The sequence below is a fragment of the Oncorhynchus kisutch genome, linkage group LG11 (assembly GCF_002021735.2).
Source record: "Oncorhynchus kisutch isolate 150728-3 linkage group LG11, Okis_V2, whole genome shotgun sequence".
Taxonomy (NCBI): Eukaryota; Metazoa; Chordata; class Actinopteri; order Salmoniformes; family Salmonidae; genus Oncorhynchus; species Oncorhynchus kisutch.
Window position 1 is genome coordinate 73,690,624 of NC_034184.2, and position 129,989 is coordinate 73,820,612.

A 129,989-nucleotide genomic window follows, 5' to 3' on the forward strand; every position below is an offset into this window, starting at 1 on the left:
GGAACAGTTAGTGAGTGCCAGCGTTCCTATTTGGGGTGTATGGATATTATTATGGGCTGGGAAGAGGAGTGTGATAGGGTTGTGATAAAGCAGCGGCCATTATTCCTTGTCGTTAGGTCGGCCTGGGGCAATGTGCTGTATCCATGGTTGGTTGGTTGGTTGGTTTGGTTTGTCTCCTTTTCTGTCTGCCTTTCCGTCCAACTAAGCCACGAGCACCCCAGTGGCAAGTGTGACTATGTTATATTAAAACACTCACAACTCAGAAGACTGGACTTGTGTGTGTAGCCTAGTAAACACACTCACACTCACATAAACCATCGTAAAAATAATCTCAGCTCGAGAGCTTAACAGCTGTAGAACAAGAACAGACTATATGTCCGTAAGCATTCAGAGTGCAATTCTAAATCGCTAATCAAATTGTAGTGTTACTACGGAAAACATCATTCTTATTAGCTTCTGTTGAGGAACATCGACTGAGGGAAGCCCACCTGAGTTGACCTTCCACCTGGAATCTGTGTGGGTGTAGCTGCACAGCCCAGTGAACTGAACTAATCAAAAGAGATTGAAAAACCATCACTTTAATTACAACATACTGCAACAACAAACTTTAGGCCAGAATTGTTTACGTGGATGAATGTCCTCCTAAGCTAATCAAATTAAAGGTTTGTGGTTTTGGTTGATTGTTGATGTAATTTTGGTGATGATTAAAGAATTTGAGCGTTTATTTCACAAACCAACACCATTGTCTGTTTGCTTCCTGTCATAGGATAATCTATATCCCTATGGTTTATGAGTCACACTCTGGAATAATAAAGTTAGAGGAGCTGCAGTGTCCTACTCAAAGTTAACTGTCTCAAGGCTACAGCAAGGGACAGTGAGGATCCCAGATAAGTGACAAATGACAATACAGTGTCACCTCTTAACAATGCAATGTACTCTACATGCGAGTGTACATTTGACTTAAACAGATTCTGGGTTGTAACTGTCTACTGTAACACATTTTTCTCAAAGCCAAATATTCTAGTGAGGTTGGGAGTGGAATCCATTGTAAACTTGATTTGGGCAATTTACTGCACTTATTTTGTCAAGATGTCAAGATCAGGATCGCCTTGACCTTGTTGGCTTTGATGCCTGATTGTAACGGTCATCGGTGGAAGAAGGTGAGGACCAAAGTGCAGCGTGGTACTTGTTCATGTTATTTATTTCAACTGAACAACATCTAACAAAGAAACAAAAAGCACAACTGAAACAGCTCCGTCAGGTGCAACACACACTACACAGAAAGTATAATCACCCACAATTCAAAGGTGAAACCAGGCTGCCTAAATATGGTTCTCAATCAGGGACAACGATTGACAGCTGCCTCTGATTGAGAACCATACCAGGCCAAACACAGAAATCCCAAATTATAGAAAAAAGAACATAGACTGCCCACCCCAACTCACGCCCTGACCATACTAAAACAAAGACAAAACAAAGGAACTAAGGTCAGAACGTGACAGTACCCCCCCCCCCCCCCCCCCCCCCCCAAGGTGCGGACTCCGACCGCAAAACCTGAATTTATAGGGGTGGGTCTGGGTGGGCGTCTGTCTGGCGCGGGACGTGGACCCCACTCCACCATAGTCTTTGTTTGCCTCTTAACCCGCCTCTGTGGCCTCTTTAGAGCGGCGAACTAAGGTCAGAACGTGACACTGATTTCCCCTTATCCTGACAACTTCACTTCATTTTCATATTGAGGAAGTCAAACGTAGATAACTGGAAACAACATGATGAACAATGACAACATACAGTGCATTCAGAAAGTATTCAGACCTCTGGACTTTTTCTACACTTTGTTACGGTACAGCTTTATTTTAACATGGATTAAATTACTTTTTTACTCATCAATCTACCCACAATACCCCATCATGACAAAGTGAAAACAGGTTTTTAGATTTTTTTGCAAATCTATAAAAGTAAAAAATTAAAATTCCTTATTTACATATACTATGTATTCAGACCCTTTGCTATGAGACTTGAAATTGAGCTCAGGTGCATCCTGTTTCCATTGATCATCCCTGAGATGTATCTACAACTTGATTGGAGTCCACCTGTGGAAAATGTGTTTGATTGGACATGATTTGGAAAGGCACATACCTGTCTATATAACATCCCACAGTTGACAGTGCATGTCAGAGCAAAAACCAAGCCATGAGGTCAAAGGAATTGTCCGTAGAGCTCCGAGACAGGATTGTGCTGAAGCACAGATCTGGGGAAGGGCACCAACATTTTTTTGCAGATTTGAAGGTTCAGAAACACAGTGGCCTCCATCATTCTTAAATGGAAGAGGTTTGGAACCATCAAGACTCTTCCTAGAGCTGGCCGCCAGGCTAAACTGAGCAATCGGGGGAGAAGGGCCTCGGTCAGGGAGGTGACCAAAAACCTGATGGTCACTCTGACAGAGCTCCAGAGTTCCTCTGCTGAGATGGGAGAACCTTCCAGAAGGACAACCCTCTCTGCAGCACTCCACCAATCAGGCCTTTATTGTAGAGTGGCCAGACGGAAGCCAATTATCAGTAAAAGGTACATGACAGCTCGCTTGGAGTTTGCCAAAAGGCACCTAAAGGGCTATCAGACCATGAGAAACAAGATTCTCTGGTCTGATGAAACCAAGATTGAACTCTTTGGCCTGAATGCCAAGTGTCACATCTGGAGCAAACCTGGCACCATCCCTACGTTGAAGCATGGTGGTGGTAGTATCATGCTGTGGGGATGTTTTTAAGTGGCAGGGACTGGCAGATTAATCAGGATCAAGGGAAACAATAACGGAGTGAAGTACAGAGCGATCCTTGATAAAAACCTGCTCCAGACCTCAGACTGGGGCGAAGGTTCACCTTCCAACAAGACAATGACCCTAAGCACACAGCCAAGACAACGCAGGAGTGACTTCGGGACAAGTCTCTGAATGTCCTAGAGTGGCCCAGCCAGAGCCCGGACTTGAACCCGATCGAACATCTCTGAAAAGACCTGAAAGTAGCTGTGCAGCGACGCTCCCCATCCAACCTGACAGAGCTTGTGTACAAAATGCAGGTGTAACAAGCTTGTAGCATAATACCCAAGATGACTCGAGGCTGTAATCGCTACAGAAGGTGCATCAGCAAAGTACTGAGTAAAGGGTCTGAATACTTATGTAAATGTGATATAAAGTTTTTCATTTTTAAAAAATGTGCACAAAAAAATATGCTTTATCATTATGTGGTATTGTGTAAAGATTGATGAGGGGGAAAACGATTTCATCAATTTTAGCGTAAGGCTGTAACGTAACAAAATGTGGAAAAAGGGAAGGGGTCTGAATACTTTCCGAAAGCACAGTATTACCATCATGTGAACACTCACATAAAACAGCCATGAATTAAAACAGTATTACTATCATGTGAACACTTACATAAAACAGCCATGAATTAAAACAGTATTACCATCATGTGAACACTTACATAATACAGCCATGAATTAAATGCATTTTCCCCATATAATCTGCAAGAATACGTCTAACATTAACCTTGTCACAAACAACTGTCAACAGAGAACACTTAAATATATTTAAGTGGCACGACTTCTGGAAATTTCTTGAGATCATAATTGCTCTAAATTGCCATTTCTTTCTGGTGTCTTTTTTGAGTCCTTAAAACATCTTGACAATGGAAGGTATTCAGCAGTTTGGATGACAAATATGTATCTCTCCATAGCATAATGCTGTACTGTAAATTAATACTCATTTTAAGTCTATTCATTTTGTACTTTCTGATTCATATAGTCAAAAAATGCAATTCAAATACTGTAATTGCATAAAAGTACTGATTGCTTTTGATAAAGAACATTATCTGTTACCTGTTGTAGTAATTGTAACCATGCCATGGGTAATTACAGGTAACTATGCAGTTGGTACAAAACATGGAAGTGTTTTCTGATGTTTATTAAATATTCAATCAATATTAATTATTTTAATTTAAGTAATGAATTGCTAATATGTAGCATGGAGGTACTCTATATAAATGGATCCATTTGTTTGGCTGTGGTTATTGACTGGAAAAATGTCAACAGTTACACAAGTGAAATTAAAACAGACATGAATCAATTATTAACGATCACGATATTGATGCACAGTGATTAGTTAATGAATATGACAAAATGCCTACATACAAATATACACTGAACAAAAATATAAACGCAATATGCAACCATTTCAAAGATTTTACTGGGTTACAGTTCATATAAGGAAATCAGTCAATTGAAATAAATAAATCAGGCCCTAATCTATGGATTTCACATGACTGGGAATACAGATATGCATCTGTTTGTCACAAATACCTTAAAAAAAAGGTATGGGCATGGATCAGAAAACCAGTCAGTATCTGGTGTGACCACCGTTTGCCTCATGCAGTGCGACACATCTCCTTCACATAGAGTTGATCAGCCTATTAATTGTGGCCTGTGGAATGTTGTCCCACTCCTCTTCAAGTTGCTGGATATTGGCGGAAAATGGAACATGCTGTCATAAACGTTGATCCAGAGCATCTGAAACGTGCTCAATGGGTGACATGTCTGGTGAGTATTCAGGCTTTGGAAGACCTGGGACATTTTCAGCTTCCAGGAATCGTGTACAGATCCTTGCGACAAGGGGCCATGCATTATCATGCTGAAACTGTCACGCCCTGATCTGTTTCACCTGTCCTTGTGATTGTCTCCACCCCCTCCAGGTGTCGCTTATTTTCCCCAGTGTATTTATCCCTGTGCTTCCTGTCTCTCTGTGCCAGTTCATCTTGTATGTTCAAGTCAACCAGTGTGGTTTCCCCATACTCCTGATTTTTCTATTTTATTTTTGCTAGTCCTCCCGGTTTTGACTCCTGCCTGTTTCTGGACCCGCCTGCCTGACCATTCTGCCTGCCTTGACCTTGAGCCTGCCTGCCACTCTGTACCCGCCTGCCTGACCATTCTGCCTGCAATGACCTTGATCCTGCCTGCCACTCTGTACCTCCTGAACTCTGAACTGCTTTTGACCTTTTGCCTGTCCATGATCATTCTCTCGCCTACCCTTTTGGATTATAATAAATATCAAAGACTCAAGCCATCTGCCTCCAGTGTCTGCATCTGGGTCTCGCCTTGTGCCCTAATAGTACGAACTGGCCATGACAGACCCAGCAGACTTGGACCAGCTCCACCATGCTGTCTCCCTGCAGGGAGCCACCATTGGACGGCATAAGGAGCTACTACCGGACCTTCTGGAAGGGCTTCAGTCCCTGACAGAACGCCATGACCAAGGGTTTAAGGCTATTATGGAGCAAATCAGGGAGTTAGCTCATACACAGCCTGCCACCTCTGAGAATCCACAACCACCTAGTAACTTTTTTCCTATTAGTGGTGAGTTTGTACAGCCTACCCCAGCTCCCTAAGAACCCTGCTTACCTCCTCCGGAGCGATATTCTGGGGATCCTGGTACCTACCTCTCAGTGCTCCCTTATTTTTGAGCTACAGCCATCTTCGTTTCCTTCAGACCGATCGAAGATAGCGTATATTATTACGCTAATGTCGGAAAGGGCGCTCTCCTGGGATACGGCAGTTTGGGAGGCGGCCGGAAAACTTCTTGAATTGCGTCGAGACTCCCATAGTGTGGCAGACTACACTGTTGCTTTTCGCACATTGGCAATCGGAAGTCCCTTTTCAGTTAACCCACTGTTCCTAGGGTCATTGAAAATAAGAATTTGTTCTTAACGGACTTGCCTATTAAAATAAAACATTAACGTTCGCATGACTCATGAGGTAGAAGTTACGTTTATTTAATTACATTTATAAGGTTTCCTTTGTTCATATTTCCCTTTTCTTGGTTATGTCGGAGTTATCTCCTTCTTCCAAGATCAGTGCGTTCAAAACAACTGGGAACTCGGAAAAAAGGAGCTCCGACTGGGAAAAATCGATTTGAACCGTCATCCAACTCGGAAATCCAATTTAGGAACCAGGGCCTTTTTCTATAGCTCCAACTTTTTCTGACCTGAAGATCACTGACGTCATGATTTGACCCCGTATTTTTCAGGTTCCAAGTTGTTTTGAACGTGGCACAAGTCCTATGTCTACTGTTTTTGTTGTGCGTAGTAGGACCGCCCGTGCCTTAGTGTGCATAGAAACAGGCTACGTGGCCAGCGCTCCACGCTTTGGAGTCAGAACCTGACCTAGAATATGTGGACAACTACAAATACCTAGGTGTCTGGTTAGACTGTAAACTCTCCTTCCAGACTCACATTAAGCATCTCCAATTCAAAATTAAATCTAGCCTCCTTCACTCATGCTGCCAAACATACTCTCGTAAAACGGACTATTCTACCGATCCTTGACTTCAGCAATGTCATTTACAAAATAGCCCCAACAGCTGTCAGAGCAGCTTACCGATCACTGTACCTGTACACAGCCAATCTGTAAATAGCCCATCCAACCAACTACCTACCTCATCCCCATATTATTACTTACCCTCTTCCTCTTTTGCACCCCAGTATCTCTACTTGCACATCATCTGGACATCTATCACTCCAGTATTAATGCTAAATTGTAATTATTTTGCCTCTATGGCCTATTAATTGCCTTACCTCCCTACTCTTCTACATATGCACACACTGTACATAGATTTGTATATTTTTCTTTTCTATTGTGTTATTGACTGTACGTTCGTTTATGTGTAACTCTGTGTTGTTGTTTTTGTTGCACTGCTTTGCTTTATCTTGGCCAGGTCTCAGTTGTAAATGACAACTTGTTCTCAACTGGCCTACCTGGTTAAATAAAGGTGTTCTCAACTGGCCTACCTGGTTAAATAAAGGTGTTCTCAACTGGCCTACCTGGTTAAATAAAGGTGTTCTCAACTGGCCTACCTGGTTAAATAAAGATGAAAGAAAATAAATACAAAAACGTTGAGTAAGAGAAAATGATTGTTCCATGTATGCATGGTGTTGAAATATCATTAATAATCGTTAAGTCTGATTAAGACGAATGTAGCAATGTAACAATAGATGTGGAAATTGCCTTTTACATTGTAGAATAACCAGTTTATTGGTTGTAATTGCCAATTGGGTGCTTATATTATGTAGGCCTACCTGTTTGAGTTCCTCTGTTTGACAGATGCCATTTGGTTTCTCAAGGGGAGGCTGTACAGTCTTGCCCTCTACCAGTGTCCGTTCATATAGGTCAGGTTAAGCCTGATACAGAGGCTATTTCTTTTGGGCTATTGCCCATGTATATTTGGTGAATCTACTTGTATGTTTTGTATGATATGGTGTTTGTGACTTGACTGGACTTGCTCTTAGAATGCACGACTTGGACTTGACCCGTTCTACTTGGGACTCGACTTGAGACTCAAACCTTGTGACTTGCTTGTGACTCGAATAATAGTGACTTGTTCCCACCTCTGGCCCATAGTAAAGCTCAGCCATTCAATAAAAATAGAATTGAGCTCCACATTTCATCATATACTCTTTACCTGATACACAAATGACAGTCTTTATTACAATTATCCAGAATGCAGCCAACCATGTCCCTTGACTGATCATTAAATCAAATTGTATTTGTCACATGCGCCAAATACAACAGGTGTAGACCTTACCGTGAAATGCTTATTTACAAGCCCTTAACCAACAATGCAGTTCAAGAAATAGAGTTAAGATAATATGTACTAAATAAACTACATTTAAAAAAATCTAATCAATCAAGAAGTAACACAAGAAATGTACATAACAATAACGAGGCTATATACAGGGGTTACCGGTACCTAGTCAAAGGCAGGCTGCTGAAAAAACTAAGGATAAATATGGGCAGAAAACACAATTAATCTCCATCATTCATTGAAGTTTATGGGTAATTTACAGCAAAACCTTTAATAGAGCCAATCATTTCAGTAACCACTGGTAAAGTTGAAAAACTGAGAAATAACATGACATTGAACAGTGAACCATCGTATGTGGGTATCTAATAATTAAAGAGAACTATTGCTGTTTTGAATTTGGTCAAGTTTGTGTGGAAGAGGTGGAAAAACCCTCTCCTTGTTCGGGCGGTGTTCGGCGGTCGACGTCACCGACCTTCTAGCCATCGCTGATCCATTTTTCATTTTCCATTGGTTTTGTCTTGTCTTCCCTCACACCTGGTTCCAATCCCATCAATTACATGTTGTGTATTTAACTCTCTGTTTCCCCTCATGTCCTGGTCGGTGATTGTTTGTTGTATGTATTGGTGATAGTTATGTTCTGGTGTGCGACGGGTTTTGTACCCTCTTATTTTATTTAGTATATTCATTAAACTGCTCCGTTTATACCAAGTTCACTCTCCTGCGCCTGACTTCCCTGCCACCAGCACCCATTACAGAACAAATACAATGCTATTTTTCAAAGAACAAGTCAACTACTGACTTTCAGCATGCATATAGAGAAGGGTACTCAACTTGCACTGCACTGACTCAGATGACTGATGATTGGCTAAAATAACTGGATAATAAGATGATGGAGCGGTAGATTTCAGTGCAGCCTTTGATGTTATTGATCATAATGTCATTGAAAAAAACTCACTTGTTATGGCTTTACATCTCCTGCCATCTCAAGGTTGGAGAGTTACTTATACAATACAACACAGAGAGTGTACTTCAACGGAAGCTTCTCTAACATCAGATATGAACAGTGCCATGTCCTTCCGGGCAGTTGCCTTGGGCTGTTACTCTTCTCTATTTGCCTCTTGTCTTACAAGAAGCTAAAATGACGATGTACGCTGATGATTGCACACTTTACACATCAGCACCTACAGCCAGTGAGCTCCTACTTTCAGCAAGGAGTTCCAGTCAGTGTCAGAATGGATCATTCACAATACATTGGTTTACATTGGTTTTAATCTAAAATTAAAACCATTGTATTTGGTTCAAGGCATTATGTTAGACCTAAACCTCAACTGGAGTTGTTTATAAAGGGTGTGACATTGAACAAGTTGAAGAAGCTGAACTCATAGGAGTGACATTGGTTGGTCAGTTATCATGGTCAAGTCATATTGACAAAGTAGTGGAAAGGTGTGTCTGTTATAAAAATATGTTTTTTTTAGACAAAGAACAACTGTACTGGTTGTTCAATCTCTGATTTAGTCCCATCTTGATTGCCATCCAGTAATATGGTCAGATGGAGCAAAGAAAGACCTTGCAAAGCTGCAACTGGCTCAAAACAAAGCAGCATGCCTTTCCCTTAACGGCACACAGAACTAACATCAACAACATGCAACATATTCTTTCATGGTTGAGGAGAAATGGACTACTTCTCTTCTAGTCTTTTTAAGAAACATTTGAATACACTTTTAAATAGACATACCCCACCAGACACGCCACTATGGGTTTCTTCACTGTACCCAAACCAAAAGCAGATTTAATGCATCGCTCAGTTATGTATAGAGCCATGTCATCATGGAATGCTCTGCCACTAGAGGTTACTCAGGCAAAAGGCAAGTTTAGTTCAGAAAACATCTTGTATCACAGCGCCTCTCCTATTTCTAAAGATCTAATTTAACTGTACTGTATACAAGTGTGTAAATAGCATTTTTGTCTCTTGGTGTCTTTCAAATATATAACTCTTAATTTAATGTAATATCTTATGTTGTTCTTGTCAATAACTGTTCCGTACTTTGTCATTCATTTGTAAATTTACAGTGCATTCGGGAAGTATTCTGACCCCTTCCCTTTTTCCACATTTTGTTACATTACAGCCCTGTTCTAAAATGGATTAAATAAACGTTTTCCCTCATCCGTCTACACACAATACCCCATAATGACAAAGCAAAAACAGAAATGCTTTATTTACATACAGTTGAAGTCGGAAGTTTACGTACACCTTAGCCAAATACATTAAAACTACGTTTTTCAGTAAAAATTCCCTGTCTTAAGTCAGTTAGGATCACCACTTTATTTTAAGAATGTGAAATGTCAGAATAATAGTACAGAGAATGATTTATTTCAGCTTTTATTTATTTCATCACATTCCCAGTGGGTCAGACGTTTACATACACTCAATTAGTATTTGGTAGCATTGCCTTTGAATTGTTTAACTTGGGTCAAACGTTTTGGGAAGCCTTCCACAAGCTTCACACAATAAGTTGGGTGAATTTTGGCCCATTCCTCCTGACAGAGCTGGTGTAACTGAGTCAGGTTTGTAGGCCTCCTTGCTCGCACACACGCTTTTTTAGTTCTGCCCACACCTTTTTTTATTTGATTGAGGTCAGGGCTTTGTGATGGCCACTCCAATACCTTGACTTTGTTGTCCTTAAGCCATTTTACCACAACTTTGGAAGTATGCTTGGGGTCATTGTCCATTTGGAAGACCCATTTGCAACCAAGCTTTAACTTCTTGAGATGTTGCTTCGATATATCCACATAATTTTCCTCCGTAATGATGCTATCTATTTTGTGAAATGCACCAGTCCCTCTTGCAGCAAAGCACCCCCACAACATGATGCTGCCAGCCCGTGCTTCACGGTTGGGATGGTGTTCTTCAGCTTGCAAGCCTCCCCCTTTTTCCTCCAAACATAACGATGGTCATTATGGCCAAACAGTTCTATTTTTGTTTCATCAGACCAGAGGACATTTCTCCAAAAAGTACGATCTTTGTCCCCATGTGCAGTTGCAAACCGTAGTCTGGCTTTTTTATGGTGGTTTTGGAGCAGCGGCTTCTTTCTGGCTGAGCGACCTTTCAGGTTATGTCGAAATAGGACTCGTTTTACTGTAGATACTTTTGTACCTGTTTCCTCCAGCAGCTTCACAAGCTACTTTGCTGTTGTTCTGGGATTGATTTGCACTTTTCCTACCAAAGTACGCTCATCTCTAGGAGACAGAACGCGTCTCCTTCCTGAGCGGTATGACATCTGTGTGGTCCCATGGTGTTTATACTTGCGTACTATTGTTTGTACAGATGAACATGGTTCATTCAGGCGTTTGGAAATTGCTCCCAAGGATGAATCAGACTTGTGAAGGTCTACAATTTTTCTTTTGAGTTCTTGGCTGATTTCTTTTGATTTTCCCATCATGTCAAGCAAAGAGGCACTGAGTTTGAAGGTAGGCCTTGAAATACATCCACATGTGCACTTCCAATTGACCCAAAGTATGTCAATTAGCCTATCAGAAGCTTCTAAAGCCATGACATAATTTTCAGGAATTTTCCAAGCTGTTTAAAGGCACAGTCAACTTAGTGTATGTAAACCTCTGACGCACTGGAATTGTGATACAGTGAATTATAAGTGAAATAATATGTCTGTAAACAATGTCCTAACCGACTTGTCCTAACCGACTTGCCGATGTCCTAACCGACTTGCCAAAACTATAGTTTGTTAACAAGAAATTTGTGGAGTGGTTGAAAAACAAGTTTTAATGACTCCAACCTAAGTGTATGTAAACTTCCAACATCAACTGTAAGTATTCAGACCCTTTGCTATGAGCCTCGAAATTGAGCTCATGTGCATCCTGTTTCCATTGATCATCCTTGAGGTGTTTCTACAATTTGATTGGAGTCCAACTGTGGTAAATTCAATTGATAGGACATGATTTCGAAAGGCACACACCTGTCTATATAAAGTCCCATAGTTGACTTTATATGTCAGAGCAACAACCAAGCCATGAGGTCAAAGAAATTGTAGAGCTCCGACACATGATTGTGTTGAGGCACAGATCTGGGGAAGGATACCAAAACATTTCTGCAGCATCGAAGATTCACAAGAACACAGTGACCTCCATCATTCTTAAATGGAAGAAGCTTGGAAACACCAAGACTCTTCACAGAGCTGGCCGTCCAGCCAAACTGAGCAATCAGGGCAGTAGGGCCTTGGTCAGGGAGGGGACCAAGAATCCGATGTTCACTCTGACAGAGCTCCAATGTTCCTCTGTGGAGATGGGAGAACCTTCCGGAATGACAATCATCTCTGCAGCACTCCACCAATCAGGCCATTACGGTAGTGGCCAGACGGAAGTCACTCATCAATAAAAGACACATGACAGCCCACCTGAAGTTTTCCAAAAGGCACCCATAGACCTTGAGAAACAAGATTCTCTGGTTTGATGAAACCAAGATTGAACTCTTTGGTCTGAATGCCAAGTGCCACGTCTGGAGGAGACCTGGCATCATCCCTACGATGAAGCATGGTGGTGGTAGCATCATGCTGTGGGGTTGTTTTTCAGTGGCAGGAACTGGGAGACTAATCAGGATCGAGGGAAAGACGAACAGAGCAAAGCATCTTTGATGAAAACCTGCTCCAGAGTGCTCAGAACCTCAGACTGGGGCGAAGGTTCACCTTCCAACAGGACAACGACCCTAAGCACATAGCCAAGACAATGCAGGAGTGGCTTCGGGACAATTCTCTGAATGTCCTTGAGTTGCCCAGCCAGAGCTCGGACTTGAACCCAATCAAACATCTTTGGAGACCTTAAAAAAGCTGTGTAGCAACGCTCCCCATCCAACTTGACAAAGCTTGAGGGGATCTGCAGAGAAGAATGGGAGAAACTCCCCAAATACAGGTGTGCCAAGCTTGCAGCGTCATACCCAAGAACACTTAAGGCTGTATTCACTGCCAAAGGTGCTTCAACAAAGTACTGAGTAAAGGGTCTGAATACTTAAGTAAATGTGATATTTCACTTTTTGATTTGTCATTATAGGGTAATGTGTGTAGATTGATTAGGAAGAAAAACGATTTAATCAATTTTAGAATAAGGCTGTAACGTAACAAAATGTGTTCAAAGTCAAGGGGTCTGATTACTTTCTGCATGCACTGTATGTGGAAGAGTAGCTGCTGCATATACAGTAGCTAATGGGGAACCTACTAACTTAAACTAAACTTCAGATGATCACAGAGAGACTATGGTAGAGAGAGAAAACTAACAGATGACCCCAGAGTTAACGAACAGCAATTAGAGAAGAGAAGTAGCTCTGCAGTCTTTTATGCCCTTCCACATGTCACCTTCCTCAAATTTTACCTGGAGTGGAAGAGAGAAAGTTGTACAATGTGTCATCATAAGACTTCTTTAATGAAGTATAATACTATCTCTACACACAAGGAAAGAGCAAGGAGGACCCATCATATCGTTTGATACACTAATAATGTCTCACCCTGGCCGAGAGGGGCTGTAACTAAACTCAGTTCAGTACCATAGATCCAACTACACCACCCTAGGATTATACCAAGAGCATAGGGAGTAACAGTTTTACCATAGATAACACAGGTTCTTTGAGAATGGGCTTGAGTGGAAATTGATGAAAGGAAAATCAGAGGCAACCAAGTAATACTTCTCTTAGCCTCTTGAGACTAGGGGGCAGTATTTTGATGTTTGGATGAAACACGTACCCAAATGAAACTGCCTATTTCTCAGGCCCAGAAGCTAGAATATGCATATAATTGGCAGATCGAAAACACTCTAAAGTTTCCAAAACTGTCAAAATATTGTCTGTGAGTATAACAGAACTGATATTGCAGTTAAAAACCGGAGGAAAATCCAACCAGGAAGTGCTGTTTTTCTGACACCTCCCTGTTCCATTGCATGCCTTCCCTCCATTTAAAGGGATATCAACCAGATTCCTTTCCCTATGGCTTCCACATGGTGTGAACAGTCTTTAGACATAGTTTCAGGCTTTTATTCTGAAAAATTAGCGAGAATGATCACATCGCATCAATGGATAGCTGTGTCCCACCCAGAGTTTTGAAGGCCATAAAGATCAAAGATCAAACAAAGGACAACAACCACCCGAGCCACTGCCTGTTCACCCTGCTATCATCCATAAGGCGAGGTCAGTACAGGTGCGTCAAAGCAGGGGCCGAGAGGCTGAAAAACAGCTTATATCTCAAGGCCATCAGACTGTTAAACAGCCACCACTAACATTGAGTGACTGCTGCCAACATACTGACTCAACTCCAGCTCACTTTAATAATGAACATTGATGGAAATTGATGTAAAAATATATCACTAGCCACTTTAAACAATGCCACTTAATATAATGTTTACATACCCTACATTACTCATCTCATATGTATATGTATATACTGTACTCTATCATCTACTGCATCTTGCCTATCCCGTTCTGTACCATCACTCATCCATATATCTTTATGTACATATTCTTTATCCTTTTAGACTTGTGTGTATAAGGTAGTAGTTGTGGAATTGTTAGGTTAGATTACTTGTTGGTTATTACTGCATTGTCGGAACTAGAAGCACAAGAATTTCGCTACACTCGCATTAACATTTGCTAACCATGTGTATGTGACAAATAAAATTTGATTTGATTTGGTGCGCGAGCAGCTTGGAGCAGACCTTTTCTCTCTCTCTCCTATTGAAAAAGCTACTGTCCGGTTGAAATATTATTGATTATTTATTGTAAAAACAACCTGAGGATTGATTATAAAAAATGTTTGACATATTTCTACAAACTTTACGGATACTATTTGGAATTTTCGTCTGCTCGTTGTGACGCGCCAACCAAATGGAGGTTTTTGGATATAAAAATAATCTTTATGGAACAAAACGAACATTTATTGTGTAACTGGGAGTCTCGTGAGTGCAAACATCCGAAGATCATCAGAGGTAAGTGATTCATTTGATTGCTTTTCTGACTTTCGTGACCAATCTACTTTGCTGCTAGCTGTTTGTAATGTTTTGTCTGCTGAGAGAGCTGTCCTAACATAAACGCTTGGATAGCTTTCGCTGTAAAGCTTTTTTTAAATCTGACTCGCCAGGTGGATTAACAACAAGCTAAGCTGTGTTTTGGTATATTGCACTTGTGATTTCATGAAAATGAAAAAAAAAAGGTCATTTAATTTGAATTTGGTGCTCTGCAATTCAGCGGATGTTGATGAAAATTATCCCGCTAAAGGGATTGGTGCGCCAAGAGGTTCTCTTAGCAAAACCAAGGCTTTATAAAAATCTAAAAAGCTCTGCCACAGCCTCCAAACAAATATAGTTTACCTCTCACCTGTACTTTCCCCTGGACAGCCACACCTCAACCAATGGAAACAAGGGTTATAAAGGGGCAGAGAAAAACAGGGAGCCCATCACATTACTCAATGAATCAAGCAATAAACAAGTGCTCAATTAAGAGCAAAGGGTTAGAAGCATGCACAATAATTAAGAGCATTTGTCAGACCTGTGACTATGAGATCAGCACTAGATTGAGTACAGTTACATGCACACAATAATATGATTATTGTGGACAGTCAGATTAATATAATAGTTCGATTGAAACGTTTACATGCTCTGCAAGAACAACGATTTCCCTAATAATCCTGTTTACATGGACACATCTGAATTCAGGCTACCTGATGGGACTTTGATGAATGCAGAAAATCTCAATCAAAATGAATGTTCTACCACTGCAACATGTTCGTTTTGGGAAGCCTATTTGATTCTGAGTACGGACATAAATAACGTTTGTATGTGAAAACTACTTCTAAGATGCATACTTTCAGTTGTTCCCGAACTCACTTGGTTCTCGGCTGGTGCTAGCACATGTAGATCAAATACACCGCTGAAAAAAAACAGTTAAAAGCATTACTGGCATCACCCACCAGAAGTTACATTGACACCTTCATGGAGATAAAGAGGATTGTGGTCTCAGGATGGATTGTCCCCCTTTGGCAGTGGTTATCTAACCTGGTCCTAAAGCAATAGAATGCAATCCTACTGCATTCTGCTCACCTATGAAGTTACTGGGTCAAAACATATAAACAAAACCCACAAGATTCATGTTTAGCTCATTTGACTCTTTTAATGCAGTTTTGTTTTCAACAACAATGACTTTTGACCCTGTACTAAGAATAGCGCATGTCCTTGTTTTCCTCACTGGGCAGCATCTTGTGTAACATGACGTTGTGCAACCATTATGGGCACTGTGGGACAAATACTCACAGAGCAATCATCTGCAAAGACTGATGGGAATTATGCAAATGTGCTGTGACTGAAGTGGACACTAAGCATCCGTGGTCGCCACATGAGCGTGAGACGGACTTAGGCTCTGATGTCACTTAGATGTTGTCTTGGCCACTCATGGCCAAAAAGTGTTACTTAAGTAAAGCTGACCCAGGAAGCGCCATAGGAGACATATAAACTTGCTACTAAGCCTTAAGGGCTGATACGTGGTCAGTGTTATGATTGGCCCCCTTATGGTCAGGGTTAGGGTTGAGGCAGGATCAACTAATCCTATATGTGTGGAAAGACAAGTGGTGTCCTATTGGACTGCAGCTGGTAAGAAAACAATCCCAGCTCTGATGCAGTTGTCAGCCATCCTCAAGTCCTCTTATTACAGATTCAACTCAGCATTCACTGTTTGTTCTTATGGAAGCAAACAGAGATGGCAAACATGGTTAAGTCACAAGAGCGAGAACCTGGAAAGATAAATCATGGGAAGAGGCGACACGTGCAAATCCTAAACAGAATTAGTGAAATGCGTTAAGATTAAAACTGTGATGTCATCATACAAAGACTCTGACGTAAACACATCGACGTTGACATTTAAAATGGTTAAGTAAGGGTTAGGTAAGGGTTATGGAATAGGTTAGGTTTAGAGTCTGGGTTAAGGTTAAAGGTTTAGGTTAGGGATGTCGCAATGAACTTGGATAACACTAATGGTACTAAGACGTGGTGGCAGGCAGCTTCCATTGTGGGTAGGATAGAAAAAGGCCACACGGCATCGACCGCCCTCACCAAGACAGGATGGAGGAGCACAGGAACAGATGGAGGAGAAAGATCTTTATTTTTCCACAAACACTTCATATATATTCTCATATACACTTCGGAGACTGAGAATTGTGAAAAACATCAAGTGAAATGAAATTGTATTCATAACATGCTTCGTAAAACAACAGGTGTAGACAAACAGTGAAATACTTACTTACAGGCCTATACCAATAATAGAGCAAGAGAGAAAATAGAGAATTCATAAAAAAGTAAAACACGTAATAAAACAAGTAATAGCAAATACACAATGAGTAAAAATAACTTGGCTATATATACGGGGTACCAGTACCGAGTCAATGTGCAGGGGTACGAGGTAATTGAGGTAGATATGTACTTATAACTAGGAATAAAGTGACTAAGCAACAGTTATGGTCAACAGAAAAAATACTTAGAAATCAACTACAATCACTTCCAGTGAATGCTTAAGTCATATTATCAAGCCTTTCATAACAAAATTAACATATTATGAAATAAATCAATAAACAAGTTATGTAATACAGGAATTAAAGCAATCTCATTTGAATGGTGTTGATATGCTTTGACACGGACATCACTAGTCAAACGAGTCTCTGCAAATGCGTATCCAGATCAGACACTCAGTGTCCCAGGACTAAATCAGATTATTAGTAGTCCACTGCCCACCGCTGTGAGGCAGAAAACAGGCCTGACTGAAGCCACTCTGGGCTGGCTGAACAGGAGTCACAGAACAATGACGAAAAGAGGAAGACCAGCAATAGATAAATGTCTATTTTGGGGGAAAATCATTTTTAAACGAGTAATCCATCCATGCTCCACATTTTGAGCCGTAGATTCACATGTGAAGGATATGTGCAGCCACACATACAGTACCAGTTGAAAGTTTGGACACACTTAATTATTCCAGGATAAAAAATAAAAAATAAACTATTTTCTACATTGTAGAAGACATCAAAACTATGAAATAACACGTATGGAATCATGTTATAACCAAAAAGGTGTTAAACAAATAAACATATATTTTATATTTGGGATTCTTCAAAGTAGCCACCCTTTGCTTGATGACAGCTTTGCACACTCTTGGCATTCTCTCAACCAGCTTCATGAGGAATGCTTTTCCAACCGTCTTGAAGGAGTTCCCACATATGCTGAGCACTTGTTGGCTGCTTTTCCTTCCCACTGCAGTCCAACTCATTCCAAACCATCTCAATTGGATTGAGATTGGTGATTGTGGAGGCCAGGTCAACTGATGCAGCACTCCATCACTCTCCTTCTTGGTCAAATAGCCCTTACACAGCCTGGGCGTGTGTTTTGGGTCATTGCTAGTCCCATGATAGTCCCACTCAGCGCAAACCAGATGGGATGGCGTATCACTGTATATAACATGTAATAGCAGACAGTGATGCTCTTCTTTGTAGTAAAAGAGGAACGATCTCAACCTGTCACACATAGCAGGAGTGAGATGGGGATAACTCCATCGTTAGCACACCCACTCCACCTGCATTTTACCCTATTCATATCATCAAGCTACACTTTATTCACATCCTTATTATCATTATTAGAATCACTGGAGATCTCCACCAATCCCCTGGGGAAATCAAAGAAACACATCTCTGTTTCCATTGATCATCCTTGAGATGTTTCTACAACTTGATTGGACTCCATCTGTGGTAAATTCAATTGATTGGACATGATTTGGAAAGGCATACACCTGTCTATACAAAGGTCCCACAGTTGACAGTGCATGTCAGAGCAAAAACCAAGCCATGAAGGAATTGTGCGTAGAGCTCCGAGACAGGATTATGTTGAGGCACAGATCTGGGGAAGGGTACCAAAAAATATCTGCAGCATTGAAGGTCCCCAAGAACACAATGGCTTCCTTCATTCTTAAATGGAAGAGGTTTGGAGCTCTTCCTAGAGCTTGCCGCCTGGCCAAACTGAGAAATCGGGGGGAAAGGGCCTTGGTTAGGGAGGTGACAAAGAAACCGATGGTCACTCTGACAGAGCACCAGAGTTCCTCTGTGGAGAGGGGAGAACCATCCAGATGGACAACCATCTCTGCAGCACTCTACCAATCAGGCCTTTATGGTAGAGGACCAGTTGGAAGCCACTCCTCAGGAAAAGGCACATGACAGCCTGCTTGGAATTTGCCCAAAGGCATCTAAAGCACTCTCAGACCATGAGAAACAAGATTCTCTGGTCTGATGAAACGATGATTGAACTCTTTGGCCTGAATGCCAAGTATCACATCTGGAGGAAAAATGGCACCATCCCTATGGTGAAGCATTGTGGTGGCAGCATCATGCTGTGGGGATGTTTTTCAGCGTTAGGGACTGGGAGACTAGTCAGGATAGAGGGAAAGATGAATGCAGCAAAGTACAGGGAGATCCTTGATGAAAACCTGTTCTCAGGACCTCAGACTGGGGGTGCTCAGGACCTCAGACTGGGGCAAAGGTTCACCTACCTATAGGACAACGATCCTAAGCACACAGCCAAGACAATGCAGGAATGGCTTCGGGATAAGTCTCTGAATGTCCTTGTGCGGCCTAGCTAGAGCCCGGACGGAAACCCGATCGAACATCTCTGGAGAGACTTGAAAATAGCTGAAAATAGCTGGAAGCGTTCCCCATCCAACCCGCTTGAGCTTGAGAGGATCTGCAGAGAAGAATGGGAGAAACTCCCCAAATACAGGTGTGCCAAACAAATACAGGTGTGCCCAAGAATACTCAAGGCTGTAATCGCTGCCAAAGGTGCTTCAAAAAAGTACTGAGTAAAGGGTTTGCATTCTTATGTAAATGTGATATTTAATTTATTGTTTATTTTTTTCATTTACAAAAAATTCTAAAAACCTGTTTTTGCTTTGTCATCATGGGATATTGTGTGTAACCGATTTAATCCACTTTAGAATAAGGCTGTAACGTAACAAAATGTGGAATAAGTCAAGGGGTTTGAATACTTTCTGAATGAGCTGTATAACAGATACTGACAGACAACAGGGAGTTGGTATCTAATTCATTCAGCTGATCAGTTGGCCTACCTGTGCATAATTAATCTACCTGTCCTCAAGGACACATGCGTAGTATTGTATCTGTCACTCATTTATTTTAAGCATTTACCAAGTGTACATGTAATTAACCAAACAAAGCAGGGACTTGCTGTGTAAAAAGTAAAAAATACTGGAGTGGCTAAAATGACAGAGAGAGGGACAACTAACTAACAAACAAACAAAAACACACAGGACAATGAGTTCAGTTTGCTCCTGCATATGCCAGCCTGGCTGTGCCAAAGTTAGGGCTGTTTGTATTAGTCATTAAATAAACCAAGATCCATTCATTGGCAGTAATACCAACTTGGAGGTAAATGTCTCACCACTAACGTTTGGCCTATTTGTCTTCCCACTCCTCTGTAAAATAGATGTCAGAGTCTACCACCAGTGTCACCCACCTCTAGTACCTCGTTAAAGTGGAGGAATACATTCGAATACACTCTGAATTCAATTACTGTCCGTTTTAAACCAGGCCGTATCACTGCTCTCTATATTTTCTGGACACATGAGCTTTGCCCATTAATGTCAGGCATTGCCTCTGGGGACCTTTGGGCCTAGCCACCTCATATAAAGCAGTGGGAGGAGGACCCGTTAACAGTCATAAGGCCACTGTCACCTCCTTTATTGAGATGAGTTCCTCCAAGTCGACCACAACACTGACTGCGTTAAGTAAAAGTGGTACGTGGTGGCTGGTACCAGGGGTGGCAAATCTAGTAATCCAGTTATTAGCATGGCACCACAGATAAGTGCATGTACCTGCAGGCTGTTCCACATTACAATTACGAAAGCAAATGATCATCAATTAAAGGACATCTGTTTCCATGGCGAATTAGTGTCCTCTCTTTGGGTCATTTACCATAGCCGATGCTCTCCACAGACTTACAGCGGGCCAGTGTCTCAGTCTCGCAAAGTCATTTACTGTAGCCGATGCTCTCCACAGACTTACAGCGGCCCAGTGTCTCAGTCTCGCCTAGTCATCTACTGTAGCCGATGCTCTCCACAGACTTACATCGGGCCAGTGTCTCAGTCTCGCAAAGTCATTTACTGTAGCCGATGCTCTCCACAGACTTACAGCGGGCCAGTGTCTCAGTCTCGCAAAGTCATTTACTGTAGCCAATGCTCTCCACAGACTTACAGCGGGCCAGTGTCTCAGTCTCGCAAAGTCATTTACTGTAGCCAATGCTCTCCACAGACTTACAGTGGGCCAGTGTCTCAGTCTCGCATAGTCATTTATTGTAGCCGATGCTCTCCACAGACTTACAGTGGGCCAGTGTCTCAGTCTCGCATAGTCATTTACTGTAGCCGATGCTCTCCACAGACTTACAGCTGGCCGGTGTCTCAGTCTCGCATGGTCATTTACTGTAGCCGATGCTCTCCACAGACTTACAGCTGGCCGGTGTCTCAGTCTCGCATAGTCACAGGACCTCATCACTGTGTTGGGTCAAATTCTACAATACAAAAAAGGATGGCTAGTGATTCCATAATCCGGGCCTTGAGCCCTTCCTGTTTTGCATCACACGACTTAGTGATTGGTTGAGTGGGGCGTTGATTTGACAGTGAGGTGACCGAAAGCGCTCGCTCCCCCTGTCTGACATGGTAGTGTGTTATATTTGTGTCGGACAGCATGTGCTTCTCATGATGGGACCTGACACCGCTCCTGGAGGAGAGGGGGGAAGGAGATGGAGAGAGAGGGGGGCAATCACTATTACACACAGTGTAGTATGATGAAGATGCTACGGGACAGTGACTCCCTTCAATGTTTTCCTTGGCAGGGCACAGAGGTTCTCTAAGCAGGACTACATACACCAACATTTAAAATGTATAGTCAGTCAATAGTGGCTAAGATTTTTTAGACGAGGGATGACAGAGCTATGTTGGGATTGGGATCCTTCTACATTATTCTAAGGCAGGGGTGTACAGATCCAGTCCTGAATAACTACATGTGTACAGGATTTAGTTCCAGCCATGTACCAATATGACACCTGATTCAGCTTGTCATGGCTAAATTTGCAATCACGCTCTGCAACTGGAAATCCTCACATCTCCCATTTTCTCCAGCTCTGCTGTCAGACCGTCACCTTAGTCAGAAGATGGATGCTGTTATCAAATGTAATAACATTAAGATATTCTGGAGAAGAATACCCTTCTTTCATGTTATTTCATTGCATTATTCCCTAGGGTTCCTTGTAAAACCATAGATATATTGTTTTCCCTGCTTTTTCATACTCAAGACGTCTGAATGATGTGAGAGAGATAGACATGGTATATAGAAAATTGTCCTTTTCTCAAAATGTGGGGATGTAAGGTGTAGACGTCTAGACAATTACACACTAACAGCCAGATGGATTTTCTATTAGGGTTCTAATGGATATATAGAAATGTTAGAAAACTATTATGAAGGAAAATGCGCAACACTCGCTCACCATTAAAACATTTACGATTTATTTAAGCAAGGTTAAAAGATAGAACATTTACGATTTATTTAAGCAAGGTTAAAAGATAAAACATTTCGGCCTACAATGGCCTTCGTCAGAGTCAATTAAAAAAAAACTGTGTTTAAATAAAACATAGAATTTTTATGCTGAGCGAATGTTGCACCTTTTCCTTTGCACCGTTGATTACATCTCCAGAAAACTACTATGAACCAGAACTAAAAGAAATCTATGAGTGTGTGGGCGAGAGAGAGAGAGGGACGGACGGAGGGAGGGAGATAGATAGATAGAAAGCGACAAACTGGCAGAGAAAATGAGAAACAAATATAAGAAGGCAAAATAAAGAACCTGAAACAAAGCCTAAGCAGAAAGACAAAGAATGGCAGAGTTCTAGTCCGTGCTCTCTATGAAGCTGATTGGGATTCTAATGGCAGTCAGTGTGAAATGTGGATCAAGTGAGAGAATCACTCCTGTCTGGCAGGCCAAGAAGACAGGAGTGACAGAGCTAGTGATGTACATGTATGCAGCAGTAATGAATCATTGAGAAATGCTACTGATGGTCATGGTGAACACCCTTCTCTGTGACATTTTTTTTGTTTTACCTTTATTTAACTAGGCAAGTCAGTTATTTTCAGTGATGGCCTAGGAACAGAGGGTTAGCTGCCGTGTTCCGGGGTAGAACAACAGATTTTTAAAAATCTGGTCTGCTTGGGGATTCGATCTTGCAACCTAGTCCAACAGTCTAACCACTAGGCTACCTGCCACCCCATTTGCAGGTTCACCACCAGAAGGCAAGACAGGTCAGCTGGAAAGGTTAGGAGAATGTTAACAAACAGCAATGTCTTTGCTTAGTTGAGATGGGTGATAATGGCTCTGAAGTGCAGCATGTATGCTATTTCTACCCACAGTAAATGATGGAGGAGACGTTAAGAAGAACTAGGTCATACAGTCGCTATTGAAAGTCTACACACGCCTTGTAATCTTCCCATTTTGCAGCCTTTAAATCATTTTTTATTTGTTTTAATCTCTAATGATCTACACAACATACTCCACATTTTCAAAGTTAAAGAAAGTTATAGAACATTTTCCAAATTAATAACCTAAATTAAAAATGATGTATTGATTGCTTGTCTTCACACCCCAGAGTTCATTCTTGGTGGAAGCATTTTTGGCAGCCATTACAGCTGTGAATCATTTGGATCCCTTTGTATTTTCTTGTATTGTGGTGGCAGCATCATGTTATGGGTATGCTTGTCGTCGACAGGGACTGGGGAGTTTGTCAGGCTCAAAAGAAACTTGAATGAAGCAAAATGATTCACAGCTGTAATGGCAGCCAAATGCACTTCCATCAAGTATTAACTGTATTGATGTCTTCAAACCTCAGAGTTAATGCTTGATGGAAGCGCATTTGGCAGCCATTACAGCTGTGGATAATTTTGAATAAGATTCTACCAACAAACCTTGCACAAACCAGCTCAACCTCAGTAAATATGGTTGGGAATCATTGACGGACAGCAATATTCACATTTTGGCTAAAAAAATGTACGCAGATTTTAAGCACGACAAAGAATGTATGTTCAGGAACACTCAACACCTCTTGGAAAGCCATTGTGGTGTGTCTTTGACATTCAAATATGTGTAATTGTGTTGTGGAAATAAAACTCTATTCAAGGGTTAGGTTTTCAGAAGACTGAGGCAGGTTTTCCTCTAACTTTGCTCCTTTTGTCACGCCCTGATCTGTTTCACCTGTCTTTGTACATGTCTCCACCCCCCTCCAGGTGTCGTCCATCTTCCCCATTATCCCCTGTGTATTTATACCTGCGTTCTCTGTTTGTCTGTTGCTAGTTCATTTTGTTTGTTGAACCTACCAGCGTTTTCCCCCTTGCTCCTATCTTGTCTAAGTTCCTGTTGTCTAGTTTTTCCCGGCTTTGACTGTGCTGCCTGTCCTGACCCTGAGCCTGCCTGCCCCACTACTCTGGATTACCGACCTCTGCCTGACCTGACACTGAGCCCGCCTGCCATCCTGTACCTTACACCCTCTCTGGATTATTGACCCCTGCCTGCCTTGATCTGTCGTTTGCCTGGCCCTGTTTGAGGAATACGCTTTTGTTTCTTCACCACTGTGATACCTTTCAAGTTTCTTTTGATCCTGACAAAATCCCCAGTCCCTGCCAACAACAAGCATACCCATAACATGATTATGTCACCACGATACAAGAATATACAAAGGGATCAAAATTATTCACAGTTGTAATGGCTGACAAAAATGCTTACACCGAGAATGAACTCTGGGGTGTGAAGACATAAGCAATCAATACATTGTTTTTATTTTTGTCTATTCATTTGGAAAATGTTCTATAACTTTCTTTCACTTTGACAATGTGATCTGTAGGGAAAAATGAAATCCTTTATAGATTTAATTTTAGGACAGCAAAATGTGAAGACTGTACAAGGGGTGTGTAGATTTTCACCAGACTTCACTAGCTTACATTGTGTACATCAGTTTATTAGGTACACCCATCTAGTATCAGGTCGGATCCCCCTTTTGTCTCCAAAACAGCCTGAATTCTTCGAAGGCATGGATTCTACAAGGTGTGGCATTCAAAGGGAACTAACGTGTGCCAGGAAAACATTCCCCACACCATTACACCACCGCCTCCAGCCTGTACTGTTGACACCAGGCAGGAAGGGGCCACAGACTTATGTTAAATCTTGATTCTGCCATCAGCATGACGCAACTGGGACCAGGATTCGTCGGACCAGGCTATATTTTTCCATTCCTCAATTGTCCAGTGTTGGTGATCGCATGCCCACTGGAGCCGATAGGAGTGGAACCCAGTGTGGTCGTCTGCTTCAATAGCCACCACCACCAGTCCACTCTGAGCTATTGAATCATTATTTGCCTGTTTGTGGCCAGCCTGTTAGCTTGCACAATTCATTCCATTCTCCTTCGACCTCTATCATCAACAAGCTGTTTTTGCCCACGGGACTGACGCTGACACTTTTTTTTTGTCACACCATTCTTGGTAAACCCTAGACATTGTCATGTGTGAAAAGTCCAGGAGGTCGGCCGTTTCTGAGATACTGGAACCAGTGCGCCTGCCACCGACGATTATACCACTCTCAAAGCCGCTTAGGTCACTGGTTTGCCCATTCTAATGTTCAATCAAACAGTAACGGAATGCCTTGGTGCCTGTCTGCCTGCTTTATCTAGCAAGCCACAGCCACGTGACTCACTGTCATTTTGTGAATGGGGTGGTTATACCTAATACACTTGCCATTCAGTGTATGTTGATGTGTAATCATGTTTAAGAAAAGTTGAGGAACTCTAATCAACAGACAGTGCTTTAAAAGGGCCATATATTTGTATTTAAAAAAAAGTTGAGCTAGTAAGCTCCTATAGCATTCCGAACATTCTGTTCAAGACATTTTAAGCGATTGCCATGAAATATTGGACAATGCATTTCAGACCAATCTGTTGTTCTTGAAGTTGATTAGTACAATTATATTAATTTAGAATGTACTCTGAGGTAATCTGTTATAAATATTCATCATGTCTCAGCAATATTTTATTTCTAATTTCTAATTCAGGGCACAAAGTCTGGCATTTGATTGTCTGAGTGAGAATCATTTTGAGAAGTCCACCAACAAAATTACAATTCTGCCCATTTTCTGAACAGGACTTGTGCATGACATAATACAGGTCTCCTTTTTGTAGAACAGACCAGCCACTGAGATAAAGAACAACTATAGACAAATAATTATGTCTGCATCCAAGCCTGTGTGCGTGTTAGAAAATATGTTGTATTCTCAACACACACACGCACACAACCAACATTTATGACTCATCTCATTCAAACTACCCCAGACTTTCACAGATGCGTTCATTCAAGTTACACCAATGTAACTCCGCGCATACGCAATCTCTGAGCTCAGAGCGTGACACTTGTCGCGGGTCTTGGCTATATAAATCCAAACTGCCGTGCTTTATTTGAAGAACTCCTTATACACATTTCTTGATCCATCACTCGTGGAAGAGGAAGAGAGTTCTCAACAAATACCTAAAATCCAGGGACACAACGACTCAACTGAAGGTATGAGACCATATATGCTGGCAACAAGTCCATGCATAGATCATACTTCATTTTAAAATGTTATTTTCACTTGTGTGTTGGAAGGTGCCATTACATGTTATTCCTCAACATGGAAAGCTGTTCATAGATTTCCACATTAACTTGATGGATACGCAAAGATGCACGCATAATTCATATATTCCCTCTCTGCTATCTCGTTTTGATTTTGTGGACGTTACACCAACCCCTGGATTTATGGCCCACTAAATGGATTACTTTGCATGTACATATTCTATTTAATTTATTTCTGGCTGTAAATTCCTAGTCTGATAATGGTAGAGATGACAGGAATTTAAAATGATAGACAGTGTATTCTCATCACAATTGAAAAACTTTTACTTAAGTCATGCACATGTAGTTTATATTATCCTGCAACTTCATCGCATGCAACGAATGGCTCTCAATTTTATGAACAAAACGTATTGTACAAAAATTATAATGATTGAGGGAGACGTGAAGTTAATTGTCTCCATTCTTCTTCAGATCTCGTTGAACCCCTGACATGAAGCTCAATTTCCTCGTCACCACCGTGGTTCTGCTCATTGCTTTCTTACCGCGCTATGAGTGTAGGGCTATCGAGAGCCCTGGCGCTGTCCAGCGCGCCACCGCTCCACATCACGACGCGCAGCAACAGTCTCTTCCCCTCCTGACGCGACATGGAGAGGAATACTACATCCGACTGGGAAACGGGAACCGCAACTCTGTTGCGTCCGCACCTAAAGGCATGTACCCAGAGGGCTCCCCAGCGGTCTACAACAGAGCCTTGCAGCTCCAACTGACGCAGCGTCTTCTACAAGGCAACGTTGGGAACATCAGCCGGTTCGTCAGCGGCTTCGCGAACCAGCTCGACGACTCGATTGAGAGGGGGAGGAGGTCCGACGATCCGCCGATATCTCTAGATCTTACGTTCCACATGCTCCGACAGATGATGGAGATGTCCAGAGCTGAACAGTTACAGCAACAAGCCCATAGCAACAGAAAAATGATGGAGATCTTCGGGAAATGAAAACTACATCCATCCATCCGCCAAAGATTTGTTTTTACATTTAGCACAAAACACACAGTATTCTGTACCATAGTGCTGCTTTTCCATCTTTGTTTAGAATTATTTATTTTATAGCTTTAACCTGACGGTGGAGACTAAATGGGCTTGTAGGTTACTTGTAATTATGATTGTAGCCTATATCATGCAAGATAAAGTATGTCCTATGAATTTGTATTAGGCTATTGTTGTTGAAGTTCTACGTCAAAACTGTAGAATAGACACGATTCTGTCTCTCTTTCTTTAAGACAAAAACATATTTTTTTGGGTAGATCTTATAGGCTTAGGAAATTAAGTTTTATTGTATGTTATGTTATTTAAGTTTGTTAATAAACTTATGAGCAACCAGTACATTTTTGTTGTGCAAGAGAATGTCTTATACTTATATTTTTCAATAAAATCTGAAAAGTTGTTTGCACTTCTCTGTGGATATTTGTAAATTCTACAGTTTATCGCCCATATAGTTAGCCATTTGAATCTAAATTTGGTTTTGTATAAATACTGGACACAAACTTCTCACTGATCTGAAGTGTCTGGCAAAAAAACCTACACATGATTATCTGTATAGCCTACAGTAGTCCGTACAATAGAATAACGTTTGAGGATGGAGCAATCCTGCAGATGTCTAATTGCATGTGCTTTGAAAAGCAGCACCTGTCCAACGGCAATAGTCGCTATACCATATATCATGCAGTGAGAAATAAGTCCAAAAAGAAAGAGAGATTAGGTCTACTCTTAATCATAAAGATAAACAGAATGAGTTTTTCCTGTCCTTGAACTGATTTAGGATCAGCTCGCTGCCACAAGTCTGAAACACTCACACAAAAGGATACAGAATTCAAAAAACAAAAAAACATAGTGAAATGACTATTGTTAATGCATTTATATTAGCCTACTGATGATTTCTGCCACCAAATTGATCCAGACAAGGTAAAGAAAAAATTACATTAGAATCGACGTCAGAGAATCACTGGAAATGTGAGCACAATAACAAGCTGAGAGGAGTTAGTGAGATGACCATTGCCTCAAAGGAGCCTCCTTACAATTCAAGCCTCATCTACCTAGCTGTTTCAAAGCACTCCTCTATGAAGGAGCGCCACTCATTACACAGTCCAAGCCCCTGCTTCGCTAGTGACAAGACAACAAAAACTCAGGAACACCAGATGAGCTCTTTCTTGTGTGAGATGAGAGTGGCACGTGTCTGTGTGCCCTGATCCTTGATCCGTAGTGCCAACATAAACAAAATAACTGTGTCTGTGAGTCATTCAGCTTATTGTCTGCCCTACATAGCAACAGGGGGCTCATTGCAGTGTGGAGCCTAAATTGTAAATGTTGCAGTGAACCATGCTGTGAACAGTGAACCATGTTGTGAACAGTGAACTATGCTGTAAACCTGATTGACAAGATAAGTAAACGATGGATCTGGATCCGGGTGTGTGGATTGTTAAAGCACCACCACAAGATTCACCTTACACACACACCCTCCACTGGGCTGGAAGATGCTATTTGGATTACGCAACAAGCTTCCTGACATCGTTAGCTGAACTGAGGCAGTGAGATGTGTGAACTAACGCCTGTTTAATGCTAAGAAGGGGAGGCATAAGGGAAATACCACATAGAGAAATGGTGCTGGAGACCAATGGAAATGACTTTGGCCCACATGCCCTGAATGGTCTATACTCTGCTGGAAGACAAAGTATCTACAGTGAGGCAGTAAAGACAATGGTGCATTGCGATTTTCTGCACAAAGGAAGAAGGACACCTGAACAAACAAGCGGTTTTATTCACACACTTTATGCATGCAATATAATGTACACTGTGACAAAATGCAGGCAAAATATCTTCTTTCTTCTTATATTTTTTATAAGAGAAGTCTGCTTGCCATCTCTTACAGTAATTGAAAAACCTAGCCATGTATATATTAAACCTGGAGTGCCTTCAGAACGCTTTCACACCCGTTGACTTTTTCCACATTGTGTGGTTACAGCATGAATTTATAATAGATTACATCACTGGCCTACACACAATACACCATCATGTCAAAGTGGAATAATGTTTTTAGACATTTTAAAAAATGGATCAAAAATGAAAAGCTGAAATGTCTTGAGTCAATCAGTCTTCAACCCCTTTGTTACGGCAAGCCTAAATAAGTTTAGGAGTAAACATTTGCTTAACAAGTCACATAATAAGTTGCATGGACTCACTCTGTGTGCAATAACAGTGTTTAACATGATTTTTGAATGACTACCTCATCTCTGTACCCCCACATACAATTACAGTGCCTTGCGAAAGTATTCGGCCCCCTTGAACTTTGCGACCTTTTGCCACATTTCAGGCTTCAAACATAAAGATATAAAACTGTATTTTTTTGTGAAGAATCAACAACAAGTGGGACACAATCATGAAGTGGAACGACATTTATTGGATATTTCAAACTTTAACAAATCAAAAACGGAAAAATTGGGCGTGCAAAATTATTCAGCCCCTTTACTTTCAGTGCAGCAAACTCTCTCCATAAGTTCAGTGAGGATCTCTGAATGATCCAATGTTGACCTAAATGACTAATGATGATAAATACAATCCACCTGTGTGTAATCAAGTCTCCGTATAAATGCACCTGCACTGTGAGTCTCAGAGGTCCGTTAAAAGCGCAGAGAGCATCATGAAGAACAAGGAACACACCAGGCAGGTCCGAGATACTGTTGTGAAGAAGTTTAAAGCCGGATTTGGATACAAAAAGATTTCCCAAGCTTTAAACATCCCAAGGAGCACTGTGCAAGCGATAATATTGAAATGGAAGGAGTATCAGACCACTGCAAATCTACCAAGACCTGGCCGTCCCTCTAAACTTTCAGCTCATACAAGGAGAAGACTGATCAGAGATGCAGCCAAGAGGCCCATGATCACTCTGGATGAACTGCAGAGATCTACAGCTGAGGTGGGAGACTCTGTCCATAGGACAACAATCAGTCGTATATTGCACAAATCTGGCCTTTATGGAAGAGTGGCAAGAAGAAAGCCATTTCTTAAAGATATCTATAAAAAGTGTCATTTAAAGTTTGCCACAAGCCACCTGGAAGACACACCAAACATGTGGAAGAAGGTGCTCTGGTCAGATGAAACCAAAATTTAACTTTTTGGCAACAATGCAAAACGTTATGTTTGGCGTAAAAGCAACACAGCTCATCACCCTGAACACACCATCCCCACTGTCAAACATGGTGGTGGCAGCATCATGGTTTGGGCCTGCTTTTCTTCAGCAGGGACAGGGAAGATGGTTAAAATTGATGGGAAGATGGATGGAGCCAAATACAGGACCATTCTGGAAGAAAACCTGATGGAGTCTGCAAAAGACCTGAGACTGGGATGGAGATTTGTCTTCCAACAAGACAATGATCCAAAACATAAAGCAAAATCTACAATGGAATGGTTCAAAAATAAACATATCCAGGTGTTAGAATGGCCAAGTCAAAGTCCAGACCTGAATCCAATCGAGAATCTGTGGAAAGAACTGAAAACTGCTGTTCACAAATGCTCTCCATCCAACCTCACTGAGCTCGAGCTGTTTTGCAAGGAGGAATGGGAAAAAATTTCGGTCTCTCGATGTGCAAAACTGATAGAGACATACCCCAAGCGACTTACAGCTGTAATTGCAGCAAATGGTGGCGCTACAAAGTATTAACTTAAGGGGGCTGAATAATTTTGCACGCCCAATTTTAAAGTTTTTGATTTGTAAAAAAAAAAAAAAAATTGAAATATCCAATAAATGTCGTTCCACTTCATGATTGTGTCCCAATTGTTGTTGATTCTTCACAAAAAAATAGTTTTATATCTTTATGTTTGAAGCCTGAAATGTGGCAAAAGGTCGCAAAGTTCAAGGTGGCTGAATACTTTCGCAAGGCACTGTATATCTAAGGTCCCTCAGTCGAGAAGTGAATTTCAAACACAGGTTCAACCACAAAGACCAGGGTTTTTCCAATGCTTCGCAAAGAAGGGCACCTATTGGTAAATGAGTAAAAAAAAAAGATATTGAATATCCCTTTGAGCATGGTGAAGTTATTATTTACATTTTGGATGGTGTCTCAATACACCCAGTCACTACAAAGATACAGATGTCCTTCCTAACTCAGTTCCCAGAGAGGAAGGAAACCATTTCACCTTGAGGCCAATGGTGACTTTAAAACAGTTACAGAGTTGAATAGCTGTGATAGGATAAAACTGAGGATGGGTCAACAACATTGTGTTACTCCACAATACTAAACTAATTGACAGAGTAAAAAGAAGGAAGCCTGTACAGAATACAAATATTAAAAACATGCATCCTGTTTGCAATAAGGCACTAAAGTAAAACTGCAAAAAAAAATGCTAAGCATTATATTGTTGGCAAATTGAACACAACAAAACCACAGAGTACCACTCTTCATATTTTCAAGCAAGGTGGTGGCTGCATCATGTTATGGGTATGCTTGTCATCAACAAGAACTAGGGAGTTTTAGGAGGTATAAAAATAAACAGGATGGAACTAAGCACAGAGAAAATCCTAGAGAAAAACCTGATCCAGTCTGCTTTCCAACAGACACTGGGAGGAAAATTCTCTTATCAGGACAATAACCTAAAACACAAGGCCAATTATACACTGGAGTTGCTTACCAAGACAACATTGAATGTTACTGAGTGGCCTAGTTACAGTTCTGACTTAAATAGGCTTGAAAATCTATAGCAAGACTTTAAAATGGCTGTCTAGCAATGATCAACAACCAACTTCACAGAGATTGAAGTTTTATTTTATTTTTAAATGAGCAAATATTGTACAGTCCAGGTGTGGAAAGCTCTTAGAGACTTACCCAGAAAGACTGAGCTGTAATTGCTGCCAAGGTGATTCTAACATGACTCATACATTTTCCATAAATATTTTACAAATGTTCTAATAAAATTTTTCACTTTGACATTACAGTGTTTTATGTAGATTGTTGACAAAAATGAAGTCAATTTGAATCCCACCTTGTAACAACAAAATGTGGAAAAAGTAAAGGGGTGTGAATACTTTCTGAAGGTACTGTATATATTATTATACTATGTGAATTCATAATGTAACCAAATATATATATATATATATATATATATATTTGTATACTTTTTCAGTAAAAAAAATAACAATAAAAAGGCAGAAAAATCTTCTGGAAGTTCTTGTTTGAGATGATCAGCTGATGATATTCTCTAATGATGTAGTTCAGACGGTGGCATCTTGCCAACTTCATTAAAGAAACAACACTGCTGCTTAGACAAAACTCTACAACGGCAGTCTGAGGGAAAACTAAAATTAGCCACAAAAAAACTACCTTGTTAGCATATTTCTTTAACAGATCAAATTTAATCAGGCTAAAAAGTCTTCCTATAGTGAACTTCCTGACTCCTGAAATGCACTCCTATTGGGAAAAAAACATGTCCACATTCAGCTGCATCCAACCACAGCTTTGGGAGGAAGTCCCAGGAGAGTTTTGTGTCAGAAGGCTCTATCTATCACCTGTGCAGGTGTGCTTCAGGTAGATGTTGTCCATAGGCACTGATCATGGATCAGCTTAGCTTTCCCCAATCCTAACCTTAACCATGAGGAGGGAAAACTCAAAACTGACATTAGACCAATGTCCAGGAGCAACTTCATCCTACTCCTGCAGGAAGTATCTATGAGTCTGGACCAAAGATGGTGGATAAATTAAGATGTCCCTCTCAGGTCGTTTACCACTGAAAAAAAAAGGATCAGTTCCGGTCTGATTAACGAGGTGGCTCTCACATAGGCTTCAATGCATTAGCAGCTGGGTTTGGTCTGCTTAGTTCATTGACTCTATATGAACCAGAAAAAAATGAGGGAGTCTGATGTCTCACTTCCTCTCCATCTCTGTTTGGGCCATGGCTGATGGTTGGCTGTGCTCTGTGGTTGGCTGAGTTAAGGGGCGGGGGATGGGAGTGGGGCAGCTGTTGAGGCTCCACCTCCTACTTCAGCCTCTGCCTTTCCCCCATCTACCTCCTCATACTCATCTTCGTCATCTACAGACAGAGGGATATGGAAGTGAGAGATAAATGTCTGATAAACAACAACGCAAGAACTACATATACTGCCCATGGAAAGCTTAATATACAGTTAAAGTCGGAAGTTTACATACACTTAGGTTGGACTCATTAAAACTCGTTTTTCAACCACTCCACTAATTTCTTGTTAACAAACTATAGTTTTGGCAAGTCGGTTAGGACATCGGCAAGTCGTTTAGGACAAGTCGGTTAGGACATTGTTTACAGGCATATTATTTAACTTATAATTCACTGTATCACAATGCCAGTGGGTCAGAAGTTTAGATACACTAAGTTGACTGTGCCTTTAAACAGCTTGGAAAATTCCAGAAAATGTCATGGCTTTAGAATCTACTAATATGGTAATTGACATCATTTCAGTCAATTGGAGGTGTATCTTTGGATGCATTTCAAGGCCTACCTTCAAACTCAGTGCCTTTTTGCTTGACATCATGGGAAAATCAAAAGAAATCAGCAAAGACTTCAGAAAACAAATTGTAGACCTCCACAAGTCTGGTTCATCCAATTTCCAAACGCCTGAAGGTACCATGTTCATCTGTACAAACAATTGTACTCAAGTATAAACACCATGGGACCACGCAGCCGTCATGCTGCTCAGGAGGGAGACGCATTCTGTCTCCTAGAGATGAGCGTACTTTGGTGCGAAAAGTGCAAATCAATCCCAGAACAACAGCAAAGGACCTTGTGAAGATGCTGGAGGAAACAGGTACAAAGGTATCTATATCCACAGTAAAGCAAGTTCTATATCGACATAACCTGAAAGGCCGCTCAGCAAGGAAGAAGCCGCTGCTCCAAAACCACCATAAAAGAGACAGACTATGGTTTGCAACTGCACATGGGGACAAAGATCGTACTTTTTGGAGAAATGTCCTCTGGTCTGATGAAATAAAAACAGAACTGTTTGGCCATAATGACCATCGTTATGTTTGGAGGAAAAAGGGGGATGCTTGCAAGCCGAAGAACACCATCCCAACCGTGAAGCATGGGGGTTGCAGCATCATGTTGTGGGGGTGCTTTGCTGCAGGAGGGAGTGGTGCACTTCACAAAATAGATGGCATCATGAGGCAGGAAAATTATGTGGATATTTTGAAGCAACATCTCAAGACATCAGTCAGGAAGTTAAAGCTTGGTCGCAAATGGGTCTTCCAAATGGACAATGACACCAAGCATACTTTCAAAGATTTGGTAAAATGGCTTAAGGACAACAAAGTTAAGGTATTGGAGTGGCCATCACAAAGCCCTGACCTCAATCCTCTAGAAAATTTGTGCGCAGACCTGAAAAAGCATGTGTGCAAGCCAGGAGGTCTACAAAGCTGACTCAGTTACACCAGCTCTGTCAGGAGAAATGGGCCAAAATTCACCCAACTTATTGTGGGAAGCTTGTGAAAGGCTACCTGAAACATTTGACCCAAGTTAAACAATTTAAAGGCAATGCTACCAAATACTAATTGAGTGTATGTAAACTTCTGACCCATGTGGTGAAAGAAATAAAAGCTGAAATAAGTCATTCTCTCTACTATTATTCTGACATTTCACATTCTTAAAATAAAGTGGTGATCCTAACTGACCTAAGACAGGGAATTTTTACTTGGATTAAATGTCAGGAATTGTGAAAAACTGAGTTTAAATGTATTTGGCTAAGGTCTATGTAAACTTCCGACTTGAACTGTAGCTTTCACCTAGCCTGTTTTCAGATCAATAAAGATGACAGCCCGGAAACAAGGAAAGTAAACCACACAAGACAATTGAGATGCACCCCACCCTGCAGGGGCAGACAGAATGAGACACAATACGATGTTTCACTACCAACTCTTCCTACCTGAGATGAAGTCAATGCTACGCAGGGCCCTGCCCTCTCTCCAAAAGTTAACGGTGTAGTGATCCATCGCCTCATATCCTTGCTCCACCTTCTCCAGGTGGGAGGTACTTGACGCCTCCCCAGTCCTGACACACACACAGGGAGAGAGTCAGGCTTTACCTTATTGTGTATGGTTTTTAGAGATATGTACATAATGCTGTACATGATACACACTTTGTTCCATCAGCATGTGTACTCACCTTTTAAGGAGGTCTTTTACAGTCTGTAAGACAGAGAAATGGAAAGGGTTACTCTAAATTCCTGATTAATGTGAAAAGTTGAATCAGGATTGAAGCCTGAATGTTAAGGGAGAGTGTTTGTGTCAGTCACCTGTAGGAAGACAGCCATCTCTGGTTCCTCCAAGGTCTGTATGCCTGTCTCTACGGTCTTACAGCTCCGCTCCAGGTGCTCTTTGTACTTCTTGGTTAGACCACGAATGTAGTTGAGCTTCTCTTCCTGCTCGGCCACCACCTTAGAACTTAAGTCCCTCTTCCTCTCCTCCAAGATGGCGTACAGATGGTCAAACTTCTCACACAGCTGGGACTTCTGCCTCCTGCCATTCTCCTGTGCGCAGGCAACCACACACACATGGACGGACAGACAGAGGGACACAAACACACAAGCGTTTTCTCCCGTTGCCTTGCCTAATGATCATGACCCAGCTCTGAACACGACCCAGCTCTGAACACGACCCAGCTCTGAACACGACCCAGCTCTGAACACGACCCAGCTCTGAACAAGAACCAGCTCTGAACAAGAACCAGCTCTGCATGACAATCCTGGGTAACACCACCACGGGTGACACAGAGGGGACTGGAGCCACTCCAGCTTCCTCCCCAGTACAGTTGTTACTAGCTCATCAACTCCAGTGTGTGTGTGTGTGTGTCCGCTCTCTACCCATCAACTCTCCTCTTGGTTTCTCAGTGTGAGAGAGAAACGGCAGAATACTTAGTGTGTTTCTTGGTATGTGTGAGGGAGGACAAAGTGTCCGAACTTATTCGTTTATTTTTGTGGGTGATAGAAACAAACAGACTAAGAACACCTTCTCATTTTTGTATATCGGTCCTCAATACAGTAACATCCTGGTTTCAGTTGGCTGTGTTAGTGAGAGGCAGACAGACAGAGACAGAAATACGGGTGCTGCCACACTGGCCCAGTCACCTCTATGGTCCGGCAGGTCTCCTTTAACTGACTGATGATGCCCTGGATCCTGTCGTTGTTCCCCACCATCATCGCTATCCCGTCAGTCAACTCCGTCTGGGGGCACGCAGTACACGTACACACACACACACAGAGCCAAAACGGATCAGTCACTGAGAGAGTTGCAATGCACTGACATGCGCAGGAGGCAACTGTCCCATTTCACCTACTGTGCATCTCTTGAAGATGTTTTCCTACATCAGTCAAGACCATACAGCAGATAGTTGGGTCCTCACCTTCTGCGTCTGGTACATGCTTTTGAGCGGCGCCACCTCACAGTCCTGGTGGGCTCCAAACACCTTGCACATGGAGCAGGTGGGCACGCTGTGGGTCACACAGTAGATGTTGATCTTCTCCTCCTTGTGCTCTTGGCACATGGCCTGCTCCTCTGTCCTCTCTGGGGCCGCTGGCTTGGCGCTGCTGGAAGGGGGAGGGAGACATGATGAGACTCCCAATACTAGGGGTGCATCTTACTGTAATAGTTTAGTGGCTTCCTCTCCTGATCAGTTTCCTTCCACTGGCTGTTGTGAATCAGGCTGCCTGCCCATGATAACTGAACATAGGCTACATCACATCCTAAGCCTTAAGCATCTGTACAAACAGTATCTAAATGGAGTGATGTGTGTGTCATACCTTAGTTTTTAGTCACCCTTCCTCCCAACACGTACGCATGCACACACACACATGTCGGCTGGGAATATATCATTGTGTTACTCAGACCAGAGACCTCCTGCCAACCAAATCAACCCTCTGACTCACTGTGGGACCATGGGTTAATATGGGAACCAGCGGCTGGGTGACATATACACTGCCTTTAAGCACGCAAAACTACACAATAAGCAAGCGTACCTCTCCTTCTCTTTTTTCCTCTATCAAGCTAGTGAATGTCCTCAAACACACAGAGCACCCCTCACCTCCATTCCACTCTATCCCTCTCTATGTCGAGCGAAAGAGTTTTGTCTCGTGAATAAAGTCTAAAGCGTTAAGCGTGATGTCGAGTGAAAGGACAGTAGGCAAGCTAGATTACATTGCCTCAGGGTTCCTATTCTTCATAGCAACACATTCATCTGATGGATTCTTATAGCACTAAACCCTCCAGCAGACACCATAGATAAGATGACACTCTCACTACACAACCGCGGACACTTAGCTCATTTTAGCTAGCGGGAGTTAAATATAAACAGTAATCCGTCATGTAAATGTGATGTTTGTGATCTACGTACTTCCTTGACTGTATTTAGCTCCAGCTGTTGTCATCGCTGTGGCTTCTGGAGGGAGAACATCTGATTGAAGGACGTCATCTACTACTGTATTTCATTATTTCTTTATCAACACTATTTTATGATCTACTACTAGTCACCTTCATCAGCCACCATTTGTCTTTATAAGGCAGCCTGTAATACTTGTTCACGAGGCCAGAAAAGTAGTCAAGATTGTAGAAAACATTCAGTATGAGTGGCAGCAGGAGTTTTTCCACAGTAAAGATTGAGGCCCAGCTTTGGCTTGGTCAGGTGTCAGGTCATGTGATGAGGAATCAGGAAAAATAACACGTTTCAACACATTTTTAATGTAGGCTGTATGTAGTTTTTCAGAGCTATCATTATACAGTGGGGCAAAAAAGTATTTAGTCAGCCACCAATTGTGCAAGTTCTCCCACTTAAAAAGATGAGAGAGGCCGGTAATTTTCATCATAGGTACACTTCAACTATGACAGACAAAATTAGAAAAAAACTCCAGAAAATCACATTGTAGGATTTTTAATGAATTTATTTGCAAATTATGGTGGAAAATAAGTATGGATTTCTGGATTTTTTTTTTCATTTTGTCTGTCATCGTTGAAGTGTACCTATGATGAAAATTACAGGCCTCTCTCATCTTTTTAAGTGGGAGAACTTGCACAATTGGTGGCTGACTAAATACTTTTTTGCCCCACTGTATATGTCACTGTCAATGCCCTAACAGGCCTATTTTAACAATTCACTGTTTGTCTTCATGTAAGCAATTCACTGACATATTGCAAGTAGTATTAGAGCCTGGGAATGTAATACGATGGGTGAATAAGATAAGGAAATTACACATAAAAAAAGCATTTTCCCCTGAACTCACAAAATAGAGTAACTGGATGTTTGTATTTAGTTTGTGGTACAGCAGGACCGTGATGGTAGTGTCTGAGACAGACTCCATTTCCTTTATAATTACTATTTAAAATGATTCCTGTAACAAGTACTGTAACAAGCTAGTGAGAACATGGAGAAAATGGTTTCCCCCCAGTTTGCTCATCTGTTTATGCACCTTGGCTGGAAAGTGAAGTACAGGCACTGGAAGTATTATTTTTCCTTTTGACTCCTATAGTGTACGACTCTCTCACCTGGTGGACTCCTGTTTGAACATGTCGATGATGTTCTCCACCAGCAGGTTCCTCTGGAGCCCGTAGACCCCATGGCGGTCCAGAACCACCTCGTGCCTGCAGGACGGGCACCGGAAACGGCCACCGGAGGTCACTGACCCCCCTCTGGTTGGGAGGTATGGGTTGGAGGCCTAGACAGGATAGAACAGACAGGGGCATATTAAAATGTATACCAAACGTAATACCTATTATTGTCTATGCCTAATATTTCACCTGTAATACTATAGTCACATTTGAGGCTACACAAAAATGACATGGGTGCACATAGCTGAGATTGAACACTGCAATGGCTCATGGGAAACAACAACAGCAAGATTAAATAAAACACTAAATGAGAACAGTGCAGAGGTGTTGGTGTACATAGCCTATGGGCATGGACAAGAAACAAACAAACAATATCCCTGATATACAGTAAAACTAGTTGTTATAAATAGACCAACAAATAATATAGTTTGTAGATTAAACACGGTTTAATATATATGTCTACCAGAAAATACATAGCTATTACTTACGTTATTGTAGGACTACTTTACCTGAAAGATATCATTGGCACACTTTCTACACAGGTTGTGTTGACACGGTAAAATGACCACTGGTTTGGTAAATGTTTCCAGGCAGATGGGACAAATCAACTGCTTCTCCAAATTGTCCATGACGTTTCTCTTCTGATACACACCCACTCACTCCGTTAAGACGTTAAAAGTGTCAAATGAATAATAAGAAATGGTTAATTCGGCATTATAACGTCCCAATCCGCTTATTTCGGAGTAAAATTGAAAAGTAGGCCCGCGGTAATTGCTCCGGTTCAAGCTGTTCCTCACACTGAGTATAGTGTGGCACCCAAACTGGCTGCTCGAGCGGGTGTCAGGGCTGTTTTTAGAAAGTGTCAGGTCGAAGGTTGCCATGTTTACTTGCCCATATATGAAAATGAGTCTAGATAGGGCTTGGGCAGTTAATGATTCCTCGCAATAGTCTTTAAACTGACCCCATTTAATGTAAAGCTGTGTGTCATCAAACTGTTAGCCTGTATGCAAATATCATTGTATAACAAAAGTGTTTGAGGATGTGTTGTTCAGGGGAACAACATGAACATGTGACATAATAGGCTATTTATATTGGCTGTGGTAGGATTTACATTTTGGACTGAACTGATGTTTTGATGAGCATCGCAGTTCGTTGGTAATCCTAGGGGAGTTCAGTAAACCTACTAGAGTTTCAGTGGGCGCCCTGAAACTGTAAAAAAATGACGAACGCTCTACCATTTGAGCTTAATCCCCTTGTGGTTATTACATTTGCAAATTAGAATCCACCTGTGTCTGATGAACAGTGGCATACACACTATGATTGAGTATAAAAGCCATATAATGAGCCAATTTGATGTATTATGGTATTTAAAAATAATATTTACGCATATAAAACGTATCAGAATATATGATCAGCATCATGAACAATATGTCGTAGTGTAAACAGTACAGTATCTCGCAGATCAAGGAAGGAACGTTCATCCAGTTCATGTTTCAAAACATTCTAATGTTAATCATTCAGATACATTGTATCAGAATTTTTCATATGAATACATAGCAACACATGACTGGCTACAAAGTAATTTCAATGTTAATTTATGGAAAATAGACAACAACACTGATTGGGAAGGTCGGGAAAAAAATTGGAGAATGCGGGCATCGATCCCGCTACTTCTCGCATGCTAAGCGAGCGCTCTACCATTTGAGCTAATTCCCCTTCCTACATAACGGCAGCAGTGACTGATATAAATGCATCAGGCTATTTAGAATGACGCGTTGAACGTGAGTGGCTGGTTAGATACTATGTTGCCACCTCCCTCTCGAAGTTAAACTTTTTAGTCTGTCGTCAGAGTAACAACAGCTTCTATGACACTTTCATTTAGGAAACAGTTCATTACCACCATGTCAACCTTATTAGAAAATTTCGCTAACGTCGTTACAGCTAGTTTAGTTTTAGTCTAGGAATATACAGAGTACTGTCCTAGATTTTATTAATGGTTGCACACGGCCTCAGTATATTTGACACGGCTCATGCTCGCTAGCTCGTAACGTTAAATCGTAACGTTATATGTGTTGAATGCGTTTGAAGCGAGATGTAACTAGCTACCTTTAGCTATGTGCATATCTCGTTTGTTTTTATAATTCGCAATCTAAATACGTGACTGCTAAAATGTCGTCTACTCAGATATATTATTCGACGCTAAGTAATTAATTACAGAAAGTAAACTCGGACACCAACCAGCCACATATATCCATATATACAATAATACATGCACGCACATTGTTACTTATAGATAGCCCGCTAGTCAACGGTTTCATGTACTCCCTTCGATAGCTCAGTTGGTAGAGCGGAGGACTGTAGAGGTTACATAGCGATCCTTAGGTCGCTGGTTCAAATCCGGCTCGAAGGAGGATTTTTTTGCTCACCTGATTTGTGAAACCAGACCTAACAACAAATTTAAGTATAATTTGTACGCCTATATGTTTGTAAGATGCGTAATGTAATTACAAAAAAAGATGTTGAAGTAACTTTTCAAAAAGGAAAGTCTATTGCCACATGACACAATTCTAAATCTCTCAATCCTTTCACAGCCATACTTACGCCTACTATACTGTATAATAAACAACACAAAACACATTGCACACAAAGGAACACTCATTCATAATTTACAAAGTGTAGTCAAGGGGTGGAATGGAGGCCTTCTGGGATCTACATCAGGGAATGAATCCCCCTTAGACCTGGGTTCAAATAATATTTAGGGTATTAAGGAAGGAAGTATTTAGATATATTTTTGTTGTTGTTGAAAAGACACGTTTTTGAATATTGGAATTTATTTGGAAATACACTTGGAACGTCTGCATCCCATGCATTCAACCCAGGTATTTGAAAATAGTATTTTAAATAACTATTTGAAAATAATTTCAAATAGTAGGCTATTTTGGGGAATTATTTGAAAAAACTTGAAAATACTTCCAATATAAGTAATTAATTCAGGGCACATTATTTGAAAATGCTAAAACACACAGAAAATACGTTTTTACAGTGCATTCAGAAAGTATTCAGACCTCTTGACTTTTTCCACATTTTGTTACATTACAGCCTTATTTTAAAATGGATTAAATAGTTTCCCCCCCTCATCAATCTACACACAATACCTCATAATGCTAAAGCAAAAACTGTTTAAAAAAATAAAGTTATTAAAAATAAAAGGCTTGTCCTCATGGCTTGGTTTTTGCTCTGACATGCACTGTCAACTGTGGGACCTTATATAGACAGGTAGGTGCCTTTCCAAATCATGTCTAATCAATTGAATTTACCACAGGTGGATTCCAATCAAGTTGTAGAAACATCTCAAGGATGATCCATGGAAATAGTATGTACCTGAGCTCAATTTCGAGTCTATTAGCAAAGGGTCTCAATACTTATGTAAATATGGTGTTTCTGTTTTTAAAAATATATACATTTGCAAACATTTCTAAAAACATCTTTTTTCACTTTGTCATTATGGGGTATTGTGTTAAGATGGAGCAGGAAAAATATTTATTTAATCCATTTCACAATAATGCTGTAACAAAATGTGGAAAAAGTAAAAGGGTCTGAATACTTTCTGAATCCACTGTAAATAACAAATACTTAAATACACATGTATTTGAATCCAGGGCTGGAATCCCTATGACATCACCAGTCCTCTAATGTCTGCTCTCAGGTGTGTTAGGGATAGGCCTGTCGTCCATCACCAATCAACCTGGTCTTCTTGCTGGTATTGGTTGGTTGCTGTATTATGGGGATGTCATCAGCATCTGGAGAGGGTAAGATCAATTTATCAGTGCATTAGTTTATGTTGTAATGTTACACAGAACTATGAAAATATGGCATATCCTCCAAAACTGTCCTAGAAATAAGCCTACTACAGGTGTAGGATCTTAATTTGAGCCAGTTTGATACAGCAGGAATAATCCTGCAGCAACAGGAAATGTGAATTATTATGTGGTTTATAATGAATGGATTTTTTTTTTGTAGGGGCAAATCAAGTCTAATATTTAAAGTGGAAATTACAAACTTTAGAAGCTTTTTAAACCTTGACTACTCTACAAGGTTGCAAAAAGAGTGATCAAGTTAAGATCCTACATTTGTACACTAACTATAGGAAGTGACGTCTAGCCTCCTGCCTCCTGCTGCCGGTTGTCCTTTTGGCACCACGGACTAGGCACACTTTGTCACAGCCTGGCTGGCTTGAAGGGCTGCTTTAATCACTTCAATTACCCTGGGCTATCCCTACAGTAGTAGGTACAATTCCTATTGGTACATGCTCACAATAAATATGTTATCATAAGCAATGTGTTCTGAAGCCAAATATATGAGTAGGCCTTCTTATCATCCCCCCATGATGGCTGAGAGACTTTGCAGTGAGTGCTGGAAACAAAGGCCATTGTGAGATGGGGCTCAAAATAACTGCTTATGGAAACACATTTAGAGATGTGACTCAGAGGCAGTAATTATCAGTTATGTTGGAGAACTGCAGCAGACATGAAGAATAAAATCACACCCAACCTCCCACAGCTAACTGGCACCAGAGCAATGTATCATATCCAAATATCTGGCCCAAATATATCAAGTCTCTTTATTTTCATTAACAGGCTGACTTGGTGCGTTGGAGAAAACATCGTATTCACAGTCTATGCCATTCCGCTGTCTTCGTGACTTTGCTTTCACATCAAAGTCACTTCGCAGCATCAAATGTTTTCCCTTTAATAGATGAGGAAGCATCGATACGGTAGGAGAGTGATGTAGGAAGAGCTTATTAAAAGGGTTGCTGCTGTTGTTTCAACAGAAGGATAATAAAACTGCGAACTATAGGCTAATTCTGAAGCAGTAAGAGATAGTGTGTGAGGCTTGCTCAGGGTAGAAGTTGCCCTTAGGCACAGCTTTAGCTTACCCTCCCAGAGTCCTAACCTTATTAGGAAGATGAAAGGCAAAACTGACCTCAGTTCAGTGTCAAAGGGCAATTTCATTCTTCTCAGTGGGGCTCACCTGGCTCTCTGTTTCAAAACCCTGCTGAACATTGTAGCTGCGAACACCCTCCAGGTGTGTGCTGCTCACCTGTCTCCATGTCTGTGCGGATCTGCTCCCCCAGGTTGCCAGGGAAAATGTAGGAGTCGGGGTCCTCCTCCCCAGGGGTTTTGGTTTTTACACATCCCACAGCAGCAGTTCAAGCAGCAGCACAGGCAGCAGCAGAAGTAGCAGCCTGTTAGCATGCTACAGACCATAAACAGGATGGACATAGACCATTCACTATTAACACATGAACATAGACTAGATTTCCTTTTTCACACACACGCACACACACACACACACACACGCGCATGAAATAAACGTTGAATAAACGTTGAAGTTCTCTCCAAACTGCTGAGCCACGTACAGCCTGAGGGAGACATAGCTGTTGTAGATGTTCCTCTTGGAGATATCTGGCAGGACGGAGTGGGCATTGTTGATCTCCTTGATCTGTGGCGTTCAGGTTCTCTGGGTTCTTGTCTGGATGATGTTTCAAAGCAAGCTTTTTGAATAGAAAAAAAAAAGATTACAAAATTGAAAAGATTATTCACTCCAGAAGACTAAGCTAGCCGAAATGCCATCTTCTTCATTGTTACTATCTTGCTACTTTATGGTCTTATCTAATGCTTTCAGTAAGAGGCTGCACTATTATCTCTCATTTCCAAGCTGAGATCTTTCCCCATGTTTCAGTGTGTATCCTGGCATCTCTAGACGCATTCCTGTCTACACTCTCAATACCTGCAGATCACTCTGAATACCTGCAGATCACTCTGAATACCTGCAGACCACTCTCAATACCTGCAGATCACTCTCAATACCTGCAGATCACTCTGAATACCTGCAGATCACTCTGAATACCTGCAGACCACTCTCAATACCTGAAGATCACTCTCAATACCTGCAGATCACTCTGAATACCTGCAGATCACTCTGAATACCTGCAGATCACTCTGAATACCTGTAGACCACTCTCAATACCCGCAGATCACTCTCAATACCTGCAGATCACTCTCAATACCTGCAGATCACTCTCAATACCTGCAGATCACTCTCAATACCTGCAGACCACTCTCAATACCTGCAGATCACTCTCAATAACTGCAGACCACTCTCAATACCTGCAGATCACTCTCAATACCTGTAGCTCACTCTCAATACCTGCACACCACTCTCAATACCTGCAGATCACTCTCAATACCTGCAGATCACTCTCAATAACTGCAGACCACTCTCAATAACTGCAGACCACTCTCAATACCTGCAGATTACTCTCAATACCTGCAGATCACTCTCAATACCTGCAGACCACTCTCAATAACTGCAGACCGTTCTCAATACCTGCAGATCACTCTCAATACTTGCAGATCACTCTCAATAACTGCAGATCACTCTCAATACTTGCAGATCACTCTCAATACCTGCAGATCAGATCCAGTCAGCAGTCAGCACCGTAGCAACTAGTGACAAAGATGGGGTGAGAACCCTCAAATCTGTCAACACACACACCTGCCAGGCATTAGTACATTAGTACAATACTGATATAAGCACAGTTTTAGTTGGAATAGCATGTATAGCACAATTAAAAGTCTTCTAAGTCAGGCTAGAAAATGTGTAGCTATTGTTGACAGACACCATGAAATAAATATAACCCCAGTCAGCTTTGCACAAAACAATAAACATAACTACAGTCAGCTTTACATAAAACAATACATGTAACTACAGTCAGCTTTACATAAAACAATACATGTAACTACAGTCAGCTTTACATAAAACAATACATGTAACTACAGTCAGCTTTACATAAAACAATACACGTAACTACAGTCAGCTTTACATAAAACAATACATGTAACTACAGTCAGCTTTACATAAAACAATACATGTAACTACAGTCAGCTTTACATAAAACAATAAATATAACTACAGTCAGCTTTACATAAAACAATACACGTAACTACAGTCAGCTTTACATAAAACAATACATGTAACTACAGTCAGCTTTACATAAAACAATACACGTAACTACAGTCAGCTTTACATAAAACAATACACGTAACTACAGTCAGCTTTACATAAAACAATAAATATAACTACAGTCAGCTTTACATAAAACAATAAATATAACTACAGTCAGCTTTACATAAAACAATACATGTAACTACAGTCAGCTTTACATAAAACAATACATGTAACTACAGTCAGCTTTACATAAAACAATACACGTAACTACAGTCAGCTTTACATAAAACAATACACGTAACTACAGTCAGCTTTACATAAAACAATAAATATAACTACAGTCAGCTTTACATAAAACAATACATGTAACTACAGTCAGCTATACATAAAACAATACATGTAACTATAGTCAGCTTTACATAAAACAATACATGTAACTACAGTCAGCTTTACATAAAACAATACATGTAACTACAGTCAGCTTTACATAAAACAATAAATATAACTACAGTCAGCTTTACATAAAACAATACATGTAACTACAGTCAGCTATACATAAAACAATACATGTAACTACAGTCAGCTTTACATAAAACAATAAATATAACTACAGTCAGCTTTACATAAAACAATACATGTAACTACAGTCAGCTTTACATAAAACAATACATGTAACTACAGTCAGCTATACATAAAACAATAAATATAACTACAGTCAGCTATACATAAAACAATACATGTAACTACAGTCAGCTATACATAAAACAATAAATATAACTACAGTCAGCTTTACATAAAACAATACATGTAACTACAGTCAGCTTTACATAAAACAATAAATATAACTACAGTCAGCTTTACATAAAACAATACATGTAACTACAGTCAGCTATACATAAAACAATACATGTAACTACAGTCAGCTTTACATAAAACAATACATGTAACTACAGTCAGCTTTACATAAAACAATACATGTAACTACAGTCAGCTTTACATAAAACAATACATGTAACTACAGTCAGCTTTACATAAAACAATAAATATAACTACAGTCAGCTTTACATAAAACAATACATGTAACTACAGTCAGCTTTACATAAAACAATACATGTAACTACAGTCAGCTTTACATAAAACAATACATGTAACTACAGTCAGCTTTACATAAAACAATACATGTAACTACAGTCAGCTTTACATAAAACAATACATGTAACTACAGTCAGCTTTACATAAAACAATACATGTAACTACAGTCAGCTTTACATAAAACAATACATGTAACTACAGTCAGCTTTACATAAAACAATACATGTAACTACAGTCAGCTTTACATAAAACAATACATGTAACTACAGTCAGCTTTACATAAAACAATACATGTAACTACAGTCAGCTTTACATAAAACAATACATGTAACTACAGTCAGCTTTACATAAAACAATACATGTAACTACAGTCAGCTTTACATAAAACAATAAATATAACTACAGTCAGCTTTACATAAAACAATACATGTAACTACAGTCAGCTTTACATAAAACAATACATGTAACTATAGTCAGCTTTACATAAAACAATACATGTAACTACAGTCAGCTTTACATAAAACAATACATGTAACTAAATGTTCTCGCTCTCTCTTTTTTTGCTGTATATTGTAATTTGTCATTAACATTTGATGATGCTCCAAAGCACGTCTGCTTGTTCATTTTTTATGATGCCAACATGCTCGGAAAATGCCACTATGTTTACATATTCATTAACAACAAACAAGGGCTGCTCAAAAGCTAACCATTTGGATGGTTCCTGAAAGTGAATTCCAATTATACTAATTAAGAACGACTAATTGTAATGGCACCTGTATGCGTCTGAAGTGAATTCATATTATAAGTCATTAGATTCTGACTTACTACTGTACGTTTCGGAGTGCTTCCAATGGAAATGTATTGGTGAAATGAGAGAAGGCAGGGTATGCAAGAGGTCTTGACAGACATATTTTGGTTGAAATGTAAGTTACAGCATGTAGGTTAAAATAGTTATCCTAAACAAAATCTACATTAAAATGCGGAATTACATTGCAAAATATAATTGAAAACGGCTTGGGTTATAGCTGAGTGAATTGATCTTGAGTAAGCATCAAAGGCCCCTGTCATGACACAATAACTAGATTAAGGTTGAGTACGGGGACCAGTAGGTTTTTATCAGCAGCTCTTCATGTTGTAGGATGTCTGTTCTTCTGTTTTATTGTAAGTCAGCTTTACATAAAACAATAAATATAACTACAGTCAGTCAGGTACTACTTGTTGTGTGGGTACATAGAAAGTGGGGCTGCAGCCATAACGCTAGGGTCTATTCCCAACGTGTTCTGACAAGCTTCCGAGTACACCCGCCCTTGCATATGGGGGGCGCACACACACACGCACGCACACACACACACACACACACGCACGCACACACACACACACACACACACGCACGCACGCACGCACACACACACACACGCACGCACGCACACACACACGCACGCACACACACACACGCACGCACACACACACGCACACACACGCACGCACACACACACGCACACACGCACACACACACACGCACACACACACACACACACACGCACGCACACACACGCACACGGGAATCTTGTATAAGCCCTGACCTGAGTACAACAAGGGGTGCCATCTGTTCTGTAGTATTAATATTTTAGTTTTATGGAAGTAATATTGTATTCATGCAGCTATCTGACAATAACTGTCTGTGATTATAAAAGGTCTTGCAGCAGTCAGTCAGAGTGTCTGTCTGACTCACAAAGTCTTGTTTTTTGTCTCCTGAAAAATGGCCCATTAAAATCATTCCCACTGACCTCCATAGACATGGGTTGTTACATGATATTTGTTTGTGCTTTCCAGCACACGTTGCATGGTCACAGATCAATGTATAACCTTATCTGTGGAGAAAATGATCTTCGTATACTAACAAAAACAGTGTTTAGAATATATAGAGTTAAATGGATGGAACGTTTTATATGAGTTAACATGCTCAAAGGGTTGCTGTCAGTGATGTAATATGCAGTTCAGTTTCTCCATTGAGGCATACGGTTATCTGTTGTCTGTTGTTTGTCTGGTTACTCCACTAACTAGCCAAATGACTCCCAAATTGTGTGTCCTATAGAAACAACCTGATGGGTCGGCCCAAATATTTAAGTGGGTCATCCACTGGTTTAACCAAGCACACAGCCCAAGAAGTGAGGTGAAAGTGTGTCTGTGTGTGTGTGTGTGTGTGCCTGTAGGACTTATCGATGTCGTCCAGTGTACAGGTCTTTTGGAGGCCCAGGACTAAGTATAGGGCCTCTCCTGAGGTGGACAGGGAACGCTGCTTTTGTTCCGACATATTCTCTCACCATTACCTGCACAACACAGCAACCACAATGATTTGATTCCTGATATTGACTGTGTGGTTGTTCAGCTGATCCACTGATCTATCAGTAATGGTATACTGTTCACACAGCATCTCTATTCATCATTGATAGAACTGCTATAAATAGTAACAAAGAATTTTCCACAGAGATTGTACCGTTCCATTGTTTTATCACTATGTTATCTCCAACACTCTATTCGATCTAAGAGTTGCTAAAGACATTGGCAAAATTCATCAGAGAACACCAACATGAGACAACTTGTCACCTTACTGTTTTAACATGGACTACGAACACCAAACAACAGAACTCAAAAGACTTAACTAAGAGAACTTTTAGCCAATCACATCCTCTGCATTTGTCCACAGCTATTCCTCTTTCCCGTTCCTCTCTTTCCTAACTGTTCCTCTGTCCAGACCGTCAACTCCAGTGCTCCAGTCGTCCCTGGGAGAGAAAGACAGGTCAGTGGATTAAGGTGTATGCTCTGTGGAGGACTAGTTCAGCGGATGAGATGAAGAAAACATACAGGCAGATAGTCATGTGCTCACGTTTCAGCAGGCCCAGCCGCCAGTGGCCCTAACATGATTGGCTGGATGTTGGGTTGGGGTTTAAAGGGGAGTTGGAAGTAGGTCTATTATTTTGCAGGATACTGAGGTGTCTGGGTAGAATAGTAGTAGTGTCAACGGATTGATGACTTTCTGAGAGAGGGTGAAAGATAATGTAAAATATTGACCTTAATGCTGTGTTTTTTAGTCTACTATCGTTTTAGTAGGCTTTATAGGATTACAACATGGGTTTCACAAAGCTTCTGCATTCAGTGACAGAAGACCACCACCTAGTGGAAGATAGAAGAAACGCAGAAAAAAAGTATTGTCCTCTTGTCTTCTTCCACAAGATGGCGATACATACATGCAGAGTGACATACATGCAGAGTGACATACATGCAGAGTGACATACATGCAGAGTGACATACATACAGAGTGACATATATACAGAGTGACATACATACAGAGTGACATACATGCAGAGTGACATACATACAGAGTGACATACATGCAGAGTGACATACATACAGAGTGACATACATACAGAGTGACATACATACAGAGTGACATACATACAGAGTGACATGCATGCAGAGTGACATACATACAGAGTGACATACATGCAGAGTGACATACATACAGAGTGACATACATGCAGAGTGACATACATACAGAGTGACATACATACAGAGTGACATACATACAGAGTGACATACATACAGAGTGACATACATACAGAGTGACATACATGCAGAGTGACATACATACAGAGTGACATACATGCAGAGTGACATACATACAGAGTGACATACATGCAGAGTGACATACATACAGAGTGACATACATGCAGAGTGACATACATACAGAGTGACATGACATGGTGTTAAAAACGTAGGTCGAAAAGGGTTTGCAGGTGGACACAAAGTTTACCATGACCAATATGCATTATATTCACCTAAGCTCCATGTATATAAAGACGACAATAATGATAGTAATATTGTATCTTATAATTTAGATTGGGTAAAGTTTGCAAACCAGTGATTATTTCAAGGAGTGGCATATCTCAGTTATAATGTATTGTTTATGGTGTTGAAAGTCCATACAAAACAACAGATTGGAGTCACATTTTATTGACGGTTATTTCCTGATCTGAAAGAAGATACTTGTGGCCCCTGGGGAAACAGCAGGTAAGCAGCTCACCTGTCCCTGGACTCCCTTCTCTATACTCTGTGTCTCCTGGGCTTGCACACTGACTTGTGTGGCTAAGCATGTCTACCTAGGGACCAATATGTGTGTGCTTTAAAGAGACCGTAGGAGGAATTAATTAAGAAATGCTTTCCTACCCTTTCCCGCAGACAGTCACACTCATGGGAGTGTGCACACACACCCACAAGCGCGCACACGCACACATCTCATTTAGAGTGGTTAAGTGGTTTGTTGAAAACATTTTGTAAAACCTACCAAATCAACACCAACCTCCACTACACTTTTAGAAATGTCTATTAACAAATGCAGCTTAATAGCCACCACAGCTAAACCCAGTCATTCTCAGTTGATATCCAACCGAATGAGGCTAGATAGGCTTGTCCTTGGCTAAGGGCAATATGGGGTTCCACTATCATGTGCCTAGCCTTCGCTGAGGGTGAGTGACTGGCTGGTGGAGTGATTTGGCACAATGTTGCTTTGGTTGCCTGGAAAAGACGCAGGACCTCGTGGCAGGGAGTGTGATTGTGTGGAATTGCATTCAGAGTGCCGTAGAAGAGAAGGAGAGATGGAAGGATGGAGTCGAGGAGAGGGGTATAGCCCTACTCATTATGCCCCTCAACTGGCATTCAGCCTGACTGTTGCCATGGTGCAGCTCAGGATTTTCCCCCAGCTCTCCTGCATAAGGAAACAAAAAAATTGTCTAATTCGAATGTAAGTAGAGGTGGTTCTTAGAACAGTGTTTTCAGGGGAGAAATCTGGAATGGTGTGTTCCTTGACTTCTTGGAAATAAGGTCTTATTTACATCTAGCCTACTGCTCACACAACGGACAATAGAGACACACCGGACAATAGAGACACACTGGACAATAGAGACACACTGGACAATAGAGACACACCGGACAATAGAGACACACCGGACAGTAGAGACACACCGGACATTAGAGACACACCGGACAATAGAGACACACTGGACAATAGAGACACACTGGACAATAGAGACACACCGGACAATAGAGACACACCGGACAATAGAGACACACCGGACAATAGAGACACAACGGACAATAGAGACACAACGGACAATAGCCACTTACTGCAGGTACTAGTTGTTAGGTCAGCCTGACATTGATGGAGGAGTAGTATGAATTCCTCTCTCTCTCTCTCTCTCTCTCTCTCTCTCTCTCTCTCTCTCATGCATTTGTGGGAAGTTCTCCTCCCTACTGAGTGTGACAGACATTCACTGTGATCTCAAATGAATATCATGAATAATAATATGTGTATTTGATAGGGGGACTGTTCAAATACTATTCCTACCCCGACACCTGTCTAGGAACAATAAAAACCTTTCAGATAATTAATGAAGGTAGGGTGGTCAATCAGTCACTTTTCAAGTAAGTAGCCTATTATTATTTGTATTATTAATGTGAACTTTGAGACACCATACAGCTTTTATTAACAGATCATAAAACATTTTTGAAGAATATTCCACTAAATTCCACCATAGCCTCACATTGAAAACTGTTGAGTACTACTTCTCAAGTACAACTGGGTGACTCATGCAAGAAAGGTAATCACAGGCAATGATGTGGACCTCTCTAGGGCAAACCCCATTGTGGTGGAATACCCTTGTGGAGGTCTGCGCCGTCGGTGTACGACTGCTCAAATCGGTATTGGGGATCGCCCTGGACATGTAGCCAATAGTGTGGCTTGTTGCAAACAAAATCTACGCCATTGTCCAATCACTATAGATGTGACACTGGTAGCCATGCTGCAATTGGATAACTTGGACAAGGGCGTCTTGTTTTCTCTCCAGCAGCTCCATCTCTGGCAGGTGGTGTTCGAGAGAAGCCTCATGTTTAGAAAGGTAGCTAGGTAGTTAAAGGAAATACATTTACCTTGGTTCACATTTTTGCTTTTTCGTTGCAGTTTATTTTTGTTTGATGTGCCAATATTTTTCCCGGACGACGGGTTTAGGTGAGATGGACGTCGGGTTTCCCCTTGAGCCAGCCACTTTCTTTTGAAATCACACAGTGCTGCATTGAGTGAGACCGATGTGTGGTGAATCACGGGTGCTATTTATCCTTGCATTGAGGAAAAAAAGATAGATATTGATAGTTTCTTCTCGCACCGAAAATCTTGAATGAATACCACCGAACCACTGCTCCAATATGTTCCTCGTATGATTCCTTTCACTTCACCCACTAGTGATGTACATCGGCAGCTGTTTTTTTTTAAGTGGTCTTGCCTTTTTGGTTTGATTTGGAGACAATGCGGAGCCATATCACGACGAAGCACGTCTGAGACGAGTTTTGGAGAAGACAATGAGGAAACGTTTTTATGAAGATATAGAAAATATAGAGGCCTCGTCCTTTGAGGGCCCAAATCTGTGTAGAAAAAGGTGCTAAGTAGCAGCATGAATAACATCCCCGGTTAGAATGGGAACAAACGAGACTAGCGGCATAGGCAATGTATTAATGACGGCGATTTTGGCAAGTTTAAAGTCGCCTAGAACAAAGATAAGTAGCTTTCTTCACTGCTGAAGTATTACAACGGATTCCCTCCACACAATAAAGGAGGAATACCGCTCTACAATCAACCCTCTTATTTTCCTGCATTTTACTTTCCATTTGATCAATTCATTTACCATTTTAACAGATTTTTATTCGTTTAAAAAAAAATCTGGATCCAACTCTGACTTTGTTCAATGGAAGTATGTTATCAGCTGCCGGTTTTGCCTCTAGACAGACCGGTTCCTAAGCATGTCCTCAGCCGGAGAGGAGCCATCAGTTTCAGCTCCAGCTCGTCTCTCTTCGGCGCTCCTGATCCAAGGCAGCTGTCACAGGTAATGCCTCATTACTTCAACTGGATCGGTTTCAAATGAACTGTCTCGGCTCTCCATAATGACACTACATAATCAATTTGATGACATCTCATGCACTACCTAATAACTAACTCTCGGATCGCTTCTTTCAGATTCATATGAGTGGTATGGGAATCCTGCAGGGGGTAGCCTATCGATTTGCAATGTCACTCTGAAACTACAAAATGATCAGTAAAAATGTTCAAGTGGTTAAATGCAGTCACTCTTCAACTCAATGTATTGTTACGCTACATTGTCTGAATTGTTGCAACGCCTTCAAGTGTGCGTTGCAACAGCTGTCTACTTGTTACTTTGTGCACCAAGGAACGTGCTGCCTGGATACTTTTGTTTGTATTCGATCTAGTGTGTTCCAGTCTAGACACATTTAACAGACTCTCGTTAAATAGGTGAGCCACATTGGCTACTCCTTGATTTCTCATCACGTTGTATAGTAGGCCTATTCATGGCATAGTTGTGCAATGTAGCTTAGGCCCATGAGTTACAGTATTTTGTTAAGGAAACTTTGGCGCAAGGAAACAACGATATGAGCGGGAACTGATAACCTTAACTAACACAATCACCAAATGATGAGGACATCGACTCACGTGTTTGGTAGTTGATAGTTAGCCATCCTACAGAGTAATTGTATGTTAAATCAGGGGTGAATAACTCGTGTCCGACGCTCACATGTCATTGTATACCGAACACATTAACCAGGCAGTGAGATCTGTGCGTGTGCGAGCCGCGTCCCTCTTCGGTGGGATATTCATTAGTCTTTTGTCAAGCCCACTGCTCTACATCACATAATCACCCCTGTGTCTGCTATCAAATATCCACACCATTACCCTCCACTCAACAACAGATATACAGCCCCTCTCTGTCAAAGGCTATCAATGTCCTGGCATAGAATTGGATGCATAAAGTACTGCTTAGTTTTCTGATGGGATGATCATCAGTTTATTGAATATTCCAAATGGCTGCCATGTTGTGTTGAACGGGGAACGCTCGTTCTAGTTTTATGCACCCTTGCGAAACCTGTAGTACAATCACACTGTGTACAAACACTGTAGGAACCATTGTGCTCCTGGGTCGTGTTTGCCTCTTGTTTCTCTTGAGTGTGCCACAGTTCATTTGTAATTGGTGGGCTGTGTTTAAATTATTATTCTTTTGGCCCTTTTGTTGGGAGAAACGGCTCACTTGCAACGAGCCACAGGCTTTGTAGTGTTAAGTGGGGTTCTTTTGAAACAATGATTTGCATCAGGTTTTGGTTTGTGCAGCAGATGAGAATGGGTGCAGAAGTGAAGACCTTCCCACTGTAGTTGGACACCAGGGTATGGAATGGAGATGTGTTTGCTATGGGTTTTTTCCACACACACTACTTGCCATGGAGTGACTACTGTCCCTCTCTAAACATCATTTCTCTCCTTCTGTGTGGCCATAAGGGTGAGTATTTTCCTCTGTGGTCACTGCTGTGTTCTGGTTCCAGTGTGCTCGCTTCCTGGTGTTTGTTTAAGCGGGGACAGGGGACGGGCTAGAGCTAGCATTACTGAGGGAGCAGGTTCAACATGTGCCTGAGGGTAGTGGTTTGGCTCTCTGCCAAACTCCCAGATGGCCGGAGTTTCAGGCCCTCTTGCTCTCTGATGAAGACATTTCCTCTTGTAAACAGAGGGTGAAAGTGTAGGGTTTAAGAAAAGATGACATCAGAGAAGTGCATTTTTGTGCTCGCTGTCTGCATGTGGATGGGTGTAAAATATGCTCTAGTAGAGGATAATGGCCAAAGGTCGCAGCTGGTTTGTCTAGGGCTTCCAGGGTTTTTTTTCTGGCCTCGACGGCGGAGTGGCCAATGGCTAGGTCACCAACCGAACATTGAGAGGAAGTGGGTGTGTGTGACGCACAGAGGCAGGCAGTATTGCCTCATCTGACTCCTGAGTTGGTGTTTACATCCAGAGAGCCAGGCCAATGCAGGGAAGAGTGCAGCTGTCAGTACCATGTGCCTGGTGCATTGATTGATAACTGAAACGCACATCTCTCCACTGATAAGGCCAGGCCACAGAGCCAATTGAGATTTGTCTTGTGTGTATCCGAGATATAAAAGTCAATATGTAAACAGAAACACAGTATTGATGAGTTGCAGCGGTTAGTGCCATGCAGATTTACGACAGGAAAAAGGAGATTTGGCAAATATGAGCCAGCGTGCTACGCAACAGGACGAGATAGCACCACTTGTTTTTCTGCAGGCGGAGGGGATCACATCATGAGCACGCGCGTTGATCTTAACTGAAGCGATAAGGTTTTGACGTAGTGGTGTGCGTGGCTGGATTGACGTAGTTTCAGGATGTGGTAAGAATGCCGAAGGAGCTGTTAAGTCTTGCTGCTATTCTTTCACAACCACAGGGCTTTAACCCCCGACGTGCCACACAGACTATTCTCATGAAGGTTATCTGAATGCGTGTAGACCTTATAGGACTAGTACATGGTCTGTCCTTTTTTTCATTAGATTTGTCTTCACATGACTCTTCTGCTTGTGGTTCCTTGTCAGCTTTTGTTGAAATGCTGTACTCACCTGATCAAGGCATTCAACTGGAACGGTTTGGGTCTAAACTCAATTAACTGTCATCTCTCTCTATCCCTGGAGGAGTGTAGGACCTAACTTCAGGAGCTCCTCTATAGTAGGAAAGAAAGGACCTTAACAAACCATACAGTTCTCAACAAGTCTCTTATTTGGCCAGGTATAGACTAAGTTGACTGACACTAACACATTCTAGAAACATTGGTGTTGGAATGGAGGTTTTGAATAATTCAATTTCTACCTTGATTCACCTCACATACTACAGGTGTTTCAATGCCTGAGCCACTTCCTGCCTATGAATCCCCCCCATCTCTGATCTTGTGTAGATATGGCTCAACACAGAGCACATTTGCAACCCCATTCTAAACCTCTCCCTATAAAAATATTTTCAATGACTTTGTGACAGTTCTCCAGAGTAAAAAGCCCTGGTTGACTATGTCTGGCTGCTGTCTGCAGTGCTCTCTCACCATGTGTCTGGAAGTGTTCTACTGGAACACCATGACCTGCCCTGCCTGGCCTATAGTAGCATGAAACTGCCTCTATGGCCTAGAAACTGATCAAAGTTATTTTGACCAATGGGTTTGTGTAGGATGAGCTGATCCCAGATACCCAGTGCACCTCTCCTTCACAGGCCAGTGAACCCTTCTATACCCACCTAATGACCTCTGACACTGGAGTGGAGTGTCCCCCCATAAACCAGTGTTAGTAGGTAGACTCAATCTGGCTTTGTGTAAGCAGTGGCTGGCACACACATGCAGCAACCTGCATTGCAGTAAAGTCCAGGTTTATGGCTTTAGCATTGCCTTACTGGAATGTGCCATGGCGTATTACAGCATTGCACCGCAAGGGTATAACTCTTAGGAGGACGTTTTCACTTCATGAAGCTCTGCTGACTCCAGCTGCTTTTAGTGCTCAGTTTACAGACACTGTTTGTGGCTGATATTCCAGAATTGTTTGGCATACTGCTGGCTTCCTCCATAGTTTGATGTGCTGTCTGTCTCAGCTAGGGCTGGGTGAGCTGGACTAAAAATCACATCTCCCTTAATTTTTTTTAACTTAGTGGAAGTTTATGATTTTATTATGATTATTATTTTTCTGTAAATAAGCTTAGTTGCACAATTAAAGATGAATACACTGCATTTCAAGCAGTTGGGAATAATCACTATGCTATATATAAGCCTTCAACTCTAAGACCCCCTCCAAGTGTTTTAACAACATGACCTGTTCATGTTGTTTAGATGCTGAAATCAAGTGGCCTACCTGGATAAGATGCTTATCACATTTTATTTGTCAGTCTACACCCGTTTATGAAGTATAACAGTGAAATGTTTATTTTACGGACCCTTCCCAACAATGTAGAGAGAAAAATCCCAATTATATTCCCCCCCCCCCCTCAATTTTTTACATTGAATTCTGTTCATCTGCCATCCTGGGATTTATGTAGGGTTTACATAACCTACATTACTCATCTCATATGTATATACTGTACTCTATACCATCTACTGCCTATGCCGTTCTGTACCATCACCCATTCATATGTTTTTATGTACATATTCTTCATCCCTTTACACTTGTGTGTATAAGGTAGTTGTTGTGGAATTGTTAGGTTAGATTACTCATTGGTTATTACTGCATTGTCGGAACCAGAGGCACAAGCATTTCGCTACACTCACATTTCCATCTGCTAACCATGTGTATGTGACAAATACAATGTGATTTGAAGGGGTGCTAAAAACACTAACATGGACAAGTTAATAAAAAAAGCCCTTTGGCCGTCTATTACCAGTAATGGCTAAATCACAGACGCTGTTAGCTATATGCAACGAGTGGAAATAAACAAATGTATTGCAAATCCAGCACACAGTTACAGTGGGGCAAAAAAGTATTTAGTCAGCCACCAATTGTGCAAGTTCTCCTACTTAAAAAGATGAGGCCTGTAATTTATCATAGGTACGCTTCAACTACTACAGACAAAATGAGAAAAAAAAATCCAGACAATCACATTGTAGGATTTTTAATGAATTTATTTGCAAATTTATGGTGGAAAATAACTTTTGTTATTGACCAAATACTTAGTTATATACCCTTTGTTGGCAATGACAGAGCTCAAACGTTTTCTGTAAGTCTTCACAAGGTTTTCACACACTGTTGCTGGTATTTTGGCCCATTCCTCCATGCAGATCTCCTCTAGAGCAGTGATGTTTTGGGGCTGTTGCTGGGCAACACGGACTTTCAACTCCCTCCAAAGATTTTCTATGGGGTTGAGATCTGGAGACTGGCTAGGCCACTCCAGGACCTTGAAATGCTTCTTACGAAGCCACTCCTTCATTGCCCGGGCGGTGTGTTTGGGATCATTGTCATGCTGAAAGACCCAGCCACGTTTCATCTTCAATGCCCTTGCTGATGGAAGGAGGTTTTCACTCAAAATCTCACAATACATGGCCCCATTCATTCTTTCCTTTACACGGATCAGTCGTCCTGGTCCCTTTGCAGAAAAACAGCCCCAAAGCATGATGTTTCCACCCCCATGCTTCACAGTAGGTATGGTGTTCTTTGGATGCAACTCGGCATTCTTTGTCCTCCAAACAGTTGCGTTTTTACCAAAAAGTTCTATTTTGGTTTCATCTGACCATATGACATTCTCCCAATCTTCTTCTGGATCATCCAAATGATCTCTAGCAAACTTCAGACTGGCCTGGACATGTACTGGCTTAAGCAGAGGTCACGTCTGGCACTGCAGGATTTGAGTTCCTGGTGGCGTAGTGTGTTACTGATGGTAGGCTTTGTTACTTTGGTTCCAGCTCTCTGCAGGTCATTCACTAGGTCCCCCCCCCATGTGGTTCTGGGATTTTTGCTCACTGTTCTTGTGATCATTTTGACCCCACGGGGTGAGATCTTGCGTGGAGCCCCAGATCGAGGGAGATTATCAGTGGTCTTGCATGTCTTCCATTTCCTAATAATTGCTCCCACAGTTGATTTCTTCAAACCAAGCTGCTTACCTATTGCAGATTCAGTCTTCCCAGCCTGGTGCAGGTCTACAATTTTGTTTCTGGTGTCCTTTGACAGCTCTTTGGTCTTGGCCGTAGTGGAGTTTGGAGTGTGACTGTTTGAGGTTGTGGACAGGTGTCTTTTATACTGATAACAAGTTCAAACAGGTGCCATTAATACAGGTAACGAGTGGAGGACAGAGGAGCCTCTTAAAGAAGAAGTTACAGGTCTGTGAGAGCCAGAAATCTTGCTTGTTTGTAGGTGACCAAATACTTATTTTCCACCATAATATGCAAATAAATTCATAAAAAATCCTACAATGTGATTTTTCTGGATTCCCCCCCCCCCCCTTCATTTTGTTTGTCATAGTTGAAGTGTACCTATGATGATAAATTACAGGCCTCTCATTTTTAAGTGGGAGAACTTGCACAATTGGTGGCTGACTAAATACTTTTTTGCCCCACTGTGTACAAGCATAGCTAGTAGCTACTGAATGTCATTTTACGAGAAAAGCGAACAAAAGTTGTGACGCATGCTTTTCTGAATGAAGAGCAGCAGGTGTACACTGAGCATAGGGGGGGAAAGCATTTCACTACACCAGCAATAACCTCTGCTACGTATGTGACCAATAAAATTTGATTTGAAGGGAGGGGAATGGCAACTGAACAGAACTCATCCAGAGCTTTTGGACTTCTGGCAGAAAGCCATTTTATAGGATATCTGATAGCAAACATTTAGTAGTGAAATGCATACAAGTTGATCAAATTTTATTTGTCACATGCACAGACTACAACAGGTATAGACCTTAATGTGAAATGCTTACTTACAAGCCCTTAACCTGCAGTTCAGTTAAGAAAATTGTTTATATTTAGTAAAATAACACAATAGAATAATATTGAGGCTATATGCAGGGGGTACCGGTACTGCGTCACTGTGCGATGGAACAGGTTAGTCGAGGTAATTTGTACATGTAGGTAGGGGTTACGTGACTGCGTAGTTGATAAACAGCGAGTAGCAGCAGTATTAAAAACAAATGGGGGGGGGGGGGGGGGGTCATTGCAAATATTATGTTAGCTGTTCACCAGTCTTATGGCTTGGGGGTAGAAGCTGTTAAGGAACCTTTTGGACCTAGACTTGGTGCTCCAGTACTGCTTGCCGTGTGATAGCAGAGAGAAGTCTATGAGTTTGGATACACCTACTCATTCAAGGGTTTATCTTTATTTTTTACTATTTTCTACATTGTAGAATAATAGTGAAGACATCAACTATGACATAACACATGGAATCATGTAGCAACCAAAAAGTGTTGAACCAATCAAAATATATTTGAGATTCTTCAAAGTAGCCACCCTTTGCCTTGACAGCTTTGCACACTCTTGGCATTCTCTCAACCAGCTTCACCTGGAATGCTTTTCCAACAGTCTTGAAGGAGTTCCCACATGCTGAGCACTTGTTGGTTGCTTTTCCTTCACTCTGCAGTCCGACTCATCCCAAACCATTTCAATTGGGTTGAGTTTGCGTTATTGTGGAGGCCAGGTCATCTGATGCAGGACTCATTACTCTCCTTCTTGGTCAAATAACCCTTATACAGCCTGGAGGTGTGCTGGGCCATTGTCCTGTTGAAAAACAAATAATAGTCCCACTAAGCGCAAACCAGATGGGATGGCTTTTCGCTGCAAAATGCTGTGGTAGCCATGCTGGTTAAGTGTGCCTTGAATTCTAAATGAATCACTGACCGTGTCACCAGCAAAGCACCATCACACCACCTCCTTCATGGTGGGAACCACACATGCGGTGATCATCCGTTCACCTACTCTGCGTCTCACAGACACGGCGGTTACAACCAATAATCTCAATTTCCACCGGTCTAATATTAATTGCTCATGTTTCTTGACCCAAGCAAGTCTCTTATTGGTGTCCTTTTAGTAGTGGTTTCTTTGCAGAAATTTGACCATGAAGGCCTGATTCACGCAGTCTCCTCTGAACAGTTGATGTGACTTTTCTGAGGCTGGTAAGTCTAATGAATTTATCATCTGCAGCAGAGGTAACTCTGGGTCTTCCTTTCCTGTGGTGGTCCTCCTGAGAGCCAGTTTCATCATGGAGCTTTATGGTTTTTGCGACTGCACTTGTAGAAACTTTCAAAGTTCTTAATGTTCCGCACTGACTGACCTTCATGTCTTAAACTAATGATGGACTGTTTTTATTTTTTTCCCTCTTTGCTTATTTGAGTTGTTCTTGCCATAATATGGACTTAGCCCTATTTGGTGAAAGACCATCTTCTGTATATCACAACTGATTGGCTTAAGAAGGAAAGACATTCCACAAATTAACTTTTTAACAAGGCACACCTGTTAATTGAAATGCATTCCAGGTGACTACCTCATGAAGCTGGTTGAGAGAGAGCTTTCAACACGCTTGGCAGTCATCAAGGCAAAGGGTGACTACTTTGGAGAATCTCATAATTATTATTATTATATATATTTTTTGGTTATGATTCCCTGTGTTATTTCATAGTTTTGTCTTCACCATTCTACAATGTAGAAAATTGTAAAAATAAAGAAACCCTCGAATGAGTAGGTGTGTCCAAACTTTTTACTGGTCCTGGATGTCAGGAAGCTTGACCCCAGTGACGTACTGGGCCGTACACACTACCCTAGTCTCCTGAGGGTGGGAAAAGGTGTTGTCGTGCCCTCATGACTTTCTTGGTGTGTTTGGACTGTGATAGTTGATGTGGACACCAAGGAACTTAACTCTCGACTCGCTCCACTACAGCCCCGTCGATGCAAATGGGGGCGTGTTCGGCCCTCCCTTTTTCCTGTAGTCCTCAATTATCTCCATTGTCTTGCTCACGTTGAGGGAGAGTTTGTAGTCCTGGCACCACACTGCCCTGTTGCTTTTTCAAAAAAATACCTATGTATATCTAGGTAGGGCTGGACGATATTGGCAAGAGTATCATATCACTTACATAAAATACCGTAATTTCTTATTTTTATTTGAATAATACAATGAGTAGTGTGACCCATGGGTGACAACACATACATTCTAAGTGATTTCAATGGGTTATTGAAATTCAGCTCATGACAATAAATAGCTAGCCAGCTACTTAACCCTGTTGCCCAAAGCTAACGTTATAAGCAGCCAGCTAGCTTCATCTGGCTTGTGATGCCCGACCAGACAGAGTTATGTTGTGAAGCTAGCCACAATAAGGATTTGGCACAATAGTGGAATTTGTGGTTTGCCTTCAAAATAAAAGTACCACATTTTTTTTAAAGGTGATGCAGAAGGTTACAATTGGTGGAATCATGCCATATTTAGACTATATCATGTTAAACAAGGTTGGAATGTGACACAATGAAATGGGGTATCAGTCTACTTGGTGACACTCACAGAACACCACTATGAAGAGTTTATGCAAATATTAGCATTGTAGCTCTTATCGTGTGATTGTGAAATCCCCTCCCCAGTCAGCCTATTATTCATAATGCACTGTAAAGCTTTACCTAAGGATTGGGGATCTAAGAAATGGGCTAACAGTCTACTCAATACCCAATATATTTTTTCCTAATGTCCTCTGCGTTATCAAACTCCGACATCCACACAGCATTGTTTTTCCTCAGGAATAGTGTAAAATACACAGGTTGACAATAAATGTGGCTCAATTAAGTTGTTTCAGAGTCCTGCAATAAGAGCTACGACGCTAATGTTCTTGGTGTCACTGAGTAGATTGATACCCCATGTCATTGATCCACAATCCATAGGTAAGGCTGTATAGTGAAATGCATTACATTTCAAAAGTTTGGGGTCACTTAGAAATGTCCTTGTTTTTGAAAGAAAAGCACTTTTATTTGTTCATTTTAAAATGACATCAAATTGATCACATACAGTGTAGATATTGTAGCTGTAAATGGCTCATATTTTAATAGAATATCTACATGGGCAAATAGGTCCATTTATCAGCAACCATCATTCCTGTGTTCCAATGGCACATTGTGTTAGCTAATCCAAGTTTATCATTTTAAATGGCTAATTGATCATTATAAAAACATTTTTCAATTATGTTAGCACAGCTGAAAACTGTTGTCTTGATTTAAGAAGCAATACAACTTGCCTTCTTTTAGACTATTTGAGTATCTGGAGCATCAGCATTTGTGGGTTTGATTACAAGCTCTAAATGGCCAGAAACATAGCACTTTCTCCTGAAACTCGTCAGTCTATTCTTGTTCTGTGAAATGAAGGCTATTCAATGTAAGAAACCAAAGATATCGTACAACGCTGTGTACTACTCCCTTCACAGAACAGCACAAACTGTCTCTAACCAGAATAGAAAGAGGAGTTGGAGGCCCCGGTGCACTACTGAGCAAGAGGACAAGTACATTTAGTGTGTGGTTTGAGAAACTGGCAGCTTCATTAAATAGTACCCACAAAACACCAGTCTCAATGTCAACAGTGAAGAGGCATCTCCAGGATCCTTTTTATATGTTGGACCAAACCATAAATGCAAATAGCGAGTTGAAACTGCTTGTTGTCAGAGAGGAAGATCTCTTTTGTCATTGTTGTGAGTGGCAGGTGGAGAGGCTTGGTGTCCCTGTGCGAGTAGAAAGGTGCACCAAAGGAGCGAATGGGATGAGACTAAAAAGACAACCTCGATTCTTGGAACATCGTGCTAAAACATATTAATTCGATATCACCCAGCCCTAGCTAGTACCCAGTGTTTTTATGCCGTCTGGTGGCTGTCCTCAGCTAGAACCCAGTGTTTTTATGCCGTCTGGGGGCTGTCCTCAGCTAGAACCCAGTGTTTTTATGCCGTCTGGGGGCTGTCCTCAGCTAGAACCCAGTGTTTTTATGCCGTCTGGGGGCTGTCCTCAGCTAGAACCCAGTGTTTTTATGCCGTCTGGGGGCTGTCCTCAGCTAGAACCCAGTGTTTTTACCACTGGCAGTGTGAGGAAGTCTAGTTTTATCGCTGGGGGTCATTTCAATGTGGAAGGACCAATGAGCACCAAAGTGAAGTTAATAGGAGCATATTAAATTGGGTGTCAAATGAAAGCCTAGAGTCCCTGTTCGAGAAAGGAAGGCGTATACATGTTCCATCCTAAAAATGTGTAATAAGTGAAGGCTTTGATTTCTGATCAAACCGATGGCAAAGGGGTCTTAAAAGGTATTAGAATTACATCAGAACACAATGTTGAAGTAAAGACCCCTTCCAACTAATAGCAACTTTTTGGGGGGGGGTTTTCTATGAAACATTTCCTTGTGCTTTGAAGTTCCGTTACCAAAAACCCACATCTTTAAGATATTTTCTAATTTCTCTCCCTCGTGAGGGAGAATAATGAAAGTTCACAGAACAAGGAAAGGTAGAGCTATCAATTAGTTAGTGTTTTTACTCATATCAATTTTGTTTATGAATTAAGTGAATAAAACATTCTGGTAAAAAAAAATGGGTAATAGAATTTCTGCAATTGATTTGGCTACAATGGGAAATCGTAGTAGTCACAAACCACAGCTTGGTTCACAAGTTTGGACAGTACAGCTCTGAGTAGTGTACAGAGCACACAAATTGAGTACACTAATGTGCTGTACTTTGTTGTCCAAACTTGTGAAATATAGACGACTATGATTGGTTCAGATTTGTTTCCGGTCCGGATGACCCAAATTTGGTCTAGTTTGGGGCAGAGTTCATTATTTGCCAGGTCGCAATTGTAAATGAGAACTTGTTCTCAACTTGCCTACCTGGTTAAATAAAGGTAAAATAAATAAATAAATAAAATAAATTAAAACAATTAGCCAGTGTGGCGAATGATACCCAAATATGCAGAGGAGGATCTTGCATATTTATATATATATATTGTTTTGTGTACCTATTTAGGATACATCATGATGAAGCTAATTACATTCATGTCCATAATTGTGCATTTCTGTGTAGTACAGATATGGGACCCATGATTAAATTCAGTTAACGTGTGTAAATCACTTCACTTACTCTATTTCAATAACCAAAAGAGGTTTTTCAAAGTCAGTGTGTACGTCATAGCTGACACCGCATTATTTCTGCAAACATTGTTGAATCTTCATTTGGAACAGATATTTTAAGAGTTTCTGGAAAGCACGGACACAAAGATTTTACCGAAATTCTGTTACCAAATTTAGCATCTGCACAGCTCTTCCAGTAAATGTGTTTTTGTAAAATCGTCAGTGTAAATTGTTAAAAGTAGTCCTTGTTCATGAGTTGTATGGTTTTTGTTTAACTTTGAAATCAATGATTTTTGCTCGGCATACATTTGAAGTGACATTCCCCTGGGGCTGAAACGGGGAAGTGTGGGTGGATGAGCTTTGACCAGGCTCTGCTTAACACCACTTTAAAGGCCTGGAGCTGTTAGACTTGGCATCAATGATCATTCACAGGGTTCGCTCTGTAGAGCTGTCTGGTTGGGTTTAGATTTAGCTTCAAGTACACCTACAGTAGTGTCAACTAGGCTACACATGATCAAAATTGATGCTGAAAAAGTCTCTAGATGCGTTACACTTGAATTCCATCTAAAAACATTTTGTTTTACTTAAACTGTTCTCTCAGACAAGGTAGGTTTAGGACACACATTTTGTTTGTCGTTTACTTGTGTAAAACTGAACCAACTACAGACACTAACCTGATCTCTGTTTCACAGGCAGCCCTCCACACCTCTGATTCAGAGGGGTTGGGTTAAATGTGGAAGACTCAATTAAGTTGAATGCATTGTTGGGCAACTGACTAGGTGTCCCCCTTTCCTTTCACATGGCCTGGGGTTGATGCCTCAGTCCAGTCTGACCTGTCTGACCGATCTTGGAGAAGTTGCCTGACCCTGCCTGAGGGGGACCTGGTAATCCTGCCAGTTGGCTGCTAACTGACACTGAAGTGATGAGTGACGGTACAGGCCAGATCAGACACGCCAGCAATAGCTGTCAGCCAAAGGGGGGGTGTGTGTGTTTGTGATTGAAAAGGTTATATGCAGTAGTTTGGGGTCTTTCTGCTTACGGTTATGCCAGTCTGTTTATCCCCCCGCCCACGCACACAGGGTGGATATTACTCACACGCTAAGCGCTGGTGCTGTGTGTGAACACAGTGGCGTGTTGACAGTAAAATACTGCACCACAAGCCTGTTTGCAAGCCGGTCAAATATTATCTTGGATTGGCCGTCGCCGTCATGGGAGCTTAGAATTAGAGGACACTTAGGGTCAGAGAAAGACGGACACACCCAGAGAGAGAAGGGCGTCTGTGACGACAGTTTGGTGGAGACGAACCCTGATCCTTATCTGGGTTTCTAAGTGGTTACAGTTGGACGTGTGTGTGAGATGGTGGTTGTTAAACTGGTTACCATAACTCTGGACTGTTTTTCAGATGTGATCAATCCCAATGGGACTAGGCCATAACAAGCTGCTTAGACATTTTGTTAATAATAATTCTGTCACCTTCAGTTGACACCCATAAGCACCAATAAATTGCTGTTTTTAACAGCCTCTCCACTGCATTGTGAGGAGAATATGGCTTCAAAGCGTTTTGTTTTTCATTCGAGAGTGGAGCCCAGAGGGGATGAGCGAGGGAGAGAAATAAACAGAGTGAGGGAATGAAAATGGCTAAAGTATATCATGAATGCAAATGAGGCTAAGCCGATTGACGTCACGGGCCTGAGTGATGTGCCATCTGGGGACACCCTGGCTGGAGGGGAGGAGAGCCAAGGCAAGCTCAGCCCAGGGAGGGGGAGTCTTGTGGGGAAACTAGCTCTGGAGACACCACCCTCCCCTCTCTGGATCGTGTGTGTGTGTAGTGCAAGGGGAGGTGAGCCAAGACCGTGTACAGGCCTGGGCATCTGTCTGTGGGTGACAGCAGGTTGAGGATATCCCCTGTTACTGCAACCTGCTGATTAGGGCCAGGCACCAGTGTACACCTACTAGGTAGATGGCTATATCTCTCTTGCTCTCTAGTATTGTCCTAGGTCTATGTTTGTGTGCATTTTTGAAAATAAGTTTGACTTGGCTGTATGAATACTCCTACCCCCCCCCCCCCCCCCTCTTGGCTGTATGAATACTCTTACCACCCCCCCCCCCCCCCCCCCCTGGCTGTATGAATACTCTTACCACCCCCCACCCCCCACCCCTTGGCTGTATGGATACTCTTACCCCCCCCCCTTGGCTGTATGAATACTCTTACCCCCCCCCCCCTCTTGGCTGTATGAATACTCTTACCCCCACCCCCCTCTTGGCTGTATGAATACTCTTACCCCCCCCCCCCCCTCTCTTGGCTGTATGAATACTCTTACCACCCCCCCCCCCCCCCCCCCCCCCCTGGCTGTATGAATACTCTTACCACCCCCCACCCCCCACCCCTTGGCTGTATGGATACTCTTACCCCCCCCCTTGGCTGTATGAATACTCTTACCCCCCCCTCTTGGCTGTATGAATACTCTTACCCCCCCCCCCCCTCTTGGCTGTATGAATACTCTTACCCCCACCCCCCTCTTGGCTGTATGAATACTCTTACCCCCCCCCCCCCCTCTTGGCTGTATGAATACTCTTACCCCCCCCCCCTCTTGGCTGTATGAATACTCTTATACCCCTCCCACTTGGCTGTATGAATACTCTTATACCCCTCCCACTTGGCTGCATGAATACTCTTACCCCCACCCTCTTGGCTGTATGAATACTCTTGGCTGTATGAATATTCTTATCCTCCCTCTTGGCTGTGTGAATACTATTACCCCCCCCCCCCCCCCCCTCCGTGTGTGTGGTAGTCTCGCTGCCACTGTCTCCCCCCTCTTTCTGTCTTGCGTGCTCGGTAAGCCTAGTGTCGTTGGGAGTGTTGTCTGCTGCTGTCCTAATCAGCAAGCAGCTTTGCTCTATCGTCACGGTAACAAGAAGCCTATTACTGGGGAAATGAGGTGTGATTAACTCTTAGGTTTTACCAGATGGACATCTCAACCCAGTCTGTCTGGAGCAGCATGTTCCCCCTACATGTAGTACAGAGCTTCCCACACCATATATCCCACCAGCTCTCTCACTACACGCACCGTGCATATGTCATGTGTACACACGCGCTCGCACACGCTCCGTGCATATGTCATGTGTACTCACACTCCGTGTGAGTGTTTTCTGCTGCTTACGCAGCGTGCATGTTTCTCACACTGGCTGATAAATAGATGGAGAGTGTGTGTACCATCACAAAGAGGACTCACGTTGTGGGCCTGTGTGAAAGTCTATCAGTTGAACCCAACCGTTCAGCAGCCTAACAGTCCTCAGCAGAATGAAATGGATGGTTGAACCCAGATGACTTTAGTAGACGGAAGGCCAGCACCACTCGTATTATTCAAGTGTTTAACATCGTTGCATATTTCTCTGGTTCTCTTCTGATTTACCAATATCTTGGAAGCATAAATGTTTAGTTTTTTTGTCTTTCCTCTCCTTCAGAGACGAGGGGCCATCTCGTATGACAGCTCAGATCAGACTGCTCTGTACATTCGTATGCTCGGTAAGTACTGCCCCCTGTCACATACAGCACACACCAACTAGCGTTATGCTAGTTACTGTGAGTACTGTCCCCACCCACACTCACTCAGCAGCACCACCAGCCATTTTGTTGTAGTACAACTAGCATTTTAATACTAGCAACTATAAGTACAGCTCACTGTCCCCGCATTTACAATGAACAGGCATCAGGCCTCTAGATTGCACATCAAGGAAAGGGTTGAAATATTGTTGTTCTTGTCATATTACATAATAGCTTAAGTAACAACGTAAAAGGGATAAATACATTTTAGAAAGGGATAGAGGAATTCAGGCAGACAGAGATGGATGCAGAGGGACTCACTCGTCTGATCTCTTTGATAATCTCTCCATCACATAAGGTTTAAGTCATGTCTAAGTTCGTCCAGGCCAGCCGTTGGGCCACAGAATTAAGCCTCTGAATTTTGAGCAGATTTACTGAGGCCGAGGTTTAATTCTGTGTTGTGCTGGGTACATAGGTCAGTGGAATGTTCTGGGTCCTCTGTGGGGATGCTAGGACTCGATTTAGACCAGTATGTCTGTGTGGTTGTTTGTAAGAGTCTGTCCTGTCTTGTTGGTTATGTATATATTATGTTGTCTACACTGCCACGTAACATTTGGGGATAATAGTTTATTGAGTTGGATTTTGCCCTGCCTACCCAGCAGTCAGTCTAGCAGACCAGACCAAGACAGATTAGACCCTTATGCCTGTTATGTTGTCATGGGAGATTATATACATAGGGCCAGGCGTTTTCCAGGAAATACTCTGGGCCCTGTTTATAACCTACAACTGGCCAAGTCACTGACCTCACTTCCTGTCTGGAGGAAGCTATGATGGCTTGTGCTGCAAATAGTTTGATTAACTATTTTCGGATACAATTCTGTTCGAAGTTAACTTAGATTTAAAAAATAAATAATTCAACACCGATTACTGACATCTTCAGTAGTTCAATCATCTCAAGAAGACTATTTAAATGACCATTTTAACTCAATGATGTAACAACAATTTGCTGCTACTAGCGTTCCCCTGGTTATCTCTGGCTCTAGTATTAGGCCTACTTTGAGAGCATGTGTTTTTGTGGAGTTGGTGGATATTAAAATGTATAATAAGAGGTGTTGCAACATCTCAGTTCAGGACATGTAGGCTATTTGCCAGGGCCTGTGATAAATTACTAGGCCAGTCTGTCATACAGTGGGTTTAAAAGCATTACAGCGTAGAGGTCAGTGTACATTGCAAATCAACTGTGTGACCCATATTCCCCTGACGTCAAGGCCCGCTGGCACATAGAATGGGAAAACGTGACTCTCCACATCTCATCACACATTTTAAACGTGCAGCTCTCACACAGACACCAAATGACTTTGATGTGTGACTGCATGTATATCTGAGTTTGTGTACATCATACATACCTTTTTGTATATTTAAATGAAATCTGTGAAAGCTGTATGTGACCATCCTTTAATGGTAATTCCCAGTTTTGCTATTTTGCTAGGGGCTTGTGTTATATTCAAACAGCTGTTCCCAAGTAAGTAAGCTGGTGGGAGTGAGACTGTACTGAATGACTGATCTGATGTACAAATCAGTGCTGAAGAGCTGCATTAGCCTGTCAGTCTGACTATGCTGCTGAATGACTCACCTAGGAGACCAGTATTGACTGGGTTGCCTGGACCAGTACCATAGCAATAGTCAGTGTTCGCCTCTGAGTATGAAGCACAAACCTGTCTGCTGTAGGTTGCTCTGCTGCTCTGACTACTAATACTAGTGTTACTGTAGCCTTGCCTGGCATTGCATGCTCAGCTGTTCCTAGTTCCTTTAGTGGTCTACATGCTGCTGCCCTTTGGAGAAAGGGAGAGGAGGAGAGGGAGAGTGCATGTGTGTGAGTACAGCATGTTGGTGACCTGTGTGTGGGAGCGCTCTTTCTCAACTGTACGTTTCATGACTCTTGAGGACATGTGTGCATCTTGCTTCCCTCTAGGAGATGTTCGAGTGAGAAGTCAGGTAGGATTTGAACCAGAAGGAAGAGGTTCCTATCCGTACCTGTGCATTGACTTCCGGACCCTACACTGTGAGTATGAACCATGACGACGTATTTCCTCACTGCCTAGTAGTTGTGGTGTGACTTTCCTCTAGTTACCCTCACTGATCAGTTAAGAGATGGTACCGGCATACAGCCCTGCCCCTGTGGGTACTACCGGTCTTAAGTCGGTAGATCTGCTACACCTGACAGATGTTGGTGAATATCTTATTTATTTCACACACTGATTAGTTGACATCATTGTCTTTATGTAAATAAGTCAATGTGAATAATCCTTGTGACTGAGCAGGGTGGGGTACTGTTCTAGTTCAGGAAGTGGATTGATATTTAATTTGGACAAAGTCTTGTAGAGAAAATACTGTGACATTCAGTTCATGACTAGAAAGTTGTAATCTGACCGCCAACCCTGAATGTGAGTCCTGCTACGTTAGTGACTCCCAGTCCAGTGGAGTTCTCTCTCTGACAGACGTTCCATGTGTTCAAAAGTAAATGCCTTCCTCGGGAATGCTGACATGCTTCCTGAGTTGTACCATGGCTTTTCAGCCATGGTGAATGTGTCCACTGACGAAGCATGACTTGTGACGTGTGTGTGTGTGTGTGTCCAAGCGGTAGGCTAAGTGTAGGCAGTGTAAGTGTCCATCCTCAGGCAGTGGTGTTCATAGTTGACCAGTCTTGAATCCAGAGTGACCTCACAGGAATGCAGTGTGTATGTACATCAATCATTTGTCCACTTCTTTCATTCTTATTGATTACATTTTATTGGTTTCGTCAGTCTTCTTATTGGTTTCGTCAGTCTTCTTATTGGTTTCGTCAGTCTTCTTATTGGTTTCGTCAGTCTTCTTATTGGTTTCGTCAGTCTTCTTATTGGTTTCGTCAGTCTTCTTATTGGTATCAAATCAAAGTTTATTTTTCATGTGCACCGAATACAACAGGTGTAGCCTTAGTGAAATTCTTACGTGGGGGGAAAAAAACACCTGGCACAATTGGTTAGGTGCCATTTCACAATTCATCAGTATTCTTATTGGTTTCCTCAGCGTTCTCATTCACATATTGAACTTTTTGGACATTTGGATAGCTCTTCGTCTCAATTATAAGTCCACCCAAACATTCGTGCAACATTCCTGATTTTAAGATTTGGAGCAGATGTCTGTGACTCTAGTGCCTGGGGATTATCAAGCAGAGTACATTACTAAATGATTAGATAGACCTCTACTGTGTAAACCAGACATGCCATGTCAACCCTCTGTTTCTTTCTGTACAACAGGAAACTGTTGAATCTATCCTCTCTGTTGTAAACCTTGTACTGCAAGGGGTCCTCGGCCATATCCATGTTTTTGACGACAAACATTTTATGACCATTACTAACAGATAACAAAAAATGGCTATGGAATAGTTGAGGGTGTAATACAATGTTATAATATTAATTCACAATTCATGCTCTTACCCCTTGGTAACATTGGCCTGGGAGGCTCACAGGGATATTGGTATCCACTGTACGCCATACATTTTTCAACTTAAAGGCCCAGTTTAGTCTGAGGTTGGAATAATACTGAAAATTGATGCCCTTTTTAGTGTGAGACCTGTTTGCTTGAAGTTTCAGCTGTTTTGGAGGGTTGGAGTTTTGGCCTGCCTGGTGACATCATAGGTGGTACATTAGAAAGAGTCCTAAACAGGAGGTTGGTGACACCTTAATTGGGGAGGATGGGCTCGTGGTAATCGCTGGAGCGGGAATAGGTGGAATGGTATCAAACACACAGTTTCCATATGTTTGATACCATTCGCTCCGTTCCAGCCATTATTTTGAGCCGTCTTTCCCTCAGCATCCTCCACTGCTGCTAGTTTTCAGTTCTCTCCTCCTCACTCAGACCACTCCCAGACAGTCCCAGCAAAATTCTTGCTTGAGAAATTGTACTTCGCTAAGAAGGTATTTTGTTTATTTCTTACCATTGTGTAATTGAAAACAGTCACAGTAAGGTACTTAATTCTTTCAATATATTTTTTGGCAATGCACTAATTTTAAGCTTTAAAACTGCAAAATGTTCTTTGTCTCGTGACAAAATGTGTAGAATTGCAGGACATTTGCTTAAAAACGGCACATTTTTCTCTCTGATGCCAAGAGATGGGCCTTTAATGTTCCTTCCCAGGGCCTGAAGGTTTGTCCGGCCATGCACTGCCAAAGTCAATCAGTGGTGGAAAAAGTAACCAATTGTCATACTTGATTTATACTTTAACTTCTGATACTTAAGTATATTTAGAACAAAATACTTTCAAGTAGTATTTTACTGTGTGACTTTCACTTTTACCTGAGTCATTTTCTATTAAGGTGTCATTACTTTTACTCATCTCAAATTCATTATATTAAACAAATCAGACGGCACGATTCTTAAAAAAAATTTTTTTTAGGAATAGCCAGGGGCGTACTTCAACACTCAGACATCATTTACAAACAAAGCATTTGATTAGTGAGTCCGCCAGATCAGAAGAAGTAAGGATGACCAGGGATGTTCTCCTGATAAGTGCGTGAATTAGTTAATGTTCCTGTCCTGCTAAGCATTCCAAATGTAACTAGTACTTTTGGGTGTCAGGGAAAAAGGTATGGAGTAAAAAGTACATTTATTTTCTTTAGGAATGTAGTGAAGTAAAAGTAGTCAAATCTAAATTAAAGTACAGATACCCACAAAAAGACTTTAAAGTACTACTTAAGTACTTTATACTACTTAAAAAAAAAAAAATACATTTAAAAACATTACCCCCTTTTTCTCCCCAATTTCATGGTATCCAATTGTTGTAGTAGCTACTATCTTGTCTCATCGCTACAACTCCCGTACGGGCTCGGGAGAGACGAAGGTTGAAAGTCATGCATCCTCCGATACACAACCCAACCAGCCGTACTGCTTCTTAACACAGCGCGCATCCAACCCGGAAGCCAGCCGCACCAATGTGTCGGAGGGCACATGGCAACCTTGGTTAGCGCTCACTGCGCCCGGCCCGCCACAGGAGTTGCTGGGGGGGGGGGGGGGGGGGGGTTGGGACAAGGACAAGGACATCCCTACCGACCAAGCCCTCCCTAACCCGGACGACGCTAGGCCAATTGTGCGTCGCCCCACATAACCGGCCGCGACCGGGAGGTCCAACAGAGCCTGGGCGCGAACCCAGGGACTCTGATGGCACAGCTGGCGCTGCAGTACAGCGCCCTTAACCACTGCGCCACCCGGGAGGCCTAGTACTTTATACTACTGGTCAAAGTAACACTCCTTGTATTCTAGTTTTATATCACCTGAGTTATGAGGGGGGTCCCTGATGAATTTGCTATAACAAAAAGGGTCCTGGACCCAAAGTTTGAGAACCACTGTTTTAAACAACTCCAATGTTCTGAATAAACCCTTGTGTTTTCAGCCTGCTCAGAATCTAGTCTTATCCCTGGTCCTGGCTTCATCTCGGCTGGGCCCGTGTCTGGTAGGCGGCTCCGCAGACTGCTCAGCTTCCAGAGATACCTACACTCGTCCCGTCTGCTCTGGGGAACAACCCACCTCAACCCCCTCCACATCCTGGATGAGGACTACATTGGACAGGCCAAGGTCTGATGCTCACGCAGACCATACGCTCTGAGCCAATCATACACTCGTATGCATACACAATTCATGTTTATGTGCATGGGTTAACACAGACTTACATGTACATGTGTTTCTCTTGCAGTGTATGCTGGAAAGGGTCGGGAGCTGGAATTTCGACATTTTCCTCTTCGACAGATTAACGAATGGTATATTTCTAACAGATGTCCACTTTTTCTCCCAGAGCTTTACCTACATTTTTGTAATGTCCTCATCCTCACAGAATGAGTGTGACATGACTGCATAGGCCTGCTTTCAACTCATCAGACAATGATGCCCTCTGGTGTTTGTTTTGCTGAATGCTGTGTAGAACTGGGATGTTGGGGACTCTTAAGTCATTCTCCATAGATTTTCATTGCAATGCTAAACTCCACCACAAAAAACACAACTACCCGCCCCTGAACACTATTCCTGACAAGCTCTTAAACTAAATCTCACATCCCTCTCCATGCAGGAAACAGCCTGGTGACGATGACCTTCCACCTCCTGAACCAGTATGGTCTGCTGGAGCTGTTTCAGCTGGACATGGTGAAGCTGTGGCGCTTCCTGGTCATGGTGCAGGAGGACTACCACAGCCTCAACCCCTACCATAACGCTGTGCACGCTGCCGATGTCACACAGGCCATGTACTGCTACCTGCGAGAACCCAAGGTAGCAGACAGATTGACCGTGCTAGTTTTCTGTTGTACAGAAAGTATTCAGAAGTAGCTTAATGGGTGTTTGAACTGGACTATCCCACTGAGTTAAAGCCTAGGCATTTGCTCCTGGAGCCGATAAAAATTGAGCTGACATTCCCGGTCTCTCCATAGCTGGCCAAGTCCCTGACGTCCTGTGACATCCTCCTGGGCCTGCTAGCAGCTGCTACTCATGACCTGGACCACCCGGGAGTCAACCAGCCTTTCCTCATCAAGACCAACCACTACCTGGCCAAGCTCTACAGGGTGAGAGCCCATAGCTGGAGCAGTCCACAGCTACTTTAGAAGCCATATTAGACCAGAGGGTTATACTACAAAGCAGTATCACTGAGTTGGCTAACTATTGATTTTCTGGTTAATTAAAAAGATAAACGTGGGCCTCCTGAGTTGCACAGCGGTCTAAGGCACTACATCACAGTGCTGAGGCGTCACTACAGACTGGTTCAATCTCAGGCTGTGTCACAGCCGGCCATGACCGGGAGACCCACAAGGTGGCGCACAACTGGCCCAGCGTCGTCCGGGTTAGGGGAGGGTTTGGCCGGACGGTATTTTCTTGTCTCATTGTGGCGGGCCGGGCGCCTGCAAGCTGTCGTCAGTTGGAAGGTATTTTCTTGTCTCATTGTGGCGGGCCGGGTGCCTGCAAGCTGTCGTCAGTTGGAAGGTATTTTCTTGTCTCATTGTGGCGGGCCGGGTGCCTGCAAGCTGTCGTCAGTTGGAAGTTATTTTCACCGACACATTGGTGCAGCTTGCTTCCGGGTTATGCGAGCAGTGTGTCAAGAAGCAGTGCGGCTTGGTAGGGTCGTGTTTCAGAGAACGCATGGCTCCATCTTCACCTCTCCCGAATCTGTAGGGGTTTACAGCCAGCGACGAGGCTGGAGGGGGGTTTACAGCCAGCGACGAGGCTGGAGGGGGGTTTACAGCCAGCGACGAGGCTGGAGGGGGGTTTACAGCCAGCGACGAGGCTGGAGGGGGGTTTACAGCCAGCGACGAGGCTGGAGGGGGGTTTACAGCCAGCGACGAGGCTGGAGGGGGGTGTTTACAGCCAGCGACGAGGCTGGAGGGGGGTTTACAGCCAGCGACGAGGCTGGAGGGGGGTGTTTACAGCCAGCGACGAGGCTGGAGGGGGGTGTTTACAGCCAGCGACGAGGCTGGAGGGGGGTGTTTACAGCCAGCGACGAGGCTGGAGGGGGGTGTTTACAGCCAGCGACGAGGCTGGAGGGGGGTGTTTACAGCCAGCGACGAGGCTGGAGGGGGGTGTTTACAGCCAGCGACGAGGCTGGAGGGGGGTGTTTACAGCCAGCGACGAGGCTGGAGGGGGGTGTTTACAGCCAGCGACGAGGCTGGAGGGGGGTGTTTACAGCCAGCGACGAGGCTGGAGGGGGGTGTTTACAGCCAGCGACGAGGCTGGAGGGGGGTGTTTACAGCCAGCGACGAGGCTGGAGGGGGGTGTTTACAGCCAGCGACGAGGCTGGAGGGGGGTGTTTACAGCCAGCGACGAGGCTGGAGGGGGGTGTTTACAGCCAGCGACGAGGCTGGAGGGGGGTGTTTACAGCCAGCGACGAGGCTGGAGGGGGGTGTTTACAGCCAGCGACGAGGCTGGAGGGGGGTGTTTACAGCCAGCGACGAGGCTGGAGGGGGGTGTTTACAGCCAGCGACGAGGCTGGAGGGGGGTGTTTACAGCCAGCGACGAGGCTGGAGGGGGGTGTTTACAGCCAGCGACGAGGCTGGAGGGGGTGTTTACAGCCAGCGACGAGGCTGGAGGGGGGTGTTTACAGCCAGCGACGAGGCTGGAGGGGGGGGGTTTACAGCCAGCGACGAGGCTGGAGGGGGGGGGTTTACAGCCAGCGACGAGGCTGGAGGGGGGGGGTTACAGCCAGCGACGAGGCTGGAGGGGGGGGGGTTTACAGCCAGCGACGAGGCTGGAGGGGGGGGGTTTACAGCCAGCGACGAGGCTGGAGGGGGGGGGGTTTACAGCCAGCGACGAGGCTGGAGGGGGGGGGTTTACAGCCAGCGACGAGGCTGGAGGGGGGGGGGTTTACAGCCAGCGACGAGGCTGGAGGGGGGGGGGTTTACAGCCAGCGACGAGGCTGGAGGGGGGGGGTTACAGCCAGCGACGAGGCTGGAGGGGGGGGGTTACAGCCAGCGACGAGGCTGGAGGGGGGTTTACAGCCAGCGACGAGGCTGGAGGGGGGTTTACAGCCAGCGACGAGGCTGGAGGGGGGGGTTTACAGCCAGCGACGAGGCTGGAGGGGGGGGGGTTACAGCCAGCGACGAGGCTGGAGGGGGGGGGGTTACAGCCAGCGACGAGGCTGGAGGGGGGGGGTTTACAGCCAGCGACGAGGCTGGAGGGGGGGGGTTTACAGCCAGCGACGAGGCTGGAGGGGGGGGGTTTACAGCCAGCGACGAGGCTGGAGGGGGGGGGTTTACAGCCAGCGACGAGGCTGGAGGGGGGGGGTTTACAGCCAGCGACGAGGCTGGAGGGGGGGGGTTACAGCCAGCGACGAGGCTGGAGGGGGGGGGGTTACAGCCAGCGACGAGGCTGGAGGGGGGGGGTTACAGCCAGCGACGAGGCTGGAGGGGGGTTTACAGCCAGCGACGAGGCTGGAGGGGGGGGTTTACAGCCAGCGACGAGGCTGGAGGGGGGGGTTTACAGCCAGCGACGAGGCTGGAGGGGGGGGGTACCACTTGGATACCACAAAATTGGGGAGGAAAAAGGGGCATAAAGATGAATAATAAAAAAGCTAATCTTAGATATCAATTAGCCCAAACCCATTACAAGCTTATCTTTCCTAAAAAATTAAATGTTATATCAGAATATTTAGGACAACTTTTTGATCCTGCTTTGTAGTATAACCCTCTGGCTAACGCTATGCTGTCATGTTGGCCAAGCTCTAGAGGGGAGAACGTAAAGCAATCCAAGCTCCTGTAGCTTTAGACCTGGCTGGAGATCAATAGATGGCCATGTAATGTTAAGGTCCATGATTGAAGGCAGTTAGTAGCTCAAGATGACAGCATTCTCAATCTGTCTCTGGTCTGTAGAACTCCTCTGTTCTGGAGAACCACCACTGGCGGTCTGCAGTAGGTCTGCTCAGAGAGACTGGCCTGTTCTCCCACCTGCCTGCTGAGGAAGGGTCAGTCATGTTCTTTTTCCAGTGCCAAACGGTTGATCAATGAACGTTACTCTGTTAAAGAGCAAGGTAATGAGTTGGTTGTTGTAGTATACATTTTATTTAAACTCATGAGCTCATCAGGCTGAAGATGGAGCGCCAGCTGGGTTCTCTGATCCTGGCCACTGACATCAGCAGACAGAACGAGTACCTGGGGAAGTTCAGAACACACCTGAACCAGGATGACCTGTGCCTGAGCAACGCCAGCCACCGACACTTCATCCTCCAGGTCAGTTACCAGCTGGACCATAGGTTTAGAGTTGGGCCTGGGGAAACTGTCGTAACTAACCAGTAATTGTGGCTCTTAGTTGTGCATGGGGAAACTGTAGAACTGGCTGTTTTGTCTCTAACTCATTGCAGATGGCTCTGAAGTGTGCGGACATCTGCAACCCCTGCAGACCCTGGGAGCTGAGCAAACAATGGAGCGAGAAAGTGACTCAAGAGTTTTTTCACCAAGGTAGCCTCTCAATAATCTCTAATTTTCTCTTCACCTATCCTGTTGATTTCTGATCAGTGTGTGTCTATCCCTCTGTAGGAGACATTGAGAAGAAGCACAAACTTGAAGTCAGTCCACTGTGTGATAGCCAGAGAAACTCAATGGGAAACATTCAGATTGGTAAGTTATGATGGTTTCTAGGTAAGTACTAGCTACATTCCATTGATAGAACCAGAAGCTCTATTAGGCCTGCCTTTCGAACCCTGTGTGTCTCCCTGTCTTCCCTTCCCCAGGCTTCATGACGTATGTGGTGGAGCCTCTGTTTGCCGAGTGGGGTCGGTTCTCTGACACACGTCTGTCCCAGACCATGCTGGGCCACCTGGGGCTGAACAAGGCCAGCTGGGGTGGGTTAGTACAGCAGGAGCGGCCATCGAGCCCCGACGAGCTGGAACCTAGCAGACCTGCCTCCGTCACCATGCCAACGCCTGCCATCACAGAAGAGTCAGAACCAGAGTCTGCCTCTGCTGTGGAACCCATAGCCGTCACCACGGCAACAGCCACGGGAGCAACCAACTCCAAAGAAATACCTCAGGGAAGGAAAGAGTCCTGACACTCCACGTTTGCCCTTACAACCCTGACCCTTAACCCCGGGCCTCACCACACTGGGTGGTGGAAGGGGCAGGGTGTGGACTTCAAACCCCACCCCCCCCCCCACCTGAACTTTAAGTTTGTTGCTTTTGCGTCCCATCTTTGACAAACCACTGATTTGATTTTTAATTCCTTTCCTTGACATGGAGAAACACCTAGATACCTCATTTGGCTACTGCTGTATTTTTATTGGCTTGTTTTATTTATTTGTCCTCTGAAGTTTTGGCCTTACTAATTTGACACTATTTTTGGTGGCAAAGTGAATCCGTAACTGAAGAATACACTTTTCTAGTTGAAGTGCCATTTTCAAACCAAGTTCTACAGGATGCTTTGAAAGTCATTGAGAAGAGGCTCTCTAAAGACTGCACAGAAATGACATGGTGTGTGTTGATTTTATAACGAATCTTCTTCCTTGTGTAAAAAAAAAAAAAGACATGCCCAGTCCTTTTGCTGCCTCTATGAAGACTGTTTACAGACGTCTTTGTTGTCACATCGAAATGAATCATTTCGGTTCCGCCTTCTAAGCACAGATGTGAAGAAACATTAGCGTTTGAACTGTCGCCCCACTGCTGAAGTCGAGCACAAAGCCTCCGTCTGACAGACGGACAGTCACCAGATGCCATAAAGGAAACACCACCTGTGCTCCATTGTATTCCTCTTCTCCTTGCACTCCCAAAAGACTGACATGTTGGACACCGCTTCTGTTCTGAAAGAATTTGGGACAGACGGAATGGTATTCTAGAATGCAATGGTATTGTAGAATAGAACCAATATGAAAAAGCATTATTGTAGACTGTAGAGCATGGGTGACCTCGATCTGTCACCCTGTATCCTTTCACACGCATCTCATCTAAACTCCACAATGCAACTCGCTCAGGGTTTTGCCAATCTCTATCCCAAGGTATAGGTTGGACTGTAGTAGTTTAGCTACCTGGTAAACATGTTTACGTCTACTGAATGGGACTCTGTCTCATCATAGCCACATGCAACCTAGAGGACTGCTCTACCGATGCCTTAACTATGCACAAACTACGCTAAGTGACCAAACCAGCTTCTACTACTCATTAAGTGCATCGTATGCTTGCACTCTGATCCCCTTTGCCTTGTGTGTAAACTCAATCCTTTTTTTACATGGAAACATTCCATGTAATGTAGGTGTTTTCTGATTCTGTAGACGGCACAGATGTTTTGAACAATAACAGGTGCTTTTTATTTGAGCTGATTTGTCATTTCGCTGTAAGACTGTTGATAAACTGTTTACAATTTTTTTGCAGCAGCCATTTTGGGAAGATGACTTCAGTATCAAGCCGTTTTGTAAAGGCTTTGCTGTGTTGACCTTTTGATACATGCCTGTTGCAGTTTGATTAATAAAAACAGTTGACAAATTTCAATGATCCAATTGAAATTCAGTGTTCGGCATCAAACAGGGCTGTATTGAGTGATACTCAACATCGCAGCTTAATGTAATGAATAGAGCTGACATGACAGGCAACTCTGTTCTACATCATACCGTTCTGAACATGGAGCTTCAGGGCTCGACTATGTAGACTGAAAGGCTCCCATGTTAGCGGAGACCGCATTCACGTCAACTCATTTGGAATGACCTTTTTTACATTTCTGTAACACTTCAGTGATCGATTGTAAGAGCCCTCGGTCATTCATTGTTCAACCACTCAAGGTCTCTGCTTGTGCACAGATTACTATAAAATGTGCAAACAGTTCCTATTTACCTGAAATGTATCTTTGAGAATTGGGAAAAAAACATTTCATGCACACAGTCATTGGTTTTATTCTAGGTTTGTCAAATGTGGATGACATTTCCCCTCACACAATCCCTATGTTAGGGTTCTAAATCAAGTATTACTGACAGTTGTCCATGTTCCTTTATACTCCCACCATGCAAAGGTTCAAAGCTTAGTATTTTTCCCATGAAATAAACTGGCCAATGTCTTCAATTGTTTACCATCAGTGGAACTGGTTACGGTATGAAACTGTTTAACATGAAGACATTTTCTGTGGTTTAAAAAGAGGAATCCAGCTGGTCATGGAGTAGCATTACCTCAGAATGGGCTTGTCATGGATCTGGAACTAATAAAACGTCCTCCTGCCCAGCATCGGTAAGTAATGAATAAAATGACTGGTAGAGTATCCCTGTTTTCAGACTGGCTAAAGACTGTAGATTAGTGTAAGTTTGGTCCGGAACTTGTCCCAGTACAACTCAAAGCGATCTAGTCTACAATTAAATCAACCATGGACGCTTTGATAATTGGTAGCAACTATGACTTGACAAGTATTAACTAGAAATAAATTTAACCGACTAGGATGCAATTTACAAAAATATTAAATTGCCTATTACACAAGTGATCCCTCTTCTCTGCATACATCTCTATCCCTAGTAAGAAGTAGACAGCAAAGACCCAGTGAGGCAAAAATAAATACAACTGCCTTAAAGGACATGCAAAATGGATAAGCCTTTGTCTCTGTGCATTTAAGAAACCATTCAATCCCCTTTAATACATGTAGTTAACAGTTGAGGAATGTTAGGATTTTGTAGTGTTCGACTACATCCAGAACACACACGGGTGAATCTCATTGGAATTTAGTTGTGGTACAAAAATCTACATTAAAAGAAAATCTGACAACCAATCTTGGACCGTCCTAATTTAAGATCGAAGACTTCGAAACTGGCATCAATTTAACAAAAATAGGACATTTTAAATGAAAGTAAAAAAAATAATTACATATGGTATGTTATCAAAGTGCAAGAACTGAAGACTGAGGCAATATTGTTGGTGAGTAGGAATAGAGAGCAGATTGATTGTATATCTAGTCAAACAACATGGCCATCCAGAGACGGGTGACAAAACAGGTTGATAAGGCACTTAAGTGTCCATGGAGGTCAAACCATCTCTGGGTGCTCAGAGGAGCTTTCTCTGGCCAGTAGATTTCAACATGTGCTGCCCAAACTACAGGTCAAGTAAAAGAGACAGGAGCAAATTAGTTTCCAAACTCGCATCAAATATTAAGATCAGATTACTTTATAAAATCTAAGATTTTAGTCATGCTTGCACTTCTCTTACCATGGGTGTCTCTGGGTGTAGTTTCACTACAGGGGCTGGGGTTTTCAGCCAGTGCTGCCTTACCTAGAGGCCAGAGAAAGTTAAGCAAATGACAACCCAGACACACAATAGCCAGAAATTCACAGATTAAGGTTTTACAGTGTAGTTTGAAACTATAAGGCCCAAACTGGGGATTCATGGCTGATGTAATAGTAGTATCAGTGTTGCTCTTACCAGGGGAACCTGTACTTTGTCAGCCTTGGGGAATTCAGAACAGAAAGGTTTCAGTTCAGAGGCTGGGAAGTCAAACTCTTTGTTCTCATTGCTGTTGTGGCGATAGCGATGGGCGAACTTGCGCTTCAAGGCATTAGCGATGAGATGCAGCATCTGTGGGCTCACTAGGCTTGGCTTGGCTCTCTAGCCGGCTGGACAATAATACACAGGAAGGGAAAATCTGTTTTAGCTGGAAATTAGTCAAGTTTTCAGTTAGTAAAACAGTTGTGCCCATCTTCTAATGTAGAAGTCAGACGAACATGGTGCCCACCTTTTAGCGGGGCGTAGCTTGACTTTGCCGATGTCTTTAAGCACATCCAGCATGTTGGGGACCTCTGCCTGTTTGGGCTCCTGGTCCAGCAGTGTCTGGCCATCTGTCTTCTTCCCACGGCGCTCCTGGATGAGGTCAATGACCGAGAAGCTCCGCTGGAATCCCATGAGTGGAGGAGGTGGAGGGGCGCAGAGTGGAGGAGGTGGAGGGGCGCAGGGTGGTGGAGGGCAACCTGGGGCAGGAGGACCACCTGGGGCTGAGGTGAAGGAGAGAACTTGGTGAGACATGTATAGCTTAGACAATTAGGCCATAAAGCTTCCATCTTCAGACAGAGGTCATTAGAGGAAAATGTAGAAGTACTGCATCTTACCCAGCAAATTTGATTTAACTAGGCAAGTCAGTTAAAATTCTTATTTACAATGGCGGCCAAACCCCAACGACACCGGGACAATTGTGCACCGTCCAATCACAGCCGGTTGTGAAACAGCCTGGAATCTACCTAGGGTCTGTAGTGACACCTACCACTGAGATGCAGTGCCTTAGACCGCTAGGAGTTGTTTGAACTTTGTGTGTTTGTTTAGAAGATTATTTCTTTACCCTTTAGTGTGTGTTCCGGGGTTCTCTGTTCCATACCTGGTGTCTGTGCGTTCTGCTCCTGGGTCAGTACTATCTGTGCGATCTGGGCTCTGAGTTTGGCCAGCTCCATCTCCAGAGCACTGATCTTCTGGATGGCCTCATCGTTGCTGCGGGTTTGACCCTGGGGCTCTGGCTCGGCCTGGTGCAGGCTGGGTAATGATCTACGTCTGGGCTGAGGCGGGTGAGAACGGAACATGAGCCCGGACGGTGCTTCTGACCTGAATGGGACCAATGGTAAACAAGCACCATATTAGAAGAGAGGAAGATGTTATAGTTAACACATGAGCAAAGGAACTGCCTAATGAGCAGTGTATGGGTCAATAAACAGTAGCTTTCTAAGGGCAGCATCACAGCTTGAGAAAGTGTGGCCGTTCCACGGCCCATTCCTCTTCTTACCTCAGTCTTCCAAATCCAAACCAGTCATTTTCATCTTCCTCCTCTTCCCTGTCGATCCAGACAACATCAGCCAAAGAGGCAACCAGTCCATTCTGTCTCCCAGCACTGTTCAGGACACTACAGTCTTCAGTGTAAAGATTGAGCTGAGACACAGGGCAGCCATATTAAACAATACACCTAAACATTCTCCTTACATACCAGAGGATTGGGTCAACAACAAAAAACTCAGTCCTGTTTAGCCACACACGTGCTATTCTCATCGTATGACTCAAAACTGCATTCACACTACTTGGAAATGTATTCTGACAGACATTAGATTTTTTGTCAACCAAAGCCAACGGAGAGCATTCACGGTACAAGACGGCAACAAGGCCGATCCTTATGCTGTCTATCAATAGCCTGTCAAGTCAGATTCTTATGCTGTCTCTAAAAACTCAGCATAGGAAAGGTAAGAAAACAGAAGAAATAAGGACAGTGGATAGTCCTAATAAGAGGACCTTTGGTATGCTACCAGAAATGTGTCAGCAGCACAAGGTTACTATTACAGGTTTCCAGGTGAACTGACCTAAAGCAGACAATGCATTCCTCACAGAAAGGAAGGACAGCTAGAGAGGGAGAAAGAAAACAGTGTTGAAATGACAAAAACTGAATCTAAAGATTGAGAACAGGGAACTAACATGACGACCTAAATAAACTTTAAAAACAACTGTTCCTGTGACTAATGCAAAAATGTTTTTGTTTTTTTACCAGACTTATGTTTTATCTAAACATTCAAAAGGCCCCGTAATGCGTTTTCACCAAATTGGGGCAAATGGCAAAAGCAAAAAAAACTCTTTGGTCCTTTAAAAACCTTCTGAATGTAAAATAGTGTACTATAACTTGAAAAATAAATAGGACCCTGAATGACATATTGATGTTTCCAACATTAGGGCTGTTTTTCTAAAGAAGTTAAATACACTTTGTTTAATTTATTTTGCCATGACACTAATGAGTATCACTATACTGGCATCGTCCCAGTCCTACTAATAATCCCAAATAATCAGCACGTAGGTTCATTATTTCCATTCTGTTTAGAGTTGGAGCATCAAAACAGATGAACAAGTAGGAAACCACTCTTGATGAAAGTGACTTAACCATTAGATCAGAATACATCAGGCCAGAACGCTAAGAAAACATGACACAAGGCTTGGAGAGGACAGAGTCACTGTAGCAAGTGCTGACAAAGTGATAGTTATTGAAACAATGTCACACATAGATCATAATCTGTCAAAGTATGTCAGCAGACAGTCTACAAAGATTAGTATCAATCACTTTTAGTTCTATAACATGTCATTGATCATTGGAGACTTCCGACATAGTATGCCTGCCTTCTCTGTCGCAGATACAGTCTTACCTGAAAATGGACCCTGGGGCATGGTTTAAGGGGAAGATTGGTGGCTATTCTTCTCACAATACTCCTTGAGGACCCATACGCCTTGCCTGAAAAGCCAAAGTCCTGCCAAAAATAAACACATAAGCTTATGGTTATGTACTACAACCAAGATAATGGGTACGTCACAATTAAATCATGCCTTAAAGACAGTATAGTGAAAGAGCCATGAGGACAAGATGTGCAACATGGAGACTTTAGTGATCCACAAATAACATATATAGTTGAGGTGGGAAGTTTACATACACTTAGGTTGGAGTCATTAAAACTCGTTATTCAACCACTCCAGAAATGTCTTGTTAACAAACTATAGTTTTGGCAAGTCGGTTAGGACATCTACTTTGTGCATGACAAGTAATTTTTCCCAATTTTTTATTTCACTGCATCACAATTCCAGTGGGTCAGAAGTTGACATACACTAAATTAACTGTGCCTTTAAACATCTTGGAAAATTCCATAAAATGATGTCATGGCTTTAGAAACTTTTGATAGGCCAATTGACATCATTTGAGTCAATTGGAGGTGTACCTGTGGATGTATTTCAAGGCCTACCTTCAAACACAGTGCCTTTGTTTGATATCATGGGGAAATCAACCAAGACCTCAAAAAAAAATGTGTAGACCCCCACAAGTCTGGTTCAGCCTTGGGAGCTATTTCCAAATGCCTGAAGGTACCACGTTCATCTGTACAAACAACAGTACACAAGTATAAACACCATGGGACCACGCATCAGTCATACCGCTCAGGAAGGAGGTGCGTTCTGTCTCCTAGAGATTAACGTACTTTGGCGCGAAAAGTGCAAATCAATCCCAGAACAACAGCAAAGGACCTTGTGAAGATGCTGGAGGAAACCGGTACAAAAGTATCTATATCCACTGTTAAACAAGTCCTATATCGACAGAACCTGAAAGGCCGCTCAGCAAGGAAGACACCACTGCTCCAAAACCACCATAAAAAAGCCAGACTACGGTTTGCAACTGCACATGGGGACAATGATCGTACTTTTTGGAGAAATGTCCTCTGGTCTGATGAAACAAAAATAGAACTGTTTGGCCATAATGACCATTGTTATGTTTGGAGGAAAAAGGGGGAGGCTTGCAAGCCGGAGAACACCATCCCAACCGTGAAGCACAGGGGTGGCAGCATCATGTTGTGGGGGTGCTTTGCTGCAGGAGGGACTGGTGCACTTCAAAATAGATGGCAACATGAAGACAGAAAATGATGTGGATATATTGAAGCAACATCTCAAGACATCAGTCAGGAAGTTAAAGCTTGGTCGCAAATTGGTCTTCCAAATGGACAATGACCCCAAGCATACTTCCAAAGTTGTGGTAAAATGGCTTAAGGACAACAAAGTCAAGGTATTGGAGTGGCCATCACAAAGCCCTGACCTCAATCCCATAGAAAATGTGTGGGCAGAATTGAAAAAGCATGTGTGCGATCAAGGAGGCCTACAAACCAGTTACACCAGCTCTGTCAGGAGGAATGGGCCAAAATTCACCTGACTTATTGTGGGAAGCTTGTGGAAGCCTAAATGAAACGTTTAACCCAAGTTAAACAATTTAAAGGCAATGCTACCAAATACTAATAGAGTGTATATAAACTTCTGACCCACTGGGAATGTGATGAAAGAAATAAAAGCTTAAATAAATCCCTCTACTATTATTCTGACATTTCACATTCTTAAAATAAATGGAGATCCTAACTGACCTAAGACAGGGAATTTTTACTAGGATTAAATGTCAGGAATTGTGAAAAACTGAGTTTAAATGTACTTGGGTAAGGTGTACGTAAACCTCCGACTTCAACTGTATACACGCATGACTAAGTCGGTTTGGATAAAAGCATCTGCTAAATTTTGATCTCAAGAAGCTTTAACTTTGTCTAGAGCCGCACGCTGCTTATGAATATACTGTAAAAAAAAAAAAAAATACTAAAAAGTCTGATCGGTGACAGTTGAGATGACAGATATCTGGTCTAACCACGATAGGGCTGTGGCTGTCACGAAATTTCCCCAGACGGTGATTGTCAAGCAAATAACTGGTACTTGACCACTAATTAACAAACGCATTTAGCATCTCCAGGCTTCCACACATAGCCTACAAGCCACTGATGCTGACCTTTGGAACATCTACCATTTTAAAAAGTAATACATCCATATAATATAGTCTACACTATCACAATAAGTCCATTATTTATTTTAGGCAAGTCTAAAGAAGCATGATATGAAGAAAATGTTGTCTATTTCAGAAGAACAGAACTAGTTCACTAGTTCCTTTAGTAGACAAGATTTACTTAGAATTCCATGGAATTATTTTCTAGTATGGAGAATACAATTAAACAAAGCTGAATAAAATAGAAAGGATGTTTTCTCCAAACGATTTGAGGGAGTGCGCACATGCAGCTATTCATTGTTGAGCAGTTAACAAAGAAACAGGTACTCCTGTATGCTTAATTTAGAGTTATTAATGTAACTTGTTGTACAAACATTGGGCTATACTTTTTGATTTTTAATACATTGCAAGGCTGCATGAGCTCTGCTTTGTTTTGTTTTTTTTGCGCAGGCTGTACACAACATCAGTCACTCATTTGACAAGCACCTGTAAGCTTGAATTTCATGGCAGCATCCCCTTAGTGTGGCTGTAATGTACCCTAAAAAAATATATCTATGCCTTTTCCAGCCAGTGTCTGTTAAGCTCCCTTCTCCCCGAGTGCTCCAAAAATCACCTCTCACTCACATGGCTCTCCATCACGTGATTGGGTCTTTCTCACAGGCTACAAAAGACCGACACACACATTGGGGACACAACTGCACGCGTCCTTATCCAATTCCTAGGTGCATATTGAAGATATTGGAAGAACTGTCCACATTTGTTTCGTCAGCCAACAGGATGAGTAGACCTGACGAACAACAAAAGCACTATCCCATGTCAATGTACTATACCCCATAGTACAAAAGTTGACCTACTCTATTCTGTGCGAGAGATAAATATTCCAAACATAGTCTGGGACAGTTGTGGGATGCAATAGAGCCCAAATTAATACAACAAAAAAACTTTTTTTTAAATGCAATGTGGCTGACGCAACAGATCAGAACGTTAAGCTTAAAAATCTTGTTAAGCCATTACGCTATTTCTTCACATTATAAGCACAGCAATGCGCACACGGTAGTAGGCTATAAGCGCAAATGTTCCATTATCGTAAAACATCATTATCAAAAGTGACCGCAAATCTAATTATACATGTTATTATAAAAGGTGCCTTTTGTTTTTTCCAAAAATGGTTTCTCTCGTCTCATCGCTGCAATCCCCCAATGGGCTCCGGGAGGCGAAGATGGAGTCATGCGTCCTCCGAAACATGACCTGCCTAACCGGCATGCCACAAGGAGTCGCTAGAGCAGGATATGTCAAGTAAAGGCCCACCAGTCAAACCCAATTGTGCACCGTCCTATGGGACTCCCAGCCACGGCCAGTTGTGGCACAGCCAGGGAAATGAACTCGGGTCTGTAGTAACGCCTCTAGCACTGCATGCGATGCAGTGCCTTAGACCACAGCACCACTCAGGAGACCCATAAAGGTGCATTCTTATGGTTTAAATGATCTTCCCCAAACTTGAAACTTACACGCTGTTTATGTATGCCAGTTAGGCTCTACACCCTTTGTAAATTGGATTAATGTGCATAATTTTAATAAGTTATTTGGCCACTTTATTTGTGATACAAAACTTATGGCCTATGGGTTAGGCTACAAGAGGTGTGGGACTATGAAAAATAAGAGACTTTTTTTAATGCTGGGAATCATTCACAAGTGATAATATATAATTCATAAGTGATAGGCTAATATTGTCACCCATCATACTATTCTTGATTTAATCTTGTCTTCACATAAACTAAACAATATATGTGTGAAATTAGTTTCGATTTAGAATGGACCATTATCATGCACCTGTCTCAAAACAGGGGAAAAAAAATACATGTCAAATAGTGAATGGAGGACGCTTTTCCTGTGGTTCATTTTCATGCCAGCCAGGTAGGCTATACACCTGTTGAAAATATAAGCAATGTGCTTAATATTAGAAAACGTAATAAATATTGTAGGACTAGCCTATAGAAAGCTGATGGGATCCTCCTCTTTTTACGAGACCATCACTCTGTTTCCTCACACAATTGTATAGCCTATAGAAATGTTGCACAACATGAGCTCATGAGCTCTCATGAAGTGTTTGATTAGATTTTTCAAATACATTTGCATTGATGTCAGAGTGATTAGAGGGACAATAGAGTGCTGAGTACCAGGCAGTGAGCAAGTTCAGTAGGCTACTAATGACCAGCATCAGAGCTTGGAGAAACCTAATTACCATGACTAAACGCTCACATGGAATTTGACTGCCGGTGTGGCGGTAAATACTGTCACCACACCATCCCTAACCATAGCAGTCTATTTAAAAATAAAATAAAAAGCACATACCAGGTTCTTTTCTATCCTTGTATTTTCTTGACTCATTCTATCGATGCGTTTCAGAGAGGCCATTGTAGAGTAGTCCACAAAAAAGCATCTTCTCTGAGGTATTCTGGGGCAATAAAGAGGGAGACAAAACAGGGAAAATACCTGTAGTTAGTTTGAGCAACAACACCAAGGCAGCAATATGTGGAGAAAACACAGGTCAGGGTTAGAGTCCGTTCCATATTCGTATTAAGAGTACTGACCCTCACAGATCATTAGACAGAGACTCAAGCTGTCAGTCATTATAGTTAAAGGTTTTCCCATGTGATAGTTTGTCTTCCTCCAGTTATTTTTAAGTTGTTCATTTTATCTTATCCTAGCCATCACCCGACTTCTCTTTGTATTCATAATAGTGATGACAAGTTTTATACCTGCTTTTTTAGGACCCTCTGGCTTAAAGCCCTCAAAAGGCCCCCTGGCTGAGAATAAATGAAAATGTTGATTTGACAGTTCATATTCTTGTGTGGCTACTGCTTGTCTGCAACGGCTGACATGCAATAATGTGCTTGATATGCAATACTGTACTTTAAACCTCATTGCATATCGACCAGTGCAGACTGTAGCTAGTTATTGTGTGTAGACAGACAACTTGCCAGCATCCCTGACATACGTTAGCAAGTTGCTGCGTGTAAATAGCTAACGTAAATCCTAAACTGTCTGAAGTAACTTAACTAGCGAGGGACGAAAGACAGTAACTGTTGTTTTTTTTGTGGTCTGTAAATATATATTGCGTGACAAACAACTTATAGTAGTTAAGTATCTTGCCATAAACATCTATTTCCATATGCAAGCATAGTGAATGGTTTGGATACCTATAACATGTTAGTTAGCTACCGGCTAAACTAACTAGCAGCAGCTAGCGAAACTTCTTCCTAACCAAGGGGTTGAGTGTTCCGTGGTGTACAGTTGGTTAACGAATCAAACAAAGGCTCACTGGGTTTTTAGCAGTAGCAAAGGCTAAATCATAACTACATTCGTAGATCGTATATGATCAAATAAAAACTTACTCGTGTCCTTACGACAACGTCCAATAACAGCTTTCTGTTCACCTCAAACAACCCTAAATGTTCACTTTTAACTCTCCTTAGTCCTGGCAAAGTGAGTAGGCGGGAACATGTTTATTTATTGACGAATGGGTTGGTAGATTTTTTTTATAAACCAATAGGCATTGAGGAATCGTTTAGATTGGGCGTGTACAATAACTTTATGATAATGTTATTGGTTGATTATAATGAATAGCAGCACATCAACTTGACCACCTGCAGTATTGTCAGAAAGGAGGCGGACCCACCGTCTTTGTCATTCGTTTTACGCCGTTAATGTAGCAAGTCTTGCATAACGTGGACAGTTGTGAAATGTCAAGTAACATTCATTAATTGTTAGTAGTTTACTGTCACTGTCTTTGTAGAATAATTTGGTCAAATACATTACATTATTGAATACCGCTACATTCAATCAAGGTCGTGACAATTTGCTAACGTAAAACCTTCGATGAATGGCTCTTCGCCTTGTCGGTCACAACTGAACTGTCCAATCAGCTGTCTTCAAACTGAGACCGTGATGAATTCAATATGGACGTAAAATGTACCAGTTAGCCAGCTAGCTATCCTTTTGCCGAAATTTTGTTATTAAACAAGCTTCAGTTTTATTTCGATGTTGTGACAGAAACAGCTGTCTCTGCTTCTCACAACTGCTTAGTTTATTTTCAACCGCATTGTATTTGCGTTTTTAAAAATATAATTCAAACAGGGGAAGATCACTTGGAGAAAAGGTAATAATATGCTAACGATAACTAGCTAGATCTCTAGCCCAGCTCCTGCTTGTCCTGGGCGTGTTTTCAGATGTTCTGCGTAGACAACAATGCTACACAAGCAAGGTGAAGTTGCCAGCTAATGAGCAACTCTTGCAGTTCTGATAATAAACATGGATGGCCCTTCACTGTAATTATCCCGAGAGTCTTAACCTGAACTAGTTGTGTGTTGTTGTTAGCTAGCTTGCTAACTTTTAACTATTGCTTTTAGCTATTGGTCTTGCTTGCTACGCTATGTTTCATGTGCACGGAGGAGTGCAACTGCCTGGTTTATCAGAATAAAACCACGGGCGTTCTCAACAAAAAAAGATTAAGAACGCTATATTCACTTGGTTTTGGCCCATGGCATTAACGTTAGGCTAATTGGGCCTTTTGTTTGCAGCCATAACATGTTAGCCTCCATAAAACGTTAGCGCCCTTATTTGCTATGCACATCTATCTTCACAATGGGCAGGGCCATATATCAGAACACTCTGCTGATACCATATCAGTAGCTAACTACATTGCTTTAACCTCCGTTATCATGTTTCAATGTGGACCCCCACGCTTTATTTGTCAGCCAAGTGTCCAAAGAAAGAAACTAACGTTAGCTAACTGCTGTAGTTAGCTAGCTAGCTAGTTGACATAGCTAGAAATATCGGTAGGTCTACACACCAAGATAATAATGGTAATGCATTTCAAGTGACCTGTCAAACTGATTGTTTTTCACAAATCACAATATGTTGCTCATATTGATTACAGTATTTGAACAGGTTGATACATCATTACCATTTAATATTGGCAGGTTGTTTTGGTCATGCAGTTTGCCAAAAATAAAGCATTTAGAGACTTGTCACTGAAATGGATGTCATTGTAATTAATAGGTTTGGTACTGTACAGCTTCATCTGACTTGATCCTATTATGTACACAGTGTGAAGAGGCTGGTTTGATGTGCACTGCACAGAGAGAGGAGGCACCATGAGTGGGGAGCTGGATGCGCTGACTGTGGTGAACCAGCTACGAGATCTTGCAGCTGACCCCCTCAACAGACGAGCCATAGTACAGGACAATGGCTGCTTACCGGGGCTCATCCTCTTTCTGGACCACCCCAACCCTCAGGTTGTCTACTCCGCATTATTGGTAAGGCTCATCCACCACCATTTGACCGTTTTGTTGGCAATGCATACGGTCAGGAGTTTTTCCTGAACATATGACCTGGAAAAACTCCAGGCCCTATTATGCAGAAATGTGGCATTCGCCTATGATACAATTATCAAAAGGAATTGGAACCGGGAAGAAGGACAGTCTAATCATGAGTGTACCATGCAACGTGCGGTAAGTCATTCATAACCATCCATCCAGGGGTGTCAGGACAGGTTAGGTTAGAGTGATGGTGCGAAGGGCAATCCCTCCCACTGTGTCGGCGCCAGGCAGGAACATTGATATTTACCCAGCAACATCTACAACAGGGTTTCCCAAACTTGGTCCTGCCCACCACTCCCGGGTGCATGTTTTGTTTCTTGCCCTAGCACTAAACAGGTGATTCAAGTAACCAACTCATCATCAAGCTTTGATTATTTGAATCAGCTGTGTAGTGCTAGGGCAAAAAACAAAACGTGCACTTCCAGACCCACATCAAACATCTCCAATCCAAAGTTAAATCTAGAATTGGCTTCCTATTTCGCAACAAAGCATCCTTCACTCATGCTGCCAAACATACCCTTGTAAAACTTACCATCCTACCAATCCTCGACTTCGGCGATGTCATTTACAAAATAGCCTCCAATACCCTACTCAACAAATTGGATGCAGTCTATCACAGTGCAATCCGTTTTGTCACCAAAGCCCCATATACTACCCACCATTGCGAACTGTACACTCTCGTTGGCTAGCCCTCGCTTCATACTCGTCGCCAAACCCACTGGCTCCATGTCATCTACAAGACCCTGCTAGGTAAAGTCCCCCTTATCTCAGCTCGCTGGTCACCATAGCATCACCCACCTGTAGCCTTCGCTCCAGCAGGTATATCTCTCTGGTCACCCCCAAAACCAATTCTTTCTTTGGCCGCCTCTCCTTCCAGTTCTCTGCTGCCAATGACTGGAACGAACTACAAAAATCTCTGAAACTGGAAACACTTATCTCCCTCACTAGCTTTAAGCACCAATTGTCAGAGCAGCTCACAGATTACTGCACCTGTACATAGCCCACCTACAATTTAGCCCAAGCAGCTACCTCTTTCCCTACTGTATTTATTTTATTTATTTATTTATTTTGCTCCTTTGCACCCCATTATTCTTTATTTCTACTTTGCACATTCTTCCACTGCAAATCTACCATTCCAGTGTTTTACTTGCTATATTGTATTTACTTTGCCACTATGGCCTTTTTTTTGCCTTTACCTCCCTTATCTCACCTCATTTGCTCACATTGTATATAGACTTGTTTATACTGTATTAATGACTGTATGTTTGTTTTACTCCATGTGTAACTCTGTGTCGTTGTATGTGTCGAACTGCTTTGCTTTATCTTGGCCAGGTCGCAATTGTAAATGAGAACTTGTTCTCAACTTGCCTACCTGGTTAAATAAAGGTGAAATATAAAAAAATAAAAACCCAGGAGAGGCCTCAGGACCGAGTTTGGGAAACCCTCTTCTAGAAGAACCCTGTTGTAAAAGAACCCTGTAGAGGAACCAGGAGATTGGTGTCGTCTGGTGCCTGATGTGGCTCTCTGATGCCAGGCTGTAATAATGTTAATTAAAACTAGTTGCAAAATAAACAAAAAAATATCAACAGGGGAAAAAAGAAAAGTGATAGGTTGCATCACCCATATCTGAGACTGCAACAAAAATACAGTTGTATTTTCTTGTAGCTACACGATCAACAATGTCAGTGTTTGAAGAAGAGTGTTCTCGGGCACATCTCCTAGGATACACACACACACACACACACACACACACATCTGAGTGCTTTATATAATTGTTCTTATTTAGTGGTGACCTGGACAGTGTACACTCAAAGCCTGTACTTGTTGCATTGGTTATGCAACACACACACACAGTACTAGCTCTCACCAGTGGTGTAAAGTACGGAAGTAAAAATACTTTAAAGTAGAGGTCGACCGAATAATCGGAATGGCCGATTTAATTAGGACCGATTTCAAGTTTTCATAACAATCGGAAAGCGGTATTTTTGGATACCGATTTGGCTGATTTGTTTGTTTGTTTTTTACGCCTTTATTTAATTAGGCAAGTCAGTTAAGAACACATTCTTATTTTCAATGACGGCCTAGGAACGGTGGGTTAACTGCCTTGTTCATGGGCAGAACGACAGATTTTTACCTTGTCAGCTCGGGGATTCAATCTTGCAACCTTAGGGTTAACTAGTCCAACGCTCTAACCACCTGCCTCACGAGGAGCCTGCCTGTTACGCGAATGCAATAAGCCAAGGTAAGTTGCTAGCTAGCATTAAACTTATCTTATAAAAAACAATCAATCATAATCACTAGTTAACTACACATGGTTGATTATATTACTAGTTTTTTCTAGCGTGTCCTGCGTTGCATATAATCGATGCAACGCTGGGGGATGATTTAACAAAAGCGCATTTGCGAAAAAAGCACAATCTTTGCATGACTATCTAACCATAAACACCCATGCCTTTCTTAAAATCAATACACAGAAGTATATATTTTTAAACCTGCATATTTAGCTAAATGAAATCCAGGTTAGCAGGCAATATTAACCAGATGAAATTATGTCACTTCTCTTGCGTTCATTGCACGCAGAGTCAGGGTATATGCAACAGTTTGGGCAGCCTGGCTCGTTGCAAACTAATTTGCCTGAATTTTATGTAATTATTACATAACATTGAAGGTTGTACAATGTAACAGGAATATTTAGACTTAGGGATGCCACCCGTTAGATAAAATACCAAACGGTTCTGTATTTCACTGAAATAATAAACGTTTTGTTTTCGAAATGATAGTTTCCGGATTCGACCATATTAGTGACCTAAGGCTCGTAGACCTGTGTGTTGTTATGTTATAATTAAGTCTGATTTGATATTTGATAGAGCAGTCTGACTGAGCGATGGTAGGCAGCAGCAGGCTCGTAAGCATTCATTCAAACAGCACTTTCGTGAGTTTTGCCAGCAGCTCTTCGCAATGCTTCACACATTGAGCTGTTTATTACTTCAAGCCTATCAACTCCCGAGATTAGGCTTGTGTAACCGATGTGAAATGGCTAGCTAGTTAGTGGGGTGCGCACTAATAGCATTTCAAACGTCACTCGCTCCGAGACTTGGAGTAGTTGTTCCCCTTGCTCTGCAAGGGACGCAGCTTTTGTGGAGCGATGGGTAACGATGCTTCGAGGGTGGCTGTTGTCGATGTGTTCCTGGTTCGACCCCAGGTAGGGGCGAGGAGAGGGACGGAAGCGATAGTGTTACACTGGCAATACTAAAGAGCCTATAAGAACATCCAATAGTCAAAGGTATATGAAATACAAATGGTATAGAGAGAAATAGTCCTATAAATACCATATTAACTACAACCTAAAACCTCTTACCTTGGAATATTGAAGTCTCATGTTAAACTTTCATATGTTCTCATGTTCTGAGCAAGGAACTTAAACATTAGCTTTTTTACATGGTACATATTGCACTTTTACTTTCTTCTCCAACACTGTTTTTGCATTATTTAAACCAAATTGAACATGTTTCATTATTTATTTGAGGCTAAATATATTTTTATTGATTTATTATATTAAGTTATAATAAGTGTTCATTCAGTATTGTTGTAATTGTCATTATTACAAATACATTTAAAAAATTGTCCAATTAATCGGTATTGGCTTTTTTGGGTCCTCCAATAATTGTTATCGGCATTGAAAAATCATAATCGGTCGACCTCTACTTTAAAGTACTACTAAGTTGCTTTTTCGGCTATATGTACTTTACTATTTACACTTTTTTACTTCTACATTCCTAAAGAAAACAAAATACTTTCTACTCCATACATTTTCACTGACACCCAAAAGTACTCATTCATTTTGATAGGAAAATGGTCCAATTCACTCACTTATCAAGAGAACATCCATGGTCATTCCTACTGTGTTTGTAAATAATGTCTGAGTGTGCCCCTGGCTATCTGTAAATAAATAAACAAGAATTGTGCCATCTCCATTGCTTAATATAAGGAATTTGAAATGATTTATACTCTTACTTTTGATACTTAAGTATATTTTAGTAATTCCATTTTCATTTGATACTTATTATATTTAAAATCAAATACTTTTAGACTTTTACTCAAGTAGTATTTTACTGGATGACTCACTTTTACTTGAGTTGTTTTCTATTAAGGTATCTTTACTTCTACTCAAGTATGACATTTGAGTGCTTTTTCCATCACTGGCTCTCACTGCGCTTAAGTGGCTGGTTGGCTGCTCAGCTGTGATTGTGTGTATGCATCTTTGCCTGGCTGAGTTTTAACACACACACACATACACAACCAGAGAGAGTGATAGCCCTAGGTTTGTTTAAGCTGTAATGGCTTCCCTTGTCCTTCCAGGCAGTGCGCTACCTTGCAGAATGTCGGTCCAACCGAGAGAAGATGAAGGGAGAGCTGGGCATGATGCTGAGTCTGCAGAATGTCATGCAGAAGTAAGTCCCCTACCTGTCACCGCACTGCACTGTATCGGACTGAGCACACACACACTGCACTTTTCACTGAAAACCTGATCCTGATATTTCTCTTGTTTTCAGAGGACAATAATTGCCTCCGTGCCTGTCTGCAAATTTTCTTGACCGGAAGGTTGTCTAAGGTTGCCATGTCAGTTTGAATTTGATCAATCCAGAATTAAAGTCTGCCGCTAAACAATTAATTAGCTGTTTCTGCACATTTAGGGATTTGATGCAACCAGCCACTTTTCAATTTTTTTATTTTACCTTTATTTAACTTCTTGACGCACACATCCCGTTAGCGGGATCATTTTCGTCAACATCCTCTGAATTGCAGAGCGCCAAATTCAAATTAAATGACTAAAAATATTTAATTTTCATGAAATCACAAGTGCAATATAGCAAAACACAGCTTTGCTTGTTGTTAATCCACCTGGCGTGTCAGATTTCAAAAAATATTTTCGGCGAAAGCATACCAAGCATTTATGTAAGGACATCTCTCTCAGCAGACAAAACATTACAAACAGCCAGCAGCAAAGTAGATTGTTTTTCTGACTTTGGTGACCAATCAAATGAATCTCTTACCTTTGATGATCTTCGGATGTTTGCACTCACGAGACTCCCAGTTAAACAATAAATGTTCCTTTTGTTCCATTAAGATTATTTTTCTTTAAAAAATATTATTTTTCTATCCAAAATACCTCCATTTGGTTGGCGCGTTATGTTCAGAAATCCACAGGCTCGAGCGGTCACGGCCAGGCAGACACAAATTCCAAATGTCAAAGTTTTTTTATAATCAATCCTCAGGTTGTTTTTACAATATATAATCGATAATATTTCAACCGGACCGTAGCTTCTTCAATAGGAGAGAGAGAGAAAAAGTTATTCGCTCATTTTTCAGAATAAAAGCCTGAAACTATATCTAAAGACTGTTCACACCATGTGGAAGCCAAAGGAAAAGGAATCTGGTTGATATCCCTTTAAATGGAGGGAAGGCATGCCATTGCATGCAGAGAGCATGCACATGAACAGAGAGCTTTCAGGAAAGACAGCACTTCCTGGTTGGATTTTCCTCAGGTTTTCGCCTGCAATATTTGTTCTGTTATACTCACAGACAATATTTTGACCGTTTTGGAAACTTTAGAGTGTTTTCTATCCTAATCTGACAATTATATGCATATTCTAGATTCTGGGCCTGAGAAATAGGCAGTTTCATTTGGGTACGTTTTTCATCCAAACATCAAAATACTGCCCCCTACACTCAACAAGCTAACAAGGCAAGTCAGTTAAGAACACATACTTATTTTCAATGATGACCTAGGAACAGTGGGTTAACTGCCTTGTTCAGAGGCAGAACCACAGATTTTTACCTTGTCAGGGGATTTGATCTTGCATCCTTCCAGGTTACTAGTCCAACACTCTAACCACTAGGCTACCTGCCGCCCCGATCTAGTCAGTATCCCCACTTTTTTTTGTTAAATTTTGAATAATGTTAGGGTTGCCAGGTATTTTTCTCATGGACCGTTATCGGCTAAGCAGCTAAGTCTACACTTTCATCGCTGCATCTGTCTCTTCAAATAAATACATGTTAATGTCCATTAAATGCCCTTTAGTTAGGCATAAAACATGAAACATTTCATTTTCCTTCACTGTAAACTAGGCCTGGGAATTGCCAGGAACCTCATACTTTGTACCGATACGGTATTGAGATTTTATACTGCGATTTTTATTGCAGTTTGATGTTCCAAACATATTGCTCACTATATGTCTGCTGCAGAGGGATATGAGAGGATGATTTTTATCAGTCATGGACAGAAAAGTGCTGAAAGCAACATGTTGGCTCACTATTTAAGAAGATGGGGAACCAGCTATAGCATGAAAAATACAGTTTTGGCGCAGGTACAGCCCACTAGCGTCAGCTAACGCTACCTAGCGGCAACAAAAACAAGTATTTGTTTTTACTAATTGATACTGAGTCAAAGTATGGATTTGTAATATCTTCCAAAATAATATTGTGATACCCCCCCCCCTATCACTACTAAAAAAAATATGGTTAAAAAGTATGCCCTCTGTTACCTTGCTAAATCAATATGGCTTCCACATTCTGGTCACCCAGTGGGGTCGCTAGACCTCCAGCTAGGGTTGTTGTGTGCTCCCCCTCCTAGTGAGAGGAACTGGAGGGTGTGTGGTAAGTGACTGCTGTTTATGATTGGCTCTCAGAAGTGTGCCAGCGGTTGGCAGGCCTGGGATCAGGCTGTATGATCTTCTCCCAGGGCACAACTCTCTGTGAGACTGACCCTGGGCTAACCAGCCAGTCACTTCAGCTAGCAACAGGCCCTATCAAGATGGGTCCTGCGGTCACCCCGACTCCCTCTGCTCCCATTCCACACAATGACTTTGGGTGGAGGTCATTAATGGCTGGAGAGACTGTGAACACAAGACTGAAGAGAAAGTCTATCCAAGTTACCACTCCCAAGGCTCTGCATTATTATTATTGGTACAGAGATTTAGCTTGTGAATGGAGCTTTGTCTAGTCCATTCACACAGAAGAACAATGCCTGTCGCATATCCGTCCCCCCCACACACACATTCTGAAATGACCTTTTTGTCTGCCCCCAGTTTTATCATTGGAATGCGATACAAAATGAGGCAACGGTGTGCTTTAGGACCATGCAGACGCTTCCAAGCTGTCGTGTAGGCTGTTTGGAGTGTTTATTCAACTGTTAAAATATATATATATATATACAATGTTATTTTTGTTAGTTTTGGTGTTCGGCTGTTAGCGCCACAATTTTTTCTTGAGGCAAATCGATGTTTGGTAGCCGAAGTCTACACCCCTTTGTCAGTGATAGGTCAACAGTAGGGGTGGGAACTATCGACAGGAGGATTCAATTAAGTGTTTGCTCTCTTTCAACTAGAGAGACACGGCAGGTAGTCTTGTGGTTAGAGCGTTAGACTGGTAACTGGAAGGTTGCAAGTTCGAATCCCTGAGCTGACAAGGTAAAAATCTGTCATTCTGCCCCTGAACAAGGCAGTTAACCCACTGTTCCTAGGCTGTCATTGAAAATAAGAATTTGTTCTTAGCCTTTCTAGGGCAGGCGTTCCGCTAGCGGAACCCCTCGACAACATTCCGCTGAAAAGGCAGCGTGCGAAATTCAATATATTCAAAATATTTTTGGGAAATATGTAACTTTCACACATTAGCCTAGTAAAATAAAAAAGATAGTCCCTACTGTCCAGCACACCACATTGGTTGTGGTGCATTTGCATTCCACCATGCTTGACACAAATGCCTGCATGGTGATACCAAAGATTGTAATAACTTAACCAAGATAGACCACAGCCTGTCGTTTCCAAAGGTAACAAATTAGTCATAGTCTGCAGAACAAGCAAGGAGGGGGGCAGAGCCAAGGTAGCGAGATCCTATTGGAGGGTTCTAGCATCCTCTGCAAATATTTGTATGAACATAACAAGATTCAACAACTGAGACATAAACTGAACAAGTTCCACAGACATGTGACTAACAGAACTGGAATAATGTGTCGCTGAACAAAGAGGGGGTCAAAATCAAAAGTAACAGTCAGTATCTGGTGTGGCCACCAGCTGCATTAAGTACTGCAGTGCATCTTCTCCTCATGAACTACACCAGATTTGCCAGTTCTTGCTGTGAGATGTTACCCCACTCTTCCACCAAGGCACCTGCAAGTTCCCAGACTTTTCTGGGGGAATGGCCCAAGCCCTCACCCTCTGATCCAACAGGTCCCAGACGTGCTCAATGGGATTGAGATCCGGGCTCTTCACTGGCCATGGCAGAACACTGACATTCCTGTCTTGCAGGAAATCATGCACAGAACGAGCAGTATGGCTAGTGGCATTGTCATTCTGGAAGGTCATGTCAGGTTGAGCCTGCAGGAAGAGTACCACATGAGGGAGGAGGATGTCCTCCCTGTAATGCACAGCGTTGAGATTGCCTGCAATGACAAAAGCTCAGTCCGATGATGACCCTCCCTCCAAATCGATCCCGCTCCAGAGTACAGGCTTCGGTGTAATGTTCATTCCTTCGACAATAAACACGAATCCGACCATCACCCCTGGTGAGACAAAACCGCGACTCGTCAGTGAAGAGCACTTTTTGCCAGTCCTCTCTGGTGAGCACTGATGGAGTGATTGTGCGTTCCCGGTGTAACTCAGGCAGTTGTTGTAACTCAGGCAGTTGTTGTTGCCATCCTGTACCTGTCCCGCAGGCGTGATCGGATGCACCGATCCTGTGCAGCTGTTGTTATACGTGGTCTGCGAGGATGATCAGCTGTCCGTCCTGTCTCCCTGTAGAGCTGTCTTAGGCATCTCACAGTACGGACATTGCAATTTATTTCCCTGGCCACATCTACAGTACTCATGCCTCCTTGCAGCATGCCTAAGGCACGTTCACACAGGGACCCTGGGCATCTTTCTTTTGGTGTTTTTCAGAGTCCGTAGAAAGGCCTCTTTAGTGTCCTAAGTTTTCATAACTGTGACCTTAATTGCCTACAGTCTGTAAGCTGTTAGTGTCTTAACGACCGTTCCACAGGTACATGTTCATTAATTGTTTATGGTTCATTGAACAAGCATGGGACACAGTGTTTAAACCCTTTACAATGAAGATCTTTTAAGTTATTTGGATTTTTACGAATTATCTTTGAAATACAGGGTCCTGAAAAAGGGCTGTTTCTTTGTTGTTGCTGAGTTTACATCCAGTGAATTTGTCTCATTGTTCTATCTGTGGTGATACCCCAGCACCTACAGGTCACAGGGCACGACTTGTGTCTGTGGATTGGTGGAATTTGTGGGTTGCCTTCAAAATAAGTCCCTTATTTAAAGTGATGCAAATGGAACAAATGGTGGAATCATGCCATATTTGGACGAGATAATGCTGAACAAGTTTGCAATGTTTTTACATAATTTAATTAAACACATATTAATTTGACAATAAATAGAAAAAAAACTATTGAAAGCCCACTAATGTATTAGACTACATAATTGCATTGCGGGCATACTTATATTCACTGTGTACAGCCTTACCCCATTTCATGGGTGCACACTCCATAGGTATCGTCCTACTCAGTGACACTCACAGAACGCAACTATGTAGAGTTTACATACATATTAGTTCTAACTCGTACTGAAGGACTCTGAAACCACTGTGAAATGAGCCACATTAGCTGTGAACGTTCAATGCACATAGTAAGTTAACTGGTGAGCTAATGTGGCTTGTTTCAGAGTCCTGCAATAAAGCTGAGACGCTAATATTTGGGTAAACTTTACATAGTTATGATCAGTGGGTGTCTGAGTAGGCTGATCATCAGTTTCATGGGGGCACAATCCACAGGTAAGGCTGTACAGTGACCTCAGCTGACTGTAGGTTTCTGTCGGAGTAACCCTCTCAAGGTTCACTGTTTTATTGTTCACATTACTACATCTGTAATCTAGTTTGTGTCTTTCTTTTTTAATGCAGGAGGTTGCAGGAATTTGGCCCAAGCAAGTCTCCTCTTCTTATTGGTGTCCTTTAATAATGATTTCTTTGCAACAATTCAACCATGAAGGCCTGATTCACACAGTGTCTTCTGGACAGTTGATGTTGAGATGTTTATGTTACTTTAACTCTGTGAAACATTTATTTGGCCTGTGATCTGAGGCTAAACTTATCCTCTGCAGCAGAGGTAACTCTGGGTCTTCCTTTCCTGTGGCGGTCCTGATGAGAGACAGTTTCATCATAGGGCTTGATGAGTTTTTGCGACAGCACTTGAAGAATCTTTCAAAATTCTTGAAAACTTCCAGATTTACTGGCCTTCATGTCTTAAAGTAATGATGGAGTGTTGTTTCTCTTTGCTTATATGAGCTGTTCTTGCCATAATATGGACTTGGTCTTTTACCAAATAGGGCTGTCTTCTGTATACCACCCCTACCTTGTCACAACACAACTGATTGATTCAAACGCATTAATAAGGAAATTAAATCCACAAATTAACTTTTAACAAAGCACCCCTTTTCATTGAAATGTATTCCATGTGACTACCTCATGAAGCTGGTTGAGAGAATGCCAAGAGTGTGCAAAGCTGTCATCAAAGCAAAGGGTGGCTACTTTGGAGATTCTCAAATATAAAATATATTTTGGTTAACACATTTTCGGTTACTACATTATTCCTTATGTGTTATTTCATAGTTTTGATGTCTTCACTATGTAGGAAATAGCAAAAAATAAAATAAACCCTGGAATGAGTAGGTGTGTCCAGACTTTTGACTGCTACTGTATGTATGTGGACACCTTTAAATCCAGAATTGGAAGGCTGGTTTGCACAACTCAACTATGCCAGACAACAGATGTCCTATCTGGTTATATTGGCTGAATGATGTCTTGGTGACATGTATAGTATTAGCCTGCAGGGGCATCCTGGGACCATCACAGTATGGCAGTACTGACCACGCATGTCTGTGTCGAGGAATACTGCTGTCCTCTAGCCGTGCTCTGTCTCCACAAAGGAGACAATGTACTTAGCTCATGTATGCTTTATAAATCATATTAATTTACTGATAAATTATCAGTCTCTTTGATTTGACAGGGATTATTTACTTATGTCTACATTTTTCTGTTAAAGATGCACTATGTAGAAATTGCTCCGCCATTTCCTGGTTGCTAAATTTGTAATAGTTCTCCTAATTTCAGTTTGTGACAAAACAAGTATAGTGTTGATAATCATTTTACCATCTAAACCACTGTGAAATATATTTTCCATAACCACACACATTGTATTTCTATCTGTTTTGCTTGTTTTCAAAACCAAAGTAAAAGTCTTTATCACGGGAAGCATAGACACCACACACAGAACAGATCTACCAATTCTTAGACTTGCCTTCAATGAGTGACAGATCTAGAACACACATTTCCATGTGAATTTGGTCAACAGCAAAAGAAGTGACACATTGCGGCTTTTAAATGACATTAGACTAATACTTTCATTAACAGTATTATTATTGAACCTTTTAGAGAGCGACGGAGACCTTAGTGAATGTATGGTCGTTTTATGAGTGTAGTGTGGTCATTTCTCCTCCTACGAGGCTGGCTATTTATACAGTGGAAAGGTTAGGTGGTGACAGGCCTGTCACACTGGCTCTCTGTCGGGGGCCACCCCCCCCCCATCCCACCCTACCTCCTCCATGCAGCTGGACAGCTCTCTTACTGTGCGTCTGGCAATGAGACTACTTGTAGAAATATCAACCACTCAGCCCAGTGGGCTCTGGGAGAGACTTGGACAGGCCCAGACCACACGAGAGGACACCCAGCTGTAATGGAGACCACCGTTGTCGTGTTGCACAGAGGGGAAGAGTAGACATGGAAACTTTACTCTTTATGCGTCCACTTCCTTATTGACTTGGATTCATTGGTACCATCTTGCCCTTGTCTGGATTTGAAGAGAGGACTTGGACATGATGAAATAACATGTGTAAAATGTAAAATCTCACACAGCAAGTATGCCTTTGTTTGCTGAGACAACTGTCCACAAATGTACTTGAAAAAAATGTACCTTTTGATACTTAACCTCTCTTTCTCCCCCCCCTCTCTCCTCCCTAACCCTCCCTCAGGAGCACCTCCCCAGGGGAGACCAAGCTTCTAGCGTCTGAGATTTATGAGATTCTGCAGGCGGCTGGTAATGACCAGGCAGAGCAGGCCGAGGCTGAAGCCGCCTCCTGCAGACGCAAGGCCCACTTCTTCATGGGCTCCACCAACAAGCGGGCCATGACCGTGGTGCTGCACATCGACGGCCTGGACGACTCAGTGAGTGGATAGTGGTGTTTCCACATTGTACACACACAATCCCATAACACACCTGAGGAGAGCAGTTTGCCAGACCAACGGCCCAGGCTCCATTCCAAACTGTCTGCTTGCTTCATGACTTCTTGCCTTTAATGTGTCTCATTGGGATGAAAACAGGTGAAAAAATAGAATCGCTTTCTTTGTTATTGTGATAGGTTAACACAGTCGATAAGTCACCACCTCTAAGAACCCTTGAGTTCGGCATATTGTCACCCTGTTGTCAATGTGACCACACAGTCTTAACACACATTGTCAAGTAATGTGGGTCAGTGTTGTAAATGTCAGCCATTGAACAGCAGGGTGTTGAGATTAAACCTGAACATCACACCACAGGAGAGCTGCACCTGTCCCTGATCACATTACACCAGACAGACAGCCTCAGTGACCAACACTCATACCACAAGACAATGGAAGATGGGCTCTTTTGACATTTCATGTCTATTACCGTGTTGCATATGTATGCAACATTAAACCCCTTCATCTGAATAGAATGTGAAGGTTTACAGGGTTACTGGGTGACCATTTTATTTAAGACTGAATTGGTCTTGTCCTCTGCACAACTTCCCTTTCTCTCTCCATCCCTCAGACTCATAGAAGTCTGTGTGAGGAGGCCCTGCTGAAGATCCCAGGGGTGATCAGCTTCACCTTCCAGATGGCTGTGAAGAGGTGTGTGGTCAGGATCCGCTCTGACCTCAAGGCTGAGGTGAGTTGCTCTCTCCACAATGTCATTCCACGGCACTGGGAAATAGATGAAGAACATCCCTTTTTTGATGACTTTGATCCTGTGATGAAGAACATCCATCTTTGTGTTCCTCAGGCGCTGGGCACGGCGATCAACTCCACCAAGGTGATGAAGGCTGCACAGGTAGTGAAGGGAGAGGATGGAGGAGAGGTAAATGGAGGGAGGGAGGGATAGCACTGTCAAATGAAATTACAACTCACTTTACAGTAAAACAATCAAATGAAGGTGAACAGAAGTTAATAATATAAAACAAAATAATATTGAAATGTTTGATTCAAGGCTGTGCTAAATAACTGTAAAATAATGTATTCATCTTCAGGCTAAAAGGTTTTGAAACGTCATTTAAAAAGCTCCACTGTGTCTGGCCCTCTTACCTGACAGGGCAAGTCATTGGGTTATTGTTGTGCTGTTGCACCTTTGGCTAGGGCTTATTGTTTTTCAAAATGTCCACACCCAGTGGGAGTAGGCATGGTAGAGCTGCTCTGTGTAGCTGCTGCGTGCTGGGAATATGTTTATATCCTGGTGTGCTTGGGATGGTAGCTTGATCACAGATGAATCTTGGTTATTTGGAGTGACACCATTAGCTGGTCATCTCTCTCTAACCTGAGGGGATTACTCACCGCCAGGTCACATGACCAATCCCAGCATGCCCTGGGAGCAGTGTGGCACGACACCATGTATCTTTGGGAAACTGCAACACCCATCAGAGGAGAAGAGCCAGCAACAGAACTCCCACTCCCGTCTGAAGTAGTTAGATTAGGGGGAGATTTCTTCCTTTAGGTGCTCAATCATGGCCTGAAATGTCCCTCTCCAACAGAGCGACAGCTCCTCACTGACCTTCTGCTGTTCCTGTTATGTCCATCAGGGGGCAGAGCTGGTTCATTTATGTTTCAGAGATGACCCTGGAGAGGTAGAGGATAGCTTGAAAGAGCCTGGTGTTGTTTTGTCTGCACTGTTTTTGTCCCCCACAATGAAATCGGGGAGGGGACTGGATCTGTCTACGTCCGTATGTTCGTCACATGCACTATCTTAGACAGCACTGGCCCGATTTTGACGTAACTTGTGAATGATGCGTCTTGCCATAGAGATCTTACATTTACATAATTACACAGAATGTCAAGATGGTGGCACTGTAACAAGAGATTGCAAATGCCAGCCTTGAAAGTTCACGCCACTCACCTCGTTTGACCCGAAGTCCTGAAATTCAGTACATAGGTCCCTCTCCTCACAAAGGAACACATTTACCTCAGGGACCCATATGGTCCGCCATGATGGATTTGAGCCTTTTAGAATTTTGTGAAAAAAACTTTCAAGGCCAGTCCTCTGACACCGAAGACTGATCTGCATGAAACTTCATATGCTGCTATGAACAAAGGTCCACCAACACACAATATTTTCCAGACTTGTACCTAAAACAACATGGCCACTATTGACCAATAAACATTAACGTGGGTGTGGTCGGGCACATAAATGCATATAATTCAGTCACAGATATTCATATTGTAAGAAAATTTGGTAAACATGTTGCAAAAACTGTCAAGGCTCAACATATGCAAGAACATTCATATCGACCACATGGTGGCACTATAATGGGGACATATTTTATTACTACCAGTATAGTCAAGTTTGAATTGTTGTCACTAATTGGCCCAAGGGGTGGGGGCTGCATCATTTGTGGGGGATGACATGTTTACTGTTGCCTTGTTTAATTAAACCAGTTTGCCACTAGGCAGGGATTCTGAACAATTGTTGTCTATCTCTCTCACCCCCCTCCCTCCGTCTGTCCCACCCTCCCTTCCACTGTCCTTACGTCCCACCCTCTCCCTCCGTCTGTCCCACCCTCCCTTCCACCGTCCTTACATCCCACCCTCTCCCTCCGTCTGTCCCACCCTCCCTTCCACCGTCCTTACGTCCCACCCTCTCCCTCCGTCTGTCCCACCCTCCCTTCCACCGTCCTTACGTCCCACCCTCCCTTCCACCGTCCTTACGTCCCACCCTCTCCCTCCGTCTGTCCCACCCTCCCTTCCAACGTCCTTACGTCCCACCCTCTCCCTCCGTCTGTCCCACCCTCCCTTCCACCGTCCTTACGTCCCACCCTCTCCCTCCGTCTGTCCCACCGTCCTTACGTCCCACCCTCTCCCTCCGTCTGTCCCCCCAGCTGATGCTTCCATTCCAGGAGGGTGCGGAGGTGGTGGTGGTGGAGCACAACGTGGACGTCCCAGACTACCTCCCTGAGGAGGAAAGCCCGTCTCAGGAGCAGGACAAGGCCGTGACCCGTGTGGGCTCCATCACAGATGGCGTGGGCTGGCTCAGCACCGCCGCCAACTTCCTGTCCCGCTCCTTCTACTGGTGACCACTTCCTGTGTCAGTACCCATCGTCACAACCCGAAACTACCAACTGACGGTCGGTCGCCTTAGCCCACCAGCCCTGCCTATCCCCTTCCCCGGTCATCCAGCCCTTCTACTCTCTAGTCCCTCTCAGCAGCCACACAGAGTACCACTCTGCTCAGTGTCTATATGGAGCACTGGACTGCCATGCGCACCCTAAATAGGGTTGCAAAATTCCAGGAACATTCAATAAACTCCCTGGTTTTCCAGATATCCCGGTTGGAGGATTCCCGGAATCAGGAGGGAATAAGCAGGAAAGCTGGTAGCCTCCTACCAGGATTTCTGGAATACCAGGTAATTTATTGAAAGTTCCTGGAATAACCTTCACTTGTATATAAGAGGAAATAAGCTAAGAACATGCTAGCTACTGTACCACAGGTAAAGCACTGCACACTAAATACACATTCAACCGTTACACGTTATGCACCTCACAAGCCATCGACGGAGGACTTCAGAATCAGCTTCTCTTCTTTTCCTTTAGAAAATGAGCTTTCTCTGATGCCCGACGGTCCATCATCTCTTTGAAACCAAATTGCATTGTGGGAATGCATGGCATTGCGTAGTCTTCTGAGTTGGAGCGATTGCATTGGATGATGCTGCGCTTGTGGAAATTTTTGTGCTTGAGTTTGAATCTTTTCCTCATTTAAAAAAAAAGGCTTTTTTCACCTTTTTCTGTCTTTTGCCAACCTCTCATTCACTTTTGTTTCCATCATGTGGGGGAGCCTGTTTAAAGCGTGCTGTAATTATTTTGTGTGTGCTGATCTTGCTCGTTGCCTTTCCTCAATCCTTTGTGTGTGCCTTTTTCATGCTTTGCTGCAATCTATTACTATTTAGTGGTCCATCTGAACTTTGCTCTAAACCTCTGAAGCCTTGTGAATAATGCCATCTCGGTCCTCTACGTCCGGAGCTTGTTTTCCCCAGCACGTCATGTCTCTCACAGGGAGATGTCATATCTGTCGTAAGGAAACGAGACCCCAGCGAAGGCTGTGGTCCAGTCAGTCAAATGACACTAGCTCCCACATAGAGGACTGTTGATGCAGAAGGAAAAGGGACATTGCGATGGTTAGGGTTCTACTATAGCCGTCTGCATTGGTCCACTTGTTACCTCTTATAAGTCTCCGAGGACTTGGGAATCCCTTGGTTGAACAGTACAGTAGAGGTGTGTTCAGACAGATCGTTGTTGTGATGTATTGACTGACATCCTGAATTGACTTCTTAGTTCTTTCCCCTTCACGGTTTCTGTATAGCATTATCATATAGCGTTCTGAAAGGTCAGAGAGTAATCAACTAGGCCTAAATCATTGTAGTGGAGTAAAGTATCTCGCCCTAAATGTGTCTCTCAACCTAAAGCTCATCAACATCTTCACTATTGTGGCCCAGCCACTTTAATGTTTGTTTTACCCCCTTTTAGCCAGCTGTGTCCTTAAAACAAAGTGTACACACACACCTTTGCTGCTGAGAGGAAGACTGTAGAGGTGTAAGCAGCATCGGGGGGTGGATATGTACATTTTGTAAGTTCAGTTCAACTTCGTCTGCATTTTACTTTGTTGAAAAATGGCACAGAATATAATTTTCGATGTAGATAACACCCTTTATCAAGAGGCTTTGACTAATTTCCGATACATTTAAAGTATGATGATACTGTAGGTTCTTGCAGAAAACTGGTTTTGGATTGACTTAATTTTCTTTTGAGAGCCTTTCATGCCTGTAATCCTGCCTTCATGATCTCATCTGATTTGAGTGTGATTGACATGCATTGTGTAAAGGAAGTGCCGACCAGACAATGAATAGTCTCCTGCTGGAGGCCATACTCACCGCTCACATGGCTAGTCGAATAGTATGATTAAAAATGACCTCAAAGAATTAGCCTAATAACATATATCCACTAAAGTGAGTGTCTCTTATCTAGCACCAGCCCTCAAAAGTAGTGCTTACCAACAACAAAGAACACGACAACAACAAGTCATAGGATGAAGTTGAGAAATCCTCAGTGTTATATTTAATCCCAATCCTTAGTCTTCCTTTTTTCTCTAACATCCACCGAATCAGTCAAGATTCGCACCATGGAGTTAATTGTAATATATGTTATACCCCTTGTACTGTTTATCATAAATACTTGAACACGTTATTTTGTCTCTGTTTAAATCCCCCATGTGATATGCAGTCAGTTTTTAATCGCACCCTATCCTTTAATAGCCACTGCATCAGGATGGTGTATCAAGTCCTCAGAATAGTAGCTTCTTCTCATATACAGTGTTTATCTGACATATAACGTAATATAATATATTGCAGATCTCAAAACAGTTCATTCCCAATTCAAATATTAAAAAGAATTACAATTGTTTGCGTCTGTTGTGATGTCAGCAGTGTGTGTTGTGATGTTAGCAGTGTGTGTTGTGATGTCAGCAGTGTGTTGTGATGTCAGCAGTGTGTTGTCAAATCAAATTTTGTCACATGCGTCGAATACAACCGGTGTAGACCTTAAGGTGAAATGCTTACTTACAAGCCCTTAACCAACAATGCCGTTTTAATAAAAATAAGTGTTAAGTAAAAAATAAGTACAAAAAAAATAACATGGTTGGATAGTTAGAGCAGTAGTGAGGCTATAACAGTAGTGAGGCTATAACAGTAGTGAGGCTATAACAGTAGTGAGGCTATAACAGTAGTGAGGCTATAACAGTAGTGAGGCTATAACAGTAGTGAGGCTATAACAGTAGTGAGGCTATAACAGTAGTGAGGCTATAACAGTAGCGAGGCTATAACAGTAGCGAGGCTATAACAGTAGCGAGGCTATAACAGTAGCGAGGCTATAACAGTAGCGAGGCTATAACAGTAGCGAGGCTATAACAGTAGCGAGGCTATAACAGTAGCGAGGCTATAACAGTAGCGAGGCTATAACAGTAGCGAGGCTATGTACATGTAGGTAGAGTACAGCAGTGTGTTGTGATGTCAGCAGAATGTTGTCAGTAGTGTGTTGTGATGTCAGCAGAATGTTGTCAGTAGTGTGTTGTGATGTCAGCAGAATGTTGTTGTCAGTAGTGTATTGTGATGTCAGCAGAATGTTGTCAGTAGTGTATTGTGATGTCAGCAGAATGTTGTTGTCAGAAGTGTGTTGTGATGTCAGCAGAATGTTGTTGTCAGTAGTGTGTTGTGATGTCAGCAGAATGTTGTTGTCAGTAGTGTGTTGTGATGTCAGCAGAATGTTGTTGTCAGAAGTGTGTTGTGATGTCAGCAGAATGTTGTTGTCGGTAGTGTGTTGTGATGTCAGCAGAATGTTGTTGTCAGTAGTGTGTTGTGATGTCAGCAGAATGTTGTCAGAAGTGTGTTGTGATGTCAGCAGAATGTTGTTGTCAGTAGTGTGTTGTGATGTCAGCAGAATGTTGTTGTCAGTAGTGTGTTGTGATGTCAGCAGAATGTTGTTGTCGGTAGTGTGTTGTGATGTCAGCAGAATGTTGTTGTCGGTAGTGTGTTGTGATGTCAGCAGAATGTTGTTGTCAGTAGTGTGTTGTGATGTCAGCAGAATGTTGTCAGAAGTGTGTTGTGATGTCAGCAGAATGTTGTTGTCAGTAGTGTGTTGTGATGTCAGCAGAATGTTGTTGTCGGTAGTGTGTTGTGATGTCAGCAGAATGTTGTTGTCAGAAGTGTGTTGTGATGTCAGCAGAATGTTGTTGTCGGTAGTGTGTTGTGATGTCAGCAGAATGTTGTTGTCAGAAGTGTGTTGTGATGTCAGCAGAATGTTGTTGTCGGTAGTGTGTTGTGATGTCAGCAGAATGTTGTTGTCAGTAGTGTGTTGTGATGTCAGCAGAATGTTGTTGTCGGTAGTGTGTTGTGATGTCAGCAGAATGTTGTTGTCAGAAGTGTGTTGTGATGTCAGCAGAATGTTGTTGTCAGTAGTGTGTTGTGATGTCAGCAGAATGTTGTTGTCAGAAGTGTGTTGTGATGTCAGCAGAATGTTGTTGTCAGTAGTGTGTTGTGATGTCAGCAGAATGTTGTTGTCAGTAGTGTGTTGTGATGTCAGCAGAATGTTGTTGTCAGTAGTGTGTTGTGATGTCAGCAGAATGTTGTTGTCAGTAGTGTGTTGTGATGTCAGCAGAATGTTGTTGTCAGTAGTGTGTTGTGATGTCAGCAGAATGTTGTTGTCAGTAGTGTGTTATGATGTCAGCAGAATGTTGTTGTCAGTAGTGTGTTGTGATGTCAGCCGAGTGTGGGTTGTGATGTCAGCAGAATGTTGTTGTCAGTAGTGTGTTGTGATGTCAGCCGAGTGTGGGTTGTGATGTCAGCAGAATGTTGTTGTCAGTAGTGTGTTGTGATGTCAGCAGAATGTTGTTGTCAGTAGTGTGTTATGATGTCAGCAGAATGTTGTTGTCAGTAGTGTGTTGTGATGTCAGCCGAGTGTGGGTTGTGATGTCAGCAGAATGTTGTTGTCAGTAGTGTGTTGTGATGTCAGCCGAGTGTGGGTTGTGATGTCAGCCGAGTGTGGGTTGTGATGTCAGCCGAGTGTGGGTTGTGATGTCAGCAGAATGTTGTTGTCAGTAGTGTGTTGTGATGTCAGCAGAATGTTGTCAGTAGTGTGTTGTGATGTCAGCAGAATGTTGTTGTCAGTAGTGTGTTGTGATGTCAGCAGAATGTTGTCAGTAGTGTGTTGTGATGTCAGCAGAATGTTGTTGTCAGTAGTGTGTTGTGATGTCAGCCGAGTGTTGTTGTCAGTAGTGTGTTGTGATGTCAGCCGAGTGTTGTTGTCAGTAGTGTGTTGTGATGTCAGCAGAATGTTGTTGTCAGTAGTGTGTTGTGATGTCAGCAGAATGTTGTTGTCAGTAGTGTGTTGTGATGTCAGCAGAATGTTGTTGTCAGTAGTGTGTTGTGATGTCAGCAGAATGTTGTTGTCAGTAGTGTGTTGTGATGTCAGCAGAATGTTGTTGTCAGTAGTGTGTTGTGATGTCAGCAGAATGTTGTTGTCAGTAGTGTGTTGTGATGTCAGCAGAATGTTGTCAGTAGTGTGTTGTGATGTCAGCCGAGTGTGGGTTGTGATGTCAGCCGAGTGTGGGTTGTGATGTCAGCCGAGTGTGGGTTGTGATGTCAGCCGAGTGTGGGTTGTGATGTCAGCAGAATGTTGTCAGTAGTGTGTTGTGATGTCAGCAGAATGTTGTCAGTAGTGTGTTGTGATGTCAGCAGAATGTTGTTGTCAGTAGTGTGTTGTGATGTCAGCCGAGTGTTGTTGTCAGTAGTGTGTTGTGATGTCAGCCGAGTGTTGTTGTCAGTAGTGTGTTGTGATGTCAGCAGAATGTTGTTGTCAGTAGTGTGTTGTGATGTCAGCCGAGTGTTGTTGTCAGTAGTGTGTTGTGATGTCAGCCGAGTGTTGTTGTCAGTAGTGTGTTGTGATGTCAGCCGAGTGTTGTTGTCAGTAGTGTGTTGTGATGTCAGCAGAGTGTTGTTGTCAGTAGTGTGTTGTGATGTCAGCCGAGTGTTGTTGTCAGTAGTGTGTTGTGATGTCAGCCGAGTGTTGTTGTCAGTAGTGTGTTGTGATGTCAGCAGAATGTTGTTGTCAGTAGTGTGTTGTGATGTCAGCCGAGTGTGGGTTGTGATGTCAGCAGAGTGTGGGTTGTGATGTCAGCAGAGTGTGGGTTGTGATGTCAGCAGAGTGTGGGTTGTGATGTCAGCAGAATGTTGTTGTCAGTAGTGTGTTGTGATGTCAGCAGAATGTTGTTGTCAGTAGTGTGTTGTGATGTCAGCAGAATGTTGTCAGTAGTGTGTTGTGATGTCAGCAGAATGTTGTCAGTAGTGTGTTGTGATGTCAGCAGAATGTTGTCAGTAGTGTGTTGTGATGTCAGCAGAGTGTGGGTTGTGATGTCAGCAGAGTGTGGGTTGTGATGTCAGCAGAGTGTGGGTTGTGATGCAGTATATATATTTTTTGAACTGCATTGTTGGTTAGGAGCTTGTAAGTAAGCATTTCACTGTACACATTGTAATCGTTGCATTGACTAAAACAATTGAATTTGACGTCAGCAGAGTGTGTGCTGTGATGACGATCCTCATTGGAAGAGAATACTTTGGCCTTGGCACGCAGTCATCTACCATGGCCATAGTAGCTGTAAACCTGCTAGTGTTTCCACATCAAAATGCTGAGGGTAGCCGAGAGAAAGGAGATATGATCAAATCTGTTTTCCTTGCAAGTGCAGAAATGTACTGCCATAGGACATCCCCCTGCTGTTACCGCAGCCTGGTCCACCTCCCCCTGCTGTTACCGCAGCCTGGTCCACCTCCCCCTGCTGTTACCGCAGCCTGGTCCACCTCCCCCTGCTGTTACCGCAGCCTGGTCCACCTCCCCCTGCTGTTCCCCCAGCCAGGTCCATCTACCCAGCCTGGTCCACCTCCCCCTGCTGTTCCCCCAGCCAGGTCCATCTACCCAGCCTGGTCCACCCCCCCCTGCTGCTCCCCCAGTCTAGCCAGTCCTTCTCCCCCTGCTGCTCCCCCAACCTAGCCAGTCCACCTCCCCCTGCTGCTCCCCAACTTAGCCAGCTCACCTCTCCAGCCTAGCCAGTCCACCTCCCCCTGCTGCTCCCCAACTTAGCCAGTTCACCTCTCCAGCCTAGCCAGTTCACCTCCCCTGCTGCTCCCCCAGCCTAGCCAGTCCACCTCCCCCTGCTGCTCCCCAACTTAGCCAGTTCACCTCTCCAGCCTTGCCAGTCCACCTCCCCCTGCTGCTCCCCAACTTAGCCAGTTCACCTCTCTAGCCTAGCCAGTCCACCTCCCCCTGCTGCTCCCCAGCCTAGCCAGTCCACCTCCCCCTGCTGCTCCCCAGCCTAGCCATTCCACCTCCCCCTGCTGCTCCCCAGCCTAGCCAGTCCACCTCCCCCTGCTGCTCCCCAGCCTAGCCAGTCCACCTCCCCCTGCTGCTCCCCAACTTAGCCAGTTTACCTCTCCAGCCTAGCCAGTCCACCTCCCCCTGCTGCTCCCCAGCCTAGCCAGTCCACCTCCCCCTGCTGCTCCCCAACTTAGCCAGTTCACCTCTCCAGCCTAGCCAGTCCACCTCCCCCTGCTGCTCCCCAGCCTAGCCAGTCCACCTCCCCCTGCTGCTCCCCAACTTAGCCAGTTCACCTCTCCAGCCTAGCCAGTCCACCTCCCCCTGCTGCTCCCCAGCCTAGCCAGTCCACCTCCCCCTGCTGCTCCCCAACTTAGCCAGTTCACCTCTCCAGCCTAGCCAGTACTGCTGGTGCACATCTCCGGGTGGCTGTGCTCCTCTGTTCACCATGTGCCAGAGGGCTTTGTCAGGCAAGTAGAGAGGTGTAGTTAGTGAATCTCACAGCTATCAGCTGGATGTATGTGGACTGGCTGGAGAGGAGACTGGGTATTTCCCTGTTGATTTTCATACAGATCAACGTGGAAGGATCTGGCCTTAATTTCACCCAACTTTATATGAGGTGAACAGTCCTGAACACAGAAGGCTCAGTGAGGAAAGGATCAAGAGTTAATTGAGGTCATGCAATGCTTTCAGTAAAACATTGCAATAATGTAATATATTGATTTTCTGTTATTTATTATACATACTGGTACATAATTTGACCTTAAACTAAGTTCCTGTTATTATGAACCCACCTATCATGGCCCCACCTATAATCTGTTCTGATGAAGCTACCCTGTATAGAATACTGTCTGGTTTTCCAGTTTTCAGGGTAATGTGATGTGCTCTCCACTAGAGGGAGTCTTGGCTGAGAAAAAATGGAAATGACAAATTGTGACCAACAAATGTGAAAAACGACTCAAAATTCACTGTTCAATCTCATGTCAACGGAGAGGACATGGACAAACATACTGACAACTGTGTTTCTACATTAACAGAATAGTTGCCTAAAAACATAGTTTCAGTCTGATTTAAGACTATCAACTGTTTTAGCAATAGAGAGTTCTAGAGCAGTTCTCTGAAGTCAGGCCCATGATTCTATTAAAAGATCTGGGATGTATTGTAGATTTGGGATGTATCCCCCCCCCCCCCCCAATAAAAGTAAAAGGTAAGCAGAGCGAAGTAGTAATTGAACAGGGTAGCCTACGCGTTCAAACTTGATTTACATGGTTTCATAATTATCATTTATAAATACCTGTCCTCTGGTTGTAGGCAATGCAGCATTGAGGAACACCAAATATATTATTTTCTACCAGGGTTTTTCTTTTAACAAGTCTCATAAATTCTCCAAATATTCTTCCAATATTCACTCACAAACTCCTACGGATACACCCACACATTCTGAAGAAAGCAACTATTTGCCAGGGAGAGAAGTAACAGAGCCAGCTACACCTCCCTGCAGATCTAGAACTGGGTTTGCTGGGTTTCTGGAATAGTGGAGAGAACTAGCAGCTTATCTTATTTTGAGAATTAATTTCACAAAAAGGTTTTAATTTCTTGGATATTTCAAATAAGATTCCACTTCCACCCACATCTTGTCTGATCAAACGGCACCAGTGCTCTTCTCCTAAACACTCCTTGTTCGTCTGCGATATCAGCCCCGCTCTTGCATATTTGTGCATACGTGTGGTCCATATCACTAGGAACAGCGCTATATGCATTTTTAATCTATGCTTGCCGGGGATGAGGGTCTGAGTGTGAGAAGATGGATAGGGAAGAACGGTGTATCTGCGGAGCCGCTTTGATTCCAGGTTCAGCATCCAGTCAATGAGATCAGCTGTAAATCCTCCTGCGCTGTGCACGGCGTGAAATGATGTGGCTCCTGTAATTTATGTCAAATAACTTTTCAGGATGTGTGAGTGTAGCAATCAGCGTTACAGAGGCACCATAACTCTCGGGCTGAGGGCCCCGGTGGAGATTTAATTGAGACATTTTTCTTTATCTTAAGCGCTGAGCGAGCGGCGTGTTGTTGTATAACGAGATGTAATGCCTCTCTTTAGATGGGGGGGGGGGGCGACGGCCTGGATGAGGGAAGGTCACAGGCAGACTGGGTTGGAGATCCAATTTTCTCATGCAGGGTTCAGTCTCTATGGGGGATAAAGAGTGGAAAGACACCGGAGGAGCAGAGCACTGAGAGGCCATTGATGTCATTATCATGCTCAACATTCAACGCTAATCTTTACACTCCAGGATCAATGGAGTCATGACACTTTTAGTTCAGCCAGGATGGGCAACACTGGAGTGCATAAATAAGTGTACTTGTCAGCCAGAAAAAGGCACAGAGAAGAAGACTATCACTATGTACCCTTGTTATTTAGAATGCTGTGTGGGCCCCACCCTCCGCCTATGGAGGATGTATTGTGGGTATTATTATTATTATGATTGCGTATATATCTACTGCCTGTGTGTAAGTAGTCCTCCTTCCCTCCCTGTGAAATGGTCCTGATGAGATGCATGCCACACACACACACACACACCAAGTGAGAGCGAGAGGCTGTAGCTCATAATTGTGGCCGTAGTTCATTATGACCCTCGGATGATTTGGAGCAGCCAGGGGAGCCTCGTCCTCTGACACCGCCACGTCCGCCCGGCGACAACCACTCCAGGCACTGATTGGTGGGATGAAATGTTGCCGTGGAAAATGAAAAGGTCCCAGTGTCAAAATAATTCATGATATGCATAATCCTCTTGGCCTGATGACATGGTGGATATCTGGATTAGGAGGATAATAAAAGTGTTCAGGCTGCAGTTAAAACTCTTCAGCAGGCGAAGGAGGGAGGTGTCTGTTTTATCAGTGTCAAGAGTGCTGGATTATGGGGTCAAGATACTTCAAGGGTGTGTGTGTGTCTATTCCAGTGTGTGGTGGGTCTCTCCACACCCCACCTGTGATTTGAATATCTGCTGTAATTGTCCCAAAACCGCTCATCAGTGGATCTGCCGTCCACCATTAGGGCTCAACAATATGGTGTGACATTCGAATTCCCCTCAATGACAGGTTATTAAGAGAGCCAAGCAGCCGGCACATAATTAAGCACCATAACGTTGACCTGTAATGTGAAGTAATGCTGAGAATGAATGGCAGGGAATGAAATAGGCACTTTGTTATAACACAGGAAAAGTGAGAGAGGTAGTAGGGCTAACCTTGTATCACAGCCGGATCATTTTTACAGCTACTTTCCTCTCTGGATTTGTCTTTGTAACAGGTGGGTAATATGGGGAGGATTTGACTAGCTGAGGGATGGCTGTGTTCGTTATAGGAGATTGTTTGACAACTGAGTTTATGCGATAAGCTAGTATTCATTGTTGACCAGTTGTACTTAGGCTTCTCTTTCTCCTATACTTAAAGATGAAGTTGATGTCATTTCATGCACTTTACTTCCAGTGCTCTACATATGTGTGATATGAACAATGACAATCTGCCATGAAAATAACCCCAAAAGTACATTTGACTTCTTTTTTTTTTTTTTTTACAGTTGAACTTCAGATTGTGAATAAATCCATTACATTTGAGCATATCAATTACGGAATCTATTTGAAGCTGCAGTACATGGCTGATATGGGACAGCAAAGAAAACGTGTACATTTTCCATGTGGCACTGAAGCCTGTTACACAACTCCAGGCATGTTGGCTGCGGCCTCCGTCCGCCTTCTCCTCTCCAACAGCTAGTGGACGTCGTGATGAGCAATGGATCCATCTGGTGTGTCCTCTCCTCCAACTGGTGTGTCCTCTCCTCCAACTGGTGTGTGAACATGAAGTATAGATGGCATTTTTACCAGCCCAGAGCCACTGCTACCTGGAAGATATGGCATATACACTGAGTGTACAAAACATTAGGAACCTTCCTAGTATTGAGTTACAGACCCTTTTGCCCTCAGAACAGCTTAAAGTCTTCGGGGCATGGACTCTACAAGGTACCAAAAGGGATGGCATTGGACATGGGAAACTGACCTCTGACCTCATTTGATTGTGTAAACTCAAGGCCCTAACCAGGTCAAAATAGTATTTATACTGAACAAAAATATAAATGCGTCATGCAACAATTTCAAAGGTTTTACTGGGTTACAGTTCATATCAGTAAATACATGAATTAGGCCTTAATCTATGGATTTCACATGACTGGGCAGGAGTGCAGACAATAGTAGGCCTGGGAGGGCATAGGACCACCCATTTGGTAGCCAGGCCCAGCCAATCAGAATTTGTTTTCCCCAACAAAATGGCTGTATTACAGGCAGAAATAACCTAATAGTGTACAGTGTAGGTTAATGTAGTCAAGACAGTGTTTTTCTATAGGCAAGAGAGCATCATGTTTAAATGAGACTCATTACCTATTATTTTATATACACATTAAATGTGGTTTTATGGATGAATTCGCATGTTAATTTACACAGTTCTAGAAGTCTTAGCCAGCCAGTGTTGATTGAATTGTAGTCTCTCTCACCTCCAGACCTCGACGTAAAGTAACACTGTATGCTGAGGGCCTGTGTAATTGCGGGTTTGTGGCAGGGCTGTTGAACAGAAGGTCTGCACTCTTCTTTCCCTCTCTCTCCCCCTCTCTCTTTCTTTCCATCCCTTCCTCTCTCCTGGTCTCTCCCTCCCTCGCTACCTCTCTCCCTCCCCCATCCATCTCTCTCTGTTAGTCCTCCCTCACCCCCTTTTCATAACGGTGACAGATGGCTTCAGACGAATCTCTCATAATCATGTCAGGACGGGTCCTTCGATCCCAATTCAACACATTTCATCAGAGAGAGAATTACACACAGATTAAGCCTGCTGCTAGAACAGACAACAAAGACACACAAAGATGGGCCTGGCAAACAAGTGTTCCTTTAATCATGTGACTCCTGTCACACCACCTCACCCTCTTACCACAACAGAATGAACCCGCTGAAATTTGACTTCTCCCCAAGTTCCTCTGGGTCCAAATCACTAAGGACTTAAAATGGTCCACTCACACGCGCACAGTCATGAAGGAAGTTTGGTGTGGCCCTCAAAACATCAAAAAGTTCTACAGCTGCACCATTGAGACCATCTTGACTGGCTGCATCACTCCTCGGTATGGTAACAGCACTGCCCTCGATCGCATACGCTGCCGAGGGGTGTGACAGCCCAGTACATCACTGGGGCCGAGCTTCCTGCCATTCAGGACTTCTATATCAGGCGGTGTGAAAGGAAGGCCTGGAAAATTGTTAAGACTCCAGTCATCCAAGCCATAGACTGTTTTCTCTGTTTCCACACAGCAAGCGGTACTGGCTCATGTGGTCTGACACCTACAGGTTCCTGAACAGCTTCTACCCCCAAGCCATAATGCTGCTAAATACCTAACAAACTGGCTATCTGAGTTGACTCTTGTATTTATGTTTTGCACGGTCTCTATGCACACTCACAGGAATCTACACACTCACTCGCTCACTCACACTGACACAGCAAAAACACATAACATGCACACACATTTATGCTGACTCTACACACAAGCACATACTCACATACAATCTTAATTGATGCTGTTGCTACTCTATCATATATCCTGATGCCTAGTCACCTTACCCCTATATATATATATACATATATATATACCCCTACCACTCCAGTATCCCTGCATATTGTAAATATGGTATTGGACCTGACCAATATAAAGCTTCTTACTTTCTCCTGTGTTTTTGTTCTATCTTATGTTATTTTCAGTACTACATTGATATTGATTACTGCATTGTTGGATTAGGAGCTTGTATGAAAGGCATTTCACTGGACTTGTGCACGTGGCATTAAAACTTGAACCAACTCTTTGTCTATCAGTTTTTCTCTCTGCCTCTCTGAGTCTCTTTATCTCTCTCTATCTTTGTCTCTCTGTGTCTCTTCATCTATGTCTCTATCTCAGTGTCTCTCTGTCCCTTTGTGTCAGTCTCTTTATCTCGGTATCTCTGTTTCTGTGTCTCTGTCTCTTTGTGTTTCTATCTCTGTGTCTCCATCTCTGTCTGTCTCTGTGTCTCTCTCGCTCTCTCTCTCTCTGTCTCTTTGTGTCTCTGTCTCTCTACTTCTGTCTCTGCCTATCTGTTGTTCTCTGTCAATTTCTCTCAATCACTGTGTCTCTCTCTCCCCTGTCTCTATCTCTGTGTCTCTCCCCTGTCTCTATCTCTGTGTCTCTCTCTCCCCTGTCTCTATCACTGTGTCTCTCTCCTGTCTCTATCACAGTGTCTCTCTCTCCCCTGTCTCTATCACTGTGTCTCTCCCCTGTCTCTATCACTGTGTCTCTCTCTCCCCTGTCTCTATCACTGTGTCTCTCCCCTGTCTCTATCACTGTGTCTCTCCCCTGTCTCTATCACTGTGTCTCTCCCCTGTCTCTATCACTGTGTCTCTCCCCTGTCTCTATCACTGGTCTCTCTCTCCCTGTCTCTATCACTGTGTCTCTCTCTCCCCTGTCTCTATCTCTGTGTCTCTCTCTCCCCTGTCTCTATCACTGTGTCTCTCTCTCCCCTGTCTCTATCACTGTGTCTCTCTCTCCCCTGTCTCTATCACTGTGTCTCTCTCTCCCCTGTCTCTATCACTGTGTCTCTCTCTCCCCTGTCTCTATCACTGTGTCTCTCTCTCCCCTGTCTCTATCACTGTGTCTCTCTCTCCCCTGTCTCTATCACTGTGTCTCTCTCTCCTCTGTCTCTATCACTGTGTCTCTCTCTCCCCTGTCTCTATCACTGTGTCTCTCTCTCCCCTGTCTCTATCACTGTGTCTCTCTCTCCCCTGTCTCTATCACTGTGTCTCTCTCTCCCCTGTCTCTATCACTGTGTCTCTCTCTCCCCTGTCTCTATCACTGTGTCTCTCTCTCCCCTGTCTCTATCACTGTGTCTCTCTCTCCCCTGTCTCTATCACTGTGTCTCTCTCTCCCCTGTCTCTATCACTGTGTCTCTCTCTCCCCTGTCTCTATCACTGTGTCTCTCCCCTGTCTCTATCACTGTGTCTCTCCCCTGTCTCTATCACTGTCTCTCTCTCCCCTGTCTCTATCACTGTGTCTCTCTCTCCCCTGTCTCTATCACTGTGTCTCTCTCTCCCCTGTCTCTATCACTGTGTCTCTCTCTCCCCTGTCTCTATCACTGTGTCTCTCTCTCCCCTGTCTCTATCACTGTGTCTCTCTCTCCCCTGTCTCTATCACTGTGTCTCTCCCCTGTCTCTATCACTGTGTCTCTCTCTCCCCTGTCTCTATCACTGTGTCTCTCCCCTGTCTCTATCACTGTAATAAACGGATGTGTATAAATACTCGTTCTCCTCCCTCTGCTTGGTCCCAGTTTCTCATGGTTGCGCTTTTTGGGGGGGTGATAATTTGACACACAGAGAATTGTAATTTCTCCCTCCCCTGCTGTGACCCCATCTCAGCTCCCCCTTTGCCTGTGCGTGACACTGTTAATTGTGGATCAGGTGAAGTTTCTATCACCTCATTTCAGGGCCATGCTCTGCTAGGGCCATTCTCCCCACTCAAAGGCCACGTAATTTCACAGCTTCCTACTCCTCATTTATCCCCCTTGAGTGGCTGGCTCCGGAAAGTTCCACATCACAGATTTGTTTTGCTCTTGTTTTCTGACTCACTGCCTCCCCTGGTACCCCCCTCCTTCACCCTCACATTAACTAGACCCCCTATCCCTCCATCCGTGGCGTGCCCCCACACACACTACAATATTGACTCCTACTGTACCCCTACTTCCAACCCCCTACAGTAAGTGAGCTCCCTATCTGGCCACTGTGGAGGTGAGAGTGTATTGGTATTTGGCATTTTTATTAGGATCTTCATAGAGTTGTGAGGAGGAGGGGCTTCGTGGACCCTTAGTGTCCGGAACAAATGTTGCCATTCATTGTAGTCATTGCAATCCGTAGAGTTGCTATTTTCGTGAGTTTTCTCGTGTCAATTAACTCGTGATATTCCTGGATCACTCATTATATGAATAGAGTCAGATTTAATCAACAAATACGATAGTCAGTTGAAAAAAGGTTAAGGGTATAAGACTACACACACAGAGCCTTCACAAAGTATTCACACCCCTTGACTTTTTCCACATTTTGTTGTGTTACAGCCTGAATTTAAAATGGATTCAATTGAGATTGTGTGTCGCTGGCCTACATACAACACCCCATAATGTCAGTGGAATTGTGTTTTTAGAAATGTTCACATATTAAGTAAAAATGAAAAGCTGAAATGTCTTGAGTCAATAAGCATTCAACCCCGTTGTTACGGCAAGCCTAAATAAGTTCAGGAGTAAAAATGTTATGAACAAGTCACATATTAATTTGCATTGACTCTGTGTTGACTCTGTGTGCAATAATAGTGTTTATTATGATTTTTGAACGACTGCCTCATCTCTGTACCCCACACATACAAATATCTGTAAGGTCCCTCAGTCGATAAGTGAATTTCAAACACAGATTCAACCACCAAGGGAGGTTTTCCAATGCCTCACAAAGAAGGGCACCTATTGGTATGGGTAGAAACACCAACATTGAATATCCCTTTGAGCATGGTGAAGTTATTAATGACACTTTGGATGGTGTATCAATACATCCAGTCACTACAAAGATACAGAGGTCCTTCCTAACTCAGTTGCCGTAGAGGAAGGAAACCGCTCAGGGATTTCACCATGATGCCAATGGGGACTTTAAAACAGTTAGTTTAATGGCTCTGATAAGAGAAAACTGAGGATGGATCAACAACATTGTGTTACTCCACAATACTAAACTAATTGACAGAGTAAAAAGAAGGAAGCCTGTACAGAATAAAAATATTCCAAAACATGCATCCTGATTGCAATAAGGCACTAAAGTAAAACTGAAGAGACCAAATATACACTGGAGTTGCTTACCATGATGACATTGAATGTTCCTGAGTGGCCTAGTTACAGTTTGGACTTAAATCGAAAATCTACGGCAGCAAGACTTGAAAATGGCTGTCTTGCAATGATCAACAACCAACTTGACAGAGCTTGAATAATTTTCAGAGGAATAATGCGCAAATATTGTACAGTCCAGGTGTGAAAAGCTCTTAGAGACTTACCCAGAAAGACTCACAGCTGTAATCACTGCCGAAGGTGATTCTAACATGTATTGACTCAGTGGGTTGAATTAGATCAATTAGATATTTCTCCATAAATGTCTTAAAACATGTTTGTCATTATGGGGTATTGAGTGTAGATGAGTGAGAATGTATTTTATTTAACCCATTTTGAATTCAGGCTGTAACACAACAAAATGTGGAATGAGTCCAGGGGTATGAATACTTTCTGAAGGAACTGTATCTGGTTGTGTTGGCAAAATCACTACATATCCCATCGAGCCAAGTGGGGAGACGCTGCCTGTTGTCACAGTTCCAAGACCAGTCAGAAACGCCCATCGAACCCTATGCCAATGACGCCAGTGGACCTCAAAACTGAACTTGGATAGTTAGCAATGATATTTTAATGTCACCTTCGTCATGCAGTATTTGTGAAGTTTGGCAATGAGGACGAAAACTAGCCAGCTAGTTTAGCCAGGGAAAACCGGAGAAAACGATCTCGGGCCTAGTGTGCATGGTTGCCAGCTGAGCACTAGGATAATTCAGGAGACAGATTGTAGTTTTTATGCTCTTATATCAGGAGCTGGCTGTGAAAGTGTGATTAAGCAATTCACTGAAACTAATAAATCAGATGACTCATATTTAAGGAAAGCAAATTGATAGACAATTCCAAAATCAGCTGTAACAGTCAATAGTAAAACAAAGCTTAAAACGATGTTTGAGTGAATCCTGAATACAAAAATCTCTGGTGAATTTTCTACCATGAGTGGTGGTGAGGAATTAGAGTCCTCACCACTCAAACTGTTGTGATAGTAGCAACTATCAACTGTCTCTACTGTGACTGACCTGCCTCTCTCGGCCTCTGCCTCACAGAGGGGCCTTCTACGTTCTGTCTCTATAGCTAGTACTGGACACAGAGGGGCCTGGATCTCAGCTCTCTAACTCATACAATCATCAATAACCCTCAGCCACCCAAATCCTCACCATCCTATGGAAATCCTTGCATAGTAACTGATGGAGAGCTGTGTGCTGTTCGGGTGTGCATGTGTCTGTCAGTGTGTGTACACGTGTTTCTTTGCCCACATTAGTAGACAGACAAATTGTGACTTTTTTTTTCTTTGCGTTAAACTTTTTGTTCATTCATAAATTATTCATGAGTAAAACTGAAGATCTCTCATTAACATAACATAAATAACAATTTGCTAATTTATGGAAACTACTAATTACTCGCCTTATTTGCCATGACTATGATGTAAAATATGCATAAACGTGTGATTCTTTATTTGATTTCCCTGCGTTTCGGTTTAATCTACTATAATCATTAAACAATAGCAGCCTATTGGAGTGTGCTGTCTATGCCACCAAAAACTAAAACCAAGGAGGAAATTAGAAAAAAATATTTGGAATCAAACATATTCCCTAACCCATTCTCTGAAATAAAATTTGCTTTTTGACAAAAAATACTGTTGGGATTTTAGCAAAATAATAGTATTGTATTTAAGGAACAATGAAATAGATAACTATTGATTATGGTCAATCCTGATGCCCCTTGAAATATTCTACTTTTTGTTTTTAGATGCAAAAGTGTTCTGGAAATCAAATATTTTTTCTTTCTGCTCTAGAATCAGACACAATCTGAACAATCCTCAAATGCAAAGGGACTTTATCTCAGTGATCTTCCCATATTCCTCTAAACTCCCAGACTCCCAGCCAAGATACCAGAGTATTGGGTCCCATCTGGGAACATCAGATGAGGTCCTGCCTGTCAGCACGACTGCCACCGACGCCGCATTTAACCTCAAATTTATGATTTTGTTATATCGGAATTAATTACCGATATTTCCCCCAAAACGTTGACGAAAACGTTTGACGTTGACAAAAACGCTAAGTGCAGGCAATTTAGCTCTATTTGTAGATTAATTTGGGCCCACCTGTGATGCTGGGTGCGCTAAGTAGGTACATCAGTTTTAATTACAGACCTCGCAGAGTAGGTTTAGTTAAATTACAGTATTAATTATCACATTTACCAGGTATCAGAGTGAGGAACGGTTGTGGATAAGCTCTTCCCTCAAACCTCCTGTTTCTCCTGATGACACACTCCCGTCCTTCACACCACCTTCAAACAATTGGACCTGGAGGAGAGCTGAGGCAGTGAAGCAGCCTGAATGTGACACACATTAATTCTAAACACAATGAAAACTTAAACCACTGAATCATGTCAGTCTAAATGCAGTGTAAACTTAAAGCCATTCACAGAGCTAGATTGTGAAATCCGTATATGACAGGGGTATTCAACTCTGACCCTACGAGGTCCAGAGCCTGCTGGATTTCTGTTTTACCTGATAATTAATTGCACCCACCTGGTGTCCCAGGTCTAAATCAGTTCCTGAATAGAGGGGAACAATGAAACAATGCAGTGGAACTGAGGTCCAGAGTTGAGGTTGAGGGTTATATGTGGTGTAAAGATAGCCTAGAGGTTATGAGCATTTAGCCAGTAACTGAAAGGTTGCTGGTTCGAATCCTGAGCCGACTAGGTAAAAAAATGTTGATCTGCCCCTGAGCAAGGCACTAAACCTAGTTTCTCTGGATAAGAGCTTCTGCTTAATGTATTAGGACATGATATAACCTGGTTAGGTAATGGTTCAGGATTTGATGAAGCTTAGCTAGGCATTCTCTGGTCCATATACCTGAGCTTAGCCACAGTCACCATTAGCACTGTATCAGATTCCAAGACAGGGTCTGAAATGTATCCAGGGTTGGAGCTGAGAGAGAGAGCGGAGGGCCTCGTTTAGCCCTTGGGCACTGTAGCCACGTCCCAAAGTACTATATTAATCATCGTCACACAACACTATTAGACTATGTCATTCTATTAAAGAAATCACATTATCATACATTTCATTAATTAAAACCTAACCCAGTCAATCTACTCTGAGGAGGACTGCATCATCCATGAGGTGGAGGGGAATAGAGTGGAGGGGGTTGGTTCGGTGGCAGAGGGCAGGGCCACTCCACTCCACTACTCCACTCTGTCTCTCCAAAGTGAAATAAAGGGGACAAATTTGCATGTCAGGGGCTTTTTGGGGGGCTGGGTTAGACAATAGCTACTGATGAAGGGGACTGAGGAGAGCGGATAAGTGTGTGTGTGAGTGTCTGCATGCGCTCGCATCGGGGGGTAGTGTAAGAGGCAAAATTCTTCTGACAAGTGTCCTCTCTCTGTGGAGCAAACAACCGTAAGAGAGGGGGAAGGGACGGAGGAAAAGAGGAGAGAGGGGCTTGATGCCCAAAACAGATCGAGAGCACAATTACCTCCTGCGTCAGGGCAGGGAGGGGGTGACGTGGGGTGAGGATGGTTATCCCGCCGCGACACAAACAAACATGGAGATGCTGTGATGAGGCGTGGGTGCCATGGACTCCTCTGTTATAATGTCTGGGTGGTGAATGGAGAGTAGTTTCTGGGTCTTTCTGCGTCTTTCTGGGTCTTCTCTCAACCAAGCTGCACTGCCACATCTGTACTTATGTACAGATGACTCTTCAGATGGCCACAAAAAGTCTCACCACACAAGCTTACATACTGTACACACACACACGCACACACACACACACGCGCACGCACTAAACCTACACGCACACAAGCGCACACACAAAAGACAATTGTACTTGCTCGCTTGCAGTTATCATACAAATTAAAAGGTGTTAATACATGCAAAACAATTGTTTTTTAGAAATGATTGATAGATTTTTTGTGTACATTTATTTTAGTCTCTACTTTCCCTCCCTCCCTCCCTCCCTCCCTCCCTCCCTCCCTCCCTCCCTCCCTCCCTCCCTCCCTCCCTCCCTCCCTCCCTCCCTCCCTCCCTCCCTCCCTCCCTCCTCCATCCCTCCATCCCTCCATCCCTCCCTCCCCCTTCCCTCTATCCCTCCCCCCCTCCCTCCCTCCCTCCCTCCCTCCCTCCCTCCCTCCCTCCCTCCCTCCCTCCCTCCCTCCCTCCCTCCCTCCCTCCCTCCCTCCCTCCCTCCCTCCCTCCCTCCCTCCATCCCTCCCTCCATCCCTCCCTCCCCCTTCCCTCTATCCCTCCCCCCCTCCCTCAATCACCCCCCTTCCCTCCGTCCCTCCCTCCCTCCCCCTTCCCTCCATCCCTCCCTCCCCCTTCCCTCTATCCCTTCCCCCCTCCCCCTCCCTCAATCACCCCCCCCCTTCCCTCCCCCTCCCTCCCTCCCTCCCTCCAGAACTGATTAGTATGTGTGCTGAATGTTCCGTCACGCTGTAGTGTTGACCTGTAGCTGTCATCTCCCTGATTACTTCCCTGATTCACTCTCCTTGTTTAGTAATGTGCAATCAATCATAATCAATTAGCCAAAATGTTGAATAATTAAATCCATTATCATTAATTAAAATAATGATCACTTTCTGCCAATGCTTCATTACCAGTGTTGTGTAAGGGGTCTGCCACACAGCAGACTTTCTTTCTCCCAGCTCTTTTTGTCTTCTTCTGAAGTCAAAGATGTTTTAATGGGGCAAAGAATTCCGCAAACACTTTTCTGAATGATATCTGGACTTTGAATATTTTTTAGATTGCCTTTATTTTTTTAATCATATAAATGAATACATTGAGTAAACATTCAACAACCACAATAAATATCAACTAATATTTTAATTGAAATTAAAGTACAGAATTTTCTCCCAAGTAGTTTAATATGAGTTTAAAAGAGAAACAGTCAAATGGAATATCCCATGATTCAATGAAGGAGATGTAGGAGATCCAGCACCATCTTCCACCACTCTGACATAAACTGTCCCAACAGCCCAGCACCATCTCCCACCACTCTGACATAAACTGTCCCAACGGCCCAGCACCATCTCCCACCACTCTGACATAAACTGTCCCAACGGCCCAGCACCATCTCCCACCACTCTGACATAAACTGTCCCAACGGCCCAGCACCATCTTCTACCACTCTGACATAAACTGTCCCAACGGCCCAGCACCATCTCCCACCACTCTGACATAAACTGTCCCAACGGCCCAGCACCATCTTCCACCACTCTGACATAAACTGTCCCAACGGCCCAGCACCATCTCCCACCACTCTGACATAAACTGTCCCAACGGCCCAGCACCATCTCCCACCACTCTGACATAAACTGTCCCAACGGCCCAGCACCATCTCCCACCACTCTGACATAAACTGTCCCAACGGCCCAGCACCATCTCCCACCACTCTGACATAAACTGTCCCAACGGCCCAGCACCATCTCCCACCACTCTGACATAAACTGTCCCAACGGCCCAGCACCATCTCCCACCACTCTGACATAAACTGTCCCAACAGCCCAGCACCATCTCCCACCACTCTGACATAAACTGTCCCAACGGCCCAGCACCATCTCCCACCAC

The 129,989-nt window shown here is 42.9% G+C and overlaps 5 protein-coding genes, 1 long non-coding RNA gene and 2 other non-coding genes across 15 annotated transcripts; 4 read left to right on the top strand and 4 right to left on the bottom strand.

Moving 5' to 3' along the window:
• The first annotated feature begins 26,114 nt into the window (after window positions 1-26,114).
• Window positions 26,115-27,787, top strand: LOC109899011 (corticoliberin). Its single transcript, XM_020494048.2, has 2 exons — window positions 26,115-26,295; window positions 26,818-27,787. The coding sequence occupies exon 2, from the start codon at window positions 26,837-26,839 to the stop codon at window positions 27,338-27,340; it is 504 nt and encodes a 167-aa protein (XP_020349637.1). The 5' UTR covers window positions 26,115-26,295; window positions 26,818-26,836; the 3' UTR covers window positions 27,341-27,787.
• A 4,351-nt stretch (window positions 27,788-32,138) lies between these two features.
• Window positions 32,139-39,949, bottom strand: LOC109899272 (tripartite motif-containing protein 55). 2 transcript variants are annotated; one of them, XM_020494336.2, is made up of 8 exons: window positions 39,462-39,945; window positions 38,890-39,059; window positions 36,758-36,941; window positions 36,483-36,578; window positions 35,652-35,885; window positions 35,522-35,544; window positions 35,283-35,407; window positions 32,139-33,421 (listed from the first exon to the last, which is right to left on the bottom strand). In XM_020494336.2, exons 1-8 carry the CDS (start codon window positions 39,579-39,581, stop codon window positions 33,321-33,323), a joined length of 1,053 nt encoding a protein of 350 aa, XP_020349925.1. In that variant the 5' UTR covers window positions 39,582-39,945; the 3' UTR covers window positions 32,139-33,320. The 2 variants fall into 2 exon arrangements, with proteins under 2 accessions (XP_020349925.1, XP_020349927.1); XM_020494338.2 differs by having other exon boundaries at window positions 32,140-33,421; window positions 36,758-36,938; window positions 39,462-39,949.
• Window positions 39,950-40,595: 646 nt separating this feature from the next.
• trnaa-agc (transfer RNA alanine (anticodon AGC)) lies at window positions 40,596-40,668 on the bottom strand. The gene has a single exon. It is a non-coding gene; the product is annotated as a tRNA-Ala (tRNA).
• Window positions 40,669-41,276: 608 nt separating this feature from the next.
• On the top strand, window positions 41,277-41,362 carry trnay-gua (transfer RNA tyrosine (anticodon GUA)). Its single transcript is given in 2 exon segments — window positions 41,277-41,313; window positions 41,327-41,362. It is a non-coding gene; the product is annotated as a tRNA-Tyr (tRNA).
• Window positions 41,363-49,549: 8,187 nt separating this feature from the next.
• Window positions 49,550-54,768, bottom strand: LOC109899271 (uncharacterized). Its single transcript, XR_002256468.2, has 2 exons — window positions 54,611-54,768; window positions 49,550-49,838 (listed from the first exon to the last, which is right to left on the bottom strand). It is a non-coding gene; the product is annotated as an uncharacterized LOC109899271 (long non-coding RNA).
• LOC109899268 (high affinity cAMP-specific 3',5'-cyclic phosphodiesterase 7A) lies at window positions 52,952-81,053 on the top strand. Of its 5 annotated transcripts, XM_031836316.1 has the most exons (14): window positions 52,952-53,119; window positions 53,887-53,987; window positions 68,995-69,055; window positions 70,563-70,595; window positions 71,046-71,135; window positions 74,502-74,683; window positions 74,802-74,865; window positions 75,171-75,367; window positions 75,526-75,657; window positions 78,451-78,542; window positions 78,663-78,807; window positions 78,939-79,035; window positions 79,114-79,194; window positions 79,308-81,053. In XM_031836316.1, exons 1-14 carry the CDS (start codon window positions 53,086-53,088, stop codon window positions 79,622-79,624), a joined length of 1,626 nt encoding a protein of 541 aa, XP_031692176.1. In that variant the 5' UTR covers window positions 52,952-53,085; the 3' UTR covers window positions 79,625-81,053. The 5 variants fall into 5 exon arrangements, with proteins under 5 accessions (XP_031692176.1, XP_031692177.1, XP_020349922.1 ...); XM_031836317.1 differs by lacking the exon at window positions 70,563-70,595 and having other exon boundaries at window positions 52,953-53,119; XM_031836315.1 differs by having other exon boundaries at window positions 52,965-53,987.
• A 382-nt stretch (window positions 81,054-81,435) lies between these two features.
• Window positions 81,436-91,341, bottom strand: LOC109899270 (mitochondrial fission regulator 1-like). Its single transcript, XM_020494335.2, is given in 10 exon segments — window positions 81,436-82,628; window positions 82,743-82,805; window positions 82,956-83,100; window positions 83,102-83,146; window positions 83,266-83,521; window positions 83,899-84,119; window positions 84,298-84,440; window positions 85,691-85,792; window positions 90,193-90,295; window positions 91,236-91,341. Coding segments are annotated over 9 exon segments (1,086 nt in total). The 5' UTR covers window positions 90,256-90,295; window positions 91,236-91,341; the 3' UTR covers window positions 81,436-82,580.
• A 410-nt stretch (window positions 91,342-91,751) lies between these two features.
• LOC109899267 (armadillo repeat-containing protein 1-like) lies at window positions 91,752-121,347 on the top strand. 3 transcript variants are annotated; one of them, XR_002256467.2, is made up of 8 exons: window positions 91,754-91,999; window positions 92,950-93,158; window positions 97,581-97,672; window positions 105,308-105,500; window positions 106,126-106,242; window positions 106,357-106,431; window positions 108,440-108,963; window positions 119,041-121,347. XR_002256467.2 is itself a non-coding variant. In XM_031836319.1 (7 exons), exons 2-7 carry the CDS (start codon window positions 92,997-92,999, stop codon window positions 108,632-108,634), a joined length of 807 nt encoding a protein of 268 aa, XP_031692179.1. In that variant the 5' UTR covers window positions 91,752-91,999; window positions 92,950-92,996; the 3' UTR covers window positions 108,635-111,013. The 3 variants fall into 3 exon arrangements, 2 of the variants coding, with proteins under 2 accessions (XP_031692179.1, XP_020349920.1); XM_031836319.1 differs by lacking the exon at window positions 119,041-121,347 and having other exon boundaries at window positions 91,752-91,999; window positions 106,357-106,404; window positions 108,440-111,013; XM_020494331.2 differs by lacking the exon at window positions 119,041-121,347 and having other exon boundaries at window positions 108,440-111,013.
• The last annotated feature ends 8,642 nt before the right edge of the window (window positions 121,348-129,989 follow it).

What these genes read in the sequence shown, in the direction of transcription:
- LOC109899267 (XM_020494331.2), top strand. Translation starts at nt 92,997, where the DNA reads ATGAGTGGGGAGCTGGATGCGCTGACTGTGGTGAACCAGCTACGAGAT. An exon ending in TTGTCTACTCCGCATTATTG is followed by an intron (nt 93,159 to 97,580) that starts GTAAGGCTCATC and finishes TTGTCCTTCCAG; the next exon opens with GCAGTGCGCTACCTTGCAGA. An exon ending in AGGGAGAGGATGGAGGAGAG is followed by an intron (nt 106,432 to 108,439) that starts GTAAATGGAGGG and finishes CTGTCCCCCCAG; the next exon opens with CTGATGCTTCCATTCCAGGA.
- LOC109899268 (XM_031836315.1), top strand. Translation starts at nt 53,850, where the DNA reads ATGGAAGTATGTTATCAGCTGCCGGTTTTGCCTCTAGACAGACCGGTT. An exon ending in TGACTTCCGGACCCTACACT is followed by an intron (nt 71,136 to 74,501) that starts GTGAGTATGAAC and finishes TTGTGTTTTCAG; the next exon opens with CCTGCTCAGAATCTAGTCTT. An exon ending in AATGGGAAACATTCAGATTG is followed by an intron (nt 79,195 to 79,307) that starts GTAAGTTATGAT and finishes TCCCTTCCCCAG; the next exon opens with GCTTCATGACGTATGTGGTG.
- LOC109899272 (XM_020494336.2), bottom strand. Translation starts at nt 39,581, where the DNA reads ATGGACAATTTGGAGAAGCAGTTGATTTGTCCCATCTGCCTGGAAACA. An exon ending in TTCAAACAGGAGTCCACCAG is followed by an intron (nt 36,942 to 38,889) that starts GTGAGAGAGTCG and finishes TCCCCCTTCCAG; the next exon opens with CAGCGCCAAGCCAGCGGCCC. An exon ending in AGACCTGCCGGACCATAGAG is followed by an intron (nt 35,886 to 36,482) that starts GTGACTGGGCCA and finishes GCCTGCGCACAG; the next exon opens with GAGAATGGCAGGAGGCAGAA.
- LOC109899011 (XM_020494048.2), top strand. Translation starts at nt 26,837, where the DNA reads ATGAAGCTCAATTTCCTCGTCACCACCGTGGTTCTGCTCATTGCTTTC.